The following is a 104,831-nucleotide window of genomic DNA, read 5'->3' as shown; positions in this document are numbered from 1 at the left end:
TTCTCCCAAGTCTGAGCCAGTCACTTTGAGTTTTGTGTGGGATTCCCGCTCCCTTAAATATTTCAGTGATTGACCATGTAGTGACCCAGGCACACTGTAGCCTGCCAGCTACCCATCCCTCCCTTCTCTCCTGGGTGAGGCAGGATGAAGGGAACTGCTTGAGATGAATCTTCTTGCAGGATTGGGCCGAGTGGAGACATTTTGTTCAGCATTCAGGTTGCTCTTATGGCATTGTAAGATGAAATCCATTGTTTCCAGAGCAACCTGTGCAAGAACCCACATGTATCACATCGAACGTTCATGCCTCTTTCACAGAAATACTCATGATGTATCTGTAAATGTGTTCAGCCCCATGGGAGGTTAAACAATCTGTAGAAGCTGTTCCACTCCCTCTTGCCTGCTTTAATTTGTTAGTTTGGGTTTCCCATTGCTTGGAGGCAGCAGGTGCCTGGGGCTGAGGTTTGAGCTGTGCAGCACAGAGGGCAGCACTGTGACCCAGGGGGACAGGAGGAGGCTGGGGCCAGCAGCCTGTGCTGCTCCCGTGGAAGGACCTGGCAGCGCCCACACCGAAAGCAAGTGTGATGGCACTGAGCTCCTAGCAGGGAGCTGTGCTTCTTTATAACTTGTATTTTGATATACCAGATTTCAAAGACTCATTTACAGGTTTTCCTTTTCACTAGAATAAAAAGGACACTGCCAGACAGTTAGTAATGTCTCTTGCTTCTCATCTGGGGAAACCAGCTTGTGTCTCTCTGAGAAGGCTGACACTGGGAGGAAGAGGCTCCCTGCTGGGGCCTTCCCTGCAGATAAGGGAAGACTGACTGGCTGAGCTGATCTAATTGCTCACTGCTGCTTCTTCTCCACCCTCCTCTTCTCAGCCTTATCCCCTGTGGTGCTCTTCCAGCCCTGGTATCTGCCTGGTGCCAAGGGGGTTCAGCTCAAAATCGGTAGAGAACTAACTCAAAACACAAATAAAAACCCAAACAATAATAATAAAACCCACCCCTACTTCCCCCCAAAAATACTCACTTCAGGGAATGGATAATGCAGTGAATCAAGGGGGAAGAATGAGGAGAGAAGCAAGATCTGTATTTTGGCAGCAGTGACTAATTAAAGCTGTACTATGTCATTTCCCCTTTGGGTGCACCACAACTGGGTGGTGCTGTAGAGATGCGACATTCTCCTGCGTGTCCCACCGCCTCCCTTGAGCTGCTCCTAGAGTTGTACAGCTGCTGAGGGACCTGTGTTTGGGCAGAAACCTGTGTGCGCCTCAGTCCAGCTAAAAAGTGGGTTTTGCCCTCACTGGACTGACAAGGTGGGAGTGAGGGGCTTGGCATGAAAGAGAAACACAGTTGTTGAACTGCTGCTGCCTTTGGGAAGCTGCCTGCAGATGCAGCCCAGGAAAGCCTGAAATGAGAGCACTTTGGAAAGAGAAATAAATTATCTGAGCAACCACTGTCAGGGAAAGGACATTTGCCATCTGGGTTAGCAGCTTTAGGGGAATGCACAGATCCTATTCTTCCACTTTGCAGGTTTCTGACACAGAGAGCAGAAAACGCTATGCATTCCCCAGCTTGCTGGGCTGGAGAGAGGAATATTCCCATTGCTCTGATACCTACAAAATCCATCCCTAAACCCAACAGTGTCTGTGGAATCTGTAACACAGTTTTGAAATACCTTCTGGGAAGCCACTTTAATGAACATCAAGACTATTCCAGCAGTACTTTTGTTCAGCTTTATTTTATAAAATGTACTTGAAAAGATTTTTGTAAGCTACAACACGGTTACAGTTAAATGCAACTACAGTTACTGTAGTCCACAAAAGTCATGCAGATATTTTCACTTGTAAAAGTAGAATTGATCTGTAAAGTCCATAATCCACTGTGGCTCAGAAGCCCATGGGTAGCTGAATTGCACAGTCCAGTTTAGATTCTGATTGCGGCTTACCAAAGACTGTCTGAAACCAGACACAGGACTTCAGTGTTGGTATATGGAGGCTGAAATCTGAGAAGCAGCAGTGATGCCCAGTGCAGCATCTTGTGTCTTAGGGGGAGTCTTACCTTTAACCTTAAAAATGAGAGCTTTTTTGTGTCATTTCCTATTTAGACCAGATGCCTTCGCTTATCAGTGCTGCTTTGATGAGGCTGAGAGCTACTCTTACTTTTATAACTTCAACTGACGACTTCCTGACTCTTAAGTAGCTGGTAAAGTGTAACTCTGTATTAAAAGGGTTTATTACTATTATAGGGTGTAGGGGGAGGAGGTGCAGTGATACAGTCTCTAACATCAGTGGCACTTCTGAGCGCAGCCTTCAGGAAATGGTTGTTGGTTTCCAGGCTTTATAACAATAATATAATAAAGCATTCAGCACCAGTATGTGAGTTACATGTCCATGGCATGTTGCAGAGTAACCAGATGCAGGACTCCAGTGCTGGTACATGGAGGCTGAAATCTGAGAAAACACACTGGGTGGCTTCGAGACTGAGAGATCCATGAGGCTGCTGAAAGGTGAGTCCTGCTGGTCCTGTTACCCTGTGGAGCAGCTGATGCCATCAAGTGAATATCTGAATAGCCAATACAGGTTGCTAGCACCAAAAATGTGGAATTGTATGATAATTCCACTCATGTCCATGTACAGGCTACACTTTGCTGGACTGAGGTCTCATGCATTTCCTGGTTGTTTTTTTTTTCCCACAGGTTAGTTTCTCATATTTCATTGAGATAATCTTGATCAGGATATATCAGGAAGCCAGTAAATAAGCTGTCTGTCCAGTAAGGATCATAAAAGAGCCCATTTTGTTCTGAGTAAAATATCTGCAGCCATACCTCATCCTCCTGTTTCAAAGAAAGGATGGTTGATCCGGAGGCAACATCATGGTTCCCAGTGTTTGCATCAAAAGTCTTAATCCGGTACTGCCCGTTGTGGACCAAGCCAATGGCCAAGTGTTTGTTGGCCAAAGTGATATCATAAGTGAAGTAGTAAATACCTGGGATGCTGCATACAAATTTCCCACTGGAAGCATTGTAATGTCCTCCCTCATTCATCAGGATCCTGTCAAATTTGATGGGCAGCCTTTCCCTTGGGTAGCTCTTGGAAACTGCCACAGAGAAGGCAGACTTGGCTTTGTTGGCATTACAAGTACAGGGTCCTGGCAGTCCAGTCTCACCCTTGTTCCCTTTGGGCCCTTTTTTCCCAGGGGCCCCATTTTTTCCAGGATTACCCTTTAAACCCTTGGGCCCTCGTGGGCCTGCTTTGCCAATAGCTCCTGCTTTCCCCTTTGGGCCTGGTTTGCCGGGGTTTCCTGTCCTGCCTTGTGGACCTAGAAGATAAATAGCCTTGTAAATCTTTCAGTGAAAGACTCGATATGGCAAGTGGAAAGGTGTTGTGTCATTTCAACTGTATATTTTCATTTAGGAGGAAAACCCTGCTAGTGAGAATCCCAATGAAATACCACCTGGGAGGCATCTGTCAGGACTGTTAGGTAGGTAGTTGGCATGATAACAGTGGGACTTGGGAGCAGGACAGCCTGTCCTTGGGGACCAAAAGGCTGGCTCAGTTATATGGCTCACTTGCAAAAAGGGAGATTAATTATAGAGCTAGCCAAGAACAAGCTTTAAATGGTTTTTCATGAGTGGGACAGGTTTATGAAGCTTTTGGAACCCAGCTTTGAGCAGATGGGATACTTTCATCTCCTGTCTCTTTTATTTTAATTTTTTTTGTTTTTGTTTTTGTTTTTTTTTATTTTTACATTTAACATTAATCTGGTGTTAAAAAATAAACCAACAAAGCATCTAGGTGTAGTAAAAAGCCTGGCATATCTGGAGGATGAACCAGAGGACATACAGTGCAGGGACTGCCTTGAGATGGGAAGCCAGTTATGCTGTCACAGTGATGCTGAAACTGCTGATTGTTGTGTGGCCTGATATAAGACAAATTATGGGGGGTTATACCCTATCTTTTGAGCTGCTGCTGCAGCAAGACGAGTTAAATGCAGCTGTGGGTGGAAACCTGTTCTCCATATTCCCAGTTTTGGGGGTGGGAGAAGAGAATAAGGTGCAGCTTTGGCATGCTGATGCTATGCTGAATCAGGAGTGCACTCTAGTGTGGCAATGGGAAATCACTGTGTTCTCACCACAGCTGATCCTGATGCTTGCTGACTGTAAGGCTGGATTTAAAGGGTTGTTGGCTTAAATAAGGGTGATTGTTTGCTTTGATTTAGATTCAGCATGGTCAGAGCAGTGCCTGTCACCCAGCTAGAGTGCTCTGGGCAGCAAGTGCTTGATTTTTTTCACCTGACTTTGTTCTGCTTGAGAGCAGGAGTCAGAGACCACCAGGGAAAATGTCACTTCATAACAAAATGAAGCCAATAGGAATTGCATACAGCAATTAAGATGCTCTCAGCAAATAATGGAAGTCTGAACCCCCCAGGCAGGAGCTGACAAGTGTGAGATGTTGGAGGGGGGAGAGTGGAAATTTCTAGAAGTTTCCTATGAGATGTTGTCTGTGCTGGGGCTCAGATTTGGGGTGATGTGTTGCTGTTAACTGGGCTGTCATAGTATTGCTTTTACATGTTACCCTTGTGTTAAGAAGTGCTTTTCTATTACCTTCATCTCCGTGCTCGCCTTTATCCCCATCCTTGCCGTCCTTGCCATCCTTGCCTGGGAATCCCATCCTGCCGACCGTCCCTGGAGCCCCGGGTGCACCAGGGGGGCCGGGTGGCCCAGGGGGGCCGGGCAGGCTGCACGCCAGCTGGGTACCTTCCTGCAGAGCTCCCTTGGCAAAGCCCCCCACGATGTGGTTTGCCACACAAGGCACAGTCCACAGGAGGAGGACAGCAGAGATCATGGCGCAGCCTGTAAAAAGGAGATGGGATGTGGCTGTTGTGTTATCCAGCACACGTGGGTATGGAGGTGTCCCCTCCACCAGGACTTGCATGAAAATAGGAGATAATTTGGTGTAAACCTCCTCAGTGAGACCTGCTCTGCAGCTGGGTTTTCTTATCAAGCACAAAATCCATAGCATGATGCAGGGCTGAATTTAAGCCCCATCCCTGGCAGTGTTCAAGGCCAGGCTGGAAGGGGCTTGGAGCTACCTGGTCTAGTGGATGGTGTCCTTGCCCATGGCAGGGAGTTGGAACTGGATGAGCTTTAACGTCCCTTCCAAACCCAAACCATTCTATGATTTAGAAGGCAGGCTTGTGGAGGCTTTGGGCCAAGGCAGTCCTTACTGTGTTTTGCCTGGCAGTGCACATTGAGCCTCTTAGCTAGCATAAAATGTTCTGTTCTTCACCACAGTTCATCTGCACGGCACTGCACAACCTGCAGCTGAATCACCCACCGAGTCTGGCTTGGTTTTGGGGTGCAGCTGCCCCTGCAGCCGTGACCAGCCCCACTGGTGGGTTTTCAACCTCTCACCATGCTGAGCTGCCTCTGGGGCGGCAATAGCTCCATCTTTCTTTGTTACTACCGTTCACCTTGGAAAGATAGGTAACTGTTAAAACACTGGCCTGTGTTGGTCTCCTGGCTCTGTAAAGTGAGCCACGGCTTGAAGTATAGCAAATGCCAAGGACTTTTTTTTCATTCACAGTGGGGGGCTGAGCCTCCTGGGCTTGTCTTACTCCACTCCTGGGTGGGGAGATAGTGATAGAAAATAATTTCTAGAATAAAGCTATTCCCATGAAGAAACTAATGATGCAGAGCAGATATTATATAGTAAAATGTCCCTCTGGATGTCTGTGCATGGAGTGGTTTGCAAATAGCTATGCTTCATGTGCATCTCCTGAGTAACTCCACTGCATCTTGAAATATTGCTAAGATGCATCAGCAGCTTAGAGAAGATGCTCAAAATCAGGCTGATTGATGAGGGCCCATCTTCATGCATGACCCATCTGAAACTCTGGGTATTAGAAATGTTTAAAATAGAATAAGGTTTCTGCATATGGCTACAGATGGAGTAAAAAAAAAGACATTCCCCTATACAGTATCAGTTTCTGACTATCCATGGGTAAAGGTGCTCCTGCCATCCCCTCCTCAGAACAGAAGGCCTCCCCATGCCTGGGCTGAGGATTTTCTCCTCCCCTTGCTTTGCTGGTGAGGGAGGTTATGGCCACAGCCACCAGCTTCCCAGCAGGGCTGGTGCTCCCTGGTGAGTACTGACCATAGACTGATGGAGTTGGGCTCTTCTCCATCTGTATGAATATGGAAACAAGCTGGTGGGGTGATGAAAGGCATCCCCTGGCCTAATTTCTTTCTTTCAGCTTCTGTAGGTGGAGTATCCCTTGGAGAAATGAGATACAAAGCCTAAAACTGTCCCATACGAATCTGTGGCTGGTTCACTGTTTGCATAATAGCTTTTTGATTAGGAAAGACCATGCTAAAGCCAGAGGATTTTCTTTTCTTTGGAAGGAATTAGCCAGGTATTGCTTTGATGCAACTCCTACCCCAGGGTGAAGAGGTGTGCACTCTGATGGACAAGACTCCTTTAAGTTTTTTCCCTTATTACAGCTACCTCTGACAGTAGAGGGTTAAGTATTTTACAAGAATCATCAGTTTGCATGGGCTTTCTTATCACATGGAATCATAGAATGGTTTGGGTAGGAAGGGACCTCCTGAAGTCCTGCTAATGAAATACAGAATATAAGCGATGATTGCAAAGCAAGGAAACTGCCTTTCACACATTTCTTCAAGCTTTGGTGCTGAAGCAAATTTGGAGTTAAACAGAGATGAAACAGAAGATGAGCTGGGATATTCCTGCCTTTCAGTCTGTTGGTGGTCTTCTGGTCAGGCAAGGTCCTGCCTGGCATTACGTCAAATACTGTGAGGCTTTAGCATCTCCCTAGCGGTGTTATGTTTAACTCCTGCACTGGAAATGAGATTCTTTAAGTATTGTATAAATTTCATGTTGGTCTTAGCGCTCTTATCCTTCTACTGGCTCCTGAAGGGGGTGGAAATGCACATTACATGCTCCACATCCAGTGAGCAGTGTGCTACATACTAATGCTGAGTGGGAGCCCTCAGTTCTGCAATATGTATAATTAAGAACATGCAGAGGAGTAGGAAATGCAGAACAGATCACCAGGCTGGATTTGGCTGTTAAGCCATTTTGTTCTTCGGTGCTATTTTGCTTTCCTTATACCTCAGTTTACTTGGTGCTGGTGAAAAGTGTCAGTTTAATGGCCTTGTGAGAGAAAACTCACCAGCCAGTATTAATGTGGACAATTGAATATGGACGGTTATGAAAAGGGAAACAAAATGTTAAAATGCCTGAGGACTGGGGAGGTCCGAAGGAAAGCTGCATCTCTGCTTCCCAGTAACCACCTCAAATGGGGTGGAAGTGAGAGGTGTCTGGAGGTGGATGACGCTGAGAAGCTGTGGCAAGGAAAAATGTCATTGTGGAGCATAACCTGGAAAAAAGCTGGGACTGCTTCATGGAGAGAAAGAACAGGCAAGAGGGAGCACAGGGCAGGAGGGCAGCTCCTTCTCTTAATGCTTCTTACCATAAGTGCTACTTCTACCTTCAGACAGCCCAGCTAATTGACCTGATGGGATAAAAGCAGCAAACACAAAATGCCCCAAGGCTCGGAAGTTAGTAGTACCGGGTACTTGGATGGAAGGGGAGTATTGGACTACCTGGATCCGTGCTCTGACATAGCTCCCGAGTCCATGTTAATTAATGGCTCCACAAGAACATTACATCCCACATCACAGCAGTGCGTGGGATGCAAAGTACAGTCACATTCACAAGAGGATCTATAAATAACCTCTTAAAGAAATCTCTTCAAAAGAAAACAAACCTCATGCTGTTCCACCTTAAAAGGAAAATTGCTCCTCGATGTAGAACGACTGATGAGCTCCAAAAAGCAAACTGGAAACAGATCAGCATCTTTCCTCTTGGCAGCACGGGCGGCAGGCCTGGCACTGGAGGCCATGCAGCCTGCTTTCAGCTGAGGTCTTACTTTTCTAATGACAATTAATATCTTTGTTAATAGGGCTTTGGAGGCTTTTTGGCTAGAACTGGTGCCTGTTGTGTGGGAGCGTGTGCTATGCCCAGGGGGTCACAAGCACTGACTGGTGGTGGAGGGGAGGAGAGCAGACCCTGCGTTGTCTGAGCACAGGGACTGGGAGCTGGCTGTAGGAAAGGGACTGCTGCTGAAATGTGAGTGTTCAGCTCCTCAGTGCTGGGGCAGAGCACACTGGTACTGAGCGCAGACTTCAGTATGGGGAAAAAAGGCTGGACTGGCTTCACATAAGCTCTAGCTTTGGTGTCTGCAGCATAGGCATGGCTGGCCAGGCTTAGGGCTACAGCTTCTCCCCAGCAGAGCCTGCAGCAGCACTAGGAATTGCTTGAGGTTGTCAAGTGCATTTATGGTGAGCTTGGGCCTTCATGTGTGAAGTGCCTCTCCCTCAGTGAGATCAGATCTCAATGCTTTTCTTCCCAATACTTAAAAAGATCTATTGAGTCACTCTGAAACTGTCTTCTGAAGTATTTAGCAGCAGTAGTGCTTTCTAGGTTGCTCTGAAGAAGACCCAGCCCTTGGGCTCATGAGGTGATGCAGCTCGTGGTGGGCACGTGATGGTCACAGGCAGCAGTGAGTTGCTCTGAGGGTCTTGGAGGAAAGACCCCTTGAGCTCCCAGTTGGTAGGTAGGCCTTGGCTGAGACCTCATGTTCTGATCATAGCTGATCAAACCTCACCCAGAGAGGAGAGGCTCCAAACTGCTGCAAATGTCTGGGCCCTGAGGCAGTCCTGACCTGCAGCTCCTGCTTCTCATGGCCACTGCAGCCTGGGGGAATGCTTGCTGCTGCTGAGGGACCTCACAGGCAGGAGCCTAGGGGACACATCTCTTGCTATATCTGCCCCATGGCTTTGGCTACCAGGACATCCCTGTTCCACATGGCTCCTGCAAGCCCCGGTGTGACCACCCTCATCCCAGCCCTGCTACAGTTTTGCTTCTTGAGCCACTTCACAGTTTAGAAGCCAGGCTATTCTATAGATGTGTATGCATCAAATAGGTGTGTCTGTGACAGTTTTGCCTATAAGAACGAGATGAAAGTGCAAAGGATCTGTTGTACTTTCTGGTGCTTACAGGTCAGCTGGTCTGAACTCCCGTGAGAGGGAAAATCCCTGAGGGTTTGCAGATGTGGGCTGGTTTGGAGGCATGCACAGTGGCTGGGTGGTGATTTTTGGCCAGGGAAGTCAACCTGTGCCATGCAGTGATGGTGTGTGCCTGTCTATGGGGAGGAGAAGTGTAGAAGGGGAGAGGAGACAGTGTGAGGGGATTGCTGTGCAGAGGAATGGAGGATGATAGTCTGATAACCTGAGAGGGGGGAACCCAGCAGCAAACAAGTAACTGTGACATTCTACTCTGTTTCCTTTCAGTACTCTTAAAGAGACTTAAACAGAACAATGATCTTCCTACTTAACAATTTCCCAGCATACCTCAAGGTGTCCTAATTAGTCTTCAAAGTAATCACTATCCCTGTGAGCCTAATTCTTGGCTCTGGTGGTTGCCCTGCAGTGTCCCTGAGGTAAAAGCACAAAAGCTCTTGGGCCCATGGGGCTGATGTAGATAAAATGAGGTGTGCTGCTGGTTACAGCAGCTGAAATGAGTGTATTTAATTTCTGATACAAGTCAGTGCAGTAGTTATACCAGATATGAGTTTGATCTGTTATCTGCTATTGCACAGAGCAATGCCAAAGGAGACGAAGGAGAGCGATGCATATTCTGCGCCTGAACCTGCATCACCGTCCACGCTTTAGGCAGCTGGGGGTGCCTGTGCAAACCTTTCAGCCTGAGCTAAAGCCCCGTTACAGAACCTTCTGACTGGAACTAGAGCAAAGGGAGAGGCTGTGGTTTTGGCTGTACGGGGTGGGTGCTCCCAGCAAAAGTCTGAGGAACTTTTCTTCCTCGAGTGCTTCTGTAAGTGGCAACTGTTGCTGTTATGGATTCATTCCTGTGCAGGTTGGAAACCTGCGTGCTCAATGATCTAGACCTTATTTGGTCAGTTTTCGAAGTTAAGGTTGAGAGGAGGGAGGGGAAGAAACAAAAGGCAAAGTGAATCTACTCACCAGGACTGATCCCTTCAGTGAGATCTTGACAGGCGCTGGAAACCACTCGGCTTTAAGCAGCTGTTTTGCTGCAGAGCCCGAGCCCCGTCCGGCCGCAGCAGCGTCCTTCGAGGGGTCTGCGTTGTTGACCTGGGTCTGTGTTCTTTAAGGTTTCACTCCTCTTTGCGCGGGTCGCGGGCTTCCTGCAGCAGCGCCAGGTTCTGCCTCAACGTTGCCAAAGGCATATTTTTATTATTGTGTAATGGGTCTGCGCCTCTTCCTCTGTCACGTGGCACAGGGAGAAATTTTTACGCACATATGGCTGGAAAGCTCTTGATGCTTGGGGAGCTTTTCCCTTTCTCTCTCTCCTTGTGTGAAAGGCTCAGGAGTTCCCTGGATCATTTCTGACTGATTCTGCCCCTCTCTGCTGTAGCTGCTGCCAGCATGAGCAGAATTCATAAGAGAATGGATAATGCACATCAAAGTAGGGAGAAACTCTGGTGCTTGATCCTGAAGCATTAGCAAGGAGAGCAAACCTTGTCCTAAGGGTGGAAACTTGCTTCTAAAACAATTTGGACAAACAGGTAATGGCAGATCATTCCAGGCTTGTATTGAAGGAGGTTGTGAAGGAGCATCTTTCTGAATGAGAATTTGGAGAGCAAAGTCCCTCAGCACTGCTACCGGTGGATGTGCGAGACAGAACATGGAGACACTGCCACAGGGGTGGCAGGAATGCTTCTGTCTTTGGAAAGGGATGGAATTTAGTTTTAAGCTTGCAAAGTAATTACAAATCCCCTAGCAGTTGCTTGAGGTAAGGCAGTAAAACCAGAAACGGTGACTGCAACTTCAGCTCTGCTAACACAGTGTTGAGTTGCAGTAAATACCCATCCCCTTGTTTCTCTGCTGCAGCAAGTCATGGTGTTGATATCCCAGCTTATACCAACCCATTAACCCAGATTTTGGGTTTAAATGTGTTTTAAAATGGGTTGGAAAGGTTTGCCTTTCAACTCTCAAAATTGATGGTGCTTCCCTCCCTGGGGAGGTGCAGAGTGACAAACTGGGAGTAAAGAGTTTGCTGCCCACCCCTTCCCTCCTTCCCAGCTTTGCAGGATGCTCTGTGATGCTGCTGGCATTGATATGGATCAGACTGGTCTTTTGAAGTGGCTGATGGGGAAAGCCTAGGCAGGAGTTGTGAGATGATGCAGAGGTACAGCCTGGTCTGATGGGTGCCTGGGCTGGCAGCATGAGAGGTGATGGGGGACCTGTCATCCTGCTGGGAGGGCAGCCATAGCCCTGGGGCCATCATCACCCACACAGAGCAGGGCACTGGTGCTCCTGGCTGCAGCCTGTGAGTGCCAGTTGTGGGTGTGTGGATCCTGCTCTGCCCAGCCAGGATCCTGTGCAGGACTTGGGATGGATGTGTGCTTGGTGGCAGCACTCCAGATCCTGCCCTGCTGCTCTCCAGCCAGGGAGTGTTTTCTGTTCAGTGCAGATATCAGCTGGCTGGGAGAACGCTGGAAGTATCATTCCTTACTCTGCCAGAATTCATCCTTATCGGAGTTGTGGGGTTTTTTAAGCTTTTGTCTGCACTTGCTGTCAGAACATGGTGGGAATGGATATAAAGTGAAAATGAAGTACACATACGGCTTGTTTGTGAGCTGTCATCAGTTCAGCTGCTCCTGGGAGGGGTGGGAACATTGGGCAAAGAAGCATAGGGCTGTTTCTGTGCTGTGCGGATGGTCCCACAGCAGTTCAGTGCCATTGAACAACTCCCCTCTCCAAACCCACACAATCATCACCTTAAATCTCACTGGGATAAGGGCTGTTTCAGAAATGCTGCCATATGGCTGCAGAGCTCTGGTGTGCCTGTGGGAGCTGTCTCCAGGCCCACTGCCCATTGGCACTGGGGTGAGCACTTATGGGGACACCCCAGGCACAGGCTCCGAGAACTGTTGTCCCCTGGAGCAGCTCTGGTGATCAGTCAGGTATGAATTCTCGCTGTTTGCCTGTTTCTATAAGGTTTGTAGGAAGCTGGTTCTCTTAGAGAAGCTCTTCCATTGGTGTGTGGGGCTGGAGTCAGCCAAAAGGCTCAAGGCGTTGCATGTGCACAGGTCTTGCCCCAGGTTTCTTATGAAACCAGAGGAGAACTTCCTGTGAGCTTTGCTAGAGTGCAGTTGGATTGGCCTGGGCAGCCACAGAGGTTTCCTCAGATGCTAACAGTGTTGAGAAGAAAAAGCTCTTATGCTTATCCCAAACCTGCCCCATGGCAGCTCTGCCAGAGCACCAGGGTTTTGAGATGGGTGTGAAACAGGCCAGGGATGAAATGATGCTTGAAAATATAGCAGTCCTGCCAGGCAATTCCAGGTGTGCCTGTGGTTACTGGTGATTTTGTGCCCAGATCCACAGCGTGTTGAAGGCAGCAAGCATCTGACCTAGTTCAGCGGTGTGGGAAGAGGCAGCGCTGGGAAGCTCCTGCCAGGCACATGGAAAATATGTGTGCGCTGCAATGCTGTGCTGAGCTCACCCGGGGTCCCAGACGCTCTGCTGCAGAACATGCTTGGCAGCACACTGTGTTAAACAAACAACTGCCCGTCCACAATGAAACAGAGCAGCCCTGAGACTCCATTCTCAGTTCATTTTATTTCAGACAGACAGTGGACCGTGTCCCTTCTGTGCTGCTTTTTAGCAACAGCCTCCCTGCCGTGACTAACATGGTTTTTACCAGTGAGCATGGGGAAGGCGGCTCAATGCCGCAGTGCAGGAGCTGGCTCGGGCTGATCTCACCTTGCATGTCCACGGGGGCCTGTCATCCGACGGGGTGGTGGGTCCCCACTGCTGGGGCCTGTTGTGGTGCTCCCTCCTCAGCAGTGAAGCCATCTTGCCTATGCTGCTGTTTGTTGTCCCCACACCAGCCTCAGAGGTGCTGCCTCACCTGCACTGGGCGAAGATCCTGTGCCCCTGCCTATGCCTCTGGCACAGCACACTCTGGTGTGCTCATCTTGTTGTTCATGTGGCGAGGGGAAGGTGAATCATCCAGCACCTACAGAGTAAAAAGTGTAGTTTTAGCTGTGTTATCACCTGAACACGTGCTTGGGGTAAGAAATGTGCGTGCCCAAAGGTGGGTAACCACATCCCAGCAAGGAAGGATCTTCCCTTGTTTGCTTTCTGAGTGCTGATGTGTCTCACCATTACAGATACTGACCTTGCCGCAACGACTGTAACCAAATAAAATGACTCAGCAAATGCCAATCTAACTGCAGTTCACCCAGGAGTTGGAGACAGCCTGAAATAACAGCCTCCCCATTGCACTGGGCAATGGCAATGGAGTGTCTCTCTCTGCAAAGATGAGCGTAGGTGCTTTGGGTGGGTGTTTTTCAGGTCCTAATGGGAGGGGAAAAGCATTTTTCTGCCCGACAGGCCTCCTGGTTTAGTGTGGAATGGTGATTTGAGTGATTTTTATTGCCCTGCCTAAAAGGAGTTTGAAGTCTGTGAGCAGTCTTCAGAGAGTGATTGTCCCTCTCCAAAAGCCCCCATAAAAACAAATCAAATCTCTGTTTAAACCTAAAGGATGCCCTTGAGACCATTAGCTCTGCTTAGGCACTGCAGTCCTAACCCATTAAGATAAAAATAAATAGAGCTTATTTTAGGAAGAGGGAAGTGGGAACCAGCCCAAGCACGAGTAAGCCACAGCAGGCGCAGTGCAGATGTGTTAGGGTTGGGTTTTTCTTTTGTCTCCTGCACCTTCGACTTCAAAGTGAAACTCAGCAATCTTTTTAATTTGCCACAATTGGCTCCTGCCTTAGTATCTAACAACATAGTCGGACAAGAAAAGATTCTTCTGGAAATGCCACGTATTTCCCAAATACAGATTAGTCTGTAGCAGCAATCCCAGTACCTGGGGACATGGGCAGCATTTGCCCAAGCCGGGACAGCCAGTGACAAATACCACTTACCCATGTCACGGTACAGTGCCTCTGACCTTCAGGGCAAAGCAGCACGTCCCAGAGATGAATGAACAATTACTCGTGTTGCATGCAAGCAGCGACAGTCTGTGCAGAAAGTAATAGCTACAGAGAAAATCCCTGTTCCCGCTGCTGCTTCCCAAGCAGACAATTTTGCTTTAGAGCCGGCTTTTCTGTTCTCAGAAAACTGACAACAGACTAAAAATTAAGTCTTTCAGCCACTCCTCAAGTATTGAGAAAACATGAGTGTATCAGCAGAATATACTGCAGGGCTGTGCTGCCTCCTGGGTGTTAAAACCCCCAGTGCTTTTGCTTCTGCACATGCCAAAGCACAAAGGGGCAGCTGAGGAAACCCAGGAGCCAGCTGAAGGCATCATTTTCCTCCCTCAGTTTGGGTCTCATGCAGCCCAAGGGCTGATGGCATCATCTCTTCCCAGTGAGGATGTGCAAAACCCGGAGCAGTGCTCACATGAAGCAGCTTCTCCACTCCTGCTGATCTAACAGCTGCCCTGTTAACAGGGTGCTGCAATGGGTGATGTCAACCCCAGCCTTTGTGCTCCCGTGTCTGCTCCCCAGTACACTGGTAGCACACATTGTAGCAGCTTGTGGGTAAAAGCAGCAATGGGTTAAAACTCTGCTGTGAGGTGGTGCTGGAGCTCCAGGTCCAGCTTTATATAACAAATTGAGAACAAATGCATGTGCAAATGTGATAAGGCTGAAAATGCATCTGAAAACAAGTCCCACTCACAGGAGAGGTGATGGGAGATGACAGAGTGATGCGCATAGGACCGTGCTTAGATCCACATGCCATGCAGATGAGTGGCTGGGTGGAGGCTGATTCTGAAATGCTTTGGAATTACTTTTAAGACTTTGTAGGCTGGAAATTCTGGGTTTGTGAACCTGTCCGCTCAGCAAGGTTTTCTTAGGCACAGTGAATTTCCCCTCTGTTCCACCGAGGTCTGAAATGTGCTAGTATCTTGCACAAAGCAAAAATTATCTCTCTTACTGACCTTGGTTGGGTCATCTAAGAGATGTGAACAAATCTGTTTCATGTAAAATAACTAGTCTGAGTTAGAATGATATTTCTGTCTATTTCTTTGTTACATTTGATGAAAGAGGACTGCTAACAGAGCAATGGGGAGTTGCCTGCATGTAGTTCAGACCAGTGTTTTGGCCTGTATGGAATAACTCAAGTTATACCCAGAAGTGACAGGGAAAACTGCAGTTACTAGGTTGTAGTAGGCACTAGAGGGCACAGAAAATTGTCTGTTTTGCTGTTTCTTTATCCTAAAAGTTGAGCTCCATTTAATCCTTAATGAATTGCTATCATTCCTGCTTTTTTTCTGGTCCCTCAGCAGCCTAAACCAATTACATTCACATAGAACAGTGCATCTCTAATTCTCTCAGGAAAGCCGTAAGTATCCAGTTACAAATGAAGGTGGAGACAGTAAAAGAGCTACCTTCTGGCACGCCTTGAAAGGCAACGCAGACTGCTAAAGTTTCCTACAAAAAATAAAGGAGAACACTTTAATCTGCATGTTTTAAACATGCAGACATCTACACATCAGCTAGCTGGCTCAGTGTGCAGCCTGAGCATGCCTCAGACACCCAGAACTCAACAGGATGAAAAATGAGGCAGTCAAAGCACTTGTTGAAAAGGGAGTTGAGGAAATAATGTCTGAGCTTTGCCAAGGGCCAGATTCAGAGAAAGCTGCTGGCTCTGTTCTGTACCACGATTTGAGGATTTGACTGGTCTGTGTTACCAGGCTAAGGTGTTTCCTGTCACCTCGCCTCCTTGTGCATGCGAAACCAGTTCTCGCTTCAGCTACCTCTGCTAGAGTATGCTTCTTTTCACTGTATGTTCAGTTTTGCCCAAGCTAGCCTACAAACTCGTTTCACATTTATTTTAGAAAGGAAAGAATTCTTCTTGTGCAATAGGGAATATGCAGTCATATTGCATGCCAAATTCGAGGGGAAGCAGATGGAGGAAAATTAATCCTCGTGATCAGATCCACAGTGTTCTTTAACATTTAACCTTTATGATATAAATAAGACAACATGTTTTAAGTTTTGTCCTTTAACCGTTGAATCTGATCCAGACGAGATCTACTCTGCATCATTCACAAGCTCAAGGAACTGTATTTTGTATAAGATTCCACTGATTGTTTTACCCCCCAGAGCTGCCTTTCTGCTTCTCCAGAGGAAACTGGTCCATCTTCCCCATCGTCTCTCTCCCTTGACAGGGCAAGACAGGGCATGCCCCGAAGTCAGTTACAGTCATGTCTTTGGGTACGGAAAAGCAAAATCCATGCGCACAAGTGTATGCTCAGGATGGAATTCAGGATAAACAGATCTCCCTATAGTACTGAACATGTTATATTGACTTCCATGTGAACCTTTAATTCTTTCCCCATTTTTCTCTTGAACATAAGAAAAATACTCACTAAACAAGCATCTAAACCCAAATTTTACAGACTGTCTGGATCAGTGAATTATTGGTTCTGCATTCTAAATTGCTCTTTTCAGGGTTATTTCTGAATTGCCTCCTACATAATCAAGTCTCCAGCTACTTTTTAGAAAGCTATCTTCGTAACTCAGGGAACTGCTATCATGGACTCTTCTGTTACCTCATCTTCCCAATTGCCTTGGCACTGACCAAGACAACAGCAGTTGGTATCTCTGCAGCTGGACATATATGCTGATGAGAACTTCAGATGTTACAGCTCCGAGAAGAGTAACAGTCTGCTGTTCAGAAAAATCCAAGGACAGTTTGCATTCAGGTCGTACCAGAGGATCTCTGGAACACAGTAAATAACCTAAAACATTGATTGTCAATGACAGTATCACAAATAGTTTTAATACAGAACTACACTGCAGCCTAATGCAGGATTTCCATTGTTAGCTATGTATGCTAACTTAATACATTCAAACCCTCAAAGCACCTGTGAAATCACACACACACACACACCACTTAAAATGTATGTTTATTGCATGTAATGACTTGTGGAAAAGACCAGTTTTTCCTTCAAATTATCTATAACATAGAGAGGTCAAGACACGAGCCAATATGGAAACTCAGAACATGAGTCACTAGCATAGCAGAAGGAAAACTCTATCCCTAATATCTTCCCCCCTCTGATTGTCTAAATCCACGTTGTTTGTGAAAATGTAAAAGCAATTTCTGCAAAAGCTTATTTCTCCTCTCTGAAGTTTTTCTTTCCTGGTACTTGATATATTAACAATTCCACCCCGAGATCTTCGATCTCACTACTTGGGTTTATTTTTTTGCACATGCAGAATCAAGTTTTAAAAATAAATGCCCACAGTCAGATGTTTAAGTCTTACAAAATAAAAGTCTGCATCCAGAACTAGTATTTCTGTAACAAAAATAAAGGGGAAGCAGACTTGGAGAAAACCTAATAAAAAAAGGAAAGCAGCTTTACAGGTATAACATGTTACAGCTTTAACACTGTTCCACCTGCTGCCAGGAATTTTAACTTCTTCCTTGTTTACAAAGTGGACATTAGAATCAGGTTCTTCATTTTAAGAAGAAAAGCCAGGATTACAGCATCTTCAGCCCCACCATTAATATAACCACATTAAATGTGGTTATAAAAGCCATGTTTAATAAGACAGTTTAAACCATAACACAAATAATTTGTAAGCCTTCCAACTCTAAAGTCACGCTGTTAAGTTTTTCACACTTCTCCAAGTTTTAATGGTTAAAGGAGAAAACTCACAGTTTAAGGACTAGTATTGCCAAACACAAAGCAGATGCTGCTTTACATTGTCAAGAGATATTAGAGCCTGACACTTGGTATTGCATCAACAGGATACTGGAAGTTATAAGGGCGAGATGAATACTGTTATCAAAAGAACTCAGATCTCTGTGACTGACATTTGCATGTTAACATCTGCAGAAATGGTATTTAAAAGCTCTACAGTCAGCTTCTATCATTAAAAAGGCTGTACAGCATTTAAGATACTTGTATTAACAAAACCTGTACAAAGTTATCAAGTTTTACATTTCCAAAATACTTACTACAAAGTGATTGAGAAAGAAACTATTTCTCCTTTTAAAGCCATGTGACAAGCAACTCCCCTTATAAAGAAGAGGATTCAGTAGCTGTTGTGTTTTTCTTTGCAACGATTTTTATTCTATATTAAGCAACATAACAACCATTTCTTTTGAGCAGTTTTGCCAAATGTATCATTACTTTATGGATATATTGGTTGGCCAAATGAACTTAGAATTGTAGCCAGGATCTGATCTTATCCAATAAAGAGAGAAAATATTTCTACTCCGTAATATCCTATATATATACATGTGTGTATGTATACATTTGTGACTGTATATGTATACATACACACACATATAATGTGACTATAAATATGTCTCCTGAAGTAATTGCTATGTCTATTGAACTTACTGGTATAGTATATCTACTTAAGTCTATTGGCAGAAATTTTCACCATCTTTTTTGGTGCCAAAAATGGTCTTTGCCATAGCAGGTTTCTATAGAACTGTAAACAACAATGAAAAAGAGTCTAGTGTATAGGAATGATTTCTGCCATGACTACTGTCCAAGAAAAGAGGCCATAGGATCATCAGGTCTCTGACGTTTCATTCTGTAAGCTTCCATTTCCTCTTCTGTTGGCTCCCTGCTGTCATAAATGCTGTTGTATGGTCTCTTCCTCTCATCTATCTGCATGATTTCTTTCACGTGAAGAAGACGAGCCTCTTCTGCGTTTAGTGCCTGAAATTAAAGAAAAAACCAAACCAAACCATCACAATGAAAGTTTATATTAGATTTCAGTATCAGAAGAAGCAGCAGGCAGAATGGTGGGATAAGCAATGCACATCTGTCCAATACACCTACAGCACACTTCACTTAATGCTCATTTTGTAGAGTTTAACATAAAATGATGGTAAAATGATATTTAACAAACAAGATACTTTCATCTCTTTCCAATTGCCAAAATCAAGTAAGAAACTCCTCAGCTCTACCTAAAATGTAATCATGACCCAGCAAGTACAAAAGCCGATAAGCAAGCATGCGATCTTAGGGGTTTGGGTATGTGTATTTTGGGGGGGTGTGGGGTTTGTGGTGTTTTTTAAATGCTTTTTGAAATACATGTTATCCCATTCCTCAAACTACCACTGTTGCTCCGTCTAGCAATTTAAAAGAAATAGCATTTGTACAATGCTTTGATTAACCATAATTTCATATGGTTACATCATTTCACAGTCTGAATATCTAGAGGCTGTGCTCGTGGAAGGGCTGTTCAGCAGCAGTCAGCCTATAGCTTGGTGGATGGATTTATTGCATCAGCTGTGAGACTGGGCATGTCTAGGATAAAAAGTGGTAAGTTAAGCTTTGACAGTGCTTTTGATCTCTCCATCTTTCTTCAATACACAAATCACTGTGTTCTGAAATGACTTTTATATATCTAAAGCTGTGGTGCCTAGACAGGAAGTGTTCTAAATCATCTAAACTAAATCTTCCAAAACTAAACGTTTATTGCATACTTGTCCAAGAAACAGGGAATATACTTTAGGACATCTAACAGCATTTTAAATTTGCTTTAGCTCAAAATTAGCATTAAAGAACATCCCACAGAATGCCACAGGAACTGCATAGCAGGCTTCATAAAACTGACGTTGTTGTAAAATATTTTTCAAGTTCTTTTTGCCACAAAACCATTGAAGAATGTAATGCACCTTTTTAAGTTTTTCTTGCTTCTTTTTCTCTTCACTGTCACTATCTGAATTTGAGCTCTTCTTGTGCTTCTTCTTTTTCTTCTCTTTCTGTTTCTCTTGGTGGATCTGTAAAGTAGAAAACCACTTATTGTTAAGATTCAACTTGCAAACAGTAATGTTGAAGCCATTAAGTCCCACCAAGAGTCTACTGAAACTAAGGTTTCATATAGCATTAATGGAGATGTTAATGATCTATTAATGCAGTCTAATGATTTTCAGACTCGTTATGACTTGCATCATTTTGTAGTTATATGTATCCTTCCATCTCTTAAAATGCTGAGGAAAAATATCTGCCTCCCTGAGAAAGGGAAACAACCTACCTCCATCAGTGTTTTGGGTTTTGTCACGTGTTCTTCCTCCTTGGGCTGCTCTTGTAGTAAGCTTGCTTCAGCATTCTATACAACAGACAAGAGAAAGGATAGCCACTTACTAAGCATACTTGAAAGGGGAAGGACAAAACCCCCCCCAAACCAAACAAATACCCCAACCTCCTCCGAAAAGCAAAACAGTCTAAAACTTAGATAGGAAGATTAATGATTTTTAGCTCTTCTCAAGCGACTAAGACAATACTTACAGCAATTTCTTTCCCAGCTTCTCCTGTACAGTACGAGTACTTGACAAATGAGTGGCAGCATTTGTAACCCCACTTGCCTTCTTTCCAGTATGAACCCCAAATGCTCTGAAAGAGGAGACACAAACATCCAGTGATACTCCCATAAGAAGAGAGCTGCAATCTATTCCTGAGGTTATATCCTGGTAAGTAAACTATTTGAACAATCCAGAAAGGAAATTTATGGGAAATACTTCATAATTTTGCATTAGCTACACAGGTATATTTTCAAACAAGAGAAAAACAACAGGATGCTGTCAACTCATATTCAAAGTCAAAGCGAGTAACTTCCCCTTTAGCTTAAGATTGCCATTGTAACTCAAATTTGCATTGCAACCATAGCAATTGGAAGTTTCTCCTTGGTAGAAAAGGAGAGTGTCAAATTTGAGACAGAGGAAGAATTTATTTAGTGTATTATGTTGTACTGTATCCCACCGTACCTCATACCCTTCCAGTGGGAGGGAATCTGACTTTTTTATAATCTTAACATATGCTTACTGTATGGTTGTTGATCTTTACATCCTCTTCATATTTAGAGCAAGCAACAGCTTTCTCTCGTCCTTTGATGACTGTTCCATGCCTAGAGTACTCCACATAATCTTCTGTTTGAGCTAACAGCAGTTCAGCTGGTGGGGCATCCAAATGTTCTTGTCCTCCATACTAAAATGCAAAGAGAAATAACAGTTTGGAAACAAAGCCCACCTTTTAGGCAATTAAGAATTACATTTTAAAAAGCATCTCTTTCAAAAGGCAGTGAAAGTGACACAAAGTGGACAGAGACAATTTAATCTTTAGGGAATAGTTAAGAGTGAAATACATCTCCTCCTATGGCCATTGTGGTGTTTTGGTTTGGTTTTGTTTGTTTTGCCTGGAGAATTAAAGCAGTGATACTCCTCACACAAAGCAGGAAATCTTTTCAGATCAAACTAGAAGGCTCTGGTACAACCAAAGCAGTACTTTCTGTCCCACTCCTGACAAGCTGAGGATCTAAATGGATTATTTAGTTGCCAGCTGCTCAAGAAGCCAGCTGCAAAACATAAAACAAATATTTGTCTAGAAGACTGCACTCAAAACTCTAGTCTGAAAATTCTACTTTTCACATTTAAGAGAAAAGGAATGCTTTAAAATAATTCTGGGAGACCGTTACTTGGGTATTTTACAAAAGACACCATTTTTAAACTGAAAAAAAAAAATAAAAATCAACCACTTGTATTATTAAAAAAAAAAATAAAATCCAAATTCCCACTCCTCCTACATACTGCTGTCAGATTTTTGACTGAGAAATTCTAACAGTTAATGGAAGAGCTCCCAATAATCCAAAGAAATATAAGCAGATCTTCAAAGTTTCCTATATTAAATAATAAAATTAATCTAATTGATGAGATAGTGTGTTTAGATACAGAAATCTTTTTTATGAATCCAAGCTGCTGAGAACAGCTAATGCTGGTACATTAGCAATTTTATTTGTTTGCCAAGACCCAGGCTTCAAACTCAACAGAATTCTTATTAAATAAGATTGAATGTCTGTTACCTTCTCTAGGATGCTTTCTTTCTGCTGTGCCTTGAAATCTTCTTTTTTCACTTTGAAGGATTTATAAAGTAGCTCTAATTTTGTAGGGTCTGCTTGCAGATGAACTTCAGAGCCTTTGTCATAAGCTTCCCAAGCAAACACTGTGTACACAAGAGGTTTCACTTAATATTTATTCTAAAACTGACACATGCATTCAAATTATGATCATCTTTAACTCTGTAATTTGAAAGAAAGCCTCAATCTAAAGAGATTTATTTCTCTTTTTCACGAATGAAGCACTCTTTAAGTATTTAAATCAATTTCCTTACAAAGACCTCAAAACCTACTTACACTGAGTCTGTGCCATTGAAATGGTATCTCCAGTGTAGCGAACAAAGTTATCACCTGCGTAACCAACTCTGCAGAAAAGAACAACAGGATTTTTAGCATTCAAGAAACATGATTTCCTTTTAAATGCAACCATAGAACACCAACAGGAAAGTAAAAATTCTCCTTTGTGCCCTGAGAGTTAAGAACAGAGGAAGAGGAAGCATTCAACTCAATGAATGAAATTAAGGTCTAGGCTCCCCAGTCATGCAAGTATTAGATAGCAACTCAGAATACTTGATGCCTATGTTTACCTGGAATTATCTTATGACAGAGACCTGGAACTGTGTCTGGGATACCAAACACCGTAAGCGAAACTTGGATCTAATTGCACAATAAATATGCATAAATGGTATGTGATATTCTAGCACAGTGATTCTCACTTTTGAATTTGTGAATCTCTCCTCCCACCCAGACCCAGTGTATGGCTCTACCATTCTCAGTTATCTGAGAATCTCTTTTGCACCCTTCAAAAAGATTCAATGACTGTATAAAACATGTTGAAATTCAGTGTTAACAATCCAACTTCTTATTCTTTTCACATCCCCAAAGCCACTCTGAAAAATTTAGTCTGTGGCGGAAGCACAGATTCAGCAAAGGTCAAATTATGATTCTGGAGAGAAGTGAAAGCATCTGCATCTAAAACCAGAACTGGCTGGCATGATTCTAGCTGGGGGCAAGGAGAGGTGGAAAGAGCATTATTTGCCAGCATTCAATCACTGCCATCCTGTTCCAGGCAGAGAGCTAATCCAATTACTGTACTCTGAATAAATGTTTCTACTCCAGGCCTGTCTGCTCTGCAAGGCTACAGCACTACACAGGTCAATGCTGGGTCACAGCTTAAGTACTCAACTTGAGTTTTAAGTGAGACAGTCTTATGTGCAGCCAAAAGCCAGCCTATGGTATTCTTTAGTTATCTATCTAGACAATGCCAAAGCTTTCGGACTTTTTTTATGTAGACTCTGTTAACATACGAGGAGCTCTTGCTCCTAATTCAAACATTCACTTGGGTACTACCAGTATTCCATGCTAGTCTCCACTGCTGAATGCTTTCCAAAAAACAAGGGACAAAGTTTAAGATTTGGTTACTGAAGTACTTTACATAAACATCATTACTGTTTACAGGTATAACCTGTATATACAGCAGTATTCTAATTCTTGTGCAGATCGTTAAACTAAATGGTGGTCCACATATCCCTGAACATTAAGGGCCAGTATTACTAAAATACCACTTTTACATATTAAAACAAAAAGTGCTGCTAAATATTTTTCCTGTATTTACTGCTACTTCTATCCATAACTGACTAGAGATTCATTAGTACAAAACATACAGATAAGAGAAAATACAAAACTATTAATCTTATTTTGAGCAGTTTTGTTGGATACAGAAACATGATCCTGTTTTAACTTACTCGTCTGGATTCTTGCCTGTATTGGCATATGGGTTCTCCCTCATTGCTCTTGTTTTGGGATCATAGTAAGCAGAGTTTGGATCCAGATTCCTCAAGTACTAGGGAAAGAAAACAACATACAAGATATTTCATGTTTATGATTTAAAAAAGACTCAAGTTACTCCTGTATCACCCAGCCCAGACATTTAAGAAGCTGGATCTATGTAGAAGGTTAACCTTGACAAAGTCATAAAATGAGCAGAAATAGAACAACCCTGAAACTCCATGCCCCAAGACCCATACATAAACTCATTAACCTTTGAGTATACAATTTTTTGGAAACTAACTCTCATGAATACAAAAGAACATCCGTAATGAATTCTTAACTTACTTTAGCAATATCTTCCCGAATACGTAAATTTCTGACTGTGATACGTCTTTTTGAGTCAAAGTTCTGTCCAGGCATATCAATGTCATCTGCATATTTATCTTCATCCTCATCTTCACTGTTATGATCTCTTTCCTGAGGAGAGATGGGAAACTTCTAAATAAAAGAGGACATTTACACTAGAGACATGTATGAGAGACTGATTTTAGTGGTTTCATTAAAACTTCCGTAACCCATGCAGTTAAAAACTAGCATCATTTACCTGAGCTTAAGTGTGCTATCATACTAATCTAGCATTCAACAGTTCTCAGAAATACAAGGATTTCCACTTCCTCATATGAAAACAGTTACAAAACCAGAACTGTGATTATATTAAGAATACAGTTATCCTGGGACAAACTATATTACTAAACTAGTTATTTGCATGCATGTCCAAGATTTGACAACACACAGGAATTAAACCCCAAAACCCTTCTGTGAAATCCAGTGATCTCTGCAGGAAAGAACAGGCAGCCAGTGGCATGAACCCAGCATTCAAACCTTTATGCAACCCTTGTTTCACTTTGCACTAACGACAGGCCCTTTTTTCTGCCCGTGGTGTGATGCAGTGGATAGTGATCTTACTGTCTGTGAATTCGGTTCCTCTTCTCCCCACTGCTGTCTTGGGGAGTTCTGCAGCAAACAAAGAGCACATCAGCAGAGAAGACGATATAGTGGAAAAAGGAAAGATGGCAGGGATATAAAGAGCAATCAAAGCAGAGCTTGATGATGGACGCAAAATACAATTTACACGTGGCAAAGACTGCAACATCATGTTCTAGGAAAGAGCTTGTAAGTGTCTCTGTTACAGATGTATGTTGGAGACCTTCTCACTGTATTCCAAACTAATTTTCCAAGCCTTTGTAAAACTGGCAAATTCTAGAAGTGTCACTGTTTGTTAGAGCTTGCTATGCCTTTGACCACTAATAGTTTACACTTTCATATCATGCAAATATAACCAAGATTCAACTCTGAAAGCTTAATCAATATTTATGCTTAATGAGGATTGACAGAATTTCAGAAGCCATGATTTAATCTGGAGAAACAGAGCTAGACTTTATTTTTCAACCTGCTTAGCCTCTAACTTGAGAATACTTGCAGCATTAAAAACGGAAATAAGGAGACTGGACAGCAAATTGGCTATACAAAACAGTCTTGGTCTTGTCAGAGATAGTTCTTACGTTTCAAACACACTTCCCTTCTTACAGCTTCATTTTGTAAGGAATATGGAAGCCAACAATGTTTGCCTTGTGGTAAAAACAGGCACCAAAAAGAGAAAGAATATTTTTCTAACGGGAAGGCCAGAACGCTGTCGTTTGCGCTGGGCTGGAGATTAAGTCCACTCTGCCATCTACTGACAAAATGTGAAGTGACAACCTCTGGAAAACGCAGGCCCAACTGTATGTCGTCTTTCTTGTGCTTGTTTTCTTTCTTACAGTATTAATTAAAAAAACCCTAGTTCCGACCAGTAGCAGTCTCTACTTTCCCCCCATTTTATAAACTTAGAATATTACCAGAAATTACTTTTTAAAAATAGAATTTTATATCAAAGATTATCAAAAGCACTGCCTATAATCTCAGAGGAGTTTGTAGAAGTTAGCAGAAGATGGGAACTCTGCAGTTATAAACTAGAGGGAATGACACTGCAAATAAGTCATAGCAACGACTGGAGTAAGAAACAAGTTTGGGTTAACATAAAGAAAATACCTTCCTATTCTAATTTATACCAATCATTACAAAAACAATCCACAGTCATGTAATGGTCATAATATTAGTCGATGTAACCTTTCAGTATATGAACAAAATTCCATGTAAAACAAGCTTTTTTGACCCAAAATTCCATGTCATTAATGTTAGCAATAATAATCATATAGAACCTTTGCCCGTAGGAGGAAAACAGTCAACTTTCACTTGAAAGAAGATACTTCAAATTCTTGAATGTGACACACAATGTGCTGGTGCTAGGGAAGTATTTAAATTATTGAAGGGTATAAAAAAAAACCAACAATAGCAGGCCCTGCATAGAGAGGAAAAGCATCAAAGAGCAGAAGGAACCTGATTCAGGCTTATTATTAGGAGTTAGTTTACTTACCACTTGCTCCAGCTTCCCTGATGCTAACTCTTCCTGAAGCTTCTGGGCCTTCAGTGTACGTTTGGCCTGTGTATCATGAAACACATTTGTTTTAATGTTCCTTCTTAACAGCAAGTGTGCAGTAATATTTATTTATCACAACCAACTCCTCTGACTGCTGTCATTAAAATGTGCTAATTATTACCAAATATGGGGGCTTAACTGTCTTGGTGCTTGTAAAAAATCAGCAGCCTACAACTTGTCCCCTCTAACTCCCGTGCTTTACCACACTGTTTTCTGAGGCTCAAGGAGAGGAAATGATGTACACTAACTATTTTACTACTTTATATTACACTGTTAAAAGTTTACCAGATTTATGCAGTTCTACCATTAATACATTCATCCTACTTTAAGAACTAAAGAGCTTATTTCAGTTGTGTTTAAAAACAAATACGTTTTACTCTTGTGTCCTCATAGATTAGTTAGAAACTTCAGTGCTTAAGGTACTTTGTGACTGATGCTGCATTTATGGTTCATGCAAGAGGGGCCACTAAAGTCTAGCACCTGAAGTGGGATTTCAAAGTACCTCTGGAGACTGCCAAGGACAGTCTAGGCAGGTTTTGGTTACCTCCAAAAATGGAGACTGTCCAGCCCCACTGGGCAAGCTGTTCCCCTGTTTGATCACCCTTACTGTAGAATATTTTTTTCTTATCATTAAACAGAATTTCTTGTATTTCAGTTTTTGCCCACTGCTTCTTGTCCTGTCATTAGATACTACTCATAAGAGTCCAGTTCTGCCTTTAAACATTCCCATCAAACATTTACACACACTGATTAGATTACTTTTAGCACTAGCTTTCCTATGTACTATAGGAAAATACTGAGGACCAGGCATTGAAGGGAGTTACTTATGCACCTAAATATCTTCTGGAACAGGTAGCTGACATCTAGCTAAGGTAGTGAACTCTTTTTTCAGCTTTTCTTAGAAGTTACTTAGTGTTCACATACATTTGGTGCATACACATAGGAAGTTATCTGCAACAGCAGGATGCCAGCCTGCAAAGAGCTGTGTACAAATATACTACTCCTCCATCATGGTAACAAAAAGGATTCATTAATAAAAAAACATGAACGAGGTTACAAAATAGGTAGAGATTTGTTGCCTCTAATACAACTAGATAATAAATTCCTTTCTTGCATATGATTCAATCTGCATCTTGGGTAATAAATTCTAAGGTTTGCCTATTAAAAGGTAAGCAATCTGGAGAGACTATTGTACAGATCCATATTCAGTTGCCAGTTCTGATCTTAATTTTCAGTTTATGTGAAGTCTGCTATCAACCATAGTATTCATCTCACTTTTTCATTGTCAATACAGCACAAGGTCTAATATTAACACTGCACATAAAATAACATGCCTCTTCCCAGCAAAACCAAACACTAAACTTTTCCTGAATGAAACATAACAGCTACATACCAAATCAACCTTGGCATATTCCTCTACAATCTTCATGTGCTCTTCTGGGTTATAGCCATTCCAACGGTCTCGCTTTCCATCATAATCAAATGTCAGTTGAGGCTGCACGTGTTCATCTGGTGCAATATTCATGCCTGTGTATCTTGCTCCAATTCTCCTGGGTCTCTGAAAGTTAAAAAACAATAGATGGATCAGTCCATTAGACTAAAATATGTTACTCAGATACCCGTTTAAAAATAGTATCGAGATCCTCTAGAGCCACTTAAATTCAGCACTATAAGCCTGTGAATTGTACATAAATGCAAGTAATTAATTTCTGTATTTTAAAGCAGCACAACTGATTCCAAACTCCATCAATTTTGAACTCTATTTTCCACAGTTAAGAATGAAATTGAAACACCAATTTCTGGGTATGGCTTCTAATTGACATGGAACAGAAAGACAGCACTTGGGTTAAAGCAAATTATTATGAAGAACTAAAATGTTTTCACCTATTATTGCAGTACTGATCACAAACAGAATTGATGAGCAACAACCTGAACAGTAACATTTCTTCCCTTTATTTTTCCTACATAATAATTTCTTCAGAAATTTCCAAGCCACCTTTCAATACCTGTTTTTCCAAATAGCTTCCTCAAAACCAGAAATTTCTCTTTTATCTATAGCTGGCTATTTTTCACTAAGATTAGAATTCACACTGTTTTCAAAACCATTAAAACATCAACAAAATGATTCTATGATTCTAAAAGTCGAGTTTACCTCCATGCAGTCCTTCTTACTGTGTGTCAATGCACCACAGTTCTCGCAAGCTCCTTTACGGTATCTAGTTGCCACAGCATGCTGAACAACAAAGAAAGACACTGTTGTACAAACTGTGGCAAGATTTATACACGTTCCCAACACCCAATTCATTTGTTCAATAGAACTAAAGTGTGCATGATGTACCCAAGCCCAGAACATGTATTTTGATTATTATCAAACACTACCTTGTGTTTGATCAAATCAGACTTGCCTGCTGAATTAGAATCCCCAACTCCTGTCTCCCTCAAAAACACGTTCCCAGAAATCATATCCTCTTGGAATCAACCCAAATCTTTATTTTATGACAAAAAAAATTGTGCATACCTCTTTAACTCCTCGTTTGTACCATTCTCCAGAGGTGCTATACTTTTTCTGCTTCTCTGGCTGTGGTCTCTGATGCTTTAGTGTAGGTCTTTTAGAAGGATCTATGTACCATGGTACTGAGGATATGTACTGAGGAATATGAGGATTGATATCCCTGTAAAAGATGTGTAATAAATACATGGCATAGGAAAAGAACCCCCACAACAACTTAGCCTAACATATAACTCTCACATTAAAGTTCAGTGCTTTACAAGTGATAATAATGAAGTTGTTACAACACATTGCAAATTTAACTAGATGAACACAGGTTCATGTTGCGATGCTGCTGTCATCTAATTCCTGACTCCAAATCAAACACTTCATTTTGTGCAATGTTACTGAGCACAAAACCAGTAACACTGCTCTTCTCAAAAGCAACAAGCCTCATAGAAGCAAGAGACAGGGAACAGATAACGTACACTGTGAAGTTCCCCAGTACCATGTTTTGGTCACTTTTAGAACACCACTTACAAGTAGCCACATAGATGCAACTTTTAGCAGCACTATCAATAGATTACGGTCAATAAACATTGAACCTACATTTTTTGTGGGGAAAATATGTTTCTAGGGGTTACTGGAATGTTAAAGCAAATTAACAGTCCCAACTATTTATTTCTACAATGACCCATGTATCACCCTCATGATTATTCTGTAATCACATCAGGGATAAAAGGCATTTTTAACCAGTACCTTTACAACAACCACAGCTTTAATTAAACTTACTTTCCTTCTTCATCCACCTCAGCAGGCGCATTTCCTAGTTTTCTCTGTTCTTCCAATTCCTTTTTTTTCCTCCAGTCTTCTCTTGTCATCTTCTTTGGTTCCTCCAGGCCCACATCATTCGATCCTCCTGAAGGAGCAGCATTCGCTACTGTCCCTGATGACATACTGTTTTTTCTCTTTCTTTTCCTGTTATGAGAAAATAGAAGTCTTACAGATCAGTAGTATTTGACAGCACAATTCATCATGGTTTTGCATCGAGTGAAACCGGTAACACTGTAAAATGCACTCAAAAATAAGCACCGGTGCTGAAAAAAACTCTTACTATTAATTAACGCAATGTCTCCTTTGTTATGTTAATTAATCTATTATTTAGGGTCACTTGCTGGAGGTGCCTTACTGCCTATGTTGTTCACCGACAGGCACACTACCAAGACTTGTGTATTTTCCTGCCCATGGCAGGGGGTTGAAACTAGATGATCTTTAAGGACCCTTCCAACCCAAACCATTCTATGATTCTAGGTCCCGCTCTCTGCCCAGCCGGACGCCAGGCGGGGACGCACAGCAGCAGCTCTGCACGCAGCGCAGGACACCACTATCGGCGCTCCAGCCCCCGCGGAGCTGCACACGGACTCACCCGCCGTCAGCAGGGCCCGCGGACCGGCCGGGGTTGCCGGAAGGCCCTGACCCGTCCATGCAGCATGCGCGAACCCGAGCCTACGCGTACGCGAGTAGAGAGAGGCCTGCGAGGAAGCAGCACCCTAGCAGGGCCCGGGCCCGCAAGGATGCGGGCGCTTCCCCGGAGCCCAGAGCGGCCGCCCCGAGCGCCGGTCCCCGCCGCTGCCCGCGGCCCCTCTACCCCAGCCCCGGGCCCTTGTTTACCTGCCAGGCCGCACAGGCACCGGGCACGCACCACGGCTACGTCACAGGGAGCGACGGCACTGCCAAGGGCGGAGCCACGGCGTCACCGTAGCAACCTGCTCCGCCCCCGGAAAGCAGGGGGTGGAGCCACAGGGAGGGCAGGCGCGGCGGAAGCGTCACCGCTGAGCCAATCGCCTGCGGAGCGTTAGTCGAAGTAGCCAATGGGCGACGCGGAGCCAGTTTAAAAGGTGGCGGTTCGGCACTGCAGGACGCTACCGGCTTGCTGCCTGAGGAGCGTCTGTAGCTTGGTGTTCGTGTGAGCCGAGGCGGGTCTGTGCCGGTACTGCTGCGCTCGGGCCTGCCGGTGGTGCTTGAGGTGGGCCCTGGGCTGGGGGAGCGGAGGGTGGGTGGTGTTACCGCTTACAGCCGGAGTGTGGGAAGTGGCTTGAACTAAGGGGAGCGCCGAGGCCTGCGGCTGTAAGTCTTGCTCTGACTGTGCTTGAGCTCTTGACTTCAAGCTACACCAGCTAAAAGCAGCTTTTTCCTTCAGGCTCCTGCTGAATGAGGGGTCGTTGCGTACCTGTGCAAAGGCAGTGGCAAGCTCCAGGTGGGAGCTGCCTGGATACTAATTAACAGTGTGAAGAAGTGCTCTGATCTGTTATCTCGGTTAGGGCTGAAAAACTGTAATGAAGTTACCGATTTGTATAGGGTGTCCTCTGTTTCTTTTTCTCATGAAAAGGTGCCTGCTAGTAAAATAACTGTAATTGTACTTACGTGCTCAAATGCTGCATGTTTTGAGCTAAGGACTGGATTGCTTAGCTAGGAGATGTACTCTTATTGTACTAAAGAAACCACAAAGCAGTAACAAAGCAAGCCAGAGGTATTAGATCTTTCCGTGTAGGATTGTTAGTGAGATTTACTTCTTTCCTGAACTCATATAAGCTCTTTTAGGACTATGAGGCTACCTTGTGCACTAATAATGCCTTCAAGCATAAGGGTCTGTAGCTAAACTACTATGCAATGGTGTGAAGTATGTGTTTGTTCCCTCTTGTCTAAGGACCAGCACATGGCAGCTGTATTGTCTTTAATGCAGTTTGTTTAAAAAGTGTGCTTTGGTGGAAAAGAAGCTGGTAAGAATAATTTCCTCTTTTTCCTGTATGGCCTTTCCAGAGTCTTCTCAACCTGAAGATGGCAACTCTGATCTTTATTGATCAGGAGAATGATGAAGTTGGCACTACTAAGAATCGGCTAAGACTCCCTTCAGGATCTTGTGAGTACATGCAGCCTTAAAACAGCAGGAGATCAGATAAAGTGCATAAATCCATGTCTTGCTAATCACTGTTTTGATCAGTAATAGTTTTTTATCCCTATGTCTACTTCTCTAGCAATTCTACTAAGCTCTTCAAATACCATAAAAATGGAGATAACTCTGTTTTTGTCATAGATGGGGTTTATGATCCTGAGTTTTAAGTGATGGACAATGATTTTTGATGGCTACTTTTCTAGCACATGCACTTACTGAAGAAAGCTTTAGGGTTGATATGGTGCTAAAGCTTGTTTATTTTTTTCTTCCACCCACTCCAGCAAAAATCTTATCTGAAAGAACGCAAGTTAAGACTCCACTTCCCAAAAAAACAGTCAGTACATCTCCAGCTGCACCTCGCTCTGTCAGGAAGGCTCTTGGAAATGTGAATAGAACTCAAGGAGTCACAAGCAAGTTGGAAAAGATAAGACAGAAAAGTCAGCATTGTGCTGCAAACAAAGTGAGTACAACACACTTAGGAGGGACAGCGGGGAGCTTCCCCATCGGTTTTCATTGTTTAGCATGATGTCCTATGGTACAGAATATCCCTTTGATCTGTTGGGTCAGCTGTCCCAGCTGTGTCCCCTCACAACTTCTTGCCTATGCTTGGGTGGGGTGAGAAGCAGAAAAAGCCTTGACTCTCTGTAAGCACTGCTCAGCAATAACTAAAACATCTCTGTATTGTCATCACTGTTTTCATTGTGAATCCAAAGCATGGCATCATATGAGCTACCAGAAAAAAAATAACACTATCCTAGCCAAAACCAGCACAAGGAATACAGGAGCATAGGAGATACCAAATGGCAAAGTAGTGGTTCTAGAGAAAATACTGAGTTAATGTCTTGTTTGCATGTCAAGTATCAGGAACCTAGTATCATGAATGTAAATATTCCAGTGCAGTGATTTATTGCTGCTGTAGTATTTATTGCTGCTGTAGTATTGCTACATAAACTCAACTGAAGCGTTTGTCTGTCTCCAGGTTATTTGTCTTGAAGTTACTTAGGCTTAGCTGTTGTCTGTAGCAGGCATTCTTGTCTGTAGACCTGCTATGGCACAGGAATGCCATTACAAATGGAAACTGCAGTAGCTCAAATAATGTAACTTCCTCTCTTTAATATCACTAAGAAGACTGCAGGTTTAGAAAGCTGTGATGCAGTGGCTGAAGAACAGTGGCCAGAAATAGAAAATATGTTTCCTTTTGATCCTCGAGGTAAGAACTATTGGTGTAATTATCAAAATGAACAATCAGGCTTTCACGAGTGTTGCTTTGTTTCAAAACTTTCTAAACTATTGTGGCAAATAAGTTAGCATTGCATTTCTCTGGAGTCCTTAAGCATAAGGGTGCTTGCTACTTCTGAAATACCATCTCATTCTCATTTAAGTATTTCTAATGGCAATAGCTGTGTTCCACAGATGTAGTGGTCAGCCTTTTACTGCGATGGCACGAAACTACTTCTATAGTCTCTTAGTTTGTAAAATAGCAATTGGTAGACAAATATTCAAGGGAGTACTTAAGCAGTACTGAAAAGCAGACTAATCTTGATTGTATGCCGAGACAGTAACTTGTAACTGAAAAGATTGCTACTGCTGTAGGATATAATAGTTTCATCTTCAGCTCTTAAAGCTGTTCTTTGCACAGCCCACACTCATCCAAAGTGTGTCCTTAAGCTGTCCAGTTCATCTGAAAGTGAATGTGCAAAAACTGATCTGTTAATGTAAAGCAGGAACTTTTGTGGTGTATGGGATTTTGACAACTAAGATATAACTTTGAAAAAATACCCAATAGAGTGGGGACTGTTGGATTGTGCTGTTTTGGACCTGCTCTCACTTCATTTAATCTAGGAGAATTTGTGGCTTCTCGGGCTGTGCACTGTTATTAAACTACAGTGTGTCTTTCTCAAATAGATTTTGAGAGTTTTGACCTTCCTGAAGAGCACAAACTAAGCAATATCAACCTGCATGGTGTTCCCCTCATGGTATTTGAAAGGACATATGAAAGATGTGTGAACATGGTTCCTTCACCTGTGAAGATTGAGGAGGTTTCATGGGAGTCTAGTAAGTGGAAACTTGGCATGACTTTCAGTACATGCAGTGCTCATTGTAGTTTAGGAAAGAATCTACTGCAGTAGTGAGCTGCCACTGCTCTACTGGCTATCAGAATAAAACTACTGTCAGCTTTTGAGGTGTAGTCAAGCTGAATTTAACTAGTACAGGCTGTGGTCTCACTGATGTTGCAGAGTGTTGTAGACAGGTGGTGTGGTGTGGAGTTACTGGGCACCCGAGCCAGTTTAGGTCGGGTCAATGCTGCACTTGCCCTGTTTCTTGTAAGGGTCTACCTGCTCTGTTGTGGGCTTATGCATGGCTGCATGCTTTGAGGTACTCTAGCATGATCTCATGCACAGCCACAGTTTTTTCAAGTTGTGAACTGATTGAGTTGTTTTAGGCAATCAGACTATTTCCCTTAATAATTCAGGGGCCTTATGTTAATCCACTGGGAGCTAGCTTATATTTAGGAATATAAATTCTGGGTTTCATGAGAAACTTTTTTTTTTCTAACTTTCAGACTTGCTGCAATCAACTGCCGACTTCCTTGATACCCTGGATGAGATCATTGACATGCCACCTCCGAATTATGACATTTAATCCATATTCTGAAGCTTCTATTGAGTTCAAATTTCATAGTTCTGTATTTTTAAATAAAAGTTAATCTAACCTGTATAATACTAGATTTGTCTCTTTTAAAGAGACCCAAGATGTAGATAGTACAGCAGTGCTTTGAAAAAGAAGACCTAAAGCAGAGCAGGTGAGCTTCAAAGCAAGAGTACGATACACTGTTGTCCTCTGTATCTGGAAGTTAGTATGTGCTGATTAGACTACATGGTCATGATAGGTTGAGGCCCTTCTGAACTGTTTAGATAACTTTATTAAATACACATTAGTTTTAAACAACTGTGTATCTAGTGTCCATTAAGTACTAGAGCTGGTACTCTTGTGGCATTTTTCTCTATTGAACTCATTTACTATTTACAGTGGTGGTTCAAGATGTGTTGGATTCTTATGCAGCTGCAGACCGCTTCTAATTGTACATCATTGTAGTGCTGATTGCTGGATACTGTCTGTGCTCTGTGAGGAAACCCTAGCCTTCAAGTTATAAGCACACAGGTTCAATAATATATATTTATTTTTCTTATGTTTTAATGGTCTTAACTCCTGTTTTTCATTACATAAAGCAGGTCAATTGTCAGCCTTCACTTATCTACTTCTACAGCTGTTGGGCAATGTTCTGATCTAGTTGTATGACAGCAGCCTGAGCTGCCTTCAGCTTTCAGGTCATGCTTAACATGGATTGCAATGCTGTGCTTGTGTTCTGATCACAGGCTGAGGTAGAAAGCCTTTCTGTATTCTATGATGCACCTGAGCTCTGAACAGGAGGTATTGCCATTACACAGTTGCACTGTGGCACCGTGTAACTGCAAGCAGTAACAATGGCAAGACCAGCTTTTTAGCTCACATTTTACAGTAATGTCTGAATTAACAAGAAATACACTTTAATGCTTGTGAACTAACTATGAGATGATAAATGCTCTACTGAAGGAATGGGGTTAATTTGGTGTAGATCAGTGCTGCATCCCACAGTTCTGCTGCTTGGAGGCATACTGTGGCTGCAACCTGACTGCATGAAGATGAGATGTGAATCTGTAACCATAGCCCTTTCATGCTTTGCTTCTAGGAAGCTTAATGCAGGCAGTGAAGGAGCCCTTGTGCTTTTCAATGGGTTGTCTGGTCTGCAGGTGCTGAAAGGAATGTATTTGCCCTGCTGTGATGACATAATGAAGGCTCCTTTTAGTTTTGAAAAGGGTAGCTGGCAGAGCACAGCAAACTCAGTTTTACTTTTTCCTACTTATGGATGTTTCCTCAAGATGTTTTGTTCCCTTAAATGCTTTTTACTCATTGGGGGGTAGATGTGCCTTCTTGGAATTGTCCTGTTGCAACTGCTAACCTTCACTTGGGACTAGAAACTTCCTGTTACTGGATTATCAGATTTAATGAAGTGAAAAGGTGTTCATTCTGTTTCTTCAAACTTGGCAGGGTATTGACTAAAGTGCTAAACTGTACTGAATTATACAATAAATGGTCTTTGTCTTCAGTTTCTTGTAATTGTTTTCAAACTTCAAAGTATTCGGGGGAATATCAAACTAAAAAATATGATTGAGGAAATTCTGTTTAGAGTTTTCCAGTTTTGGCTGATCCTTAATTGCATTTTAATAGCTTTTGATTCTGAGATAACTTGCCCACTTCTGCTGAGATAAGTTTAATAGGTATAGACTACCAGCTGCAAGAGTTAAACTGTAATAACTGTAAAAGAAAGTGTTAAAACGCATCTTCCTTTGCCTGTTAGTCTTTACCAGTTCAAACGAGCTGGGAGAAAACAGTCCAAGCCAAATTTTACACAAAAATGGCTGTAATTAAGGCACTGAGACTGGTTACACAGTGCCATCATGCGGCCCTTGTTAAGCAGCCACATGGGTAAAAACAGTCCTTGGTATGCGAAGCACCAGATAATGCGGTATGAGATACCAATAAGCATATGACATGAAATCATCAGAAATGTAGGCTGTAACTTTTTGTGTGTACAGACATTTTGTCTGGAGGGAGACACTAGTGCTTTCAGATCTATTATTTGAGCCTCCGGAGATAAGCTTTTTGCGCTGAGTCCATGTATGTATACGTGCACACATGTCAACGCTTACAGCATGCTTGGTAGTTGTAAGTTTTTATGCCAAAGTGGGTATTTGACTAATGTTTGTAAAGGTGATAAATGGTTCAGATAGGCCTATTAGTACTGACAGACTTTAATCCCAAAAAGTTGTTGCTTGCGGTTACAGTGGAACGGGTGTGCAGAAAGCAAAGTGTGAGTCAGATTTGGGATTATTGCTGGTTGGTCTTGCATGAGAATGAATGCTGCTGCAGTGTAGAACAGAAGGTAACAATGCTAGAATAAATGGTATGAGTTCATACTGGCATAACCATATTTTGCTTAAATTATTAAATCCTTTCAAAGTCTAGGGGAAAAGACACAGTCATAGGCTTTGTGTCCTTTCCTTTACCTACATCCAGTTTTCTTCTTCCTGTAAAAAATATGAAAGGGTGTTTTGGGTGCAGAGGAACATTTTTGTTAGGATCCTTTTTAGTGTGTTTCATCAGATTTCTTACAAATCCTATCTTACAGCTGCTGGCAGGCAAGACAAGCCAGTCAAAGCTAGGTCTGAGTTAGAAGCAAGCACTTCTCAAGATCTTATCTGTAAATAGGTGAGAACAAAAAGGTATGTTTCATCATGTAGCCCATCTGTGAGCCAAAACAGGAGTGTTGCTAGGAAGCTTCTGTATGGAATATAACTTTACTTAGAAACACAATGGAGAAATCAGTTTTCTTTATACTACTACTATAGCTAATTAGTATTTAATATTTAAACATTGATTAGCTTTTTAAAATGTCCACGATCCTTTTGGTTTAAAAGATTCAAAACAAATAAATGCTAATGGTTAATTTCAGACACATCCTTGACAAATCCAGAGTTAAGAAGTCTCTATAGCAGATGAATGATGAAGCTAACTTCAGTTTTGGTTAGATGTTAATTCTTAGCACCAAATGTCAGGTGACTGGGAATGCCTTTGTTCCTTATAGTAGTGCACCTCATCTGGGGCTTCATTGGGATTTCTGGTTAATGCAGGTCCAGAGTTTTGCTTTAGTAGAGTTTTATTTTGTAAACATTCATCAGAAAGATCCATTTGTTTCAGCTGGCTTTTCCTCTCCTCATTTCATGTACTTTTCAACTTGGCTGGCTGGGGTTAAAGAGAAATGCATGTTCCTGTGACCTGCATGAGAACAAAGCTGTGGTGAGACTCAATCTGTGGGCTGAGCTTCCTGCCTGCAGTGACCTCAGGAGATGGAAGTCACAGAAGCAGAGTCTCCTATTTAGAAAATGTGAACTGTAACTACAAAATAGTCTGTGTCAGCCCCTGAAGTGCTGGCTTCCTGATGCTCAGTATCAGGACAGTGCTGGGAATTCGGCACTGCTTCATGCCGTTTCAGTTAACACTGACTTCCACCAGTGACTGACAAATCAACTTCCCTAACTGTTCTAATGTTGATATATGCAGCTTTTTATACTGGTAAAGTTTTGTTTTCTGATGGGGTATTGTCAGAAATAGATGCAACTTGAGCTCAAAATGGTGTCTGAGCACTACCCTGCACAACAGAAGTCCTATTTAAAAAACTGCTTGTGATGTTTTGGTTTACTTGAACAACTTCCTGCAAAGATCTGAGGTAAAATCTGGGATTTTAAATGCGTGGCTGTGATGAAAACAAATGCTTGTTCTCAGTTTGAACAAGCCTTAAATCATTGTAACTGTAAACCATGATTGGCAAATCCGGATTGTAACCAAGTACACAGAGCAGGTATCTTTTAAGTCGGTTATTACTCTGTAAAAGCAGAATCTTTGACAGCTTTCTGGCTATGAGAATCACTTTAAATCCTTACCTGGATTTCTGTAAGGAGAACTTGGAGAGTCATAGAAAAATAATCTCTTAGCAGGCTGAGTAAAATTACTTCAGTGCACATCAGATAATTCATCCTATTTGTTCATCCTATGTTCTGGCAGCGGGTGGCACCATGGTAACAGCATGTATTATGGCTTCTCACTCCCTCAACCTGACAGCTGTGGTGTGATGTTTGCCTTTGGTGCACAGTGCAGGCATCTGTAATGGGTTTCTTTTTGCTTCATTAATGTGAAATGGAGGATAAAAGTCAGCACTAAGGAATTCAGAGTGCCTTTACCCTATGACTGCAGGGAATAGTATATCAGCCAAGGGCATTTTTATCTTTTGTTGCTTAAAAAGAAGAGGAATTAGAAGCCTGAGGCAATTGGTCTCTTTAGGGTTAGCAGAGCCAGGAATCTTGTAACTTTTAGTTTCACTGTAGTTTTATTAGTGTTAGCTGTATAGAAATACAATAATGTCCCTCTAACTATCCCCAAAGTGGTACTGTGTTCTGAGAGACATAAGCACTGATCTGCCCAACATGCTATAGTGAGGTTTATATACAGTTTATATACACAATATACACTTAGTAACTGGTTGTTTGGGATCTGGCTGCAAGCACGTGTTTTTGCATAGAAAGTTACAAAGCGTGTAAGAAAAGCATCACTGATAAATTTATTTGTAACTGTGGTTGGGAAGAAGTTGAAAGCATGGTGGGTCTGTTGTGCTTGAACTATCTACAGCATTAGAGGGAGAAGGTATAAAATGTCCTTAATGTGCATTTTCTTGCAGTCAGATTATGAAGAAAGCCAGGCTGAAAAAGGAGCATGCAAACAACCTGCTGGGGTGGCTGTTTTGTGCTTTTCAAATAGGTGAGGTGATCTCTCCCAGTCAATGAAGCTTGAGAGGAGGTTCATGGAGCTGAAAGCAGTGTGCAAGGATATCACTGAGATGCTAAACTTGTCTTAAAAGTTGCTGAGGACCTTGAAGGTCAAGTAAGACGGAGGTACCGTTTTGGTGATGAAGATTCTTTTTCTTCCATCATTTTTCAGTTACTTGAAGCAGAATTAGAGATACTTACCTGGCAGGGGAGACACCATGATCAAGCAGCTGGTTTCCCAGGGCGAGGCTCATCTTGGGGGTTGGAACTAGATGATCTTAAGGTCCTTTCCAACCCTAACCATTCTGATTCTATGCTTCCTTTGGGCTTGTAATAATGACTGGTGTGGCTGTACACAAAAGGATTTGAAAGAGGGGAAGCAAAGGTTTTTTACATGGGACACTGAAGATTCAAAGAATAGAATGATGCAGGGTGATAGACATAATATGTGTGGAGACATAGTCTTCTTGGTAACATTTCCCTTATTGTATCTTAAATTCAACTTCTAGTTCCAGCATAGCCTGACGTAACCACAGCCTCAGACACTTAGAGGTGTACCTGCTCAGGCATGGGCTTATCCACAGCCACAGGTGCTTTGGGGTGTCCTGCTCCATCCACAGGTCATAGCACCTTCAACTCAAATTCACACTGGAGTTCCAGCCTGTCCAGTACAGCAGCACAGAAACAGCACCGGTGTCCTGTCCGTCTGCCAGCCCTGGGGCACCACCATTGCTGCTATCAGAATGTCCCCAGGCACGGTAGGCCAAGATGATGAGCAGTGCACTGGTACAGCAAGGAGCAAAGGCAAAAAACCAGCCACTAACAAGCACTAGACTCTAATTTACAGCAAGGCAAGCAAGCAAGCACAGGAGCCTGCTGATTAATAGCTGAACAGTAATAACAGGTACAAATGTAATCTAGCGCATTCCAGCCAAATCTGTTGTTATCTAGAACTGTTTGAGCCCTATGTGGTGTGCCAAAAAGGACTGTTGTGGTTTAATCTCAGCTGGCAGAACCACTTGTTTGCTTCCTCCCAGCAGTGGGCTGGTGTGAGAAGCAGAGGGCCTTGATTCTGTGTAAGCAGTGCTCAGCAACAGTAAAAACATCCCTGTATTATCAACACTGCTTTCAGCACAAATCCAAAACACGGTGAAGCAAATTAATTATCCCAGCCAAAACCAACGCAGTAGGTTTCATAGATCTTAAACCAGCCAACAGAATGTCCCAGAAAACATGGATTTCTGATGTGAGAAAGGCCTCTATCACTTTGCTGTACCATTGAGGTGTGTTCTGGCAGCAGTGCCCAGTTTAGATGTCACTCATGCTTCAGCTCACAAGTGTTGTATTTTCCTCATAAAGCCAAATCCTGGAGGAAGCAGTTGTTCTTTGAGCTATTTGAGCATTTAAGAAATAACCTTTTACATTCAGGGATCCTGGTTGGCTTCAGCAATAGACATTTGGTTTCATTTTCATAATTAACCCTGAGCCTCCTTGATAGGAGCTGACCTGTCAGCCTCTCCTCATGGCAAGTGTGGATCTTGTGTATTTCTGACTTGAGAAAAGGTCCTGCAGAAAAGATAAAAGCATGGTTGGGGCAGCTCTGCAGGTAAATTTGACCCCATTTCCTCTGCCCAGCAGTACAGAGGTAAGGCACCAGTGTAACTAAAAGTGACCCTTGGGGTGCATGCTGTAAATTCAGCCTTTTATAGCACTGCAGCCTCAGCTGAGCCCTACTTTCACATGAACGCTCAACAACCCTGTGGGATCTGCTCCTGTGTTTCCTAGAGACCGGATCCTGCATCTTCTGCTCTCTCCTAACGCAGGCAAAATTTCAGTGAGCAAAACTTTGAGAGCCCTGTGAGTAAGCCCAGGAGTTTCCAAAGCGCTGCAGTGAGGAGGGGGTGATAACTCATGTGCGTACATCCAAGCTCCCTTTTGCCTTGCTCCAGACATGTCTCAAAACCAAGCTGCTGCACACAGTCTCTGCAGAGAAAGTGTAGCCTGTGGGAGCTGCTGTTTTCTTGGTGCCTTTCCCCCCTGTTTCCTGCTGCAGGTTGAAAATGAGCCCAAATCCTCAGGTTGGGTCCAGCAGGCATGGTGGGAAAGCCCATGGGGTGAACTTCACGGCATGGATGTAGAACTGAAGGTCACCACACTAATAATGAGGGGCCATGCCAAGGCTTGCCGTACCTGGAGGTGGTTAAACTGGGGAGGTGGGACAGGGAGAACTGGGCTGTCCTCACTATGGCTGGGAGATGGGAGCTCCGGATGCTGGCAGGAGAGACAAGCCTCATCGTTTGACATAGGTGGCCCTTTGCTTTGGTGGCAGGAAAGAGGAAAGACCCCTCTTGCCAGACTGATTGATGCCTGTAGGGAAAACCAGGACCTTTTTATTGCTGCAGTGATTGTGAGCTCAGTGTTGTGTAAGTCCAGTCTTCATCTCTGAATATAGAAGCGAAAATGAATTTAAGTATGGTCATGTTTGCATGTATTTATTGCAAAGATTTGTTTGTAATTCCTATAATGTTACGAATATGTTCGTTGGCAGAGGAATGACAAGGCAGGGCATTTGCTGTCTGGTGAGGTGTTGAACTTGCTGCGCTGCTGTTCAAAGTCTCAGTGGATGGCAGAACCAGACACTGAGTGAAAATGGAAAAGTCAGGGTGGGAGCTTTGGAGGATGAGGACAAAACATTGATGACACAATTGGGGTTACATGAAGAGAATATTTCATGGGTGAGAGGTGGGTTTATTGCTGTGAATGATCATGCAGGATGGCTGTGGAAGGGCGCAGAGACCTCAGTGATGGCATCCGAGGGGATTTGATATGGGTGCTGTGAAAAGACAAGAGGAGAGGCTGAGCCATGACAGGGAGGCCCTGCTGCTGGATGGCAGGAAAGGGTGGGCACAAACCAGCTTTTCCCACGTTCTTCTTGCTGTGATGCTGCATCTCCGAGGCCTCAGCCCCAGCCTCACTGCAGGGTCCAGTTCTGAGCAGCAGGGCAGGGGCAGAGCCCCTGCCTTATGTCCTCTGTGCACATCAGCACTCCAAGTGCTTTGCCAGTTACGCAGCCACCACTAGCTCTCAGTGGCCTTACTTGTGCTCCCCATTGCCAATTCTTTCTTTGGGCACAGCAGCTTGTGTGCGTGACGTAGATCCAAATAAGGAGGAGGATTCTCCTTGATCCTGAATTATAGACTCTTGTCTTCACAGAGGGCAGACACTGACCCTTTCTCCCAAAAACAAATGTATTTTCTCGTGCGCTGTGACAGTGATTGCTGTGCAACAACAGAGAGTGCCTTTTCATATTTCTCTGTCACTTTTCTCTCCACTGTTGCTGCTCGAATTGCTTCTGACATCTAAACAAGATGCTGCTGCCAACCTTCCACAAGCAACCTGCTGGGATAGAATCAGAATAGTCAGGGTTGGAAAGGACCTTAAGATCGTCAAGTTCCAGCCCCCTGCCATGGGCAGGGACACCTCACACCAGACCGTGTCACCCAAGGCTCTGTCCAACCTGGCCTAGAGCAGTGCAGGGATGGGATACTGGATATTTAGAGGGTTTAAGCAAAAATATCTGGAACAATTAATATTCCCTGCAGTGTTTTTTTTACAGCTGCACTCTGTGTGTGCACCTTGGAGGGAGTGCAGGGGAGAGTGAGCAGAGCTCCTTGGGATATGAAGCCCAGGTCATCCTGCTCTTCCTCCTTTGGTAAACTCCCAGCTCTCCACAGAGACACAAAACCAACATGTGCCTGTCCCTGCAGAGAGGGATCTCCCTGGGACTGTTGCAGGGAAATGCCTGCAGGCCCTTCCTTACTGCTCTCCAGAGCAGTACACCCTTCTCCAGCCTGTGGGGTGAATAACGTGGCTACAGCCAGCCTTCCTTCTGAAGCAGCTTGGACAGATGTGGGAAGTCCCCGTGGTGAGCAGGTCCCTGCTGGAGTCTGAAGAGCAGCACTGGACACCTCTGCAGGGCAGGGATTGGAAGGGCTGCTCCATGCGCTGGTGAATCGTTGCGAGGGCTTGGGGCTGCAGCACACGGCAGGTCGCAGCAGGCACAGACACCCTCTGTGCTGGGATGTCCCCATCGGGGATATCAGCTTTCAGCGGAACTCTTTCCTCAGCAGGAATGTTTTCTTTGGCTGTTGTTCCAGTGCAGGTTCTGCAAAGCCTCTATGACTCAGTTCTGGAACGAGGAAAAACCCCAAGCAACAAAGCCAAGCTTGAACCAGTTACTGTTTGGTTTCAGTTTTCTCTAAGCCAGGTGAGCAAAACCATTCCAGCTTCAGGAATCTATAAACTAACATCACGTTTAGCTAACCCACCATCTTGTTCTCTAATCAAATACATTGTACTGCTGGAATTGAGTAGTTCAGAGCATTTTGCACTTCATTCAGCATGATACCAACCTCCTTTTAAACATCTGGTTATCCAGAATTGTGGCTCTCTGTACGTGTTGCCTGTGGAAACTCCAGGCAGGAGAAGTGTTGTGATTCTCTCTGCTGGACTCTGTTTATTTTCAGGGAATGTACCAAGTTCTGTTCATCTAAACACATCCAGCAGCAAACAGTGAGTGACAGTTTCTTTGCTCTCAACCTCTTTTCAGCTTGAAACCATTTCCTAAGGCTGTTTAGGTATTGTTAAGTCCTTGCCCGTCATCTTCCTTAAAAAATACACAGCCCTGGAGAGCTGCTTTTAGAAGCTGCATGATCTTTTGGAGTAGAGCCTGCTGTGTTTCACCTCCTGGATTTTGTGAAGGAGCTGATAAATCCCTTTTAGGTATTTTAAACTGCCAGTTATGGTGTCCCATTCTTAGGAAACCAAGATTTCTAATTCCAAAGCTGACCTACAAAATCTCTACTCTCTAAACTTCATTTTGGGAATGCGGTATCCCCGTTCCAGAAGCAGTGCTGACCTCCCAGAGCTTGTGTGGGAGAAAACAACCAAAGTGAAAACGGAATCATTCCTGTGGGAAGTTGGTTCCAACAGCACAGCACTTTTCTAAGAATAATTATTCTGCTGGCAGCCGTTCAAATCTTGCAAGTTGTAACCAGGTGCCGGATTTCGCTTTTTACTTTCTACCCAATCTTGCCTCAGCCTTTTTTCTTCAGATAAGAGGTTCTCAACTGCTTCTTTCAGTGTTGGTAAACCTCCCTCTGAAGAGTTCTGTTTTCTGTGCCCGTCTTCCCACGCCTTATTCTGAATTTCTTTTGAAACTAGGAAGGATCTGGAAATGCTTTGCATTGAAATCCAACCGCCTTGAGGAAGCTCGTATTCTACTTTAGTTATATCCAGGCTCCCCAGCCTGGTGTATGTGACCATACTGTGACTCTGAAGTCTTTCGCTACAGTGGTTTGCTGCTTTGTAGAAGACTGTTCTTGGAAGGAGCAGAGGGGAAAAGGCCTTTTGTAGTGCTGGATCTCAGCCAGTTCTGTCTGTCCTTCTCCAGGTATTTCTTTTTTTAGTTGGAACTAGCATCTTGTTTTTCTGATTAATAAAGAGAGCAAAAATGGATTTGTCCTCCTAAGAACTTCAACAGCGTGCTCACAACAGAGGCCAGCACAGTAGGAACCTGACGTACTACCTCTGGAACAGCTAGTTCTTTATTTCCCTGTTTAGGAGGCTGCAAAAGTTGGTGGCAATTTGCTGCCCATCAAGAGCCTCAGTGCTTGTGTGACTGTCCAGACTTAAGGGCTGAGTGTTATTTCCTGGTACTGCAACCAGGAGGACAGCATTTCTGTGTGATGGGCTGTACCGTCAAATCGCTGGAGTATAATTTTCAAAGGTGTCTGTGTGACTTCAGAACCCAGGTTCTATTTTTAGGTATAATTTGTGTGCCTGGAGCCACACCTACAAAAGGATTTGGGCCTTTTTTGTACCTATCCTGAACATGCAGATCCTCAGAACTTCTGCCATCGTGCAGCTGAGCTGTGGTAGCACTGATGGCTTATGGCTCTTCTGTTTACTGTAGTCGATAAGGTAAGCATCTGCTTCTGGACAAGAAGCTAGGTTCCCATTTATGCCTAAGCCCTCCTAAGATGTTCCTTGGTCTGTGGAGGCTGATGTGACAGTGTTTTCAGAGAGATTTCTTCTCATGTGGGATGCGGGCAGAGTAGGATGGCATCTGAGGAGGAGGTGTTGGTGTTTCTATTTCCAATAGCACAGTACTTAGATGAGTGTGTGAGAGGCCAGTGCTCAGATATCAAGATGCTTGAGGGGACTTCAAATCCTGATCCCAGCTGAGTTATTCTGGACGACACTTCTCAGCTGCTCCTCCTGAGCAGAGCTGTGTGAGATGCTTCAATGTGCCTGGGCAGGGAGGGGATGAGATGGTGACTTGGTGGTTAGGCTGCTTCTACAGCGAGAAGGCAAACTGGTCCTCCGCATGGAGGACTTCCCTCCCTTCACTGGTCGGTGAGGAAGGGTCCCTTTTCCTCTTTGCTCCTGCTCTGCTGGCATACTCTGCCCTCAGGTTCACTCGCTTCATTTGTGGGTGATTGTCTCTGTCCCCTGTCTGTATATCTGCAGCGAAGGGGTTGCTGTTTGCTGTCTCTCCTGCTCAGGGCTGACTCACTTCCTGCCTTAGTAGCTCGTTTGAAACCTTCCTGTTTTCTGTAACTTCTGAGTGCAAAGCATCTTAGTGAAGCCATCTATGAAGCTTATTACAGACATTGTACTGTGCTGCCTGACACTATTCTGCATCAATTCTTTTCACTCAAGCTGGCTGATAGGGTGGCAGCAGATATTTTTTACCCATTGAAATGCTGCATTCATCTTGGTGAGAGCTGTTTGTCACAAGTGCAGGGTGCAGGCAAGCCCAGGGTTTATCTTGGGCAGCAGTGAGCAGCAGAGGTGCTGCAGGCCAGGGCAGAGCTGGGGCAGATCTGTGGGTGCGTGGTGGGGTCTGTGCTGTACTGGCTCTCAGCCTGGCTTTCATGCATGTTAAAGCCAGCCATGGAAAAACAATTATTAGAATGATAAACCTGAGCAGAATAACTCTGGTGGGAGTTTAAGGCACTAGGACAGATAATCTGGCTTCTGTGACCCTGAGCAAAGCTGTTCTTGTAACATCCAAGCCGTCTGTGCAACTACAGAGCAAAATCCTTCCTTTAGGATAAGAATTATGTGCATGTACGTGCACTCATGTACACAAACAGACTCTGGGGGGAAGGTTAATGCCTCTGTATGAATCTCTGAAGGCATTTCCTACTGGGAAAGCTTCCCAGTTTAGAGAAACGTGTCATGTAGGGCAGCTGCAGTGCTCCTGTCTTGGCTTGTTCCTCCCTCTTTTGTGAGTCCTGTCCACGAGCAGAGCTCTGTGGCTTCTGGAGGCTGCACAGGTCATCAGGAGTATGCGGAAGGGCTATTTCTGCCATCCCCTCTCTCCTCTGTTACCCAAGCATGCCTGACAGAGCTCTTCACTGCTTGCAGGTGAAGTGGGAGCACAGTGTCTAATTTATGTCTATAATAGTGCAAAATAAGAATTGGCTAATCAAATCCTACCTGGCTTGTGATTTGACCATAGCTTTTGTACATGTGCAAAATGGGCTATGAAAGGTGCATGATTTATAAAGTATTACCTAGGTTTGTCTGTCAGCCTAATCTCTTTTGAGCAAGTTGTATTGGATGTTAAAGGAATGAGTCAGAAAGCAATGGGAGAGCTCAGAAGATTTGTAAGTCAACTCAGCTTAAAGAAACCTGACAACTGGAAGCACAAGAGTAAAAATTGATATATGTACTTGTATGAGACTCTATAGTGTAGAAAAAGACCCAGGCTTACTAAGAACTCGTACCCCAGGGGAAACAAGGGAAAGTTTGTTTTTAACAGTACTGAGGGAGAAAGCCCAGTTTCTTCAAAAAACATTGTGGATTGTGCCATAGTTTTCAATGGGACCAGGCTCCAGCTCCTCTTGGAATTCATAGCTCATGGTGTTATCTCACTGTCTGTTACAATGAAATGCTGTCAGCAGGGTTGGAAGATTTATGAAATCATGCAAGAAGTGGCTATATATCTACTGTGCTTTCTGAAGGCTATATATTTTGTGAAAGATATTTTGTATACAGGACCTGATTTATCTCTGATGCCTGCATGTCTTATACTGCTGTAAAGATTTTAACTAACTTAAGAGAGATCCTTCCTTTTGTGAGGACCTTTCCCCCCAGTGAAAGAAGGAAGTCAGCCATTTATATAGAATACAGTGAACAGCAATAAATAAAGGGGAGAAGCTGGAACTACCTGATGGTGATGATTCTGGCACCTGGGCTGTGATTTAATGCCTTTAGAAAGCACTGCATGACCACACATCGTGCTTCTGATAGTGTTGCGCTCAGGGCTGTAGTGTTATCTTGTTTGGCTTAACATAATATTGCCTCAAGAAATTCCAGCCACTGAATTTAGACTTCCTGTCCAAAACCAAATTCAGTTAGTCAAAACTTTCCAGATGAGATGCTAAGACAGTAATAACTGTCCTGACCAATGTCAGCTGCTGAGCAGTGCACAGTGTATTGTCTGTCTCTTCCTTCATCAGTCACTGTGTGCAAGCTTTCTTCCCCCCCCGTTAGCCTTTGCTTTTGTTTCACAAAGCAGAGAACTCGTCCTGTCATCCTTCCTTTGTAAAGGCCTGTGTAAATGCTTGGGCTTTCCTGATCACCTTTTTGCTTTTGCTTGGAAGATATGCTGAGGACTGGGGAATGTGATTCTCTCACCATGGGACTCGGGTTGTGTTTAGCTTTAAGTTATCCAGCTGTAACACATGCACATAATGAAACGTTCCTTTTGGGACCCAGGAAACTTGAATAATCTTTACTTAAAGAACCAGCAAGGATGTATTGGTCAGCAGGGATCAGATTAATTTAGTTCAGTGTCTTTTACAAAGAGGCTTTTAAACCTGGGGCTAGAGTGAGGATGCATTTTGGAAGGTGTACCACTGAACACTGCAAATATAGCTCAATCCCAGCCTGAAATATCACTGTTCCTCTCTTCCTAAGCAATGACTTACACAAATTCATTTGCACATCCTTATTGATTAAGCCTATGAGGGTCTTTGCTTCTTTGTGCCCAAAATTGACCCTGGGCAGCATCTGACACATGGTATTTTATTAGCTAACACTAGGTCTCATGCTGGTGAAAACCAAAATCCCATTTCCAGATGTTTTCAAAACTTTGGGAATATTTCCCATCTTGATCTGGACTCAGTGTCAATGGATCTGTCTTCCAGTGTAAATTACTCTTGTTGCATATTTTAACACAGGTATTAAAATGAGGAATGAGTTTGTGTGTGAAACTTCTGCTCTTATAAAAGGCATTTTGTGTGTTAGCCTAGATGGAGATCTGTAAACCAGATCTTGGGATGAAACAAAAGATGGTAAATACTTTTGCCCCGAGTATGGGCAACCTGAGCCTTTGTACTGACTCAGAGGAATGTGGTTATTAACAGTAAATATCTTCCCAGTTTTCTTCTCTCCAAAGTAGCTGGTCCATACATGAGCTTGTTTTTGTGGTAGCCCTTAGGGTGAATGCAGCAGAAAACATCAGAGCTCTCATGAAATGCATTTGATATGTTTTATTCATTGGGACTGGAAAACAGATTAAAACCTTACTGCTTGCAGTCCTGTACTTGGGAAAACATTCCTAGCTGCTTCCAGACTTGTAGATGGAGTGAGTTTCTCCAAGGTCTATAGAGGTTGTGTGTGGAGAACCTCCTGGAATGTATCCTGGAAAATCTCCTTGGCCTGACTGAGATGAAGGAGACCAGTGCAGTGGGAGTGATTTCCTGAGGGTGAGTCCTGCTTCAGTACCCACCAGAACTGGAAAATGTCTGGGGTTCAGACTGAGGTGGTGGAGCTTTACTCTTTCAGGGCTAAATCCACAGATCAAGGAGTAGAGCCTGCTGTTAGCCTGCGATGAGTGGCTGTGAAATAGGTTTGGCAACATCTGTCTAATGCCTGGTAAACAAGTGTCTACGTTGAGCAAAACAAGGATTGGCACACTTGCCAGCTTTGCCCGAGAAGCCTGTGGGATGAGTGGGTACCAGTGTTTCAAGCAGTCCCTTTCTCTTGAGGCAGATCAATCTGCCTCAAGTCAGTGGTGAACATTAAGATAGAGTATGCAATCTGTGCTGCTGCTTCTGCTGCATTATTTGTTTGTGGATAAATAAAGGCATTTAATTAACCAGACCTTCAATTCCATCCCTTTCTAATAAGCTGGAATTACACACATCGAGCATCTCGATACAGGTATGGAAAAGTAGATTTGTTCATGCCAGTTTTAAACATCAGTCACATTATTTTGGCTACCAGAGCTGTTAGGCTACAGGACTAATCTCTTCTCCATTAGGGTCTTGCTTTTTATTTAGATTTTAAAACTGTATTCAACTGAGGTTTTGACCGAAACTGAATCACTATGTACTTGAAAGCTAAACAGCTTATCAGGCATCTGATAACGTTTTCAGGATTTCCCCAGATTAGACCGCGGAGTGTACAGTCAGGAAGCTGAAGTATTGAGCGCCTGACCAGAGCTTCCTCCTGTGCAAGAGGGGGGGTTTCTCTGACTTCAGTCTTTAGCTCTACATGCATGGTCTGAACCTTGAAATCTAAAGGATAGAAAGCACCCAAATCTCCCAGCTGGGTAATCTGAGCAAGGCGAATGGAGTGTTTCTTTTAAGCCCCGCTTGCAAGGTCAGCAAAACAGTTCTCACCTCTCCCTGCTGTTGCGTTACCTTCCTGGCTCTTTATCAACCAGGGAATCAGAAAGGGACTTTCCAGAGCTATAAACGGGTGGGCTGAATAGATGGAATGAACCTGTATGCAAATGAGTTTTGATTCCTTCCCTTTATAAACTTAAAATGTTTTTGAGAGAGAAACAGATCGTCCAGAATGTGGGTGTCTGAGATTGTTACCTTGGAGTGGCTGGGTCTCTCTCCCTGCTGTCTGTCTGCCTTTCTGCCTGTTTGTCTTTCCATTGTAGAGAGCAAAGCGGAGTGATGTAAAATAGAAAATGAGAAGTGCAAACCTGTGGTGATTGAAGAGGAGGAAGGAAAATGAAAGAGAAAAAGCTGAAGAGTGGGAAAAGATAAAATAAAATGAATTTTGGGGATTCCACTGTGAGTAAGAGCTGAAAAAAATGTAAGCTGATTTATTACATGCTTATCTTCTGCCTGAGAGCCACTATGCTTTGTGTATGTGAAAGGTAAATTGCACACTAAAGACTGAATCAAAATGCCAAATTCTTCCTCAATTCCTCCAGCTTTAAACCAGAGTAATACTGTCAGCTTTGACAGATTTACACTTTGTAAACAACAGCAGAATCAAGATCAAGTATTTGAGTCATTTGGGGTTATATTTATTCTAATGCAGTGAGAAGTTTAGAATGATTTTAAATACTGTTTTATTGTGTGTGCATAGGGAATCTGCACATTTTCTAATGCTTCCCTTCACCAGGCAGGAATTTTTTGCTGTTGTCCTTCCAGCGCTGTTATGACTTTATTCCAAATCCAGTGGCAATTCAGAAACAAGGGGTGGTGGTAGCATTATGTATATTAATGTTTTCCTTGTATTATGATTTATGTATATGGTTTTTTCCTTTTAAATCTGTATTTTAACCCACTTAAATAGCAACTATTTAAACAGGGAGAGGATGTGAGTTAGTTGATATGATATGATACGATGATCTCCATCAGATGCCACTGATTTTGAAAGTGCAATGTTAGATTGCAGCCGAGGGGATTGACTGGCTATACCTGGTTTTCTTTCATGTTGATCCTTTGCTTCTTTGAAGATGGTTTATCTATTTTTTCCTGTCTGTGCTCTGAGCTTATTTAGGCATTCAAAAGTTTGTTTTACAGTATGGAAAAAAGGGATGGAGAAAATGCCACAGTTTTCCGTGGTGGAATTTCCAACAAATTCCCTATTCGGTTAGAAAGGAGCAGGGATGGGTTTCTGGAGTCCACAGGATAAGGCAGCTCCCATCCTTCCACCTCTTGGCCTGATTAGAGACAGGCAGTTACTCTTTTCTTGTTCTGAATAGTTTGCTTGCTGAAACATGCAGTTTTGAATGAGCTAAAATAATCTACAAAGCTTAACTGAGTGCAGCAAATAGTATCTGGTAAATAGTAAAAAGCTGTGATATTTTAACATTTTCAGGATGAAGCCTTTATTTTTTAAAGAAATTCTGTTTTCATAATAATAATAATGACAACAAAAAAGAAACAATTTTTTTTTGTTTGTTTTAGGTCCGAAAAACGCCCTTGTAATGTACCTAAAATTAATGTGTTTTGTCTTCAGCAAATAATTGGGGGTGGGGAAAAATCATTCCAGGCTCAGCCAAATTGCATTTTTCTTTTGCCTTGTTTTTAATTCTTCCTGCTTAGTGGATATAAAAATTGCTCATAGCCTTATCTTTGGTACAGACCGTTACTGAACTGCCTGTATTTCATTGTCATCTTGGAGAATGTTGGGACTTTATTTTCTTTGGGAAATGGTGGTGAAAATGTGAATTATTTGGATTATAAAAATGTATATTTTTATGTCTTTTTATTGGTCAAAATAAACACATTATCCATCTTTTCCTATAGTTAAAAAAGGAGAAAAGTCAGTTTTCATTATTGAAATAGATTTTGTGTATAGTTTTTGAACCAATTCCCCAATTTCATGAGCAGGGCTTCAGCTACTCTCTTCTGCAGCTTTTTAAGTATCTGTACTCTATCCTAATTTGCTGCAGGATGGGGCTTCACTGGTGCTTAATACAGCTTTATTTCTTGGGAAGCAGGGCCTGGAGCTCCCAAGGGGAGGACTGCAGAGATGGCAGGACAAGCAGCTGAGGTTGCAATGGGGAATCTTTGGCAAGAGAGGTTTCAAGTGTGTCAGTGACTACCTGTGACCTTCTTGGGGGAATTCATTAAGGAGAAGCTACAAAAAACTTATTCAAGGCTGTATCTAATCCTTTAGTGGGTACTGGATATCCAAGGCCATACTGGCACCTCTAACGAGCTTATGTTAAGTCTGTGCATGCATCAAAGAACGTCTTTGCTTTTCACTGTAACCATTAGTTGTAGTCAGCATACTTGACTAAGGGTTCTAGATGTGATTATGTTGAATCTCAATGGCACCTAAAAAAGCACCTAAAAATGTTTCTTTAAAATCAGATCAGGTGAGCTCAAGGGGAGCACGATTTAAAACCCTGAACAGGAGGTGAGCGTATCCCAGAGGAAGGCAGCACTGGCTCCCCCCAGGCTGGCTGTGTCAGCATTTCTCACCCTTTTCTAATGGAGCCCCTTTGAAACAAAAACCTTGGACCATTTCACATGCCCGAAAAGGAGCTGTCTGCACCTGCAGGCAATCCCTGGCAGCATCCATAAACAGGCTCCTAGCTCTGTCTGCCAGTGCTTGTGCATCCCTGCCAACAGCATAGGGATAGAGGCGTGTTTTTTAATCTGCTAAATGAGACTGTTCATGGATCAGCTCCTGGTGTCTGACAGCAGGTCCACAGCCCTCTGGCTGAGTAATGCTGCCAAAATAGCTCCCAGGGGTTAGGGTTCCTTAGCTGGGTCAAAATTCAGTGTTCCCAGACTACCTTAACTGGCACGTATCATTCTCTGCATTAACTATGGCTGGCTTCACAGTACTTGAGCTGTTTCATTGTTCTAATATCACACTCGTTTATTTCAGTAAATTAATAGTGAACCAGACTGTATGTATTGAATATAATGTACTGCATGCTATTCATAGTCTATTTTCAATAACTACAGTATAGTTACAATATAAAATATAAATACAGTAATCTTTTATATCTCAATATTCATATATTGAACCACTTTGGAGAAAAAAAAATATCTCTGGCTTTTAATGGATTACCAACATTGCTGTTATTTATTACAGTGTGTTTTTCCAAAGAAACTCCTTGCTGGGTGATTGTCACTTTCCTTTTTTAGATAAGGGGAGAGTTACAAAAAGGTGATTAATTGATGTTTGCCTGTTTGGTTTTAAGAGCTAATACAGAACCTACCCATTTGGGATTAATAATAAATAGTATAGTAGTTATGCAGTGACAAATGCTGTAAATATCTGTGTACTTTCAGCAGCTCAAATGTTACCAGTTCTTTTGAATTATTACAAGTATGAAGATTGGAAGGGAACAAGAAATGGCCATATACTCTCTCCTGCTTACTTTTTACCCTCTTCCTATGTTTTTGAGTGTCTAGATCACATCTGAAACACATGGATTGACCAGTCATTTCAGGCTCACTCAGTTCCCCTACACTTGTCAGGAATTGGTTCAGATGAACAGTTTATCTTACCACCCTGCCTGTCTTTTCATGGGCTGGAGGTAGTATGTGTCTCACCTCCAGCATCTGCCATGGGTACAGTGATCAGCTGTCCTGGCCAAGGGAGAATGTGTTACTGGGTTTGGAGGCAGCTCCATATTCAAAGAGGTAGGTCTTTTCCTTCATCCTCGTTATTAGTCAGTTGGTATAAAATTTCTTGCATGTTTAGAGTGAAAATTTATTGCTGAAGTTATAATGAGTAGATAAAGATAGTGTTTCACAGAGCTGCAAGGGGCTTTAACTTCTCAGTTCTCTTTACCCTTATTAGCATGCTGAAAATTTGCTTTCCAGCTTACAACATCTGGGGGCTGTTAATACAGCTGTTTCTCCAGTTGTGTCAGTGTGCACAATATGTTTCACACTGTTTGTATCCCTCTGTACAGTGTTTCATCCTGTTAGCTGAGATACGTAAGAAAAAATATGAAACCCATAAATGCTTGTATTTTTCAACACAAAAAACTTGGTGAAATTGCCTCCAGGCTGTAACTTATTATGGCTTACTGGGAATATAACTGAAACTATACTATATTGTAACTATACTGTGAGTATATGCTATAGAGGTTATTAAAAAGAACAGCTGGTATTAGAAGTCTTTATTGCTGGTGACCAGATCTTTGTAAAAATCTGAAATGACATTTTCATTATGGACTTTTCTATGTTACTGTTTTAACCAGATGCAATGTGTACAGATTGCAAACTAGGTGTAAATCATAGAATAGTTTGGGTTGGAAGGGACCTTCAAAGGTCATGTAGTACACCCCCTGTGCTATGAGCAGGGATATCTTGAACCAGACCAGGTTGCCAGAGCCACATCCATCCTGGACTTAAAGGGATGGCACATCTATCACTTCTCTGGGCAACATTTCAGTATTTTATCACCCTCATTGTAAAAACAAAAGTTTTCTTCAAAAATATATATTCTTCTTAATGATTTGTGCCTGGTATCTCTTTTGCCATGTATTTTTTCTTTAAATTAAGTAAAAAATGCCTCCCCCCACCCAAATTGGGATGTTTTAGGCCAAAAAAATGAAATGGAATATGCAATCATTTTTATCTTCCTTGAAGAAAGATGGTCTGCTGCACAAAGCACTGTGTTGTTGGAAAATGTGATTAAAATGGAGACAACAGAATTGAATGTCCAGAGAAGCAGAGTGGAATAATTCTACAGGAGAGGAAATTGAATGTTTGTTATTCATGACATAGACATTGGCAGTAGAAATATAACAACCACTTGATATTAAAAATGCATCCAGGAAATATCTGGGAGTTTCAGAAAGCAAATACACTTGCTTCTGCCAAGCCCAAAATATGTGCTTGGGCTGATAGCAGTTCATCAGGAGATGTACATTTTTATCTGCAAATACTGAATAACTGGGTTTTTTTTCTTCTTCTTCTTCTTCTTCTTCTTCTTCTTCTTCTTCTTCTTCTTCTTCTTAGTGGGGGGACAGTAAAAGTGTCTGTGTAGTTGCTGGGCTGAAGGCGTTATGGGCCTGATGCATTCATCACCTTGAAGGGTTCAGGAGAAGGAATACCTACAGGCAATTCCTCATCTGGCAGTGATGTGGTGGGAACCTGGTTGTAATCTTGGAGCTTAGCACCAGTGTATCAATGTCTGATGTGAACTGCTTGATAACGGCAGAGTGTAGCTCAAGAGCAAAGCTAAGGTGTGCTTTTCCTTTAAGTCTGCACTGAAACTTTGGTCTTGGGTTTTTCAGTGGTGAACATGATCTTTATAGAGCAAGGAAGAATTAATCATGTCTCTGCATGTGAACACTTTTTGCCTGTAAACATGCATATTTTCTTCATTCAGAGGTATTAACAATATTTAAGGTGTGTTACGATATGGGCAGCATTTGCCTTGTACCTAACCAGTAGAGTCAAGACTTTCTTGTTGATCCTTAGCTCTGCTGTTAGTAGGAGTGATGGAAACAGTGTAGAAAGGTTGGTTTTGGTGTGGTGTATCCCTGAGCAGGGACAAGGCAAGCTCCCCAAGGCCCTCACAGCACAGTGAGCTGGGGAATGAATTTCAGTTACTGTGGGGTGCAAAGGAGGCTGCCTGCCCCGGGCTAAGCGGGGACAGATGGGCCAGGGCAAGCAGCCAATCTGGCCGAGGGATGTGGGAAAGAAGGGAAAATCGGAGAAATGTGGACTTTTTTACATGGAGAAGCCCAGAAAGGTCAGGAAAGGGTTTTAAAGGTTGATGGTTTGGGTTTTAAACGTTGAAGTCTGGGTTTATTGTGCCAAGCAGCAGTTTCTCACTGACCCTAGCAGCAGGCGCAAGGCTGGTATGCAGCAGCACCTGGCAGTGCTGCCACAGCGGGTGGGTGGAAGACATCTGCCCAGCAAGCAAAATACCCCGGGCTCCACAGAGCATGCAGCCTACGGCCCTGCTTCTGAAACCCTCAGCTCTCACACCCTGCGACACAGCAGGACAGTTTTAACCTGAAAGCTTCTGCTGGGGTCCAGCGTGTGGCTGCCTCTGGTGTCACTGTGGTCCTTTAGGGCTGCGGGCTTTCTTTTTGTTAATCTCAAGCTCTCTAGAGCGACTTCATCTTCCATTTTGCCCTCTTGCTTCAACTAAGCAGATGTCAGTGTAGCTGTGAGATATGTATTTTTCCACTAGCTGTGGGGAATACGTATTTAACTAAATAAGGGTGAAGGAGATACATTATGCTCCTAATGAAATGTGACCATACTCATATTTTATTTCAAGTCGCCCATTGGTGCTAATTAACTACCACCCATGATGAGCTCATTTGAATAGTATCTGGATTTCACGCGAAGCTGCAGTAGATCATTGACTGGTTAAGAAGCATTAAAATCTCACTCTTCAGTTGTATGTTCAGAGAAATGTAGATATTGTATCAAAAAGGAAGGTAGTGATGCCAACATCAAGAATAGAAGTGAGGGATGATAAGGAAAAAGTGGAGAATTTATACATTCCATTAACTTAATGGCTTTAGGATCTTTATGTTATTTCCTGTTAAAACATATTTACTCCAAAAGGAAAATTATGGAAGAATGTTTTCAGGCACTTAACATTATTTAATCACTCTAAAAAGGTTTGCCTTTCGGTAAAGCAGTAAAACTTTATATGATGATTGCCTACGAAGTATCTGTTCTGAAGGAATAGTTAATTCTCCTGTAATGGGATCTCCAAGCTATGAGGTACTAAGGGAGCTTGCTGGAATAGGAAAAAATAATGTTTTTTCAAAAAGTAGATTTATGGCCTGTTGAAACCTCACCTCCTCACTGCTCTTGCCAAGGGAGAACAATATAATTTTATGGGCTGCTTCTTATTTGCAAATGCATGAATTTAATCCTTGAATAAATGAGTTCTCACAGGGAGGGGGGCACTGCAGGAACGACACTGAAAGGACAGAGGATGGCACACTTGAAGTTGATAAGCGGTCAAAGCAGAGGGTGGCTGAAACTGGCATTGTGTTTTTTAAGATCTGTGAGAGCTAATGCACTGCAACAGTATTAAACTCAGCAGGCAAGTTGAGAGAGTTTGACCTTTTCTCCTACTTGGTTAAAAAAAACTCTAAACCAACTTAACACTGAAAATTACTGAGGAATTATGAGCATGAACCAGTCCGTACCTGCCCTGTAGGGATTTTACTAACACACTCACTGATACAGAGCTCAGCTGGGGTGTCCTCCCAGAGCTTTGGGAGGGAGCAGAGCTGCCTGTTGCAGAGGGTGCTGCAGGTTCCCAAGTCAGAGATTTCATCTGCATCCCTGTTCTGTGGATGTCTGCTCTCCATGCTCATCTCCCTGGAAGGTAACAACCGTGCAGGCACTCACCAGGGAAGTAGGAGAGGTAGGTTTAGCTTCTCTTGAGCACAGGGCTGGGAAGCACACCATGCTGCACCCCAGTGTTCAGCTGCCCTCCTGGCCAGGGAGGGGGCTGCCATGGGAGGGCCACCACCAGTGCCCAAGCAAGCTAGCTTAGAGCTACCACAGGTCCATTTACTGTGTTTCGTGGAGAGGTATTTAGTATTTTTCCTTGTTGTTAGCATGTCTGATTGCACAATGCAAACAAGTGCCAAAGTTATGTGTCCCCAGCTGAGTGTGCTGACCATGCTGGTACCCAGGTAGTGCCAACTCCTTGTAGGCACTCAGTAGAAATTCCATGGGCAGGGGCACTGTCCCAAGGGCTGGGAACATCCTTTAATCTTCCTGAGCCTTTCTCTGTTTTACCCTATCGTGTTTTCATCAATGCCCATTTGATTTTCTGTCCTGCTCGAGATTGGAAGAGTGATCACTGCAGAAGGGCCGTGCTGCTGGTGAACATCTTGCTTAATGTCAAGAAGATCTCATTCACAAGCAGTACTCCAGTGACCAACCAGAAAAATCAGAGAAGCAAAATTCATTGCTGCAGTATCTTGTTCCAAAGTTGCAGATAAAATTGTGTCTTATTTGTTAATTTGGTTTTCTTTCCTGTAGTGGAAGTCTCAGAGTCCCACTCACAGACTGGTGGGACTGTGGGGACCACAAGACAGTTATATTGCAAAAATGTTTGTTCAGAGCTTTCCCATCCAGCAAGAGAAACAGTTAAAGAAGCATGTTTTTAATTTCTGTTGTTTGGTTGACTGGTTCAGCTGCCTAAGAAAACAATTACAGCCATAAAGACATGGGCACGCAGTTGGATGCTGCAGCAGTGGAGCTGTTGGATGTCCTGCCAAACAGCGCACTCTGCGCTCAGCCTCTGATGTGTTGCTAATTTAGCTGAAAAAGTGACACCGGATGCTATCAAGAATCATTCACTGCAATTTTATCATTTGAGATGAAGATTTTAGAGATACATTTCAGAGTGGGTTCCTAGGTAAATTAAACGATTTAGAAACCCAGATAGTAATTGCTGTAGGACACGCTGTGCAAAGAATAGGGTTTTAATATCCACACAGTGCTGGCTGCACAGTCACTGGTACCCCTGACTTCAGCTTCGTGACTGAGTTTTACTGGGGGAGCTTTGAACTCCTGCCAGGGCTGGGCAAATTTCTGGTTGGAATAAGTTGGGCTTTTTCCAGTCAAAAAAATTGGAAATATTTTTGAATTGAACTATTCACAGGAAAAAGCTAGAAACTCCTTGATGCTTTTTAACTTTCCTTCAACATTGTTATTTCAAAAAAAAATCATACTTATCTACAATTTAGAAATGCTACACTAAAAAAAAAAAGAAAATTCTTCTCTTTGAACCATTTTGTTGAGTAAATTGACTTAAATTTATTTTTAAGGCTAAAATATTTAATCGGAAATCCCCTTGACTTCAAATATTTTATTACCAACCAAATATTTAGTTTCACTGAACCCAAAGGGATTTTTTTTGTGGCGCCTCCTCTCACTGGAACACCAAGAAATATGTTTAAAATGTTCCAAATCAATCTGAATTTTATTTTCTTTTATAAGTGAAACAACACTGTTTACACCTAGTGCTATGCAAACATAAGGTCTAACTTACAGAGGAATACATCATCCAACATCCTAACCAGGCTGTTTTTCCTCAAAAATTCCAAGTTTGGGCTCTAACGTTTGATGAAATCTGTGACTTCTCTCAGGCTGTGTCAGAAGCGATGAGGTGTTTCCTGTCTGAGATGTCAGCTTTGATCTTCAGTGCATTTGAACAATATTTATCTGTATTTACCCTCCTGCCTTTGGGTGAGATTGTCACCCTGGGATGAGGTTGTCACATCAGACAATGTTGTGTCAGGGCACAGCCACGCAGCTGTAACATTGAAGGCTTCTGCTGGCCTTTTTGCCACCCAGACTCTGACAACTCTGGAGGGCTGCATCAGTGCCAGATTTCCTTCCTTGAGCTTCTGGATGGATGATTTTGTTAACGAAGCTCGCTGTGTGACTCTGCGAGGTTTTACCTCTCTGCCTGTGTCATTGTATTAAAAAAAAAAGGGAAGAAAATTTATAATCTACTTCTTTGACATTCCCAAAGGCTTCCAGAAAAGTGCAAAATGTGATATGGTTATACTCCTTGGCTATAAATTCCATTCTTTTGTTACTAAGGATTCTGCTATATGTTAGGGCACATTCTGTCTATGTGTGTGGCCACTTCTGGTGCCAGAGGGAAATATAAAATAGCCCATTTCTCAATATATATGTCCTCGGGCCATTACTCTGCATCTGACCTACAGTCTGGGTAGAGTTGCTTTGTCTGCAGTGAAGATTTCACTCTTGTGTTTTACAGCACCTGGAAGGCAGCCAGTCACTGGAGAGAGCAAGCAGGAGTATGAGATACTACTGTGCATCAGGACAGCCTTAAAGTGAATGTCATTTATTCTCAGCTTTGAGAACTGAATTCCATGGGTTGTAATTGAATCCGCTGTCAGACCCATGGGGCTCAGTTCTTCAGCTTGGATATTTCTGTCTTCATACACACGGGAGATCAAAGAAGCACTTGATCATTCACTGACTCTTCTGGATGGTGATAGCAGCAAGTAGGAGAGAAAGAATAACTGATGTGAATCATTTTAACAGGCAGGTTTCATTGTGAAGGCCAGGCTCTCTCAAGTTAAATAGCTATATGGTGATTGGATCTCTCCTTAACTGATAGGCTCTATGTTACTATTCACTGCTTAATTCACTCTGTTCTTTCCTCTCACTTTTATCAAGGTTACATATAAATCCTGAGATATTGCTGATTGAACGACAGTGCCCAAATAGTGCGAAGTGATGCAGTGCTCCTACGAGCAGCTGTGGTGAGTTTCACTAGGCCAATACAACCCTGGATCTCCCCCATTTGAGCACCAAGTTTCCCAGCTGATAATGTGCTGTAACCTCCTCTGTCTGGTACCACTACTGTGCAGTTGTTTCTTTTGCTTTGCCAAATACCCGTTGTCAGCAAGAAAAATATCTCGGTTGCGACTGTAAAGAATATGCATTTGCACCAGCTGCGAGCACCCTTACATAAACACACATTTGCTTTCCTGAACATGGTAATATGCTCCCAGAGTGTTTGGATTAGGGAGTTTCTAGTGTAATCAGTGGTGGCAACGTGAGTGCTGTTTGAAGGCTCAGCAGCACAAGCATCCCTTTATAGGGGGATTTATTTAAGTCACAGGCTAATGTATTTTTTATTGGAGGATCTGTGCTAAAATTTTTCATTCAGGCATCAGGAAAATAATATTTGTGGTCTTTAAACATGTAAAGAGTTATCAGTGCTAATGAGCTTTCCACCTCTTTCCTGCAATAATAACACCTTCTAAATTACATTTTTCCAGCTCAGTAAAGTGATACATTGATCTCATCCCTGTGGTGCAATGCTCGCAAAAGCATAGAAATATTAAAATCCCACAGGTGCAGGAGCAGCGTGCTCAGCTAAGTAGCTTAAAACTGTCATGTGCCTTTTATTCTGAAAATGTATTTACACTAAAAAAAATCAGATACAATCGCTGCTGCCTGTGGATACAGATGTACCTTCATAGTGAAGTGCTTTTTATACCAGTTTTTATTCTAGGTGTTGAAGATGTTCTTTGTGGCTGTCTGAAGTGTATTGTGCTCACTAGTCTAGATATTACAGTTCCTGGAAGAATTCAGCAGCTCCAGCAGCTCCTGCTGTGAGAATATCCATTAAAGAAGAGGGAGGAATGCACAAAGCAGAGTGATGAAGTCTCATTTTTTCATTTCCTCTATCATCCCTGTCAGAAAGAGGAAATGAAATTTGAGGTCAGAGTTAGAAAAATCTGCAGAAGAAGAGGAACAGAATAGTTCTACAGGATGTCTAATGCAGGCAGCGTGATGGATAGTAGATGGCTGAAGGCACAAAACTTCATCCACTTCCTTCGCTATGAAGTCCAGCCTTCAGGCAGTGATGCAGCAGAGAATATGATGTGTTTATAGTGGTAATCACACAAGGTCACTGGTGAAATCAAGATGGTCTTTGGTGCAGGAGCCTTTGCAGTCCCATCTCTTTGAGGGCAGCCCTCAAATGCTTTTTTTTTCCCCTCAAAGTCCACAGTAAGTCTTGAACTAATAATAACAAAATTGATGTTATCTTGAATTAAGCTTAAGTAGTTAAAAGATGAAGGGGTGAACAAGTCACCATCATCTAAGTGAGGGAACAGATCCAGGGCTGTTAGGCAGATAATGGCTTGTGCCTGCAGTAATACTCCAGGAAGGGTGATGGGGTACTCATGGTGAGCCCCCAGAGTGTGGTTCCTCATTCCCTACAAATTCACACACCAGAGCACCACACCTTTGAACTGCAAATAGGATATCACTACCAAAGAGTTGATGGCTGTATGTGAATAGCGCTGAACCTCCCCAAGTGCCGCAGGCTGCCTATGCCTAGGTGAAAGTCATGAAACTAATGCCTAGCTTTTGAGCTCCAGCTCTTCATCAGTGTTGGGCTTGCATGTAGGAAAACAGTCGCACAGCCCACATGTAATGAAAAAGTAATTGGTATTTTTGTCCTGAAAAAGTATATGTTCTGATTGTAGCTGTTCACGTGAAAAAATGGTGAAGGAAAGAGCTGTTCCCAGAGTTTGCCGTTTTCATCTCAAAGCTGCCTAGGTGTTTTCTGTGCTCCACAATTCCTGCTGGGTGGGAGAGAACAGATTAAAATGATTAGACACAGAGCTATTTTGAAAGCAGAAGCGAGTCTGCCTTTCAGCCCTGCAGTGACCAATCATTCGGTGTGCTCTTCCTTTGCTATAGGCTCCTGTAGTTACTTTTGAACCTTGCTTGCCCTGTGGGTGACAAGGCATCTTCTTTTTGGACATTCTTGGGATCTTTAAATCAGGTAAGTTCTCAAGTTGCAGGCTGCCAGTGCCATGTCTTTCAGCAGAACAGTATTCTTACCATGCACTTTCAAACCAACATGCCTTCTGTCTGTCTAATTGTGCTCCCTCTCAGGGAACTGGTTTATTCTACTTCACTATAGCCAGGGCAGTCCTCAGGATGCCTCAGCCTGCAGCTCACGCTCCAGCCAGCCTGCATGAGGCTACGTGCCTCTAAGCACACTGAAGTAATGCAGTGTCATGGTGCTGAAGTGATTCAGTGACTCATTTCCTGATGCTCTGTCAGATGTAGAACGTGTTACGTGTATTAATTGATACAAGACCTTACTGAATCCACCAGCTTTGTGCACAAACACCAGAAGTGAAAGCATCACAATTCTGATGACTGCGTCTCTTCTGAAGGATTTTCTCATCTTTTCTTGCCCCCTGACTTACGAAACTGATCTCTTCAATCTGGTCCTCTAAATGTTTCATTTCAGAGTGAAATTCTGATTTTTTCATTGTAGTTTTTTTCCTCTTGGCAGGATCATTCAGGTGAATCCAGCTGTATTCGTTACTGCTGCTCTAGATCTGTAACTTGAATTTGGGGCAAGTAAAGCATTTGCTAAAAGAATATACCCTCATCCTCTTCAAGCTGATCTATGCCACCTTCTGGTGCTTATTATTCTATAATCTTACTCTGCTTATTTTGTTCTGTATAAATCAATGGGCTGAATCCCCTGGCACAGCTCTAGCAGACCAGCAAGGCTACCTACATTTTAACTGAGAGTCCAAACACCTAAAATGGAGAAGCAGCCCTGAATTCTTTAGCATGCTTGTTGCTCTGCACTTGGTGGCTTTCTGCTTGTTATTCACAACGAACAAATGAGGGCAGATACCCTTCTTCTTCTGGTATAAGAATGCCTGAGTGTCACCCTCTGCTGCTGTTTGTGTGGTTTTCTGCCTCCCACTCCTTTGGCTGACATTCTGTACCCAGTTCTTGGTCCTCAGTCCCTCCCTGCCTCTCATGGGGCATCTCTCTTGTGGTATTTTTTTCCTCCTCTGCATATGGTGGGATTGTGTTGCTCTTCTTCTCTGTAGCTCATCCCCCAGGACTCTTTTCTCCCTGCTACAAGACAGTGCTTGAATCTGGTATAAAAATCAAACCTCCTGAGTGCTGGAGGGGCTTATGCACTACTTCAAAAGCAGAGTGGAAAAAATTAGCAGAGCAACACCTAGGGAGTGGACAGAGGCAGACAGAGGGAGAGGAGCTGCTGCAGCAGTAACAGCCCTGTAGGTGCTCCTGTGGTTTGCATTGTAGGTAAAGTGAGAAAAGAAAGCAACCTGTGGCATTAAGCCTGCTCCCTTTTGCTGCCTCCCACTCATCGTTTTCTCCCCAAGCCTCTGCATTTCTTTCTTACACCATGTGTGCCTTGTCCAGTGAATGCTGATGAGAGGCGTTAGTGCAGGCTGCAGACAGGCATTTATTCTCCGCAGACTATCTTAAGTCTTTTCAAATGAGTAGCTGTTTATTGCATGTTCCTCTAGAGATGGCCCTGGACTTGTTGCTCTTTGGTACCCCAAGACAAGATAGCTGTTGCTGAATGTGGCTCTTCTTTTTGGCTAGCATCCTTATTCGCTTCCAGGAAAATGATGAGTTTATGTCAGGTTCAGTAATCCTGATGGCTGCACAGTTGAGAGCAACAGCACTTTAATATGAGTGTGAGTGTGCATGTGTATATATGGAAACTCTGCTAAGGTCACTAGTTTTCAATGACTCATATTCTGTTTTTGTGGCAGCCCAGCCATAGCAGGTTGTCCTTTTTTATCTTCTGTCTCTTTCCTTTAAAAAAACCACTACATCAGAAAAGTTAATATCTAAATATAGCTTGGAAGGTCCGTGTCTTTGGCAGGACACACGCATTCAAGTACAGGAACCTCTGTTCACTGGCATCCCTCTTTAAATCTGCAGTACTAGCCTATTCTTGCACTGGCAAAGAAGCACTTTTAAAATTTACATTAGGTTAGAGTTATTGTGAAAGATATTTTCTGGGCTGTCTTTCTGGGGGTCATCCTTATCTTCTGACTGCTCACTACCAACCTGGAGAGGACTGTTGGGCAAAGCCAGCTGAAGCAGGCTGTCCCTTTATCTAACTGAGGCACTGAGATATTTCTGGTTCCCATTAGTTTCTACAATGAGGGAATTTTCCACTTTTTCATTTCTGTGCTAAAGATAGGACTTGCACTGCCCCAGCACTTATGGACCATAGAATCATAGAATGGTTTGGGTTGGAAGGGACTCTAAAGAACATCCAGCTCCAAACCCCCTTCCATAGGCAGGGACACCTTAGGCTAGTTTGTACTGCTCACAATCCCCTCCAGCCTGGCCTTGAGCACTTCCTTGAAGACTTGGAAATTTTTAGTCAAAAAATGTCATTTATTGGAAGAATCTGCCAAGGTAAGATTCTTTAGCTTTTTCTAATTTAAAAAAACCTCTTTCTCTGACTTTTTACCCCTTTGTTTTCCTCTCTTACCCCACAAAAACCCTATGGTCTAATACCTATTGAAAAAACTATTGATTTTGGAACACAGATTTTGGGGAAAGGAAGCTGTTCCATTTCAAGATGTGAAGGAAGTTCTAAAATCAGATTTGAAATACAAACACAAATTGCAGAGGATTTGTCTGTATGTGTTAGTATCTGTAGCTTGCCTGTAAAATCCTCTGCTGTACGGGTGATGGCAGAGCACCACCAGCCTTCATTCATCACTGCTGGAGCAGCAGGCAGCACTCCACTGTGCTGTGGAGCTACCTCTTAGAAGCAGATCATAGACAAATGAACCAATTTGTGCAAAAATAATCATCACTGGGATGATTCTTTCAGATTCATAATAGTGTATTAAATAATAACCATTAATTTGTTGTCTAGAAAAACACCCGGACTCAGCCAAGCATTTCCAGTTTCTGTAGATAGCAATTCAATTACTATTGTGCTGGAGTTAAATCTCATGGTATTCCTGTGAGAAATTTTATTCTGTATTTATTCTCATTTTATGGACTGGGACACAGGGATGTACTTGGCTGAGGACACAAAATAAATCTATTTGAAGTTTTCTAGGAATTTTGCCATAGTTAACATCAGTGGTTGAAAAACTTGAGTATAAAGGATGCTGTCAGTGTTGTCTGTAGCCTAGCCCTCCTCTGAACAGTTGCCCATAGTGCGGAAATGTCCATTATCTGCCTGCACTGTTGCTCAGAAAGTTGCTCTGCCTGTTCCTGCCAGGGAGAGATCTTAGAGGAGAGGAAAATGCCTCCTGATGCCCACGGATCACCTAACACCATCAGAAGCAGAACCACCTAAATCAGACCCACTTCAAAAGCCTCCTGTTAACATTTTACAGGTTCACTTGTTTTACATATTTCATCCTTTCTGTGTTTTCCTCTGCAGGCTCATGTAAGGAAGAGTTTTGCCTGGATGCAGAAATCTGTGGTTCTTGTGACATTTTTAGGCACATCAACTGGTTCACACAGCCCTTGCGAACAGACCGGAGGCTGCAGCACATCCTTCAGTGCCTGGGCACTTGCACCATGGTAGGGGCTTAGCAGTGGAAATTTTTATCTCTCCCAGCAGGAAAACAAAGCTTTTCTCTTGACTGAGCTCTCATGCGGTGCTGACAGCACTGGCTGGGGTGCTGCCAAAGAACAAAGGGCAATATTGTCTTTAAAAAGCAGAAAGCGCATTAAAAGTTTCTAAGCTCTGTTTGTGAAAATCTGGAGTCACTTCATTAGGAGCTCAGAATTGGTCTGACTCCTTCCAGCCTCCCCACTTCACCCTCGTCTCTGTGCGATATTGCAGCTGCTCTGATGAAAAACAGTTATTTAAAAATCTGCTTGTAGCTATGGCAACCTTCATGCACTGCGTTCGACCAAAACTCTGAAACAGCAGCAGAAGTTTCTTAACAGGGTATTTATGAAGATTTTTGTCTTTGTACAATTTAGAATGGAAATACTCCAGTTTTAAAGAGGGGGCGGTTATCAAAATCTCATTAATTTGGGAATAACATTTTTGTTGTGGGAGCTGCTGCTTAGCTCTTCTTTTTGTGGTTCTGAGGTTTTTTGGTTGTGGTGTGTTTTTTTTTGTTTTTTTTTTGTTTTGTTTTTTTTTTAAGATTCCCCTGATTTCTTGAACTCTTCAGAGCCTAAGACCTGGGGCACTTTCCAGCTCCCTGTTCCTCCTGCCTGTGCCTGCCCTCCTGCTCTCTCTAGCAGATGGCTAGTTTTGCAGCAGTGTGGTGGAAGGAAAGTGGTGTTGGGATCAGGCTGGTGAGGATGGAGCATTGCCAGGGGTCCCAGACTTTGCCTTCTGTTGGAGAATCCAGGTGATTTATTTAGCCCTTTGCCCATGCAGTTGGCCAGTTCCCTGCTCCGAGAGAAGCAAATAGATGTGCTTAGTTAGGTTATTTGGTGCCTCCATGATATTTCAACATTTCTCAAAGACATGAACTTTCAGGGTGTACTCAGTTTCTCTAGCTACAGTCACAGTAGACTATTCACAGACATCTCAGTTGTGCTGGCAGCACCTTAGTAGAGTTACATTTGCAAAGTTGCTATTTTTCCTTTTCTTTTACTCCCTCTTTTTCTCTGTGCATTCACACCTTCAAAATCATCAGGATAAAATTATGGAAGCTTCGCTGAGATGTACACTCTGTTGCCCTAAACCCCCTTGAGCCATGATGATATGTTCTGGTGCCTCCAAAGTGTGGATTAGGTCTAATTAATACTGTTTCTTGGTCAATGGTTTTGACACAAATGCATCGAAGGGATTTATGTAATTACAGATGTAACAGCAAGGGCTCTTTTGCTAGGAAGCTCTCGGGGCTGTGGCAGGGAAGTTTGCTCCTAGTGATGGGGTTTTGGCCTCCAGCCACTGTAGGTATGTGTCTGCCCCATCACTCTTACACTGTTTTTTTGCCTGGGCAGGTTTGAAGCCACCGATTTGCACTGAAAGATGCTTTAGGTGTGGACAGGCACATTCCTCAGCTAGCACACATTTGTATAACTGAGCATTGGTACCTTTTGTCCGTACCAACAGGGTTATTCCTGACCCATATGGTGAAATGTTCATCTTTTGAAATGCTTCACAATAGGTTATAATGAGCCAGCAAGAGGACGTGTTATCAGGGTAGTCAAAGAGGATTGTATTTCTTTATTCTAACCTGTAGAAAAAAAGAGTTGAATTGATCTCATTTCTCACAATACATCTAAGAGAAAACATGCAAGGGATGTGAAACATTCAACACCTTCCAGCCCTCCCACTGTGCATTTTGGATAACTGACGTTGTGTCCACCCTCCTTCTGGTACAATGAACATCCAGTGTCTAATCCATACACCCCATCTGTTGCTGTGATCAGGTGAGAGAGGACCAGGACATAGAAGAATATAGGCCTATTAGATAGGCAGGGCTCCAGAAGGGGAATTGCACTACTGCAAACAAAAGAGATTGAATGATGAAACTTTGCTGTCCATTGATTGTGCTAAACCAACTTCATTCAGGGCTGTGAATCTCTAATGGAGACTGCAAAAATTGCCAAAGGGGCTGGAGTTGTACCTGTATTGGCATGGGAAGTTTCTGGTTTGATAGGAAATTGGATGGATCGAAGAAAATAAGGCTGAATAGAATCTGAAGGAATCATCTAGTCTAGACCGTGCAATGTGCTGGGGGGCATTCATAGACATCAAGGAGATGTAGGCCTTGGGTTCAGGACTGGATCCAGGCTTCAGCAGTTTCATGTTTTGAAATTTCCCTATCACAGTACAACCACATATCAAAGGGTTTGCAGAGCCCTGCATGCCTTTGGCATGGAGGTGAACACGCAGGAAGGAGAGCTGAGGTGTGTCCATCCTTCACAGAGTATCAGCGAAGCATGAAATGGGCTGGAGGTACAGGGCTGCAAAGACATCATCCGGTCATGTACATCCTCTTTTCTGCTAGGTCTGATGCAGAAAATAACCTGGTGAGCCCCGAGGACTAAAGCTCTTCTGCCTTTTCTGAGAAGTGCCATGTGCAGCATGCAGGCACAGAGAGCTCCACTGCATTCCCATCTGTCTGCTGGGGACACGTCAGGATCCATGCCAAACCATGGATTAAAATAACATTAACACCATCTACTTCAGGACATTGTATTCAGGCAGTCCTACCATGAGCTAAATCTTTCTGACTTACAAGGAAATTATTATTCTCAGCTTGCATATAGGCAGTCAGAAAGTTGTGTTAGAAGCTCTAGCACGCCATGGTGTGTTTTTATGGTTGGTTTGTGGGGTTTTAAGTCAAATTGGTTTCTTTCAGCAGTTGGAGAAAGAACACAATTAGAGGGCAAAGACAGGGAGTGATGCTGGGATGATTTGCTTCAGTATAAGTTAACTTGCAGCCAGCAATCACCTTTGCTTAGATTTCATTTTAATGGGAATTTTCTCAGTCACTGTTTGAGATGAGAAGATGTGGATAGATCTTTTTTCAGCAGTTCAGTGCTTTTAGCTGCAAAACTGTAATGGAATGAAAAATGCAGTTTGGAAAGGAACCAACACTGTTTGTTTTGTTCTGCAGTTTCCCCACTGTTGAAAACATGAAAACAAACTCTAACAGCAGCTCACAACTGGAAGGAATTAACCAAGTAAATACAGGAGCTGCAGCTTGCGAAAGCTGCTTTCAAAAACTGGATGAAGGAACCACTGAATCCCTGCAGCTCCTCAGCACCCACTGGTTGGGCTGCTGCTGCCAGAGCAGCTTGTGGCTGCTGGCATTGCTCTCACCTGTGGCACCAATGGCTCGGTGGAGCTGCCAGGACAAGCTCTTGCACGGGACACCTTATATTAAAACAAAGGTACAAAATATTTATAGGAGCCTTCAAAAGATCTGTCTGTCACCCATCTGGCTTCTTTATTCAGATACAATGCGCTGTTCCCAACGTAACTAGTCCTTCTCTAGTTTAACGTGTTGAGGCTTTTAAGACCCGCTGCTCTCCATCATTTCACAGGAGCTCTCCAGCAGATCTGGTGTGTCAGAAATTAGTCTATGTATATTTGCTTAGTTAGTGTTTCAGCTTTTATCAGTCCATCCTGGCTAGACACGTGGCAAGCTCTGGCCTCCTATTTCTACCGTTTGGTTTTACTTTCCTTCAGGGATTTTTCTCTTTCCCGTTAATCCTGCAGCTTGCATCCTCAGGAAAACAAATTAAATATATTTTTTAAAGCGCTCTGGACTTCTGCTTAAATGAAACCATCTCCTATAAACCCCTTCTGAGCTCCAAGAAATCTTGTGATAAAGCCTCTGATGCAAACTTCTCAAGATTGGCTGAGAAACTGAAAAAGTGCATATTTGCTTGAGCAGAACAAATATTTATAGGAGCCTTCCAAGCTCTGTCTCCTGCCATCTGGCTCTGCCGCAGCGGAGGCGCTGGAGCCTTCCCCTCGCCTACACGTGCGGCGGGGGGAGCGGGGCACAGCCGCGGCTGCACTGCCAGGCACTGACTGCGTTCAGTGCCTCGGGGCTTTTCCTCCCTCTCCTCCGCGAGCGAGAGAAGTTGCTAGGCTCGATTTTCCCACTAGAGGACAGGAATGTATCGGCGAAGAGCGGCGGAGCGCGGGGAGCCCGCTTTTAGTTTCGTAAGGGAAGGCAAGGGGAAAAGATGCAGTTAGGGTGTGGGCATCTAGTGATGTAGGGTGCTAAGCGTCTGCCAGGCGTTTTAGGGGGAGGGAAATAGAGAATGAACTCTGGCAGTTAATTCTAGAGGTACAAACAGTGGAAGAGGAGGTGTGGTGCTCCTCAGGGCTGCTTATTGGCACGGGCCTTGCTCACCATCTTTGCTGGTGACAGGGATTGAGCACCCTCAGCAAGTTTGTTGATGGCACCAAGCTGTGTGGTGCTGCCAACACTCTGGAGGGAACGGTTGGATCCAGAGGGACCTTGGCATACTTGAGAGGTGGGCCAATGCCAGCCTCATGAAGTTCAACAAGGCCAAGTGCAAGGTCCTGCACCTTGGTCAGGGCAATCCCAGGCACAGATATAGGCTGGGAGGAGAACGGATTCCAAGCAGCCCTGAGGAGAAGGACTTGGGGGTGTTGCTCGATGAGCAGCTCACTATGGTTTGGCAGTGTGTGCCTGCAGCCCAGAACCACCCCACCCTGGGTGCTGGGCTCTCAAGCAGGACGGGGTTCTCCCCCTCTGCTGTGCTCTGGGGAGACCCCCCCCTACAGCCCTGATCCAGCTCTGGGGCAACAGCACAAGAGGGACGTGGAGCTGCTGGAGCCAGTCCAGAGGAGGCCATGGAGATGCTGCGAGGGCTGGAGCAGCTCTGCTCTGGAGCCAGGCTGAGAGAGCTGGGCTGGGTCAGCCTGGAGAAGGGAAGGCTCCTGAAGGGGAGACCTGAGAGCAGCTCCAGTGCCTGAAGGGGCTGCAGGAAACCTGGAGAGGGGCTTGGGACAAGGGCGTGTAGGGACAGGACAAGTGGGAATAGCCTTAAATTGAAAGAGGGTAAATTTAGATTAGATATAAGGAAGAAATTCTTTGCTATGAGGAGGTGGTGAGACACTGGCATAGGTTACCCAGAGAAGCTGTGGCTGCCCCATCCCTGGCAGTGTTCAAGGCCAGGTTAGACAGGGCTATGACCAACCTGGTCTGATGGAAGGTTTCCCTGTCCATGGCAAGGGGCTTGGAACTAGATCTTTAAGGTCCCTTCCAACACCAACCTTTCTAGGATTCTACGATTTTGCTTTAAGAATATTAGTTTTAGCAAACAATTGCAGGTGGTATTGGAACAAGGGGTAAAGTTAGTGATGGGGTATTCTCAAAACCGATACTTCCACTGACTGGCACTGGGAATTTGTCTCATTCCTTTCCTGGACTCTGCAGGAGAAGAAATTCAGCATTCCCAGGCTTGTTGAATCAAAATAGCTCTGCAGTTGCCTTTGCTTTAGGGATTGCCTGTTTGCACAGAAGATTTTTCATCTGAACCCCAGGAATATTTGCTTTTCCCTTTCCTCCTTCCCCAAAGATGTCTGGTTTGCAGCAGCGTGTAGGTCCCTTTTGCTGAGCTGCCTGCAGAGCTACTTGGGAAACCAAACACAGCACTCCAGATTTATTAAAATGCATTGCTTGCTTTTTGTCAGCAGTGCTGATGTTGGTGAGAACAACAGGGCAAACACCTTAATAGGCAAGCCACGAGATGGTGTAGTGTTTATCTCTCACACACACAAAGTTTGGATATGGCTCAGCTATTGCGTACAGGCAGTGGTGGTATTAGTTTTGAATGCTGTTGGAATTAAGTACAACTGGGCCTTTATAGAAGCCCAGAGAGCTGCTGAGCCAAGTACTGAGCTGCAGAGCCAATTGTCCCCAGGACTGTAGTCTGGACCCAGACCCAGTGCAGGGCACCCTTGTGGGTGCAGATCTTTGGGGCAGTACTGTGGCAAAAGAAAGCTTTCAGCAGGCTCAGACTGGGCACAGAGGCTGAAAGACCCTGTCACAATGGAGGTATGGGGTGCTGTGAGGACTGGTACTGTGTGTCTGCCACTCTCCATCCACACTGATGAAATAGGAGTGAAGGAGGCAGCTCTTCAGGTGCTTTGTTGGGTGAGTGTATTACAGAGATAGAAAAAACCCATGCAGCACTAACTTCCTGTGTGCAGAGTCACCCTTCCATAATGCAGAGAAGCACCAAAACGCTCCTTCTCCACACACAGGAGAGAGAATAGTCTCCTCTGCTGCCAGAGCTACAGAAGTACTCCAATTAGATAAGTTTTACTGGTAGGGGTATTTTTTATCTGAAAAACCTCTGGCTGTTGTCCAGGTCTTCTAGGTCTTTTTTTATGTGAATAAATATTACAAACATATAACAGAGAGATAAAGAGCCTCCCTGAATAGCTGCACAAAGAGACAAAAGGGTAGCATTGAATTCCTGAAATAGAAATGCATCAGTGGATGTAGATGGATCTCACCTGTGAGAATTGAAGTCCCTTTTCTCTGATTGCCTAGTTGTGGCCAGCTGGGTTTTGCATCCCCTCTCAAAAGGCAGAGCCATTTGTTTAAAATGCTTAACCTTTGCTTAGGAGTTGCTTCAGTAATGACTCATGGAGGAGGCTGCAGTGAATTGAATCACTACTCAAATTGTCTACTGTGTGAAGAATATAGTTGCAGAAAAAAGGTTAGCAAAAAATCTCTAAGGTCTCAGGTGATCTCAGCCCCAACTGCTGTAATCGTTTTAACTTGCTAACTGCTGCAGTCTGGGCTCAGCCTCACTGCTGATGGCACTTTCCACTGCAAGATTGTTCTCCTACTTTTCTTTGGATTATGTTGGTATTGCCCAATGTCTAAATATAGAGTAACTCAATGTTTCCATTCATTGCTTTTGTACGTAAAACGTGTTAATCTGTTCTAAGCAGCAGAGCATCGTCTATAAGCTGGTATTTCGGCACTTCATTTGGTCTGTAGCTATTTCAACTTTCCTGAGCTGTTTGAAGGGGAAATGTGTTCTGGCACAGAAAACAGAGCTGCAGCCGGCCCACTGCTCAAAAGCACTGAGGTTTCTTCAGCTGGTGGGACTTTTCTGTCAAAGAAGTCCAGGCCTGCATGGACATGCTGAAATTGTGGTGGTAACATTGCAGACATGATTTCCTGCTTCAAAAGGAGGCATTTTGTTTCTAGCAGGTCAAGGACTGGATCAGAAAGGTAAGGACTTTCTGAGGAGGTTTAAGTTTTGCTCTCTAAGGGTAACAACTACATGGAGAAACTGGTCCTAAGGACAGCAAGGGCAAGGGGATAAGTTCTAACCAGGGATGTCTGTGAGCAGTCTCAACAGGAGGTGTCCGAGATATCAGTGTTTCCAATAAGCTGTATAAGCAGTCCTGCTCCTTTCTGTGCTGATGAGTAAGCCAGTCCTCAGCTCTCTGGCCAGCAGAGTTCACACAGCCTCCAGCAGCAGAGCAGACAGCCTCCAGCACCTCTGGTCGTACTCAAGAAGTGCTGCCTTGGGAGCTGTGGGAGAGGAAAGGAATTAGCAGCCAGCTCTCCTGCTGTAGGCAGAGGTGCCTGGTACAGCCTGGGTCCTGCAACCCTCCCAGCCTGTGCCCATCGCAGGCTGTGGGAAGGACCTGTGCAAACGGCAGGGCTGTCACGTTGTCATATTTCATCACCTTTCCTTATTCATAATTGACTCGGTTTTGAACATCCCATGTTGATTCAAGCCAGGGAGAGCCTTGCAGCTCCAAAGTAACTAAGTGGAGTGACTAAGCACTTCATGGGTATCTGAGTAACCTGTTGGATTGCATGGGGCACACAAAACCTCGATTTCCCACAGTGAGTTATGAAATAATTACATCATAACTGGCAAAGCTGTTGCTTTTAAGGAGGATAAATTTCCCAAGGGCAATACTAAGTTGACAAGCTTTCAGCTCTGGTGTGTCATTTACTGCTCTTTCTTGTGTTGACTTTTTATAGTGGTTTCTGTGGAGCGAGTGGTTACTCAGCCAAAATAATGTGGCAGAACGAGACCCTCAAATTGGGTCTGGGATTTCATCATGGAGCTTTTCACATATCTCAACAAACATTAATGTTAGGAGAGATCACTTATCAGTGACCAGTTTGCTTCCCAGCCCACACTGCTGAAAACACCTAGAGTTCTTGCAGTGCTCCCAGGAGTTATTGGCAGAAGCAGCTCCCTGGAGCTAAAGTGGAAGAGGCAATTTAACGTGACTAAAGTTTAAGAAATGCTCCTCTCTAATACAAGCAACCTGTGATGAATTATCACTCCTCCTAGGGTTAGAATATAAGCCCAACAACTTATACCTGGCAGCCTTTAATAGCTGTGCATATGCAGCCTCTTCGCTCTGCAACCCAGGAGAATGGCTTCTTAATATTCCTCTTAAGGACTTAGTGTTTGTGCTGGGTTTCCTGTAAATTCATAGTGTTTCATTTGCAGCCAAGCTGCAACAAAACCCACAGAACGATTAGGAAGCCTTGCACGTACATACAGAAAATGCAGTCACAAGATTGCTAAATAGAAATTGCTCTATCTTTAAATGATCATGAGCTGTCAGCTGTTCCTTTGTTCGGATTATTATAGACACACATAAAACACTTGATTGAATGCTCCAGTTTTCACCAGCTAGAATCCAGACGGATGTCTGATAAAATAACAAACACACCCCACTCCACCCCTCCTCAAAATCCCCTTCCTGCTTGTGCTGAATTTCTCCCTGTATTGAAGCCAGTATTTCATGGACTAAATTGGACAAAGCAAGCAAACAATCTCCTTCCTATTGGTTTCCAAATCAAATCATTGTTAATCACATCAATATTCCCTGCTGATTCAACAGTCTCAGTGGCTAGCTTTCTGGCTCAAACATGCTCCTCTGCATGGATGCTGTGGAGCCCTCTGTGTGTGCTGCCCACATTTGCTATTAATTATTGCTGGAAGCACTCAGGTCTGATTCTCTCACCTCTTCTTTCTCCTCTAGTTTTCCCTCATGCAGCAGGGAAGAAACAGAAATACCATTCTTCACTTGATGTTGGATTTCTAACCTAACCTCTTCCAGTGATGTGAGCCTAGTGCTGAAGTACAGATCCAGGGCGCCACTGGCTTACCTGTAAGCAATCACAATGCCTCAGCTGCTGGTAAACGTGGCAGACATCTCAGTGTGGTGAGCTGCTAATTTCTGGGGCAAAAATCTGCTCTTTTGTGGTACAACTCATATGGGTGGTGTGACAGCTTAGAGGGGTTCAGAGCCTGCCTCCTGAGGCTCTGCTGGTTGCAGAGCAGAAGCCCTCTCCTGCAGACATTTGTCCAAAGGATTAATTTGAAATCCATGTGCATCTCTTTATGCTCAGTGAGACTCCCCTTATGCTCCAACCTGAGCAAGTGCCTGTGCTCTGGGAGGATGGCAATGAGGGCAGAAACAGCAGAGCTGCAGTCTGACTGTGGCAGGAGCAGCGCTGGCACTGGCAGTCTGATGTGGGAAGGGATGTGGCAGGACTTGGGATCAGCTCCTGCCCCCTCAGCAGCTCTGCCTGAGGTCAGGTCTCACGGCAGGCAGAGAACAGCGCCTTCCCTCCGTTGTAAAAGAGAGCAGAACGGAAGAAAAGATGGCAGCCTCAAACATGACTGTTTCCAGCAATAACAAGAAACCCCAGCAGTGCCCAGAGACAAACCAGCACACTCAAACACACAGAACACATCGCAGCCCAGCGGAGAGGAGCCTGCCTGACACCAAATTAGTGGTCAGTCTGAAAAGGAGATGAGGCTTGGAGACCAAAATACTGTCTACCAGTTAGACACAGCTCACAGGAACACTGTCTGTGCACACGCAGACAGAAATGGTTGGGAAATCATACCCTGCCGTTTGACATGTAGTAAATGTACCCTGTCAGATAAGCAAGAATCCAGGACTATATCTGTAACATCTATTAGCAATGGTAAATTAATTAAAAGTATGAACTAATTAACCTGCCTGCTCTCTGCCCCTTCCTTTGCCAGGGCAGTGAGTCTCATCCTGCTGTAAGCCCCACAGCAGCCTGTGCTGTGTCCTGGGCAGCCCTGGTTTTGCTAATGGCCCGCATGCTGCTCCCTGTGCATCTGGGGACCAAGGTGCCCTCTGCTTAATGAGGCCACTGACAGCCTGATGATGCTTTCTGTGAAAGTGTTCTCCCTTACCCCTTTCCTAAAGCTGTCTGCAGGCTGGCTATGACATGCCCTTAGGCTGGTGTGCGAGCTACAGAGTAGGGTCACCAGCAGAGGCTCAGATTGAAAAAGGGTTTTGAAGGGTCTCTGCCTTAGAAGTGGAAGCCTGCTGAGGTGAAGAGGGCTCTAGAAAGACACATAAACTTCTCATAAGATGGTTAAGATGAATTTAGGAAGTATTGGAGAAGCACACAGACCTTTGAACTATCCTTTAGCAGAATAGGCTTTGTATAGCCTCAAGGAAGCTTTAGCTAAGGGCAAATTTAGGCTAGCTTCATATCTGCAGTGGTTAACCTTCTACAGACCACTGCGTGCTCTGCAAATGGCAGAGACTCTGCACAAGCTGGTGAGTGCAGCAGGAGGCTATGCAGTAGCTGCACTGTCAGCCCATGGCAGTGCTACAGGTGCTGCATGCTGTGAGAGCTGATCTTTATTCTCTTACTGTCACGTTTTCCTGTCTGCTCACTTGTAAATCAAATTGCCATGTTCTCTGATGATAACGTTTTACTCCTCCTGAAGTTACTGTTTGCAAAGTCGCATCTCTGCAGTGCTGTTTTCCCCTCTGAATAATCATTTTCATAATCTGAACCTGAAAAGAAAATCCAAACAACTACCATGGAAGAAAGGAAAATTCTCACAGAATAAATTTCCATAGACTCTGTTAAATTTCCCTGTAAATGCATATTACTTCTGGAGCTCCCCATGAAGACAGCAATGAGGAGGATTATTGTGCTCAGTTTTTACCTACTGACCCTACCAAATACTTTCCTCAGCGTGCTATCAGAGGTGCTGTAGAGCTGATGCATTTGTTATTTTCTGTTTAATAGAGCTGATATTCAAATCGAGTGATATCCCTTGTCACAAATACAATTTCATCCTCCTACTGCACTTTCCAAGAACAATGCAATGACCTCGCTGTTAGATACTGTGCTTGGTTTATTACTTTAAAATATGCTAGCACTTTGTTCGTAATAGGTTTGATAGCTTAAGCAATATAGGTGCTGAATTTTTAATGGTAAAAATATGGTATTTATTTTATCTGTATTTGAAGAAGGAGCAGGAAACACAAGTACCTTGTGAGAAAACTTGGCTTTGTGAGACCAAGTCCAGCTTTGCAGTCATGCTGGATCATGGCAGCACCCTTTTTTGAGGTGACTCTGAAAACGTTGCAATTACTACAGATGATTTGTCATTTAAGAGTGTTATAAAAAATACTTCAGAGGCTCTTGCAGCACACAGGTGAGTTTTACCTTTATCATTGCAGCCCAGCAGAGAGGATCTGACCAGCCAGAAGATCTAAGCTGCATGAAGAGGGAGAAAGTCTTGCCTGTGCTCACAGCATCTTTGAATCAGTGGCAGAGATTTTTCTTGTCGAGGTGCTAAATTTGATGGAGGAGCATAGGCATGGGTTGGGCTTCAAGATCTTGTGGCCATTGGCCCCACCTGCCCTATTTCCTTCTGGTCTATTAAGTTCTATATTCAAGTCTAATGTGTCCAATTAAATGTGAGACTGAAACCCTACCAAGCATCCCAAAATTACCCTGCAGTGCGCAGAGCATGAAGCTGCAGCAGGGTAGGAGGGAGGGGACCAGCAGTGGGTCCTTGCAGCATGGAAGAGCTCGCAAGATCTCATGTTGCCAAAGTTCTGTGCTGCTTGACTCCTATCTGAGGAGTTTGTAGGTACACCAGTGATAAACAGCATTGCAGGATACTTTACATATGAAGCATCACTGCTTTCAGGGGCACCAGGCTTTCCGGAGAGAAGCATGGTGGCATTTCTGGATGAGGTAGTCTGCCCCTCTGCTCATGGTGGGCTTCACCTTGCCCTGCATAGCTGCCGCTTCTTCTCCTGACCTGGCCCCACACCATCCCCTTTCCTCAGGGCAGATATACACATTCCTGTTGATGCACCCACAGATGGCTTCACTGGTCTTCTCCTTGCTTGGACAAAAGTTGAAAGGCTGCACAAAACTTCCCAGGAACCTGGGGGTTCCCTGGGCAGAACTCTGCAGTGGTGTGGGGGAAGAGAGGAGATGTTTCAAGAAAGAACATCTGAGAGTATTTCTGCAAAAACCAGAAAATATTTTTAAAGCCTTGTGCACAAAATTTGGCTTCCTCTGAAACTGGAAATGGTCTCACAGCAACATATGCTAATTCATTAGATGAATTTCATTCATTGCAATGAACTATAGTAATTTCTTTCTACTTTTGAATGCAAATTGCAATTCAGCCTTAACTATGGCGGTATTCCCATTACACGGGGCTGAAGAATGTCTATAATATTTACTTTACTCTTGCTTTTAGCATAGCAAAATCTTTTCTCAATAAGCTTCATCTCCCCCCAGAGCAGCCTTTTGTGCTGTTCCTCACGTGTCAGTTTTGCACTGAGGGGTCAGCTCAGGGTAACAGCATCATCAGGTCCGTAGGTCTACTGGGCACCTGGGGGGACCATATTGTGACTTACTTCTTGTTTTGCTCCTGGTGGGAACTGGGTCTGTCCAACCTGCTGTGGTTTCTAATGCTCACAGAGCAGGAGTCTGCTGAGGCATAGCCAATATCTGGCTTATTTTTGCTTTAATTTAAATGAGAAATTAGTTGCTTAATAAATAGAGGAATTTGCTTCCATTTTGATTTGCAATTTGAATTAATGATTCTTCCAGCAGAAATGAACTACTCCAATAATAACAGCTTTATAACCTCAAGGCTTCCCTCTGGACTGCTTATGAAAATGCAGCATAACCTCCATCAGTATTGAACTCGTACTGAGCGTCATAACCAGTGAGAGAAGAGGAATAGCAAGAGGGAGTGGGAGAGGGGGAGAGAATGAGGTTTGCTCCCCCCCAGTGCATTACAGTGTTTCTTAAAAATGGTTTTGATAACTTTTTTCTACTCACAGTAGACTGGCTTGTTATTTACATGTGTTATTCTCTCTGTATGAGGCTAATGACTGCCTGAAATCATTCATTGGAAGCAATTGTTTGGACATGTCTCCAGGTACTTTAAAAGGTGATAAAGTACAAGATTTTTGTTATTGTTCAGCTCGCATCTGGAGTCAAGTCCAGCCTTTGTCTGGCATGCCAAGTCAATAGCCTCACTCTATATTCTGCTTGCATCTTTACCTTTCTTGAGCTTATTCTGTCTGACTTGATACTGCTGGGTGTTGTAGAGACAGGAGGAACTGTGTGCAGAAGAGAGAGCCCTGGTTTGCGGTGGGAAGCTGGTGTGAGGAATTAAAGCTCCTGTTGTGACAGAGATGACAACAAAAGCAGAAAGCTTCCTCGTGCGGAAGGAAAGCCCGTCAACTGAGACATTCAGGGCCGATACACCGGTATTGAACAGTGACTGTCACACTCATTTCCAAAGTGCCGTTATGGCAGCATAGGTCAGGCTTTTGAAGCTTCCTTGCCAAAGGCTGCCTGGCAAGGTTTCTTCCCACCACTGCAGCTGACTGGCAGGATTTGTTTCCACCTACGCTTTAGCATAACGGGCACATAAAGTACAGCGAAGAGTAAACAAATCCTCTTCAGTGCCCTCCCTTCCCATTCCAAAATCCTGGGGATTTTGTGTGCCCACTGCACGTAACAAGGAAAATCAACTCGAGGTTCCCTGTGGCAGGGGCCATCAGAGCCATACTCTCTGTCAGGCTCTGGGAGCTGCCTGCATTACAGCATACTTTCCCCACCATTTAACATCATCACTGCAACCTCCCACTGCCGTCACCCATCTCCAAAGGGCTGTTATTGCCCAGTCTTCAGATGCTGGTATAAGCAAATATCTCAAGCTGAGAAGTCTGGTATTGGTACATTACAGGAAAATCTCTCAACCTTAAAATTGCTTATGGTAAAAAGCCCCAGTGTACAGATATCACTGTCTAACACACCAAACCACCTCAGGAGTTTAGGAATAAACGTGGCATACACTGATGTGAATGTTTATGGGGTGAGGGAAGACTGGCACAAAATACAAAGAAGCTGTGTTTGAAGGAAATGCATCTTAACATAAAGGTATTCTAATCTTTACCCTTCAGTATTTAAGTCAGTGCAGCCATTATTAAAGCAATTAAAATGCAATTACTTTTTCATCTTTATTTCAGTTCTTGGATAATTAAAGCTGCTTTACATCAAGGGTGATCCATAAAGGAAGGCATTTTGCATGTGAAAAGCTGCAAAGGGTGGAAGACTTTGGGGTATCAGCAGTGAGCAGCAAGCAACTGAGATTGTTAATGCTACAGTAAGCTGCCTCCTTTTGCATCTCTATGGGATCATGGAAAGAGGCCACTTGCTGGATTTCTGTACTCTGTCTTGATTAAATGGCTGTTTCAATTTGATATTCACTCCTTTCATACTTGTAATCACTTTAAGATTTTCATTTTATAGTATTCACTTATTTAACTGCTTGTTTCCTGCCAAGTCTAAAAAAAGAAAGGCTTTTCCCTCCCTTCTCCTTGCTGCAATAAAGGCAAGAGTTTACACAAAATTACTTCTATATTTAAAGTCTCCTGATGTAAATCTCCGATCTCTTTAAATAGTCAGAGCTAGTAGATATTGCAAATAAGGGCTGGAGTGAAAGAGCCTGAAGCTGTTGGGGGAGGCTGACAACTGCTGCAAGCACACGGGCAGGCTGATGGGTGTCCCTGGGGCATGGGGAGGCTTGCGGCACCCCTGGGACCTGAGTGGGTGCCACCTCTCCCTTAATCTTCTGGAGGATTTTGGGGATTGCTGTGAGTCCTTTTCAGGTGTGTGCAGCCTGTGAGGCACCTGTGCCACCCCCAAGCTCCTGCAGTGCTGTGGGGTTGGGAATGAAAGAGCAGAGGCTGCTGGAGGCTCTGTCATGGGCACTTCTCCAGGGATGCAGGAAGAAGAAAGCTCTTCCCATGGGGCTGCAGTGATTGATTGCCAGGCTGCCAACAGCCGAAAAACAAACCTGTTTTGGCTCCTCATCACCTGAATTGAATATCATCTGCCTTGTATCTTCGCCAAGGTAATGGAAGAAGAAATACAGTCTAAATGTGCTAGAAAGGACAAAACCCTCTTCTTAGGTTTTAATTTTATTATTAGAGATTAAGGAAACCAACATATTCTCAGGCGTTTGCTGGACTAGTTAGCTTCATCACACTCATTTGTTAACACGTTTTTATTGATGTTGAGGGTGTAGCTTAAAGGCAGTGTGCAGTAGGAAAGTTAGAATTCATCTGTGGGGAGATGCCTTAGAGAGAGGATCAAAAATAGTGATCAAATGCCTGTGGCACTGCCTGTTTGCCAACGGGATCTGCCATCACTGTCCCCTTAGCAAAGCCAGTGAAATACTTTTGGGATTTTCAGAGGTGGCAGTGTTGAACCATCTGAGAAATTGGTATGGAAGGATTAGATGGCAGCTTCCTGTGGCCAGCCCTGACCCCAAGCATCTCAGCCAAGGTAAACTCCAGAGTCACCACTAGAAATGATGTCTGCAGGCACAAATGTCATTGTTCAGCTCAGATTGGATATACAGTTTCAGATTACAGCCTAATAGCAGGGCAAGACCCATCCAGCTAATCTCACCTATCCGGGAATTGCACTGTGATGTGAGCTGGGTTTAATTGCTCCATTTTAGGTAAAAATAGCTTTTGATGTGCTGAGAAACCCTGTGATTTGTGAATCCAGTCCTACAGAAACGTATTATGAACCACTTCTGCTTTTTTGCTCTCCAGAGCGCACTGGTTTTAGCACATACCCTCAGAGGGCACAGGGAAGGGCAGCAAGACTGGCTGATTAGCAGGCTTGCAGAAAATCAAATTGGTCCTAAAACTTGGCTGGCTGCAAAACATTCTCAAAGGAAAAGGCAGCTGTGGTGTGGCTCTACCATACCAAATCCACAGGCAGAGGGGACTAAAGTCTGCTTTTGCCTGCACTCAGTTGCAGTGCTGCAGTGTGAGTTTTGTTGGACCAATCCCTTGTGTACATGGGTTCAACAGTCTAACAGGGTGGTGGAGAAACTACTACCCAAAGAAAAACCTCTGTTTTATTAATCTATATACTAGGTCAAAAGTGAAAGACAATCAGCTAAGAAAAAATAAAGTTGTAAGCCTGTGGGCTTTTGAATGTCAAGCTGGGTCTGTCTGGGACCTGGATCTGTTTAGGATTTGTATCTGATTGCTAATAGACTGCCAGGATCTGGTCAGTCCATGGCACAAAGCTGGCCCAAGGTCCAGGACTGTGTAACTGCAGGGGTCTGCTTTCTAGATTTTCCTCACTATCAAAAGTCTTTTTCTTTCTTTCTAAATAAATATACTCAGAAGATGATACAAAGAGCAGTGAGTGGCAGGACTGTAGGTTGTGAGCCTCCTGCTTCTTGCTTAAGTTATAGTGAAAAGAATGATGAAATGAAGGACAGATACTGTGAGGGGAGATCTAAAATCTATAGTAAGAGTAGTTCAGCTAAAAATGCTGGAATCCAAAGGCTCCTTGCAGTGTGTGGAGTTTTTATGTTCAAAAAGCAGTAGTGTTTTTGATGATGTCTGAGGTCTGAAAAACCTTCCCTATCTTTTGTATGGATTTTCTTTAGACTTCTAAAATCTCAGTGATGATGAATCAATCCTATCTGAGCAGCTCTGTAAAAATCTCACGTCCTTTCCAGTATGTTTCACATATCATTCCCCTTTTCAATCAATAGAACAAAAGCCAACTTCAATCTTCATTCATAATTGGTACAAAAAACAAGCCTGAAGTTTGAAAAGAAAGTTTTAATCATACTTCCTTAAGCCAACATCTTCTCCCCAATATATCTCTTTTCTGACCAGGTTTGGTAATAAGAGGGTCCTGGTGGCCATGAGTTCTCATGGGGCTTCTGACACCACTGGAAAGAGCACCAGCCTTGCCTTTCATCATGTCATAACAAAAACCTCATAAGGATGTGAGTGACTGGAGACCTTCTGAGTTGGAAGAGTTGTATGACCAGTCAAAATCTGGAGCTGTCATCCAAGCTGGCTCTCCAGAAGCAACATCACCTCTTGGTCAGAGAAGACTTAGTCTCTTGAGCTCTGTTTCATACCACTTTGCTCTCCTCAGCCTCTTTCTAGTTGTACAGAGTGGCTTGGGGCATTGTTACATCAGACTCCAGGAATACCTAACTTGAGCTTTATACCATATATAGATCACCTGCTTAGGCAATTTCATGACCATCGCTAGTGGTAAGAGCAATATTTAAATCCCTGTGGTATTTCAGGGGTGTTTGGACTTGAGGGATGGAGTCTTAGGATTTTCATGGCTCTTTCTGGCACTGCAAGCATCATGAAGTATGGCCACCCTATAGCAGCTCCAGCTCAGTGTGATCTCAGGGTCATTCATAACCATTAATAAATTGCCCAAACTTTCTGCACAGTGGAGGTTTGACTTTGCTGTGATTTTTCAGTCAGGGAGGAAACTTAAAGAGCAGCTGGAGGACAATATGCAGATGTTCATTTGACTGAGTTACACAGTGATGGGAGCCCAGTCTTGTAACCCAGGAGCCAGCATGCCCACAGCCCTCTGTGCTCAGAAGTCAGAGGAACAGAAAAGGAGACTGTGTGGGTAACAACAGTATGTCACTGCTGCAAGGACATTGGGAGCTTTAGGGGAGAACTAGAGCAAAGCTTGGCTTTTCCTGCGTGTTAAAATTATGGCTACCTGACTCCTTTACTTGCTTCTCTTAGACCTGCTGGCCGAGGTGCAGGATAGCCACACAAATTACAGTCATCATAGACAACTCCTTGCCTGGCTTTACAGTGAAACAAGGCTTTACCCTGCTTGGTTTTACAGTGAAACCATAATTCTGTCCTCTATATCACAGTCACTGCAGGGCATGATGCTCCTTGAGGTGACAGAGCCAGGCATGACATTTCTTTGCCATGCCCTGGCCTGGCTGTGCTGCAATGAGAATAAGCAATCGCAGGGAGGTGGAAAAATACCTGCCAAGTCATTTGGTTTCCATAGAAGTGGTCCCCTCCCAGCTGACTCCTCTGCAGAAGTTTTCTCTAAACACGTATTCATGCAGCTTGCAGCCAATTCTACTTGCTTTCCATACTGCAATTTCTCCTGTCCTTGAATTTGATCGAACCAAGCCGTAATCGGCATGGTATTCAGGGCTTGGAAGATAGTGTTTCATGAGCCGTGCTCTGACAAATTAAAAGAGTTTACCCTTCTAATTACCTCACCCTTCACCCCCAGCCCCAAACATACAGCAAGGCCTGGGCTTGACCTCGGGAGCTGCTGAGATTTTATTATCACAGATTGATTTCTGTGCAACACCTCAGGGTATTTGCTGGCATAAACATTGCTACAATGGCACAGGCTGTTTGTTTACATCAGTTGGAGGAAAAGACCCCTTATTACTGAAATTCTGCCTTCTTCCCTCAGGCTTCTCCCCGGGAGCCAGCACATAGGCAATATTGATACCTGCTTTTTTAATTTAGGACCAATTGTTATATATAGATGAATGTGACGATGCATAAACAATACACCGCTTTGCTGCGCGGCTTGTTTATTCCAGACCTCATTGGCATGCACAGCACACAGGCAAACCGAAAGCTTCTCTGGATGAGTATTGTCAGATAACTTGCCAGGTTGTTCCCTAGAGAAAATCATCAGGCACACAGAGCTGGAGCTTGTAAGGTCCTTTTATTTCATCTTTTCAATGCACTCTGTGCTAGTACAGCAAAGTTCAGGCTGAATCAGCACTCCCATTAAAATTCCTTATTTTCAGGAATTCATAAGCTGTGGGTGAGCGGAGGGAGAGCAGGATGTGACTGCACGAGAGCGGCGCTCCGGGATGAAGTTGTTCTCACAAAATGTTGAATAGCACACAAAAACAGAATGACAAATGCTCGTTGCATAAAGCGGTCGTGCTGGGTGGCTGTCAGAAGGTGGGCACTGGGGACATCACGCTGCTACATTCAGAGCATTTGGCCGTCTGTGGAGACACCCGCCTGCCTGCGCCCCATCATCCCCCGGCTCTGAAACATGGGCAGGGGTGTTTGCAATTCAGAGGGCTTCTGGGTTCCAATGGGACACAAATGCCTGGACAGCTTGTTTGCTGTGGAGCTTATCATGGCACATGATGTATTCTGCTTAAATAGATTATGAAAGGCCCAATTCTCCCATTAATTGCAAAATTCTCAAGAACTTCATTATGAGCAGGCCTTAAATGTACAGTTTACAGCCTTAATCACTTGATATGCCATATGCCATTTCCCAAATCTAATACTGTGAACAAACCCACTCCTAAGTGCTTTATGATGAACTAAATTTACAGCTGATACCAAACACTATTCAATTCTTTCTTACTGCCTTACTGCTGGGAAGTGTCTTCTGCATTTTTTCTATGGAAGTACTTGGTTCAGTCTGGTGAAATAAGGAGTGAAACGGGCTGGATTTAAAAATGTTGGAGAAGAAACTCTGACCTGCTCTTAGTGTGAGGGCAGCCTTGGTGTTTTCTGAAGAAAATGGGGAATGGCAATCAACCCCTCTGTCTCTGCCCAGCTTGCAGGATATTGGTTTGTGTAAAGATCGTATATTAAATTTACATTACCTTTATAGTTTATAGCAGTGCCTCACTGGCTACCTAATGCATGGAAGCACTCCCAGCATCCAGATGCTGGTATGGCCCATGATTTTGGAAGCTAATGTAAGCATAAAGGAGTTTCCTCAGTTGACTGCATTTGGTATTTGGTATTGTTTCAGAATAGCGAGAACCTACCTCTTCTCCCAGCATCTAGGGGTGACAAGGGAACTCACTACTGACTGGATTTTGTTTGTTTTGGGGGAAAAAAGGAGAACAAAAGATAGTTTGTTAAATGAGACTTTCTTGAGTTGTCTGCTGGAATTGTTTTTTTTTTGTTAGAAAGTAATTGCCAAGTTCAAGCTGCAATTATAATATAAGCATGGTAGGAATAAATGTTGATGGATAGCTGATGTAAATTTAGATGAATGACCTGCTTGACCATAAAAACAAGGTGTCCTGGTTAATGGGCAGGAAAGGCTTGGAAAAATGAATATGTAAAATACATTGAGTGAAGTATAAGAGCCAAGTTAAACGCAATAATGTTTTGGACCTACTTTCCTCTGTATGGTGGCCATCAATATGCTGTGGTCCTGCACCATCAGCCTCAGGGGAGGAGGGTGCAAGTGAATTTAGTAGCAAGGATGCCCTAACTCATGCATTGTTTTCCGATGCATATGCATGAGTAGTGCTTGGAGGGGCTAGTCAATAGGGAGAGCAGGCATATTGGCTGCTTTGTGGTTTGTCTTTTTTCAAACCCACAAACTCTGTGTTTAAGTTTGTCAGCCAGGCTTTTAGGCTCTCTCCATAGTCAGCAGAACCAGATAAGCTGCCTTTATGGGAAACGATTCAAGTTGCTCCTGTCTTTCCTCATTCTTCTTGTCTCAGAGCCCCTAACCAGATTAGTGGGAGGAAATTAAATCATTCCCAAGAGCTGGCCAGGTGTTCCTGCCCGCCCCAGATCTCTCTGGCAGGCAACCAAAGCCCTTGTAGGAAGAGAGGGAGATGCTAGTTGGAGTGTTACCATGTCAAACAGTACTGGCTGTCACACAGAGCTACTGACAAACAAGTCATTCTAGGTTGGAACAACCTGTTAGATCAGTGGCTTTGCCCCTGCCCATGGCAAAACAGGCTCACTTGCCTTGCTATGTGCTGAAGACACTTGTGTAATCTCTATTTCCACTATTTTAAGCAAGTTTCCCTCTTCAGAAAGTGCCTGGGGTGGTATGATGAGCGCATCCAATAGTGACACAAATTAACTGTTAATGACAGAAATACACAACACTTTTTTTTTCTCTCGAAATGCCTATACCCTTTCAGCTGATGAGCAGTTCCCTGGAGGAGCCCCCACACAGCCAGTGTCACAGTGGCTCTTACACTGGCAACACTGCATGGCTGAAAACCTCCCACCGCATTGGGACAAACAATGTTCAGACCCGGGAGGACTCAGTAAGTGGAGCTCAAAAGGTTGACGGTGGGAATAAATGTATTTTGGATGTAATAGGTTCATCAGCCTTAAGTTAGCCCCACAGCAGCAAGGGAGAGTGCCAGGAATGCTGCAGGGCAGCGGGCTCCACACATCTCCTGCCTTATAACAGGCCACTGCTTACAGCTACCACAGACAGTCACTTTCTCCAGGCTGACTTTACTCAAGGGTGTTGCTTGCTATGAAGCTGTTTGTCTCCTTTAAACAGCTTGGAGCAAACCCCAGGATTTCTGGGTGTCACCCATTGCTACAGCCCCCAGGCAGTGGTCCCACTTTGGACAGTGTTGGAGGACCCAGCCTGGCCTCTGTTGATTGAGGGGGTGCAGGGCTCTGAGGAGCATGGGGAATGTGAGTAGAGCTTGGATTTTAAAAGCTTATATTATCAAAGTATATTATTTAAAACATACGTTATTAAAAGCTTTTAATAATTAGTAAATGGGGGAGGGAAATTAGCGTTGGAAGGTGTCTGTTTGGTTGAGCACTGCAGAAAGGTGCCAGCCAAGGACCAGGGGTCCCTCCTTCTCTCAAGTACTTTGGTTACAATGGCCCCATCACAAACATGGGTATTTTTCACATGTGTATTGGGCAGCGTACACAGAGGGTGCAGACATGGGACAGAGTATGCCAGGAGCCCTTGCTGCTCTGAACAGTGGCGAGGGATATGGTGAGGCCAAAGACTATGGTGAGTTCAGCTGGCGGTGTCACCAGTCCCTGGTAGTGGCTTCCTGATACCCATGGAGCAGAACAGAGCTGTAGTGGGTCCCTCATCAGAGCCCAGGTACCGGGGAAAAAACATTCATCTGTGCTGGCAGGTGCTCCAGGGACCGGCTGGATGAGGCTGAGCCCCTGGCAGAGGGGTGAGCTGAGGGCTGGTGCAATCATGCTCCAAAATGGCTTTGGGAAAGATGCTTAACATGAGGTGAGGGGCTTGAAAAATTGCTTGAGCTGTGCGGTCAGCCCTGGCACATCTCTTCAACGAGAACCATTTTTTCTGCTGGGATAATCTATCATACTTGAAACCTTCTGAAAGGCTGTGTCTTTCCCCCTAACCATCTTTATCATTTTAATTTAAAAGCTTTTTAAAATTATCACCCAAATAAATGATAAGTAGTAACAGGGTAAACTGCTCTGAGCTCTCCATTAGTGCAAACAATGCAAAGTGACTGTGCTCTATTTACAGAAAATTAATGAAAGTAAAAAAGATGAACTACGTGTCACTCTAGTGATCGTAAGTTGTTTTTCATGCAAGGAGGTTTGCAGCTTTATACATTCAATTCTGGGACAAAAGAAACATCTCTGAAATATTAATAGTCGCAATATATGATTGCATGTGAAGGGAATAGAAATAACGTTTATTTTATTTAATGAAGACTAATGAAGTTGTTCTGATCTTTCCATTACAGTTTCAACAAGTTTTTCTAATCAAGAAATCCTACTATTTGAAGGCTAATTTTTCATTTGAAACTTCTGAAATGCCAGCAGAACAGTGAAACGCAAAGGCAATGTTGTTGGATTTGAGAACATTTCCAGTTCTAATGGGAAATTAATGCATTTCAGAGCTTTTGTTTTGTTTTTGATGGAAAGAAAAAAACTCAGGCTGTTATAGAAAAGTTTGGTTTTTCGTCATGGTGCTTTGTCTAGAGACAAACATGGCAGATACTCTGCAATAGACTTATCCACAGCTGGATGGGAAAGGGATCCTGAAAGGGATCAGGGCATGATACCATGCAGTTTAAGATAAAGAACACAGTGCTGAGTGATGGAGAGAAGGAAAGAGATAAACACTGAAACCAACTCTTCTGGGGACAGCAGCATCAGCATAGACAGCCTTTGAAAAGTGCCTTCAGCTCTTGAAGCCTGGTTACATATATTGGTAATCAAATAGGACCAGAATATTTTGGGGGTATTCATGTTCAGACTCATAAAGGAGCGTGGCTATACAGCCCCACATGTCTTTGGGATGATGCAAAAAGAGGCCATGGATCTCACCAATTACATGTATGGCTGGTTACAGAGGAGAAGGGCCCTTTGGTGTTGTGGACGCCTAGACTAACGCATAGGCAGGACAGAGAGCCTAAGGCAGGAGTGAGGAAGCTCCTTAAACGGGGAGAACAATTTAAACCTCCCTCTCATCTACTTCCTAGGCAAATGAGCTAGCAACAGAAACATGAAGGGAGAAAAGACTGCTTTGCCCTTTTATTGCCACCTGCAGCTGTGTTTCCAAAACCCCTGCAGGAATGCCAATGCAGGTACTGATAAAGGTCTGATAAAGGACTGATAAAGGTCTCTGTCTAGGTGGACCTGCCTCATATCCCTCTGTCAGCTGCTGGGTTTCAGATCATGCATTGCAGAACTGCTTCTAGAAGAAAAAAAAAACATGGAGTAGTTGCACAGAATTTTGTTTTCTTACTTTCTGTCATATATATCTTAGGCTGTGTTGGTGCTGCTACATAAATCTGCTGTCTAACACCTTCTCATAGCATTAATAGGGTTGTTGAGCCTTCAACATTTTTCACACCTGACAGTTTCTTAGAATGCATCAATTATTTTCCTACCTGTGTTCACAGTTTGTTGTCATTTGTAAAAAGAAAAAAGAAAAAAGAAAAGAAAGGATTGAGTTTACTTTTTATTTAAACAGAAGAACTAAGGTCCTTCATAGCCTTTATATAAGCACAAATGTGTTAACTACCAAAGCCGATGGTGAAATCTGAACTGGTGAACTGCCATTTTCAGGCCAGCAGGCGTGAAGCAGAAGCAGGACAAGAAAGTCATACTGAAAATAAGATGAGAAAGAAATCATTACCTGCTAGTGCCTTTTCTAGCTGCATTGACGCATCATAGCACATGTAAACACCCACAGATACACATGGAAAAGATTTCTGACCTGTATTGTTTCATTGATATAAATTATTGGGTAAATTTTGGGGGGTAAAATTTCCCAATTATTTGGGTAAAATTACCCAGTTTATTTGGTAAATTTCTTCAGTATCATTTATCTTGGGCTGAGAAACAACTGGCTTCTCCCATTCCTTCTGTCCTCCCTTAGTAATTCAGGTTTATTTTTGCCACCTGGCTTATGCCCCTGGCCCCCCTGCCTCAGTTTCTCTTCATGCCCTGCTCTCACTGGACTCCACCTCTCCTCCAGCTTAAGACTGGAATGATGCCCCAGAGGTGGCAGGCTGGGGAGAACTTTACGGCATCTTCTGATGCCACTGGTGCTTCTGGATCAGTGCCATGCCATGCAATGGCACACAGGTTCTTGGCATACGGTGTTGAGGAGCCCTGAGGTCATATTAGCCTTGAAAAAGGAAAAAAAAAAAGGGCTTTTTCCCTGGTGTACTTTGTGTTTTCCCGCAGCAGTGTCATCCACACATTTACTTGACTTCTTTCTTGCCCTTACACACATAAAATAAGAAAGCTGACAATTTTAATATGTATAGACTTTTCTGCCTAATTGAGATTAACATAGACAGTTAATGTATTAGCACAGGAGCTGAACCTTGGTGCCTTACAGGAATTGCTCATCTATTTGCAGGGTCAGGTTCTGATTAGTTATTTTAACACTTGCATATTTGCAGTGCAATGTCATGGGATAGATATACTCATGCTGTCCTGCCCTTCACAGCGCGCACAGGCAGAGGACACCCCCCACCATGTGTACATGCACATACACATGCACATACACCCCACCGCATCTTCTGTCTCTGATTTACAGGCTTTGCCATACTCTTTGGTGGGGCATCACACATCCTTGCGTGATTAGGAAAAAATATGATGCAGCAACCTGGCCTTAAGGAGCCCCTGACCCCTCCTCATGCCTGCATGGATGACCTGAGATGCTGCTGCCTTCTGGATAAAATGAGCAATGAAATTGATTTAGAAGAAGTAGGCAGTACATTAAATTTGTAGTGGATCAACCACCAGTAACTTGATCAGGTCACCTCCACCCATGCCTCTGCCATCCCCAGAAGGACAGTGTGATGGCTGGAAGACCTGTCCCACTGACTGAACCCTTAAAAGAGCAGAAGTGGATTTTCTTAGTTTTTTTTTTTTTGTGCTTTTCATGTGTTGTCAGGGACTGACAGGCTCTAGGAATGTGTCAGGACCACGAAAAGCAGAGCAGGGAGAGAAGGGAAGAGCAGTAAAGTGACCTCTTCACTACACCCCAACCCTGCTCTCCTCCAGTACCTGTTTCACCTTGCTGGATGCTTCGAGGAGATACCCAATCCTGTGTGAGCACTGAGCTTTGCCTGCAGACGAAAGCCAGAGGTGGCTGGATGCTGCTCACCCAGCCCTGCAAGAGGTAAATCTGGAAGAGGCAGTAACCCATTGAACCCTGCTGCTCCCCTGTATTTCCCAACAGGTAGCTCTGTTTTCTTCTCTTTCTTCTCCTGCTTTGACCCTTCTCAGTTTTGGGGGTGTATAGGACTCTGCTGGCTCTTCTCATCACAGTGTATAAAAGCCCAAATCCCATTTCCAGTGGAAGCAAACCCAACACATAACAGAAACTGTTGGGACCGGGATTTGGCACCTGGGGGAGTGGGACCCATCTGTGGCTCCAGCCACATGGCTGCTCTCTGGAGCTCAGCACACAGCTGGGCTGTGGGCACAGAGCAGGGAGGATGAGGAGAGGGGAAAAATCACCCAGGGAAATTATTTACGTGACTTTGATTTCTGCACAAATCTTGCCCTAAAAAGGGCACAGCTGTCACTCCATTTGTCAACATCAGCAAGTAATTATGTAAAGAAAAACATCATTGTACTTTTGACTTTGATGCTTGCTGTATCGGCCAGAGACCGATAGATGGAACACTTGGATTACTCGAGTTAAAGGCACAGTGCGAATGTGCAAAACTGGAAGGGCTCCTCTGGCTTCAGCTAAGCTGGTTATTTTTTTCTCCTAATAATAGAGTGAGAATTGAGAAAGAGAGAGAAAAGTAGCAGCGGAAAAAACAGCTCCTCTTTGTTGAATAGACAGTTTAATTTATCCCTGAGCACAATGTACCTGAAGAATGATAAGAAACAACTTTGATATCATGCTAAATAAATAAAAAAGGGCTTACATAACCTAATTTTCTCTGGTTTTACAGCAGTTTTTATTTTATCAGCTTTCATTTAACCAGAGCAAAATTAATAAGACGAGAAAGTAGGGTTACCTGGGATGCTATGGGAGTTCTTAAACAGAAAGTGTCTGTAAGCTAATTATTTTGTGTGCAGGTCGCTGTGTGGCAGTTCAGGAGGGCTGGCCCCCAGGAGAAGCTGATGTTGGGTGAATGACACTGAAAGCTGGGCACCCAGGTCCCCAGGCTGGAGCTCGCCCCCAGATCAAGTGGCTCCACATGTACCACCTTGCATCAGCACTGGGCTGCTTGGGTGCTTGGGCTTGGCAGGCAGCCATAAGTGTCTTGGAGGTGGGGAGAATTCTTTATGGAGAGGAGAAATCATAAAATCATAGAATAGTTAGGGTTGGAAAGGACCTTAAGATCATCAAGTTCCAACCCACCTCACACTCAACCATGTCACCCAAGGCTCTGTTCAACCTGGCCTTGAACACCGCAACAGATGGAGCATTCACAACTTCCCTGGGCAACCCATTCCAGTGCCTCACCACTCTTACAGTAAAGAACTTCTTCCTTATATCCAACCTAAACTTCCCCTGTTTAACTGGTTACCCCTTGTCCTGTCACTACAGTCTCTAATGAAGAGTCCCTCCCCAGTAACCCTATAGCCCCCCTTCAGATACTGGAAGGCTTGCTATGAGGTCTCCAAACAGCCTTCTCTTCTCCAGGTTGAACAGCCCCAACTTTCTCAGCCTGTCTTCATACAGGAGGTGCTCCAGTCCCCTGATCATCCTCGTGGCCCTTCTCTGGACTTGTTCCAACAGTTCCATGTCCTTTTTATGTTGAAGACACCAGAACTGCACAAAATACTCCAAGTGAGGTCTCATGAGAGAAGAATAGAGGGGCAGCATCACCTCCTTGGACCTGCTGGTCACGCTCCTTTTGATGTCTGCCACGCTGAGTGCAAGCTCAGTGTTCCCAAGCATTGCAACACCCCCAAGATTTCAGAGGCAGTTGATTAAAACATTATTTACTCTGTGTGAGAGCACAAAAAGCCCCTCAGTTTGTAATTTCCTCCCATCCCCTCACTCCCATTCCCCAAGAATAAGAGCTAAGGAGAAAAGAAAGTAAAAGGTTAAATAAACAATTATATATATTTTTTACAGATTTTGATTCTGCTTGATTTAGAGATGAACCAGAATTACAACTACAAATCGAGGATATGATGTCAACTACTTTGCTTCCCTTCCTCATATCATCCAGCATTCACAGGTGGGAACACAGAACCCATCAGTATGTCACCAGCTGATGGTGGCTTCAGGCATGCCTTTAGCTTTTTAGGCTTTGGGTATGTATTAATATCAGTCCGGAAGGAATGGAGGAGCTGAGGGTTTAAATGTAAACCTTCCCATTTTAAAGAAAAAAGCAGTGGTAGGTGATTTTCTTATTATTTCTCTCCTGTTGCATCGTGAAGGAGAGAGCAAGCTGAGGAGGCTCATTTACAGCACTTTCAATTTTGAGAAGTACAATTCACATTAATCCATTAAAAGTAGGGGGTGTCAGTGCCTGTCTGACTAGCCGGTGAGGGCAAGGGGGAATTACATCAGTGAAGAACCTCAGCCTTCAAAGCTGCCATGAGTGGTACTGCAGCAGCGTCTTGTGCAATAAATGTTTCTGAGAGGCTTAAAACACCCTCTACAGCTGGGGCTGTTTGGCTGCCTCACAGGTCCTGCTTTTCTGCCCTTGGGCTGAGCTTAAAGGCTTCTGGTAATGAGAAGACTTGATGCTGGCCCAGCCCAGGAGCTGGCTCACCCTCCCAACAGTGATGCCCGTCTGCCAAGCACTGGTCCCAGGGCATAAATAACTCTCACGACTGGTCCCAGGGCATAAATAGCTTGCAACGGTCTGATGTGGAACTAAGCCTCCTACTTTACATGCATGGTATCCCTGCTGCTGGAAGTAAACTTGTACATGCAAATTGTACATCAGTAAACAGTGACAAATGTGGCCTGATTCCTCGGGCATTAGGCATTTACATTGGTACTTTTTGTGCTTTGGAAGTGCAAAACATGGAATGGGAAAATAAATTAGCTAGTATTAGGGGTTATTTCACTTGGACTTTTATCTTTTTTACGAAAGGAAGAAACTCCATGGTTGTGCAGCATGTTAAAAAATGCTAGCTGTAAAGTGGCAATGTGTGCTTTTGGCTTGCTTCCTGCAGTTGTTTACTGCTTTCATGCCACTTAAATAATGATAAAAGTTGTGTGTGCACGGTTCAGCAAGTCATTATTATAGTTCTCTCTCTGGCCCATGGTGTGCCAGTTTCATGCTTGTCCTACAGTGCCGAGTGACATACAGACAGGGGCTGTAGGAAGACATTCACTGCGTAGTCCTGATAACAGGCCAAGGACACCTCTAACACAAAACATGTCTGAGAGGTCGACTGAAACAGGTGGGGTCATGCTTCATGCTAGAGCTGTGCTGCAATACAACCACTACTGCTGATTTACCCTCACTGTACCAACAGGCTTCATACCATAAAGAAGGTAATACAGGAGTATAGCAAGCCACAGATACCCCTTTGAAATAGATTGGTGTACAGAAATATATTGCAGATGGTATTTACTTAAAAGACAAGTAAATTTTTATTTTTGTGTCTGTTTGGAATAAACCTAATTAAAAGCTAAGCAGAGGGGTTTTCCTCTTCACTTAAAATATTACAATTAGTGGCAACATCTGCCAAATTTATTATTTGTATGTACAGGATTATAAAATATACTTCCCCAGCATTATAAACTGGTCTACAAAACGCCTGCAAGTAGCTAATTAAACAATATTAAAATGCTAAACTAATTTGGAGTAAGAGAAGTCAATATAATTTTTTGTCTTGAAAGTGTTTTTCTTATTCTATTACAGAACTCCAGGGAAAATGTGCTATGGGATGAACTGGTGAGGGTGTCACCATATGTGGGGTCTGTAAAGTACAGGCTGACACTTCAGTTGAACTCAATATTGGGATGTTAGATTGCAGAAGTGTCCGATGGGTGGTTGCTGAATCAACAGGATTTGAGTGAAACAAGACTTCAGGGGATCACAGTCACTGCTCTGTGTGGCACAAGGAACAGACTTCCGCACCTTATGGTATGTGGTGAAGATAGTGCCTGAAGAAGAAATTCCTCCCTGGCATAAAATACTCTTTTACCATAGCTTTTCATACCCTGAAGCTACCTAAGGTGGAACACAGTGGGAGTCTTCTCTGCAAGGACAAAAAGGATTGCTCACGGTGCAGAGCTGTATGCATCGTTCTTTTGAGCTGGTGTTGAATTCAGTTCCTCTCTCCGTCTCCTCAGCCAATGCATTAAACAGTTCCCTCTGCTGTCCTGGTGTTAAAGCCTAGTGGTGGATGCATGTCCTGGGAGGTGGAGTGCTTCCAGAAGACCGTTAGTATCAAAGTACATGGGCAGGAGGTGGACACAGAAACCAGAGTAGCTGTTCATTGTCTGGTGTTTGGTAGGAGCTTGACCCACCTGCGGTGTGACTCACACCCTCAGGAGACTGATTAAGCAGAGGAATACCTCTGCTTGGGTTATAAATAGCCTACAGTGTACATAGCCCAAAGGATGTATAAAAATAGTCAAGGATGACCTTGATTGCCGTCATTGGCAGCTGAATCAGCCTGTGTGTCTTTGCCCAGAGGTGGATCAAACAGGAGTGTGTGTACGAGCAGGAATAGCTGGGAGGAGAAACTCCTTCTCTGGGGAATTTCAATGGTGACTTTCCTCTGCGGCTGTTACCTGACTGCAACTCCAGCTCAGCATCAGTAACTCCAGATGGAAACACAATGTCAGCCTGTTAACAGAGACACTGTGAATAAGCTTACAGACAGGACCCTCCAGACCACCTATGCGTAATCTTAGATGATGGGTTTAGGTGAGGTACAAGGGAGCCACTACTGCAGGATTAATGGCATCATGAATTGATCTGAGCCACTAGATGCCTACAAGCTTGGCCCTGCTTTTAGTGAGTAGAAGTGGGGACACATCAATAGTAGGTCTGTTTTGGAAAGACTCATTAATACTGCCTCTTCTACCCCTTTAGTCCAGAGATAGCCAACTGGTCTTTGTCTCCTCTCTGTGCTTTTAACCTCAGCTATTAGCTGTTTCTTCAGCTCTGAGAATTGAGTTCCCAAGTCTACTTAAGCTAGCAGAGTATCTTTGTACGGCCTATCACAGCTCCCAGTTATCTAAGTGGCATAATTCGCATTGATTTGATTAATACAAAGCATTTTTAGCCATTTAGAGCCAAAGCTGATTTTCTGTTGCCATTGTGTACTCAACGCCTGGAGATAAAGATACACTGGAGTTGCTTTGCCTTCCAGACATCTCCATTCCCACCTGGTGCACATCGGCTCACAGAGGTACCTCACTGTGTAGTCAGTTAGGCACAGACCTTCTGGTTGTTGCTGCTGGAAGTTTTGTCCAGAAAACTGGGAGTCTTCCTCTTATGTTCAGGTGGGAAGGGAATACGTGTCACTGGGACCTGTATTTATCAGTGTATAGAGAAGAAGTTGGTTGGTACCAAAACATTTGCCCTGGCCCTTAGGTGTACAAAATATCCACGAGGATCAAGAAAACATCTAGCGTAAATAAAATGACTCTTCTCTGGCTTTTGGTGTGCAGGCAGCTGGCTACCCTGCCTGGTTAACCTTCCTCCTCTTCATGGGCTAACCAGCACTATGACAGCACCATGACAGGGGAGGGAGCATGTGGGAGTTTTTGCCCTCTACCAGATAGAGATATGCTGGGGGGGGGGGAAGGAAGCAGAGGTATTTGTGCCCATGCAGGGTAGACATGATGGGTCCCACTAAGAGAGCTGTGCTGCTTTTGAGCTTCCACATATCTACCCTGCTGATTCTCAGTTATAATGCAGGTTAAGCCCAAGGATCACAGGAGACAGGAGGAAAGAAGGTTTTGGGGTAGAGCCATTAATTAATTCCTGTAAAATGTTTTTTTTCCACTCTCACTGCTATGAAAGTCTTTTTCATTGCTGTTTTTTAAACACTCAAACTGATTCCTCTTTTCCAACTTCAGAGTTGATTTAAAGCGCTGTTAGACTTCTCAGATCTATTTTGGACTAGCCTGTTAAGACAAGCCTGCAGACAGATCCCATTAGCACCTATTCTTTCCCCCACCCTGGTGAAGTCTCTTTGTGTGACCTGGAGAGTGATGAACGATTGCAAGTGTAAACTCAGATACAACCAGGGACTGCAGTGGTAAGCACGTGTTCAGGGACCAACTAATGCACCCACAGAGGCCATGTAGGTAAAGAGCAACTGTCACAAATAGCCAGGCAATGCAATACGTACCCACTTGTCTCTTTCTAGAATATTTTCTATTTCCCTTACTTTTAGCAAATGCACTGATATATTACATGTCTGATCAGTCTTAGGAAATTCACAGTCTACATTTTTTTTTCCTCTGTGAAAGCTTTTAATAATTCAAATCCACTATGAGGGACACTTTGTCTTCTCCCCTGTGCAAAGGACAGCTTAAGCTCTGCCTCTATGATGTTGGACTACTCAAGACTCCCCCTTGCAAATTATTAGACCTAATTTAGCTTTTGTTAATTCTGCTTTTTCACAATTTTACTCCATAAACCATAGAGACTGTCTGGTTGAACATGATCCTTGCAACAGTTGATCCATCAGCCAAAATCAGACTAAGTTTTGCTGGCCAACACGACTGTTAATTTTGGCTGAGCTCTTCCATGTGAGAGAATTATCTGCTCCATTGGGCAGCTCTGGCAGCAGGAATTCTATAGGAAGTCACTGGGTTGTGACACTACAAACCAGTATGATGCTCCATGCTTTGATCTTCAGATGGGCTGGCAGAGCAGCAGAGGTTATGAACTGACTGAAGAATAAGGAATTGTACATACTAGGAGGCATTCAATAGTATGGGGAAACAGATTAATCTTTCTTCCCTGTTAACATAAGTACCTGGAAAAACCTGCAACTCATCTAAAATAATATACATAGATAGATGCATACAGATATATACAAACCTTATGGGTATGCATGTATACATTTCAAAGTAGGGATGTTGGAAATGCACACCTTTGTTTCCCAGGGTTACAGTATTTAATGACTACTCAGTTTAAATCCTCTCACTACATAGCTGCCAGGATGAAAATGACTTTTTGGTTCCTTTCCCCCTCTACGATGTTATTTTTTTAATGTCAAATGTGATGCTTTTGACACTCATAAAAAGTATTAATTTGTAAATTAATTTATTTATAGGCTTTTTTATAGAGTTCAGCACTGTCAAGTCTGAATGCCCTTCAAAAGTTGCTAGGTGACACTGTCATCTCAGCCTGATGAACAAATGAGAGCTCATACTGTTGATGCAGTGACTTCAAGCAAACATCCTGCTTTTGTTTGACAGAGGCTTCTTTCTTTTATTTTTTGCAAATCATTGTAGGTTTGTTATGAACTGCAAGCAAGCTCAAATTATACTTTTCACCAGTTATGATTTAATTCATAACTAAACTAGTACAAAAAGTCAATGCAAATCTTTCCGTGTGAAATCAGAGCAATTCATATATTTGCATGAGCAACAATATTCACAGACTGGTCCAGGAAAAAAACGTTTTCACAATTTCTAACCTGAACTACATTTATCAAAGATGTAGCTAATTCCTGTTTCCCTGCCTCCACTGAGTGCAGGTGATCGGAAGAGTGCATCATCTTTGTAACACCCCTTCATACTCAGGAAGACTAGTTGAAAAAAGCACGCATACAGTGGAGCCAAGGCCCTGCATACAAACCAGAAACATATGTGAGTATGCATGTGCTTGTGAACCCAGGGCAGACCCTCAATTCTGACAATATGGGTCCATCAGAAAAAAGCATGTTTTTTTCTCTGACTCCTTCCCAGTAGCTGGAGCCATATTATAAAATGGGTGAAAAGACCCAAACACCCTCTTATTTGTTCACATAATTTTCCTTTTTCCTTTCTTTTTTCCCCTTAAAACAAACATTTCCTGCTTCTTTTCTCCCTGCTTTGAAATAGTAACGACTCTACATTGACTCAAAGTGTTCACACAGTGTTTGCACTTACATGGAACTGGTAAGAAACATGTTTCTAACAATTTCCCTGTAGGCAGGAACCTATGGAGCTGGGAAATGTCTCTCAGTGGGGTTTATCTGCAGCAAAATTGTGAGTTTGAAAAGGGGCTCTCAAAGGGCTTTCAAGGCTTTGGCCTGGCTCTCTCTAGCAACATTTCTGTGATCCAAATTGGCATTGATTCGAGATGTGTTCCTCTGCAGGGTAAACAATACCTTAAAGCAGCTGCTAATTAGCTCAGCTCTGTTCTGTTCTTGCTTTTCATGTCTAGATACCTCCTTCAGAAATAAGAAACAGAAGGAAAACATCCAAGCAGAAGAATCAGTAGGCAAAGGAAAAAGAAATACATAGGGACTGCAAGTGAAAAATTAATGAGAAGAGACCTGATTTTATAAAGCTTATATAAAGCTGGGCTGCGTCTGTGCAAGGAACAGTGACCTAGAAAGAGAAATCTGTAAAAATTCAGAGCAAGGTGCAAAACTGGGATCCCTCGTTTATGGCCAATGTGAGCTCATCTTTGACATATCTATCTGGTTTTCCCTCATCTCTGGCAGGTCCTGGCTCAGGAAGCAGCAGGGCTGCAGCAGGGCTCCATCAGTGCTCACGGAGAAGGTTTGGCTAAGTGTGAGGCCAGAGAAACCGTACTATGGGCTCAGCATGGCTTATTTTACATTTATTGGCTATGTCCAACCTCTTTATGCAGGATGGGGAATATTTATCTTTATTTCACAAAACCTCAATTATTGGGCATGTTCTTTCATAGCCATTCCCATAAGAAAAAGACCTTGCATGTTAGGGCTGAGATTCTCACTAAACACACACTACTTAATACCTGACCTACAGGACAAAGAGAGGAGCATCTGCAGGAGTGCCAAATCAACATGCTCATTTGAATTACACCTCTTGCTAACTCACCTGTTGCCCTGAGTGGAATTATTAAAAATGAAACCTTGTCTTTTATATTAAGAGCATCCCAGGCAATACTGAGCAGGTCACCCTCTGCTGTTAACAGGTCTCTGAGTATTAACAAAACATTTCTCTCTCCTACTAATTTCTCCTGCCAATCTTTGTCTTACAGTTTGAATAAAGGGATCAAGGCATCATCTTCTGTTGCACCACATAAGCTTATTCTTAATGGTATCATCCTTTAGCAGTGAGTCTAATTTGATTGTTTCCAAACCAGGAAGGACAGCTGTCAGCTACCTCCTAGAATAGATTCAAAGGCTATAACCAAGAAACCTCCAATAAGTTGTTCAAAGCTGGTGCTTATCACTCTTCAAAAGACTGTGAAGACAATAAACTAGTCAATTTACTCTAATGGACAGGTGCAATCTGAGTATTTAGTGTCTCGTTAATATTGACTGGCAAGCTTAAAAGAATTTGAATGCCATGGATGTCAGCCTCTAGACTGTCGAGACATGAAGCAGCTATGATAAACATTTGTACTTGCACAAGAGGCTAATTCCAGTTTATTTTCTGAGGTGTTAACTATTGAAAATAATGATGTGTAAAACTTGCACTTTGTGAAACTGTTCAGATCTCCCTTGGAAACAATTGCTGTTAATTCTCATAAGGTTGCAAGGAGTCACCATACAATAGCAGGGTTTTTTCCTGAGGAATCCGATCTGGGTTCTCTCAACATTTGGCACCACTATTTATTGTCCTCTTTTGACTCTCCCACTTTTGCCAGCGTCCCAGCCTCTAATGACTTAAGGCAGACTTATTGTCATACCACTTGTACCAGGTAGGGCAAAGGATTATTATATCCACTTACAGACTGGGAGGGCATCCAGAGAGACTGCTCCCCACCTCCTGAAAGGCATTTAGCTCAGGTAGCATCACTGTGCAGCACCTGCAACTGATGAACCCTGAAGCAACCTGTTTGTTTTTCTGCAGAGAGCTGCCCAGGTCCATACCCCCTGGGGGACACCAGCTGGCAAGGCAGCCTTCCCTCGGTTGTTTTAGGGTATTTATGTAGTATGTATGTGTTTAAGAACGCTGTTGCAGGGGACAGACTATTAAACCATCTGTTGCACAAGTTTAGAAAAATACACACTTCTCAATGTCTGTTTTCTTTGTTTTAGCAGCACATTATCCATTTTGCTGCTGGCACCTGCATCTTTCTGACCCTGGAACCTCTGCACAGAGGGAAGAGCATCCTTAGGGCTGGCTTGGGAAAGGCGGGGTAGTCAGCAAGTGACTTCTTAACCTCAGGATACTAATTAAAAAAGCCCTCGAGTCAGCTCCAAGTCAGGTAACAAAACAAAAAGCCCCAAAAGGCCTGGAGGGGGATGGATATTCAGTAAATAACAAGCCCTGTAAGACCTTTCTGTTGGTGCCAGGCAGACGGTTTCAATACACCAAGCTGAAGTCTTGCTGAAAGTTGAAACCACTTATGTACAATTTCTTTTTTTTCAGAAATAGAGGGAAATTGTTAACTTTCCTCTTCCCAAATAGCTGATTATTTAGCAGAGTTGAACTATTAGTGGCTTAACAAAGAAAGAACTATACACAAGCTAATAACAGTATTTTTACAATAAATTCTCTTTTGCCTTCTGTGAGCTGAAACAATTGTTTCAATGCTGACAGACGATTAGAGCTAAATAAACAGTATTAAATAGACAAAATATTTCTTGACTGTGAGCATTTGGGGGTTTCTGAATAGTTTCCTATAACAAGGATTTTCATGTATCACTGAATGGCATGTTTAAATAAATTGAAAAGCAGAGGTTTGCCTGTGAAACATTGACTTTGACTATCTGCTTTTCATCAAACACAACTAATTTGCACTTTAACCTATTTCCTGTTTTATTAGGTGATTGTACCTTTCCAGTGCGAGTTTAAAACACCACATGCAACAAATAACGCATATCTAAGGACATACTTCCAACAAAATACTTTCCGAACTTTTGATGTTTGTGGTATTATCATGAAGGTTAATGATGACAGGAATAATAGCAAGCAGTAGGTGCTGAAACTCTTATAATAAAAGAGCAACAAAGTGAATATGAAGCTTTAATGTACTTACATTTATATGTGCCTATTATTCTAGTATTTGACTAACTCCACAAACTCCATTTTTCTTCAAAGTTTCTCCTATTTTATACCAAAACCACTGTATGGAAAGTAGCTGTTTTAAAAATAGATCTCATATCAATTCTGTATCATGAAAAAACTTTTGATATAAGCCACACAATGCCATGAAATATATTTCCATTTCAGTTGATTTAGAAAAGAAAATCTATTTCTTTATACTGGGTTAATATAGAAATCCGGAAACTCTAGGCTGTAGTGAAAGTGCTAAAGCCAATTTAATTGGAAAACAAGAGAAATTACCAGACTTCCCTATTTCTTGGTATATGCAGCACCTGTCTCTGTGCCATTGAATGCAGTAGAGGATCTGCCATGGACCCCAGAGGGGTTTTCCTTCACAAGAGAATTCTACTGTCTTTCACAAGCAGCCCTTCAGGTCTAGTAAGTGCTAATGAAATTGCTCTAATAAATTAGCGATTACAGATCCAAATATTAAAATGTAGCTCTCCTCAGCAGAAACCAAAGATGATGAGGCCCTTCAACAAAAAAATCTGTATTTTCAAATGCTGTGATTAAAACCCCAGTTTCAGAAACACATAATATGCGTAAACCAGAGAGAGCTCTTAAAGATGGGTTATAGCTGATTTCCCTGTACAGCTTGTCTTTAAGTTTCTGCGGTTGCTAAGATACCAGCAGTATTACCTTTCACTATGTCTTTGGGATTTGAAGATTTATATTCTCTTATTGCCCGTGAAAGTCTCCTCCATATATTGCATCCATACCTTTATCTGCACCTTTCCTTTCAGAAAGAGTGTAGGTGAGATTCTCCACATGTATAAAACCACAGACCTCCAGTTACTCCAGTGGACCACTCCTACCTTCCAGCTACTTAAAATCTGGTCGTTAAATGCAACTGTTTTATTTAGAAATTAGCAGTTTTGTTGTTGTGTCACACCAGGTAATGTAGACTTCTATAAAAGAAAGAACTTCAGTGGCCTAAAACCTGCCAGAATAATCCATCTTTATCACTGACATGGACAGTGGGATTGAGTGCACCCTCAGCAAGTTTGCCGATGACACCAAGCTGTGTGGTTCGGTTGATACCCTGGAGGGAAGGAATGCCATCCAGAGGGACCTCGACATGCTTGTGAGGTGGGCTGATGCCAACCTCATGAGGTTTAACCATGACAAGTGCAAGGTCCTACACCTGGGTCGGAGCAATCCCAGGCACAGCTGCAGGCTGGGCAGAGAAGAGATTCAGAGCAGCCCTGTGGGGAAGGACTTGGGGGCGCTGGTTGATGAGAAAATGAACATGAGCCGGCTTCAGTGTGTGTTTGAAGCCCAGAAAGCAACCGTATCCTGGGCCACATCAAAAGGAGTGTGACCAGCAGGTTGAAGGAGGTGATCCTGCCCCTCTACTCTGCTCTTGTGAGACCTCACTTGGAGCATTGTGTGCAGTTCTGATGTCCTCAACGTAAAACGGTCATGGAGCTGTTGGAGCAAGTCCAGAGGAGGCCACGAGGATGACCAGGGGACTGGAGCACCTCCTGTATGAAGACAGGCTGAGAAAGTTGGGGCTGTTCAGCCTGGAGAAGAGAAGGCTGCGTGGAGACCTCATAGCAGCCTTCCAGTATCTGAAGGGGGCCTATAGGGATGCTGGGGAGGGACTGTTCATTAGGGACTGTAGTGACAGGACAAAGACTAATGGGTTAAAACTTAAACAGGGGAAGTTTAGGTTGGATATAAGGAAGAAGTTCTTTACTGTAAGAGTGGTGAGGCACTGGAATGGGTTGCCCAGGGAGGTTGTGAATGCTCCATCCGTTGCGGTGTTCAAGGCCAGGTTGGACAGAGCCTTGGGTGACATGGTTGAGTGTGAGGTGTCCCTGCCCATGGCAGGGGGGTTGGAACTAGATGATCTTAAGGTCCTTTCCAACCCTAACTATTCTATGATTCTATAATTTTATATGAGGGTTCTGATTTTCAAAGTTAACTTTCAAATTCTATGCTCAAATACCTGGTTGCCTCAATCAAAAAAATTTTGATGTCTAAATAGTTTTGTATTTTAGCACTCTACCCTCAGCCTTGAACCACCATGAAGCCTCCAGGCTGGGGAAGGTTTCTTCAGGATTTTATAAATGATGATGTCCATTTCCAGGAGAACTGAAGATGGAGTGATTTGAAAGAAACTCATTCTTTAAAGTTCATCACTCTCACTAAGCATGATTAAACACTATATAATTTAACATTATTTGCTGATAGAAAATCAAAGCATTTGCCCCCAGCATGCTGACATTTACAGCAGTGAAGAACATTTGCACATTTTATGCTTATAATAACAGATGAGGTATGAAATGGATTCTGATAATGCTTTGAACACCATGGAAGTCTTGTCATTTATCATAGCATATGGGCTTGCTCTGGATCCCTACCATTATTGTGATGTATTTCTATACACTAGAAGTAAAGCTTTATTTCAGTGATGGATTGTGGATGAACCTTTGTGAGCCCAATAAGCAGGTTCTTTTCAAGCAAGCCCCACTAATCCCATTTCTCACAGTTTTGTTTGTTGTTGTTGATAAAGTCCTGGGAGGACAAACAGCTGATGTGGATTGTCTGTAACTCCTTACTGCAAAGAGATCAGATTCTCCATTGAGCTTCTCAAGTGCCATACATTTCTGTGAAAATATGATATATCACAAATGACCAAATGTGGAGTAA

At 43.4% G+C, this 104,831-nt stretch overlaps 3 protein-coding genes and 1 long non-coding RNA gene across 10 annotated transcripts; 2 read left to right on the top strand and 2 right to left on the bottom strand.

Moving 5' to 3' along the window:
- Positions 1-1,721: 1,721 nt before the first annotated feature.
- Positions 1,722-10,410, bottom strand: C1QTNF2 (C1q and TNF related 2). The gene is made up of 3 exons (XM_062605257.1): positions 10,069-10,410; positions 4,606-4,854; positions 1,722-3,320 (listed from the first exon to the last, which is right to left on the bottom strand). Exons 2-3 carry the CDS (start codon positions 4,844-4,846, stop codon positions 2,707-2,709), a joined length of 855 nt encoding a protein of 284 aa, XP_062461241.1. The 5' UTR covers positions 4,847-4,854; positions 10,069-10,410; the 3' UTR covers positions 1,722-2,706.
- Positions 10,411-16,977: 6,567 nt separating this feature from the next.
- Positions 16,978-30,527, bottom strand: SLU7 (SLU7 homolog, splicing factor). Of its 2 annotated transcripts, XM_062605333.1 has the most exons (16): positions 30,410-30,527; positions 29,531-29,716; positions 28,769-28,922; positions 28,403-28,483; positions 27,644-27,808; positions 26,188-26,253; positions 24,681-24,728; positions 24,060-24,191; positions 23,690-23,787; positions 22,242-22,309; positions 21,912-22,051; positions 20,879-21,040; positions 20,345-20,449; positions 20,091-20,165; positions 19,732-19,836; positions 16,978-18,766 (listed from the first exon to the last, which is right to left on the bottom strand). In XM_062605333.1, the coding sequence occupies exons 2-16, from the start codon at positions 29,692-29,694 to the stop codon at positions 18,587-18,589; spliced, it is 1,743 nt and encodes a 580-aa protein (XP_062461317.1). In that variant the 5' UTR covers positions 29,695-29,716; positions 30,410-30,527; the 3' UTR covers positions 16,978-18,586. The 2 variants fall into 2 exon arrangements, with proteins under 2 accessions (XP_062461317.1, XP_062461318.1); XM_062605334.1 differs by lacking the exon at positions 24,681-24,728.
- Positions 30,528-31,531: 1,004 nt separating this feature from the next.
- On the top strand, positions 31,532-35,838 carry PTTG1 (PTTG1 regulator of sister chromatid separation, securin). Of its 2 annotated transcripts, none has more exons than XM_062605320.1 (5): positions 31,532-31,658; positions 31,973-32,151; positions 32,820-32,901; positions 33,597-33,746; positions 34,255-35,838. In XM_062605320.1, the coding sequence occupies exons 1-5, from the start codon at positions 31,577-31,579 to the stop codon at positions 34,332-34,334; spliced, it is 573 nt and encodes a 190-aa protein (XP_062461304.1). In that variant the 5' UTR covers positions 31,532-31,576; the 3' UTR covers positions 34,335-35,838. The 2 variants fall into 2 exon arrangements, with proteins under 2 accessions (XP_062461304.1, XP_062461303.1); XM_062605319.1 differs by having other exon boundaries at positions 31,533-31,658; positions 32,817-32,901.
- A 25,545-nt stretch (positions 35,839-61,383) lies between these two features.
- On the top strand, positions 61,384-101,829 carry LOC134156906 (uncharacterized). 5 transcript variants are annotated; one of them, XR_009962120.1, is made up of 4 exons: positions 61,384-62,191; positions 65,615-66,130; positions 79,064-79,225; positions 79,991-80,373. It is a non-coding gene; the product is annotated as an uncharacterized LOC134156906 (long non-coding RNA). The 5 variants fall into 5 exon arrangements; XR_009962121.1 differs by lacking the exons at positions 79,064-79,225; positions 79,991-80,373 and adding an exon at positions 101,168-101,829; XR_009962122.1 differs by lacking the exons at positions 79,064-79,225; positions 79,991-80,373 and adding an exon at positions 101,165-101,829.
- The last annotated feature ends 3,002 nt before the right edge of the window (positions 101,830-104,831 follow it).

The sequence above is a fragment of the Pezoporus occidentalis genome, unplaced genomic scaffold (assembly GCF_034315485.1).
Source record: "Pezoporus occidentalis ecotype Australia unplaced genomic scaffold, CSIRO_AGI_Poc_V1 ctg91, whole genome shotgun sequence".
Taxonomy (NCBI): domain Eukaryota; kingdom Metazoa; phylum Chordata; class Aves; order Psittaciformes; family Psittacidae; genus Pezoporus; species Pezoporus occidentalis.
Note: the sequence above shows the minus strand (reverse complement) of the source record. Positions and strands in the feature narration are given on the sequence as shown.

Excerpts from the sequence above, each read along its gene's own strand:
- PTTG1 (XM_062605319.1), top strand. The coding sequence starts at position 31,577 with ATGGCAACTCTGATCTTTATTGATCAGGAGAATGATGAAGTTGGCACT. Across the intron at positions 32,902-33,596 it reads GTTTCCTTTTGATCCTCGAG|ATTTTGAGAGTTTTGACCTT; the intron begins GTAAGAACTATT and ends TTTCTCAAATAG. Across the intron at positions 33,747-34,254 it reads GGAGGTTTCATGGGAGTCTA|ACTTGCTGCAATCAACTGCC; the intron begins GTAAGTGGAAAC and ends TCTAACTTTCAG.
- C1QTNF2 (XM_062605257.1), bottom strand. The coding sequence starts at position 4,846 with ATGATCTCTGCTGTCCTCCTCCTGTGGACTGTGCCTTGTGTGGCAAAC. Across the intron at positions 3,321-4,605 it reads AGGCGAGCACGGAGATGAAG|GTCCACAAGGCAGGACAGGA; the intron begins GTAATAGAAAAG and ends TTTATCTTCTAG.
- SLU7 (XM_062605333.1), bottom strand. The coding sequence starts at position 29,694 with ATGTCATCAGGGACAGTAGCGAATGCTGCTCCTTCAGGAGGATCGAAT. Across the intron at positions 28,923-29,530 it reads GAGGTGGATGAAGAAGGAAA|GGATATCAATCCTCATATTC; the intron begins GTAAGTTTAATT and ends CATCTTTTACAG. Across the intron at positions 27,809-28,402 it reads GTAAGAAGGACTGCATGGAG|AGACCCAGGAGAATTGGAGC; the intron begins GTAAACTCGACT and ends TTTAACTTTCAG.